Here is a 144,179-nt window from a genome sequence, read left to right as displayed (position 1 = left end):
ATACAAATTCGTCACAAACCCAATTTGCTAAAAAAAATCTAAGCATTCTCGTGATAGTCTCACATCGCTCACGAAAGTGCCCGGAGTCTGAGCTATGGGTGTACGCTCAAGTTGAATCTGAGCTTCCTATTTCTGAGATCAAGCTTAATCCCTTGAGCCAATACCCAGGAAATGAAGAATTACATTCTCCGTCTTCCTTCAGCCTTCCAACACTTCTTAAAAATAAGTCAATGATGCATGAAAGTATAAGAGACCGATCGAACACTAGACCAAACTCTTCGTTTACTACTATATATCTCTGTTTTTAGACAAACACCTAGCAAAATCATTTTTTTGAGGTAGTGTTTTGCCTTCATGGAACGATGTACATCAGTGGATTTGGAATTCAAACATTAATATGGAGAATTAATTCCAATGACGTGCGAGAACATACATATAGGAACATTATCAGGGCCGTGCCTGAGAATTCAAGGGCCAGTGCAAATTTATTTGGGGCCCTGCCCTTTGTGTAATCGAACGTAAAGAGATATTTTAAAGTCAGAATAACATTCAAATTCAAAATAAATTGACGGGAGAAATCCAAAAAATTACTCGAATCCAAGATTGAATGCAAATTTCAACCATTTTCTTAATTTATAAGAAATAATTTTTTTTACTGTAATTTATAAGTAATAATTTAGGAATTTAGGTGAGGACAATTTAGAAACATAATATATAAGCTAAAATAAAATAGTAGGGAAAAAGATAAAAAGAACTAAAAATTTGAGCAGTTACGAGTGAATAAAATCTATATAATAAAACAGAAGGGAAAACGCTGACTGGGACAAACACCCTTTATTAATAAAGGATATTGTTTAGAAGTCCTTCTCAAAATTTAAAATATAGTCCTTCGTAGAGATAAAATTACCTATTTAAAAAATAATAATTGTATCCTTCTTAGAAATAAAAATCTTTTTTTTAATAAAGGATATTGTCTAAACAATAATCATTTCCTTCTTAGAAATAAAAATCCTTTTTTAAGAAGGATATTGTCTAGAAGCCTTTCTCAAAAATTAAAACATAGTCCTTCGTAGAAATAAAGTTACCTATTTAAAAAATAATAATCTTTTCATTCTTCGAAATAAAAATTCTAATTGAAGAAAAGAAAAAACAATATAAATTTCAAGGATTAAAAAAAAATTAAAATATATCTCTCAATAAAATAATAACTAATTTAAGAGAAAAGAGACAAAAAAATAATACAAAAAAATAATAACTAATAGAAATCTCTTTCTCTCTCAATAAAATATAACAATAAATTTTGTAACATTTGATTGATACAAGTGTCCGTGCCTTAAGGCACGGGATATACCCTATTAAAGTTGAGATAGAATTAAGGAATATGATTTTGTGGAAATTGAGAATTTTTAATGTGGGGCCACACGTCACATGCATCAACGATGGGTGAGATGGGTGAGAGGGAAACAAAGAATTTAACGTTGATCCAGTCCACACGTCCACTACTACCTTTCTTTAATTACCATTTGTGGGCCCTCTAGATTGCGGGGCCCGCACTGGGCACCGCACGGCCCTGAACATTATGTAGAGTGATCATCAACTAATAAAGCAGCTACGTACGTTTCTTCAAACATACAAAATTAATTTTTGAGACGTCTTCTTTAGGTTTAAACAAATCAATTTGAGTAATACAATCATGAATTCCATACAAATGTAAAACATTCTATCTTATGTTAGAGTTCTCGTCATTACAACTCAAATTACGTATACTAATATGAAATTTTATTTGCAAGAGATTTAAGAAGTTTATTTATAATGTGATATTCAATGTACATGCTTACTTCAACTCTAGTTTGAGATAGCTAAAGAGATCGACGTTGACAATCTGCAAAAATGGACAAACTCTTTATACCATGGTTGCTTTTCTACTAATGGCCTCCCATACCGAAAACCAATTTGTTTTATCACATTTATATATGGCTGTTTACTTGTTTATGTGGTAGCTTTTCACACACCTATGATACCAATACCTTGTGATCTCATGATGCATCTAAGCCAATACTTCCTTAATGTGTACTTCTAATGAGATAGTATAACAGGGTAAAAATAATCCTCAAATTTAACCACGTTAACTTTTCAAAAATGATGGTATGTCCGGCAAGTATCCAGGCCAAATCCCGGTCAAGGTAATACTTTCTCCCACTAGATTATGCCCGTCCAAGTCGGGCGTACCATCAACCCTGTTAACTTTTTTTTATCTTGTATGACTATCTCCACCTCTCTATAGTTCTCCTTAATTAGCCAAATGATATTCAAAATGGTCTCCCCATTCCAAAATAAAGCAAATTATTCCTTCAAGGGACCCCCATTTATTATTTACCTTAACGGTTCAACGCATAAACCTTTTCTACTTTTAACTCGGAAGAATTAGCATATAGATAGTCGTTAAATCTTTCCTCGTTAAAAACAGAAACAAATTATAATTTTATGTATAAAAATGATAGAAAACATTCAAAAAAACTATTTCAAACTTAAATTATAATCAACCGAGTGAGAAAGTCCATCAAGAATTGACATTTGGATTAATTTGACAAACGGGAGTGCTACATGTACAAAGTCTTTGATAAAATTCTTGACTTAATGACTCATTTTCACTAAAAGACAAAAATTGATCAAAGTTTTTGACAGTTTGACTTTGATCGGGACAGTTCACTTAGCATTTTGTCAAGAATCTTGTCAAAGATTCTTTGTACATTTAGCATTTCCCTTTGTCAAAAGTTAGTAAATAAAGAATAGTTTCATCCTTATTATTATCCTCGTATTTTCCTCATCCCTTGTAACTACCTACAAATTCTATGAAAATCCTGACTAAGAATACAACAAAAATGAGGAATGAGTGAATCAAATGGCATCCAAAATAAATAAATAAATAAATACTAATTTCAGGCGAAATGGATTTGCATATCTCATCTCGTGATAGTGGATTTTGTTCCTTTTCTTCCTCATTGTTGTTGTTTGACAGAATTCTCAAAGCATTGATTGAACAAAACTCCATTGGTTAAGTATAGTATCTTCTTCCATTTCATTTTATCACATAATGCCTCGCATTGAATCAGTCTTTACCTATGTAATTCAAGAGATCAACAATAAGTGAATCAAACAACAAATTATTGATGAAGACCACTGGCTTCTGTGTGTCATCCCCTTACTTTCTTAATATGTCCTTCAATAATAAAACATAGATTGAATGGATTTAAGCAGTCATAAAGTTGATCAAGCCCGATGCCTGAAACTCACATATTTAAATATTTCATATCACATGATTACAGTTTTATGTGGGCAAATACTCACGAGCAGATCTAAAGTAGTTTATAATTTTAACTCAAGTTAACCAAACGTCGTACAGTAAAGGAACTTCACTTTTAGGGATTATAAATCAATTTATCAGGATCCTTACAGTCAAACAATCATCCCAAACTCAATAATATTTTATTCATATACCCATCGTAAAAGTGATCCTAATTAAGTGGAACCCTGAAATCTTCTACTATGGTGGTTTTTTTGTTTTCCTTGTAAATTAATCTGATACTTCAGTTGTTTACCCACTTCAATCACAACATTACAGCTAATGGCATGGTGAAAATGAGATTTAGCGTTTAGTCATTTCTGGGGGCCGGGATGGAAATGGGGAGGCTTGAATAACGTATCCGTATGAAAAATGAATACTATAAAAAGATAAGTAAAAGAAAATAAACATACCTATAATAGTAATGGACTAATGGCAAACCGTTGCTGCTTTCCTGATGTTGTTGAGTAAGAGAAAACTCTCACCATCGTGTATCATAGATGATAGGCTTACATGATTTTACCTATATAAGTACAATAAATAAATAAACCAAACAACCAGAGATACATTTGCAAGGCACAGAAAGAAGATTTATGAAACAAAGAAAGTAGATAGCGCAAGTGCAGGGCCGGCCCAAGCGTATTTGAGGCCTAAAGCCAAAGCAAGAATAGGGGCCCCTTTGTGTACAAGCAAAAAATAAATAATGAAGATAAAATACAAACTATTGCATGAAGGAGGGATCAAAACCTTGACCTTCACCTCATAAACCAGGTCCTATACCACTAAGCTATAACGCCAATCTATCGATGGCTTCACTTTTTATTCATCAATAAAGACTACCCTACATAAAAGAGGCCCTGAAATAGGTGGGGGCCCAAAGCAGCCGCTTTGGCTGCTTTGGGCCTAGGCCGCCCCTGCGCAAGTGGGACAACAAAAATTTGCAGAACCCTGGAGAGAGAAATATGAATGTGTTTAAGACTTAAAAGGAAGGTTTCACTGAGTAAACATATAAATCAGATAGTTGATTACGAAGTAGTATTCCTTTTTAGTATTTCTACGAAATATGCAGACAACAAAATAAGCTAAGTGGAGGAACATATTTGAATAAGAGCAATCTGAAATGTGTTAATTTTTGTCTACATACGAAGCGGTGGAAGTATTTTTCTGCATTATTATTGCAGACCGGAGTTTCGAATTTAACACATGTTTTGATTAAAGTCATATATTGAAAACATATACGATATTCAAGTACAACACTTAGTAAACTAACTGTTGTAAGCTCTCTAGCGTGAATTGGCCTACAAAAACAGGTTGTTAGTGGTACTCCGTACTCGGTTAGTGTAAACTAGTTATTATACCCGAAGAAGATTCAATAAAAAAAAATACTTCAATGTAAATTCTTCATTTCATGATCTTATTAATAATAATGTAATTCCATATAGAACTTACGTGACCAATTGCAAAAACCACATGAACATCTTTAACCGATGCTAACTTTTTCCATGGACGGTCACACCAACGGTAGCATGGGTGTGAGAATTTCTGTTTGAATAAAGTCATAAAAAATGGAACTTCGGGCACAATTGTCGATCCAACCCCTCTTAACCATCCGACAACGACAGGCTCTCCCAATAGAATAGGATCAAGCGTTCGATAAAGTAATTGTCGTAAGCGATAAATTAAAAGAATTACGAATAGTCAATATTAAAAGAAGTTTTAATCCCTCTTGAAACCTTCCTTATATTGACCATTAGAATACTTAATAGAGTTCCAACAACTCCAACTTACCTGAAAGGTTTACATTCTTATTCCATGTTATGAATTGGATTTTCTACTCGTCTACTCTTTCATGCCAGAAGTCATCTTTAACTCTGTGGTATTAATCACAATGAATTAAATCAAAGAAAGAAACTCAAATTAGTTAATCTGATACTATCTTTCGACGGCATGAGCAGGTTGAGGAATTTCCTTAGAGGTTTCTTTCTTGGAACATAACGCTTAATTGAGGCTCCTGAACTAACTAACTAAAAAGCCTAATTGGTGACCGAACATAATCCCAAAGAAAAGAAAAATCCAAACGAGTAAAGAAGAATCTGAAATTGAAAGATCAGCTCACTGGCTCAATATTGTTGAGAAAGTTAAAGCTCAAAGAATTCAACGTATATCTTACTTCAATCGAATGAAAAAGAACTTAAATCAGAGAAGCTAATCCTGAAGCACATAAAAATTTGTTAATATTACTAATTAATGAATATATTTAATCTTCAACGACAGGAAAATTAGGTCTTGCAATTCAAATAGATAAACAAACCCTAAGGACAGTAATTAAGAACAGAAAGAATAGCATAACAAGTACAGACACTCCATAAACATCTTTCTCTCTAAAAGAAATCCAAACTGAAATCTATAGGCAGAAAGTTTTGTATCGGACGAAATTTTTATGACCAAAATGCTTCGGTTACTATGCTGCTAATCCTAATTTGAAACATTTCTACTCTATTAGTAGTAGAAATAAAAAGGTTGTGGCTTTGGGCATAAAGAAAAGTCCTCGGGGCATAAAGATTTAATCTATCAAGATTGAATTATGGAGCATATATATAAAACGCTAAAGTTCTTGCTTCAATAGTTGTACAGCTTGATGTCAAATAACACTTAGCTTGTAATTCTTACGTTCATGGATGTTTCAAATTTGCTTCAAAGAAAACTCACTAACAAATAATGCAGAGGAGAGAGAAGTAACATACTCAAGATGAAGAGGAAATGGGTGTTCCATGCCAAGTCTTGCAGCTACTGGTTCACCTACAAGAAGAGATCCCATATTGACTCCTCTACTAGTGAACGATGTCGACAGACAATTCGAGTCCTTCATACCTTGTGCTTCGTGTTGTTGATCCCTGTTATTTGCCGTGCGAAGAAACAATAGATTTATTTGCATTTGTATTGGGCATGCAGTGCCATTATATATCTTCTCAAAAATATTTCAAATCTGGTTCACAGTCGATTCAGATAGTCAGACCCAATAGAAAAAAAATGCAAAGACAGAGTTCAATATACAAACACCTTGTTTAACTCTCTGTAACACGCAAATCTTCTACGGTCATATTTGTCAAAGGATCTGTTCAAGTACGCCACAAGTTAGGCAATGGGCATCACATAAATCTAATCATGGCCTACAAAGAGAACGATAAATTATGTCGATAGTATATCATGTAAAACGAATAAACAATAGAATTTTATTATTACCTTATAGAGCTTAATTTTGTTTAATTGGTATATCGTCTTTGTTATTAGCTTGGTCCAATAGTTTTATCATTTTAGACTCATTCACTAAATTTTCCATATCATCATGCGAAGCAATATCGAGACATTCCTTGTCCTTTTGCTCAAATGGAAAATCTTTCCACACTTACATATACTTAACAACACTTTGTGAAACAAAATATATGTTTCTCGGATTCAGATGATAGTTTATACGGATTTAAACTGTTTCAATTTGATTGTGCACTACTATTGTTAATACCAACACCCGATAGACTTACCCTAATAGACTTATATAAAGTAATTAGGTTTTCTTCTATAAATCAACATAACATATACTCCCAATAGAGCCGGTACTAATGGTTATTGATCAAGATATTATGTACGGAAAAAAATTCTAGATACATCTTAGTTACCGTTTACTCATCAGTTTCCAAATCTTCAATCATATCATCTTCAGAACTATACATACAATTTCCAACAATTAATCTATGAAGTATTTGAATGAGAAGAAATCGTGAATCAGTTTGATTCCTTCAAATCTCCTCATCCTGAGAAACCGTTATTACATAAGATCAATAAATAACATATAACAGCACGAATGGAATTCAAGTCTAAATAGAGATGAAAACAAAGCAGCATTATCAATTTTTATCTTTAATCATCATCAACACTAATAAGGGGGTTTCAGCAAAATTAAATATTGAAAATAAGAAGGGAATTGGGGAAAGAGATAGAACAATATCGGAAAAAGAACCACATTAGGAAATATGATCCACATACCTAGAAACCTTAAGTTTGTCCACCAAATCTTCCGACAGTTCATCCATGTCTTCTTTTCCGTGATTTCTTTCTCATTTTTTTTCTTTCTTGAATTATAAGTGATTTACCCAGACCTTGATATCATAATTATGAGGAAATATAATTAGTAAAACCCTAATCAGAGTGATTTATCTCAAACTGTCTGTACTAAGAAAAAAATCTGTATTTAATCATGTATTTGTAGACCATTATCAGTAAAGTAGCAAAATGTCTAAGCAAAATGGAATGAAGCGAGAATAAAACTCACATCGGAAAACATCAATGATCAAACATTAGCTTCCAAAGTAAATTGTGCATAAAGCAAAAGGGTGTGTCCACGTTTGATTAAAAAAACTCATGTCAATTCTCTTAAGAGCAATCCTCGTCCATGTTTATACCTAACCCATCTGCAAATATAAAAGAGAACAATAAGATAGTGACATTAACTCCAAATAAGGAAATATAAGAATACCCTGATTAGAGGAAATGAAGAAGATACCTAACGAATCCAATGGTTACTTAAATTTATCAAAGGTGGAGCACATGATGGGACTAGGTCCTTAGGAACATAACCCCCTATAGTTAGGGAAATAAAAAAATTTACAAAGAGAAGAATTTTTTTTTCCCCCAAATAGAAGAAGTTATCTAAGATTATGAAACACAAAGACTTAAAGCAAGAAACAAAAGAAAGAAGCAAACAAATATAAGGATTGGAACCAAGAATATCATGATGCGCGCGAAGTTCGTTTCTTGTAGATTCGTATTAGTTGATAAAATAAGATGGAATTGAACTTTTACCTGCAAAGAGAATGAAGATTAGCTATTTAAAATATGTAATAATGTAAGATGATTAAAATTACATCGAAGAATTTGAGCTGGTGGAAAACCCTAGTAGACATTTGTCTATAAAGGGAACTTCATTGTTTTTTCCAATCTAACATAATCTCGTTGTTCGCATTCTAGTACTTTATATGTAATTTCATAAACCGCTAAGAGAAGCGGTGGGAATCAATACCTATTGTAACAAAATGAACAGTGGCATTACAATTGGGATCCCACCATCAATAACACAAGTACGTTGTGAATAAAAAGAAGAGTTAGAATGAAAGTAACCGCATAAAAGCAATTACAGAGGGCACGAGGTAAACAAAATCAGCTGGTAATAATAATTCATTGTGAAAAAGAAACTTCACTGAAAGTAGTTTGCATGCAGCACAAAGGTAGAATTGAGAGTGAGTAATATAAGGATGGCCACAGATTCAAGGTAATTTGGACACTCTTTCTGCATAACTGAAGGTGTCAACGTAATGAACATACTACGCACTTCAGAAATCTTCATTATGTGATCAAATTTGAATTCTAACTGATAAATTACCGCTGCTTATGTACCGATGGTCATAATTTTTGTTGTGTCCATAACCACGATAGAGGACTCCACATACTAAAACAAAAACAGAAACATGAGGCCGCCCGCTTTTTTTTTCAAGTTTATTATATCCAAACAGTTAGAGTCACTCTGAACTGCATTATAATTCAACCCTTCTTGGGTGCAATTACGATTTGAAATACTTCTTCAAATGGGATGTATTTCTAGGAAAGAGAAACATTGATAATTTATATCCAAGAAAAAAGAAGTTGCGACAACCATTAATGAAGAATAAGAACCAAACTTAGCATCTGTAGTAGTAAGAAACAAACTATCAAAAGCCTTGAACAAACTAAGAATCATCAAAATAAAATTAGTTGAGAAAAGAGATGGATACCATATATTCACAACCCAGACCACGAAAATCTAGAGAGAGATGAATACCATATATATATATATATAAACATGTAAATAGAGATGGATAGAAAGTAAGATTAAAATCGCATTATCATTAATTTTGTTCGTTCGGAGAATATAAATAAGGTTAAGATTACTTAAACTAAAACTATAAATTTTTAACCCAAAATTATGATATTTGAACTCCATACACATTTCAATCAAAAATCAATCAAAACTAACATATTTCAATTTCACGAATTGCTTGATGCAAAGATTTTTTTTCCTTCCTTCGTTTGATAAACTTCTTATAGAAAAAAACAAAAAACAATTACATAAGCAAAAAAAGAAATTAAAAAGGGACCAAAACAATTGATATTTGAAACCTCTATGAAACATTCTCTCAAACAGTTAGTGTCCAGATAAAGTTTTATGGGTCAAACTCTAATTAACCTGCATAAATTTAATACTTTTAGACATGAATTCAAGTTGAAAATATGTTCTTTCCCATGGTAAATGAGAGAAGGAAAAACTTACAACTTTGTTTGCAAAAAATCAAATATTTGACAATCCTTTGATATTTCAAATTCTCAAATATCTTCCCTGTAACCAAATTTTAAAAATCTCCCATAAATCACTGCTATAGACCTATAGTTGATTTGTTCTAAGACTGTAAACAATGAAACCAAATAAACATAAAAACTAAAAAAAAAGAATAGATTCAAATCCAAACATAGTAATAAAAAAACTTGAACTACCAATAGTTTTTATCAGATAAAAATATAAACCAGAGTTGAGGAAGTCCGGGAGTATTTGCCCTAATTGATTGAGCCCTTAAGACAACGATTTCTACTTCAAATGAAATCAACCCATATTGTAGGGACTGTTCGAATTATATGGAAACCCAACCCCATCAAAACTGTAAGGTAACCCACTGAACTCTTCGACATTGAAAAATGATGGCAACAATTTGACATTGAAAAATGATGAGATAAGAGCCAATCTTACCATAAATGTTGGCAAACACATGACAAAGAAGAGAGAGTGACGAACAACTGAAGACGACGAAGCTCTATTATATTGAGTGTGTTGGCGAGAGAAGGAGGACAATGACGTCGTGAGAGGTAAAAGGAAAATGAATGGTTTGGTAGGCAAACGGACATTCATGTATATTAATTTTGTCCTAGTCATATTGATCTGTTTTGTATAATAGATTTAAAGCATAGAAGAATAAGGTAACTAATATATGGATAACTAAATTTTATTATGTGGAGGAAGTTTATGATGTGGAAAAATAATAGTATCCAACTTTTAAGGGGGACAACAAAAACATTTCCAACTCTCTCTCTCCTTCTCTCTCTCTCCTTCTTTCTCACCCATAAATCAAAGTGTAACTCATAAACCTTCCCATTTCCAATTGGATATTCTAACAAAAATTTTAAAGTCTAGTTATCAAGTGTCAAACGACGATTTTCTTTTAATTTCAATATAAATACACTCCAAATTTTTTGGTCTCCAATGGAGATATCTAGAATCTATCTACTTAATACACATATCACTCTTAAGTTGAACAGGGAAAAAATAGTTAAAAAGAAAAAGTTCATATTGGTTTAAATTTTAGAGCATCTCCAATGGGACACTCAATCTCTAACACTTAGAGTGCCACATATGATTCTTTGGAGTTTTTGTTAAAAAACCATCTCCAATGGAACACTTTGTTACACACTCTATTATGAGTTGGACACATTTATTATAGAGTGTCTAGAGAGAGAATCTCTAAAATGAGAGTGTCTACTTGAGACTCTCTAAGTGTTACTTTATTATTTCAACCAATAGAAAACTTTGTTTTTCAACTACTTTTTATCTATTGAATTGAAGAGGGACATGTGTATTAAATAAGAGATTTTAGAGATCTCCATTGGAGATCAAACAAATGTAGAATGTCTCTATATTGACATTAGGAAAGAGAATATTTATTTGACACTTGACAACTAGATTTTTAGAGTGTTTATTAGAGTGTCCCATTGGAGATGCTCTTAGAGTAGCACTTGGAGAGTCTCAAGGAGACACTCTAGTTTTAGAATGTCTCTCTTGAGTGTCTCTACAATAAATGTTCTCATATCATCATGGAGTGTCAAATATATTTTTCCATTGGAGAAGATTTATTAACAAAATCTCTAAAAATCACAAGTGGCACTCTAAGTGTTATAGTTTGAGTGTCTGATTGGAGATGTTCTTACCTCTTATGATGTTCAGTTTTGTTTTCCATTATTTTCTCTCTAAAACGAAGGGATAAGAGATGGTGATGGTGGCCTAATTCGAGAGAGGTTGTTGATTGGTGGTGATATCGAATAAAATCAGGAAATTGGGAGGTTTTCTTCAATTTTAACTATAACTCCAGCAGATGAACCCAAAACTTCATCAAATCATAAATTAGTTAAAAGTACTAAATCACTATGAGAGAGAGAGAGATAAAACTCACGAAGAAGACATAGAGCACGAGAGAGAGAGAGAGAGAGAGCCCGAGCAATAGAGAGGACCGTTTTTCGCAGGGGATTCAAGGATTCCAGCTTCCTTCTCAAGGTAATCAATTTATTCTTAGGGTTTATTCATCTTCCTTTAACTATTGTTATGTTTATGAAATTGTTATGCATTAGGGTTTATGATACTTTAAACAGAAATTCGTATGATTACTTACTGAAACTTTTAAGGGTTTTGATACCTAAATTTTATGATTCCATTTGTTTTATTGTTAGAATATGACTTTTTATGGTTTAATTATGTCATAGTTAGGGTTCCAACCTAAACCCTAGGGTTTAATTTCCTCAATTGTTTTTCATCTTCTCTGTTAAGGTTTAAATTTTTGGGGTTTATTTTAGTCATTTATAGGGTTCAAACTAAACCCTAGAGTTATTCATCTTTATTGTTAGGGTTTCAAAAACAAGTCTGCCTCACATTCATAGAGATGATATATTCAAGTTCATATGTATATTGATATATTCTTGTTTATTGATTCATTCTGAAAATAGAAATGCAATCGGAAAATGAAGAATTAGAACTTTCTGAGTCATTTTCAGAGAATGAGAATGAGAACGAGAACCTAGAAAATAAAAATGTTGACTCACAAGTTAAAGCACCGAGAGTTGGATTAGAATTCAATGATGTTCAAGAATTGTAACGATATTTTCTGGCGTATGCTAAACAAGTTGGATTTCCAGTGAGGAAGAGATCGATAAAAAGAATATACAGACTTTTAAGATATGTTACGATATCATGTGGAAAAAATGGCAAACAAGGAACAGGAGGAAGCAATCCAATGGCACTGTATCCTGTAGTAGAACTGGATGTAAGGCTAAAGTTGGGGTCAGATTACTAGATAATGGGAAGTGGGAAACAAGTAAAGTCAATTTAGAACATAATCATATCTTAAGTTCGGGCCAAATTACTAGATAATGGGAAGTGGGAAAAAGTCGATTACGAGGATAATGCAAGAGATGATATCCGTGATCCAGCGGAATGCAAGTCAAAGGGACGTCCTCGAGAGAAACGATTGAAAAAGAAGATTTACAAGTCGAAGAAAAAGGTATGTTTGTGTTATTTTGTTCATGTATTTGTTTCAATTCACACTAACTGCTAATATTATCTTTTTTGTAGAGTTCCAAATCTGAAATACCAACATCAACATCTGATCCACCAACAAAAGAAAGTACCTTAAGTGATGATGTTGCAGCTAAGGACATGTATTTCACACCAGAAGCACGAGTGGTAAGTTCCTTTCTGTATTTGCTTTAGAAAAGGTGAATTTAAATTCTTAGTATTTAATATTCTTTTTTTTTTTGCAGTCAAACATGGACTTGTTACAAGGAATGTATCATCCTCAACCGTACTTTCCACAGAGAATGTATCATCCTCAGCCGTACTTTTCACAGGGTGCATATAGTGAAAGTTATGGATGTGGCAGTTCGTCAAGTTTTCACTTTCCGATTGAATAGATGGATGTTCGACATCGACTTCGTGATTTGAATAGTTGCTTCGAATGGTTATTTTAGGTGATGTATTTGTTTTCACTTTAGGATGGTATGCTATTTTGAAATTAAACAGGAACCTGAAGATTAATTTCTATTTAGTGAAGTTTTCTGTTTTTAAATTTTCGGCTATCAATTTATAACAGGAACCTGAAGATTAATTTCTATTTAGTAAAGTTTTGTGTTTTTAGGAGGGATCAGCTTATCCATACTGCAGTAGTAGTAATATCGGCTTATAAATGAAATATAACAAGTTAGGAGATGTTAAGGCTCTAACTTTGGAAGATCCAACTAATTGGTTCCTGTTCTCAACGGTAGCAGCGAGTTCTAGATGGCGATGGAAACGTCACTGTTCTCAATGGTAGCAGTGAGTTCTGGACTCATTGCTTCCACCAGTACCTGTGCAATTTAGTCTTTTATCATCCCAACAGACTAAGGTGCTGTTTGTTTTTTTATGTTTTCAGATCTGAAATCTGAATTGGACTTCAATTCAGATTTCAGATGTTTGTTTTCAAATTTAAGAAAATCTGAAAATTGGTCTGAATTTGGCCAAGGTCTGAAATGGCTGAAAAAGAGCCAACATTTTTCAGACTTCAAAACAAGTCTGAAAAATAGGTTCAATTGCTGAAATACGACAAATGACGTTTATGCCCCTTAGTATTTGAGAAATTTACGTCCCAACATTAAACACCACACCACCGGCAACGCCACCGCCGGCAAAATCAACAGCACCACCACTGGCAAAATCAACAGCACCACCACTGGCAAAACCACCATAAACCATACCACGACCACCACACACTGCGGCTACCACCACCACCATCTTCTGAATACCATGGCTCCATACTAATGGAACAACAAACAGAATCCCCTTCATTTCCAATCGAGTCACCACAATCATCTCTTTCAGTTCTCTTCTTTGAACATGATTCTAGATAAGTAGGATTTAATGAAACCCTAGTTCTTGATCAATTTGGTGTTGGGAAATGTAGTATTATCATCTTCATCGAGGGCTCAACATTCAAACCCTAGTCTGAGTAGAAAGAGAGAGAGAGAGAGAGAGAGAGAGTGAGAGAGTGAGTCAGAGAGAGAGAGAAGAAGAAGAATACAATTTTAGGTTACTCCATGGATTCAATTAACTACAAGAAAGGGAGCTTTCCATCGGTAGAGAGAGCATTAACAGCAATATTACTTGTCTCCAAGCTGAAAATGTTAGAAACCCTAAAATAGGATACTCCATGGATTCAATTAACTACAAGAAAGGGAGCTTTCCATCGGTAGCGAAAGCTTTCCAGAGATAGAGCTCCGACGAGATATTTTCGGCGAGTTCCATCGGTAGGGAGAGAGAGGGAGGCTGATGTCTGAACTTTTTGAGAAGAGAAAGAATACAATTTTAGGGTTTCTAACATTTTATTTAGATGGGCTTAGGGTCTGTTTGGTGAACTAAATTAAGGAGGGCTATTATAGTCAAAATAGTAATTCAGATTTCATCATTCAGATTTAAAAAACAAACACCTAATTTTTAAATATATTCAGATTTTTCAGATTCAGCAAATTCAGTTTAGACATTTCAGATTCAGCAAATTCAGATTCAGACTCTTACAGAAAAACAAACACAACCTAACTCTTTAGTCTTTTATCGTCCCAACTCCTAAAAAATGTTGTATGCACTTAAATTATATTCTAGTGGGGAACTTTGACAATGTATTTGCCTTCACTGTACTAAAGATGAAAATTTAGAGTGATTGGTAAATCAGAAAATTACATTCATTTAAGATCAACCAATAAGAACAAATGAAGAATTATTCCTAACTCCTTCAGTAATTGAACAACATCCCAAGCTTTAATTGCATTTAAGATCTAAAGAAGACAAAATTAAGACTGATAGGTAAATCAGAAAATTTCATGCAGTGAGTGGTCTGTGTTCCAAGAATGCCTTCAACCATACGAGCGATCTCTCTGGCTGAGAGTCTGAGACTATGGAACTTCATGGGAAGCTCCTCTTGTCGTTCCAACGAAAGAATATTACCATAAACTTGAGTTCATACACCAACCTGAAAAGGAAAACAAAATTCAAAAGACAAAAAAAGAAAAAAGAATTAAACTGATAAAGCCAAAAGTACCTAGAGAATTGAATCAACCCAAGAAACAGTTGTTTTAAGTGATCTAGCTTCATTCAAGTTACTTGCCTCTTTTCCTTGAAACCAAACTCTATAAGAGCATCTTCAATGCAAGACTCAATCTTAAAGTCTTAAGTGCCACCTAGGATTTTAGAGTTTTTTTTGAGAAAAAACCTCTCCAATGCAAAACTCAATTGAGATCTTAAGTTGATGTGGAAGCATTAAGTTTTAAGATGTCTCAACTAGAAACTCTATTTTTGAGATCTCTTTTGAGAGTCTTAAGTGTCCTAGTCATCAACTTTAATTTTTGAACCAATAGAAAGCTTTTCTTCCTCAACCACTTTTTCCTATTAAATGTATGTAAGACATGTGTATCTACTAGAGTTTTTTAGAGTGTTGCATTGGAGAAGGACTAGAATTAGAGACACTCAAGTTAGCCACATAGGAAAGAGAATCTCAATTGAGACTCAACACATAAGCCAAATAAAGTTTTTTTTAAGTTTTGCATTGGAGATGCTCTAAGGTATTGTTGTATCTAATCTTATCTTTTTGGCGAGATTGTTAACTAGCTTTTGGCTTCCCACTTAACGAGAGAACTTAGATTTGAATTCTGAATACCAAACCCTATAAAAACTGAAATATTGAATTAATAAGCCGTCATAGTTCATCAATGGAATGATGGATTCGAAATTGGAACCTTACCTTTCGTTTTAGTTAGTAATGCAACGTGTTTTTGTCGAGAAACAATAAAATCTGTGACGTTCACAGGTTGTTTTTGAGGCGATTAGTTTTGTCGGACCCCTCTTACAAGGACACATACGTAACTCATCTAGCAAACCCCAAAATCCACACCCTTTATCATGAAATCTCTACCAAAACAAAGAAAATTGACACTAAATCAATGGTAAACAAACAAATGAACAAATATATATTTATGTTCAACAAACATGAAGAAAGCCTTCTCCACAAGCATTGTAAGATAAACACTACCAATTTTTTGAAAATTTCACAAAAATCCCTAAATCACAGGAATCATAAACTACATTAGCATAAACCCTAACAATTTTTTTGAAAATTTCACAAATTCAAGTATCATAAATCATAACAATGTAATAAAAACTTTATAAAAAATGGAATCATAAGCTTCAGGTATCAAAAACCCTAAGAATTTCAGTAAGTAATCATAAATAATTCTGAATTTTTAAAGTATTAGAAACCCTAATTCATAACAATTTCATAAAGTAATGATAAAAATAGATGGAGGAAGATGATAAACCCCAACCTTACCTTTCGTTTTTTATCAGCAATCCTCTCGATTTCGCTGTTGTTGCTCAAGCTTGAGTTCGCGTTCTCTCCCGTGTTCTCTCTCTCTCCTTCTCTATTCTATCTGGAGGAGAAATGAGAAAAGGACTAGACGGAATTAATTGTTAAGGTTAGGGACTAAAGTATAAATCTCATACAACCATCCCATTTTAATACGAGAAGTGCCAGCTTGGTCCGACTTGGCATCCACGTCGGATTTCGGGCCCAGGTCGGATTTCAGTTCATCTTGGGTGATTTTCAAAATCTGAATATAGATTTTAGCTGATTGTGGGTGTGTCATTGTTCCAATTCCCGTAGCTTATTCTCTAAAAAATAATTTAATTTTTTTTGTTAACTTCTATTTAATAGAAAACAATTTACTAATTTTTTTGTCATAGATCTAATTCCAAACAACCATTCTCTTACTTAAATAGTAATTATCAATATTATTTTAAACTTAGCCTATTAATTTTAATTATTGTGATAATATTTTTTTATCCAAACAACCATTTTCTAATTTCAATTTTGGAATGAGATTTTGCTTTAATAGACACTCTTGTTAGGGTCAATCAAAAGAGTCTTTCCTTCTTCAACAAAAAATAGAAAGAAAAGAGTCTTTCCTAAACAGAAACAACTACAGTTACTAATTTAAGTGAGATTCTACTATACTTAGCAGCCTTACTACTCTTTATATTAATATGATCAGAAGAAGCATCTTAACAGTGCAACTTGCTTCTTCCAAACAGAAGGCTCTTCGAACTCTTCTCTATCTAAAGGTCCCTAGCTAGTTTTTGGTTTTGAAGGAATTAAGAGATGGAGAATAATAATCCACAAAATCATGTAATAAGAGTTTACCCACCACCCCAATCTACCCGAGGATGCTCACGATGTCCCGTCCCAGATGGAGGAACAATTATAATTGTCACAGTAATGTTCTTTGTTATCTCAGTCTTCGCCTTGTACTGTCTACTTATTTCCTTGAGTACCCCTCATAGCCTTCCCGCGCTTCGAGTCAACAATGCTTCACTTTCCAACTTCAACGTTTCTTCCATAGAGTTGAGATCAAACTGGGAATTTGATATTCTTGTTCGAAATCCTGACAATATGTTCACATTCTATTATGAACGAATCAGTGGTTCTGTTTTTTACGGAGACAAACTTGTGACTCGTAAATTATTTCCACCATTCCATCAAAAAAAGAAAACCAACAACAATATTACTTTCTCCATCTCCAATGATTCTTCTATATACCTTGATGAAGCAGCATGGAGAGAAATTGTTTGGGATCGTATTAATAATAGTGTGGTGAGTTTCGATCTGAGGATGTCGATTTTGGAAAGATATAACTTTGGGTTTTTTAAGGACAGAAAAGTGGTTAATGTTTTATGTGAGGATATCAAGTTCAAACTTTCGTCAAATAGTACTAGTTCTAATGGAATAATGTTGGGTGGATCGAATGAATGTCAAGTTTCTGAAAGTGAAGAAGCAGCCCATGAAAGGAAACCGTAGTTGCATATTTAGGGTTGTTTTCTTCTTTTTCTTTCCTCTTCTTTATTGCTGTAAGTACTTTTGTTACTCTATTGTTCTAGTAGTAGAGATAATTAACTAGGTTTACATTAATAAAAGGGTGATTGTTTTTTATATATTTATTACTATGTCTTATTCTTGGTTTTGTTATTTTTATTGTGTTAATTAAATATTAAATATGGTGCATATTTCTCATAAACAATTTGAAGTGAGGGCATAGAGAGTTAGAACCCCAAGCACCTTTTGTTTGGTCTGGTTAGAAGAAAGATTCAAAAATATTATTTGTCCCTACAGTTACAAACGTGCAAAATTAGGTTGATTCAAAAATGTTATTCGGATCGAAAATAGAGTTACAAACGTGTAGTAACATGGAATTCGATCTCCTTGTTCAAAACCCTAACAATAAGTTGAAAATCCTCACAGATGAAAGTAATCCAATTGATACAATAATTATAGAATGTTTTAATTTTATCAATTTTGTACCACCCCGCTGGATATTGTGGATGTTTTATGCAGGATTATCAAGTTCAAATTTCATCAATTGCTAGTTGTGACGATTTAATGTACTGGGTGAAAAGAATGAATGCCAAGTTAGAAGTGAGCCTTTTAATATTGTCTTGTCGATGTTTTTTTTAATGATTGCTCTTCTTTTATTTCTTTCTAATTGTTAGTATTTGTAAGTATTTTTATTCCTTGATGAAGCAATGGGAAGAGAAACTGTTTGGGATCGTATTAATAATGCCGTGAGTTTCGATATGAGGGTGTCGAGTTTGGTAAGATGGACAACGGAGGAAAAGGAAGTGGTGAATGTTTTATGTGGGGATATCAAGTTGGAATTTTCATCAAATACTAGTTCTCATGGAATAATGCTGGGTGGAACAAATCAATGTCAAGTTAAAAGTGAATACTTGTTTCACGAGAGATAATTAACCAGGTTTATTGTTAATAAAAAAGTGATTCTTTTCAAATTTATTATGTCTTATTCTAGGTTTTTTTCTCTTATCTTGGCTTGTTAACTATATATCAAATACAGTATCATATTTCTTAGAGAGGATTTGTAGTGAAAGAGAGAAACTTACAAATCTATCAACCTTTTCTTTGGTCTGGTCATCCTAATTTGGTTTTCGATACCACTAGAGTTTGAGCATTGTGGTCGAATCATGAATAATAGTGCTCATTTACTTGCAAAATTTGCTTTATAAATTATGTAACTTGAAGTTGGGTGTATCTGACCATCCCTTCTTGCATTGTAAGTTAATTGGCGACTGATGTAGCCAATTTTTCGTCTTAATAAAATCAGGTCAAGGATTCTTCCCATAAAAAAACGGAATCTTTTGTGTGATTTGTTTGACGACCTCAAACACAACCAATGACTTCTACGCGCTATCTTATAAGTAATCAAGTTAATTTATGAAATACTATGAGTGGACCGGGCTACTAACAGGCTGCCCAAACCTGCAAAATTCTATAGGCGCCTTTTATTCCAAGTACCTAACAGGATCTCTCGGAAAAACGTCTTGTTTCTCCCTTTCAGACAGAAACCTAATTCAGAATTCTGCAACCTTCCGTTGTTCATCTCCCGTACTCTCTTCTCTAGACTGTATTTTCCCACTAAGTGTTTTGGTTGACACTATCTAGACCCTCAAACTGTTTTGGTTGACATTCCCTAACAATTTAGGGTTTTACCTATTTCACTCTAATTGATTTGGTATACTTGAATTGCCGCTAACAAATGTCGATGTCGGTGTCAGATATGATCAGTGGATGCGCACGTTTACCCAGGATTTTGATCAGAGAAGTCGTTGAAAAAAAATTGGGACAAGAAGATAAAAGAGATGATGGAGGTGAACTTGACCTTTAAATACTCAGGTCAGTTGACTGGATGCTTATAGAGGACTTGGGTCAATTTCATTGACCCCAACCAAGTAAAAGTCCGCCCGCTTATAGCATTTCAGCCAGGTGCTTTTAGTAGCTACGTTAAGTTAATTATACTTGGTATATCCAACCAACTGTCTACCACCCTTTGATATAGTGGTAGGATATCTCTCTTAAACCCATGAGGTCTTGGAATCGAGTCTCGGTGAAAGCAGTTCATCACTAAGATTAATTGCATGCAATTTAGCCACTAAATAAAGTAGATACTGTCAGACTTTAGATCTCTTTAATTATTGATCTAACTTAGGCGGTTATCGCGCGTATCACATCTTAATAATTTTTTTCCTCTTTGGATCATAATATAATTAAAACTTCTCGAGTTATCATAATTTGCAGGAAAAATTTCTTGATGTATCAATGTCTTGTAACGAATAACGTAGATCGTAGTCGATTTCTCAAAAAAAAAAATTAACCAACTAATTAATGATTTCTATAGCATGGCTTATTAGTGGATTATTAATACTCAAAAGAACTTAGTTTGCATTTAAGCAGCCTCCTTGGACTGAGTGGTGCAGATAAAGGATCAATCAAAGATTATTCAATATAAATTGATAATCCGTGCAACTTAATTTAATATTATTGTCAATTAAATAATTTTGTAATACTTATAGTTTCACAAAATTAATTCTTTAAATATCAAAAGTGCTTCAAAGGCACTAATTTGTAGTGGCTGCTAAGATCTTTGAATGCCCTTAATTCCAAACTCAAAGAGAATCTTTCACATCTTATGGAGTTCGACGTTCATGACTATAATTAGGAATAAAACATGATTTTCCACTTTATATATAAAATTTAAAGCATAGAAGAATAAATAGATTAGTTATATGAAGAAGAAGGGGCGCACTAATGCATCTATTGTCTCCTACTTAGTTGGTTACTCCTTTACCCTTTAGTTAACTTTGGGTCTGTTTCGATTTTCATGTAATAAGATAAAGAAAAAAATGTTAGGTTAGGCTCAAGATATTACAAATAAATCTATGCATTCAAGGTACAATATTTCTTTCACAAATAATGTGATGGACACGCTGAAATCTGATTAGTCTATACAAAGTTACAAACAGTGCTCGATAATCGAAAAAAATCTCACACGAGTGTGATCATGAAATTCTTGCAAACCAAAATGAACTCACTACTTTGTATCATATGCTTACTTAATTTTGAATCCCGGAATCAAGTTTGCCCGTACTTGGTTTACCACAATTGTTTGTATTTCCTCGCATTGTCAACAATTCAGCTTGTTCGGGTACTACTGTAATACAAACATGGGGATGAATACTACCACCAATACTAGCAGAAACTGGATTAATTGTTCCACGATGAAGTAATTGAGGCTTTTCATGTATAATAATAGGATCCATTCTTTTGAATTTTGCTTGTCCGGCAAGTTCATTTACCGCATTAACAATATTTCCTGTACACCCAACAATTTCAAGTAGTAAGGAAGTGACGGTAGCTGCTGATATCAAATTTAAGAGATCATTGTTCTCCAATAAGGCGGTTTTCAGAATGGTTTTCAGTTCATCTTGGGTGGTTTTCAAAATCTCGATATGGATTTCAGCTGATTTTGGGTGTGCCATTGTTCTAATTCCTGTAGCTAATTCTCTCAAAGCCTTCCCTGATCCATTGCTCATTTTTGTACATGTCTCTTGAATTTTCTTTTTAAACTCTGGTGGTGCCTGTAGTAAAAGAGAAAATCAATTGATTCCATTTAAATACTTAAGTACAAGCTTTTGCTAATCCCCATTAACTACGAGATCTAATCTTGGAATCTTATCACATACTTTTTAGACTAAGGAATAAAAGTGCTAAAGGAAGACCATGAGGTACAATAAGGCATAAGCTAATTAAGTAGCTTATTCTTTTAATCACTTTTTAACTTTTTAGTCAGTGGTTTTGTTTATTAATAGGAAAATATGCAAGTATAATATAGAGAGAAAATGGAAAAAAGAAAAGTTAGTTCATACTTGGGTATCAGAGTAAATACAGCTATTGAGAGCTTCGACTTGGTAAGCACATTGTCTAGTTAAAACTCCGATCTTCAAATATTGTTCCCATGGATGACCAAACCGAAAACTCCCATGAAATGGTTCCCATCTAGCAAAATTAGCCTGCTCATCATTAATCATAACTAATTAGAAAATTACACGACAATGTTTTTCAATGAAAAAGTAGAAGAAGGGGTGTCTATTTGACGAAGAGCGATAGTCTAACCGACCACAATCCCGACTAAATTCTGACTGAAGTACATGTCCGAATTAAATTTAGAAATATAAAGTGCTCTTTAAATTCTGTCATTTCTACATCTCTGGTCAAGATTGAGCTGGAACTGTGACAGGGCAAAGTGTCATCTTCCCCATTTGAATGTGCCTTTTCTCGTGGGTAGCGAGGGAGGACGGGGAAATATTAGGGTAATTTACTATCGCCCTACCTAAGTGTTTATGTCGCCCCTTCAAGACAAATTTAGAGAGGAGTTGTAGGAAAGTGGGCGGGTTTAACAATTTAGGGGTCCGCCACTAGAATTACCCAACAAATTATGGCAAAAGGTGATAGTTTTGGTAGCTACCCTTTTCTGCCTTCACTTGGTGCCGATTATGTTTTCGTTTGGTTAATGAAACCTATGACTCACACTTATAAATTGATTACATCTTTTCTTGCAAGGATTGAAGAATTACCTCTTCGAGCTAATGTTGAGTGATGTCTCTAAAGTGTTGTTCCTCTTTGTAAAGAAAACATGCATATAGGTAATGAGAGACGGGTATAACATTATAATAAGCTAGGCCTCCGTACACAAAGTAATTCCCCTCCACTAAAAACAAGTATAAATTAGTATTACGACCAAGATTTTCGTCTGAAACGGAAATGCCCTCCGTGTCTGTGTCTATATATATCCAACTTTTATAAGAGATCAAATATAAAATTGATGATGAGGAGAGGTTTTGGCCTTTTTCTTACCAATGATTCCTCGGTCGTCTTCGAATTAAGAACATTTTTGTATCCTTGAAGAAAAGATTTATCATTGTCATCTTTGGAACCAATTTTTCCCCCTTCGTGTCCAAAATATTCTCCTCCAAAACCTGCAAAAATAGGTATAAATCTCCTAATCTTAAAAGTGATAAAAATAACAAAACATTTGTAGGTAACCATAGGAAGTTAGTATTAACTACTAAGATTACCTTCTAAGAAATCTGCAAGTTTTTCTAAGTTGCACGAAACAAGCTTATGAAGATCTTCCCCGGCCCAAACAGGACATATAAATATAGAGACGATTACACATGTAAAACCTCCTACAAGGATTGTTGATATCCTTTGTTGAGCTAGCACTAAAATTTTCTCCATTCGGTAACCAGAGACAGATACCAAACTAAACGTCAGTATGAAGATTACTAGCCCATAATCGTATCTCGCTTTTATCCCCGGAAAAAAACGCAAAAATGTCGATATAGTTGCTGCAAAAATGCAAATAAAAATACATTAGTTTTCTAATTAGTAGTAGTTTAGACCTATATCACCCATTTATACCTCTTACATATATGTGTGTGTGTGTCATATAAGTTAGCTTTTAGTACCTAGTATGAAAACAAAGACACCAAGGAGAATGGGTTCTCCTTTCTCTCCAGCCAGATTTGCTAAATGATGAGCTCCAACTCCTAATACACCAGCCAAAATTGTTGCAATTCCTCTATTTATACCTTTACCCAAAGTTGCCCCTGCAATTACACAAATTATAAGGGAGTTAAGTTTAAATTTTTTGTGCCAATGGATGTATCTGTAATATAGTAACTTAGTATATGCCATAATATTCATAAACATATGAAGGTAAATTCATGATAATTAAGTAATTAAGAACTAGGCATGCAACCATACTAATCATCAAAAGGTTGGATTATTGATGTTTTGGTTATAGTTAGCTTACCTACACTAAACTCGAAGACGACGACGACAGTTAAAATAGCCCAAATAGCAGCATCTCCGAAACCATCATAGAGAGGTTTATAATAGTAAAAGAAAGAAACTATAGAGATAGCTAAGCCCACTTTGATTGAATGAATTACTCTTCTTGGATCATCTTTAATTAATTTTTTGGTCTTGTTTACTATACCAATTACTTTGGAAATGGACTTGTTGGGTAAGGCCATGACCCACCACCAGCAATGAAAGATAATAAGCCCGGTCTTCTCATGGCTTGGTGAACCAATGTCCATTTCTTTATGATCAATAAGTAATTACTATAGCTAAACTGCACTCTCTCTCTCTCTCTCAAGAAGACAAATAGGATTCTAGGTACAGAGAGATCAGAGAGAAAGGTAATATACTAATATGGGTACTAGGGAAAGAGAGAGATTGTTGGGGTGAACATGCATTTGAAAGGACTATATATAAGCTTCTTAAATTTATAAGTGGGCAAGGTGGAATTGATATTATAATAGACACATTAATGGTGCTATAATAGGATGCCCAATGAAAGATTTTGCCTTTTGGAGTAACACTATGGTAGCAAATTTAAATATGACTTGGGGAAGGGTCTCTTTCTTTTTGTTGCTATTGGGGAAGGGTCTCTAAAATCTCAACCACAACACTATCTAGTAGTGAGTAGGACCAAATTAAGCTATTCTGCCTTTTTCAAATTAAATTAGAGGATGTGGATTTCAAAGATACAAACTAATTTTTCAACCCTCAATTTTTATTTATGTAAAGTCTCACCCTCAAAAGTACATCTCAGACGAATATGACGATGCTATATAACAGAATAAGATTACGTAATGTGTTGTAACTAGATGTCTTTCATCTTTCCATATTTGGGTATACTATTTGTGGTTGTAAGAATAGAGTTTTGAGTCTTCTTCGCAACTTAGGTTTTATTTATTTGGCTAATTTTTTCATAAATATGCCTAATATACATGAGAATACAGAACCCAAATATTTAATGGATTTTGTGGTGTGGGCTCAAGAGGTTCACATAAAGATAAGAGGTGGTGACACTCTTCCTATGCTAGACTGAGTGAAAATAATCTTATGAATTTTTGTGGGAATGTATATTTTTCTGTCTCAGTGGTATGTAACGTGTCTCTGCATAATTCATGCAAAAGAACAAAGAACGAACTTATATGTTTATCACAAAACTCACATTTTAGGAGAATCCGATGTTTTAAATATTTATTATTTTTTAATCGGTAGGAACGGGCAACTGACTCAGATGTACCAAATTAGCCAGGCATTGTTTGGTCGACTTCAGTAGTTAAGCTAAAAGCAATCAGAAATCAATCGAGACTCACCTACAATAAATATTGAAAAGAAAAACTATGAGCACTATACACAGAGTACTTGCTGTATGTGTCATTTGTCCTTGGCTATGAATTCTAATTCAAAACTCTATGTAGTTTATTCTTTAAGAGAAGGTAAAATAATTTCATTAATCAAGAAAAATAGAAGTTGTAGGTAAGGAAGCTAACCAACTCTCGAAACAACAAAACAAAAGAACATTGCAATTAAGGTGGCTTACATGTTACATCTTGATGACATCTCAATTTCTAACAAATTGGCTAAAATGAGTATTGCTAATCCAATTTGATTATTTGAATTTGAGGCCCAAAAATCTCTACGTAGTTAAACTCAATACATACAATTTTAAAATATATACCAAAATATACTTGAAAAACCTAACTTACCAACTATCAGCTCTGCCAGCTAATTCCCTTAATACCCATGAATTGGCGGAGCATTCTTTTTCTTCCTATTCCTCTTTACATCTGTTCAAAACTCGATTGTCTATTTTATTGTTTCTTATAAAGGCAAAATGTTTGTAGATTCAATTCACTTGTCCTACGTTTTGCGGTTTTCATAGGTCCTCTAACATAACTGATAACCTTAATCGCTTTTACTTAAATTTTAGGTTTAGACTTCCTAACACAAATATATTAGGTCAGTTAGGGTGTCCATTCTATTTTTTTTTGTTTAATCGTACATTTTCAGTCATACGGATACTTTTTCGACTATTTCCGCTAGTTAAGGGTGAAAATTTATCGGGTGTTTTAAAATTGGGTTGGGCCAGATGGGTACGTAGTTGGGCCGGAAGAATTTCTCATTTACATATAGAAATTTAGTTGTATTGAACCGTTCATGTGAGTATGTGACCAATTTATGTCTCTCAAGAGAAATAGGTTGTTGGGTCCTGGCCCATGGGGTCCTCAAAATGCTAAAAATTTTGTTTGTGTGGGGTCTGGATACCCGGATAATCCAGGAAAAGGAATTTGGACTGGACTGGACTGGACAGGTTCATTCAAATTGATTGTTTCCACCTATGAGATCCATTGTTGCTAAACCAGAACTTATCCATGACTGTACAATCCAATAGTACTTTGTTACTTCTCAGTCTTGTCTGGTCAACTTACTCTTTGTTAGTTAGTTTGTTATCCATGACCCAGATTTCTTAATTACTCAATGTTAGTTTGTTATCTACTTAATGTCCCACATTATGATGGCTAGGTAGATCTCTTCCAATCCTAACACTAAAATCAATCTAATACCAGTCTATAGTATTTGATTCTCCTAAACTGAAAACTACTTACTGATTTACAAGTGATACAGCGAAATGTGAGAATGAGAGAGAGAGAGAGAGAACATTTCATATGTCACATAAATTGTTTAAGTGTGAAGTCATCAAATAGTTATTACTCTAGCAAATACTAACCAAATTTTTTGTTTGTGCCATTATTTTATTTGAACTTTTCAAATCATTTTGCCTCCTTTTTAGGTTGAACACTTTGAGAAAACCCAAATTTTAGAAACAATAGACAAACATGGGAATTGAGGTCATCAATCACTAATTATGCAACCAAGAAATGCTTACCAAATTATAGAAACTCCCAATCTTTGAAATAGTTAAATTAATACAAAATGATTCTTTATGTTGAGAAAGTTAGGTATATAGATTCCAAAAAACACAAAGATAAGTCACCAATCCAAGTACAATAGTTTGTACCTTCATTTTTAAATTTAAGTACATGGACACTGTTCAAAATCCACCATCTTAAGCTTTGGGTTTTTTAAGCCACGGGAGTCCTTTATTTTTTTCATTGAAATTGAGAGGCAAAACATTTAAAATGTGTTTTTTTCATCCTAGATTGACTACCAAAATAAATAAAGGTTGGGGTTTGGCGAGGCCATTTTTTTAGCCCAAAAATTAACTTGATCAAATATTATTCCTTAATCTTCATCTGCTCTATCACCTTCACCACCACAACTTCCCGCCACTATTGTCACTTTTTTCTCTTCTCTCTCCTCTCTTACTCATTGTTGCCCTCGCTCTTGGTTCCTCCTCTCTCTTCTCTCTCTTCTCTCTCTCTCTCTTCTCTCTTTCCTCTCTCTCCTTTTTTTTCTACATTTGAAACTGATAGGCAAAACATTAAAAATGTGTTTTTTCATAGAAAAGTGACACCAAAATAAATAAAATAGTTTTTTAGGATTGGTTTCCGATTTTTTTTTGGCAAGGTTTTGAAAGTTGTTCTTTTTCAAAGATCATTGTCTAAACAGATAGTTAGAACTTTCATAAAAAAAAAAAAGCAGATAGTTAGAAATAACCTTCGAAATACGTCACAATAGTACTTTGTTGTATGTTATCTATCTCATATTTTCATTTAGGAAAAGATGAAGAGACATACTTGGAGGTTGAGAACTAGAAAATTTAGATGAATAGACATACTTAGATGTTCCAAAATGAGAACTAGAAAATTTAGAGCCCCCATTTGGGAGGTTCCAAAATGAGATGGGAGCCTCCCATTCGGGGTCCTTGATTAGATTTGGGGCTCTTAACATCTAGAGTGAAGCCCTAAAAAACATCAAACTCTCTAGTTGGATCTACATTTGTGTGCAATGAAACTGAAAGATGAAGAAAACTTTTTGGACAAATGAGGTAAAGCTGTGAAAGGGGAATATTGGCAAGATGATTCAGTACGTACTGTTTATTTCATGAAAAAGACTCATCAATGTGGTCTTATAAAAGAAGTTTCTTTACAAGTATCACTGATCATGATTGAGAACTGGAAATCATTTCATATTGTCATCTTCACCTTTTTCTCCATTTCTTTGGATAAGATTTTGCCCTTGGGTGAATCCTTTAATAAGGAATAAAAAGTTCCGTAACTTTCAATATTAATGATCCATAGTTTCTTGTTATCTGCCATGATTTAGAATCCTAAGTGTTTGAAGTAGATATATTTAAAATATATGTAAAAGGAGATATAATTAATCAGCTTAGACAATTTTCTAACACGATCATAGTTGCTTAATGTGGTGATAGAAGAGATTAGGACAGTTTAATAGAAGAATCACATTTAGCGTAACATAATTTAAGTTTGTATTGAGAGGATGAAAAAATCATCGTCAGACAAAGTTTAAAAAAAAAACTAAATCTCAAATAAATTCAGATAACATGTCCAAAGATGATCTTCATGAATTTACACATCTCATAGAAACCTTCATTCCCTTACTCCCCCATCCTTTTCTACATTTATAAAACACACAATCATATAGGAGTATTTCATTTAGGGTTTAAGACTCTAAATGAAACACAAGATTTTAGTGGCATCAACCCACTCAACCACCACAAAATCAAGTATCTCTTGATTTGGTGGAAAAAAAAACAACCGAAAATATCACAAACTAACATCACTAACAACAACATCTACCAAGTTATTCGGATTTTCTAATAATCAGTTGATCACCGAAGGGCTTCAAGGAGCTTCTGCACTAACTAAAAAAGCTCCCCAAGTCAGTTACAGCTAAGAACACGCTGCGAGAGAGAGAAAGACTGGATTCATGCTAGTCATGGCGGGCAAGTTACATGGCCCACTCGCAGCATGTCCTGAGTAAGGAAAACTAGAAAGAACGTAGCTCACTGGAAGCTATTAGACTGGCCTGCTGTAGGTACGAAAGCTTGATGGGAAGTGTCACGTGCTATGATTTTGCCACCAGAAATGCCCTGAGATGAGACGATACTCCCCTTCATAGCTTGTTCTAATAGATGAACAAGTGATAGAAATATCTCCATCCTTGTTACGTCCCTGTTTGCCTATACACAACACATAGTACGTAACTAGTTAATATGGAATGGAACATGTTGATGTTTAGGTACAAGTCATCATCTTTTTTTCAGGAGGATCAAAGAACAATTGAAAACGAAAAACGTCTGCTTTTAGACCCATTTGGTATTACCTCTACCATGAAGCGCACCCAGACCTTGTCGTTACGAGCTTCCATCACCCCCTTCAAGATGGTCAATCCTAATCCTCTAATTATATCAGCTATCTCTAAAAAGAAACCCCTTTCTTCGCAGAGCATCTACAGAGAGAGAGAGAGAGAGAGAGAGAGAGAGAGACCGTGAATTAGATTTCGTGATGCAATAGGGCAGAATTTGCGGATAACGGGATAGATACACTACCTCCACGAGCATTTGACGAGGTTGATTTAAATCCTCAACAATGATAGGGCATCCCATAGACTGTGAACCTACTTCAAATGCCCATGTTGCACCTCCGTCGAAGTTATCCTTTAGCAAGCTACCCTCCTTACTAATGATCTGTGTGCCGAAAAAGCGATCTCAGATGGTAAATAACCCTTAAACAAAAGAATGCACGAAAGAAGTAGATTATTTTTCGCACACCTTTGACTCTCCAGTTTGTTTTAGCTTGTCTGCATGCTTTGTTACACTTTGCAAGAAAAGCATGTGTTTAATCGTACGTTCTAGAAGAGCATCAATGCTACACTGTTCAACCAAAACCATATACTGATAGAATTAGCTTCTGATAATGATGAGTAGACGGAAAAAGTTTACGTCAATATTCTTAGTAAAAGAAGGTATTACCTTTGCTCCATTAGGCACAATTTCACGCAACTCCTTTACACGGTCTTGGATCATCTGGCGGTCTTTGGGCCTAGGTCTAGGACTTTCTCCAGGTTTGAGCTTTTTGCGATTTGGTTTCCCTGTCTCATGAGGCCTCTTAGAATGTGCAGTTGATACACTAGTGTCACACTTCAAATTTTGAGAATCTTCAAGCGCTAAACTTATTTGAGATCCATACATAGAACTAATCTGAGAAGTTTCTCCACCATTATCACTTATACATCCAGAATTATAAGAACTTGGTCCTGCTGTCTGAGTTCTTAGATGAGACAGAGGAAAACCATAGTTCTTTTGTTGTTTCTGATCCGGCATTCTGACCTGTCCACGTGAGAGAGAAGCAGCAGGAACTGAAGAGCTACTTGCTTTTGTTAACGTCGTCCAGCAAGACATCTCGTCATCTATGACCTGCCTAGAACTCGGGTGAACATTTGAAACCACCGCGTCCAAAAGATGGTCAGATGCAGTCTCAGAGAAAATACCACTTTCCGAAATCCCATCGTTCATTGGATATAAATCAGAACCTGAATCTGTAGTAATGCATTTGGAGACATCGTTTTTCGCAAGTGAACCATTCCAACTACCAGAACGTTTTTCAGTTTTTTGATCTAGCCCCAAGATGCCAAACAAGTCATCTTCCGAAAAGGAATTACACGCTCCAGGAATTTGGTCACCTAAATTGGCTGACAGGATGTTATATGCTTGAAATAAATCATTCTCTACAATTTGTTTCCCTGTCCATTTTCTTTGGATGTGATCATCATTGATGGGCAGACGACTTATAATCGGTGTTCCTGGAAGAACATCACTGCTATTTGACCAATTTTGATTGTCGGCTATTTGAGGCCGGAAACGGGAATTAGTCTCAGCTGATCCAGATGTGTTTGAATGCGAAAGTGGAACTGAAGTACGTTTTCTAAGATCATTTCTATTGGATTTTGGTTGCGATTTACCACTATTCTCTGAAGTAGGTAAGGTGTTACTAATATGTTCATGCAACCTAGTACCGGAGAGGATCTGGTGTCCATTAAATGGAACACCACTACAAGATGAACTTGCTCCTATAAGATGGCTATTTGATCCTATACTTGAATCATTCAGGCGAGTTGGCTTGTTTAACCTCGCATCTGCACTAGAAAGGATTACTTGAGCTCCAATTTCTCTGCTTTCCCCATCTCTTCTATAAGGATAGCTTGGCAGCGAAGTTTCTGTTCGGAAGAAGTCGGTTTGATAGTTGGAAGTAGTTGGGTTCAGGCTACAATTTCGTTGCATTTGTAGATTGCCTTGAATTTGTGCAGCTAAAGAACCAGAAGGGCAAGACTCATACTCTGAAGCCTGAAATGCCGAGTTCTGTTGGTCAAAACCAGCACCCATAAAAGGCGAACAAATTGCTGCTTGAGAAGAAAAATTTCTTGATAGGTCCGCAGATAAAGGTACTCCAAGCGAAACCGATGATCCAATCTCTGGAGCTAGATCTTTTCTAGTGTATGCATCGGAAAGAAGAGAACCAGGAATACTGGCTAATTGTGCAAATAAACCCTTCACATTGCTCACAAATCCTGTATTCTCCACAACCTGAACCAATAGGGTACAAAATTAGCTTATAGCCTTGAAAGAACTGCACCTAATAGGTCTCCTCGTGCTGTGAACCTATAAGTGTGCGTGCGTGACGTTAGTACACTAAGAGCATAAATAGGGTTTGCCCGCCAAAACTTACAGCCAATTTGGAACCAAGTTGAACAACACCATGTGGCAGCACAGGAATCACTGCAATTGTCTGCAAACAGATTCATTTGAGTAATCAAAAACATTCAAATAGAAATTACCAAGTTCAGGGAAAGAAAAACATAAGCTACCCACCTGCATGCCTGCCAAAAATTGGTGTTGCACCTCAGCTAGGACCTAAGGAAAAGGTATAAGTCGCGTGTATTAGTAATTTGTAAGAAGACGCATAAAATCTGTAAACGTCAGTTCGCAGTAATTAACATGAAAATAGTAATACCTAAGGAAAAGGGCCATAGCCTAATGAAATGGAAAATAAGAAAAGTCATAAACATGAATATAGGAGACTATTTTTCAAACGAATGAGTTAGGAGTTATCAAAATGAATAAATAGAGTTCTTCGGTTTAGCAAATTTGCCTTCTAAATCACAGAGTGTTCTTTGCTTTTGTGCAGTTCGCATTATCTTCTAGTGGGTATTTTGGTGTATTTTTCTTCCGTTTTTAAACCCTTGATGCACTATAAAATTTTCTCGACAAACTTTACATCAAGCAAATAGTCCGAGACTCTATTGATATTGTAACAATCACTTTAGAGCATGTCTTTTTCGAACAAATATTTCTAAGAATTTTTTAGCTATACCTCAGATGGATACCCTTCAAGCATGCTATTTTCTTGAAGAATCCATTGATGCATTCCCATGAAAGCAACACGCCCAACAATTCTGAAACACGAAAATGAAGTAAGCCCCGTTTTATTGAATAAAATAGATGATTTCTACGAAAAGAAATGTTTCAAGCCTGCAAAAGTTGGAGACTTTTAGCTCAAGTAGTTGCTCAAAATGGACCCGAAAGATAGACCTAATGAGGTCAGAGATTGAACTGAAACATCGAATAAATATAGTCCACGCTGTTTGGACTTATTGTGCTACCTTTACCTCTAAAAGCTTGAATTTCTATAGTAAGTGATCACTCAACAAAAAATTGGATGGTGGAAAAAATACATACCCTTCTCCTACAACATGGATCTGGTTATTCATCATCATCTTGTTAATAAGCATAAGAACTTTATCCTCGACTTGACACCCAAGCCGAGGAATATGATTTTGATCAGAAGAATTCCATAGCCCTTCCCACTCTTTAAGAAGCAAATCTGTACTCTCAATTCCAGAGATGGCCTGGAGAGTAGAATGTCGGTCCGGCTCATAGTAATGTTCTTCCCAAACCAAAACCCTAGAAATTAAGACAGATTTGTTGAATTTCAAAACAAAGTGAAAATGAAACACAACTCTAGCTAGTAGCATTATTATCATAATTAGAAAAAAAATAAACTAATGGGTCTTAAAATTTCATATTTTGGACTAAAAGAAATTTAACTCCTGGGTTTAGGAGTTGTTCCTAAATCAAATAGGAAAGAATATTCTCATCTTGAATATTCAAAATCAATAGATTTATCTGACATAATATTCAGTTTAAATGAAGTAAGATTTACCAGAATTATCAAAAGATCTACTTTTTTTTTTGGCTTAGATGCAATGACAAAAGACAACAAATACAACATTCCAAAAAAAAAGGTCAAAAGAAAAAAAGAGTAAAGAAGTGATCAGCAAGCAATAAAGTTATTACAAGAAAAGATACAAATTTCAGGAATGAAACAACTAGTCATTTTGAAACCCTAATTAATCAAAACTAGAAACAAAAATCAAATCTTGAAGAAAAAATGTAGTGAACTCACGATGGATTATTGTAACCAATCTTCCAAAAAACTGCATAAGACCATTGATTCTCGCCACAGAGACACTTGAGAGCTTCTTTGAGCAAAAGCCCCATTTTTTGTTTTCTCACAGAAAACAACTGATTTCAACAGAAAAAGAAGAAATAGAAGAAGGGTAAGAAGAAGAAGAGAAAGTGATTTGATGAAGAAAAAGAGATACTGGGTTTTTTTTTTCTCAGTGCCGGATAGGGTTCATTTTCCGGCGAACTTATGAAGTGTCTAACTCCCACGGCACGACCCTCTTCCTGCTTGTTTTGTTCTTAGTCCCCCACTCCTCTTCCTTGCAGGTTCCAGATTTCCAGCAATCATTTTCCGGCAACCCATTTAGAAATTGGACAGATAAGAGAGAGAGAGAGAGAAATAAAAAACTAGAAAACTAGAGAGAGAAAATGAGAGACAAAGAGAAGAGAGAAACCCTAGAAATTGGAAATAGCAGGTTTCCAAAAAACCTACACAATTCCACAATCTCTAATCTCATAAGAATCCATGATTTTACTTCCTTCCATGAAACTCAAATAAGGAAAATTATGAATTTGAAAAGAAAAAAAAACAGAGACAGAAAACCAAAACGAACTAAAGATGAATTTTGTTACTGTTTTTGTTGAATCAGTTTAGGGTTTTCTCTCTCTACTGTTGTATCTCCTCTGGTTATTTTCGATTTCACTTTCTCTATCTAGAAATGGTGTCTGCCTCCGTGGGGGTTGGTGTAGTCGTTCTCTTTCACTACTCTGTTTTTCTCCTTTTGTGATTCGAGATGCAGAAAATCTGCTAAAATACGCCCTCTTTTACTATCGATTCCTATTCACTTGAAATACGACATACTATGTACTTGAAATTACCAATATTGCCACTTATTTTGTCGTCTTCTTGTTCTATATTTGGCCTTTTTTTAAGGGGGTGTTTGTTTTCTGTATGGATCGGTAGATAGATTAAGACCAATATCTCACTAGTGGGAAGTGACTGTCTTGCTGACGTAAATCTTATCTACCCTTTCAATTTCGATTATTTACGTAGTCGACCATTTAGTCCATTATGTGATGGATATTTTAGTAAACCCCCTTAATTTAGAACAAAATTACAAGTTGCTCCTGCGTACTTTCAAAATATGATAATTGGTACCTCTTTCTCATTTGTGGATTTATATATTGTGATTGTAAAACATCACATACTATATTGGTTACAAGAACACTTCTGTGTTGCCTCTGATTTACATTGTGAAGTTTACGTAAACTTACATGAGAGCCCTTGTGCGTGCTTCGTCTGATCACATTGTAGATTTTATGTGAAACCACTTGAGAACCCTTGCACGTGTTTCGTCTTATTACATTGTAGATTTTATGTAAAATCACGTGAGAACGCTACTGCATGTTTCGTCGCAACACATTACAGATTTCACGTAAAATCGCGCTAAATAATATTTGAGATAAATTACATTTTTTTTATGAAATAGATAAATTACATAATAAATGCTTATGTTAAAACATACATTTTAAAAATATCATCTCCAGAAAATATAGAAGATAGAAACCAAGAAGATGAAAAACACAATAAAACTTCTTAATGGTCTAAATAAAATGTAATGAAAAACATTAGACATTTTGTATTCAAGCATCACAACAAATGCACAAACAGTTTCATCAAAAAGACAAATGCACAAATAAAAAATCTTGTCTCTATATATTTATATAATTTTTTCCATAGGTGCATTCATAAACATAATTATTGCAACAAGAAAATTACCATAGGTGCATTCATAAACATAATTCACGAACGCAACTATTCTATTAAGTTTGTCTGCAATTTTCTACTGAGTTTGTCTAATGTTTAATGTATATTTCAGAATGAATAGTGGTTTTTCAAATAGAAGATAGGCAATATAAAATGTAAAACATATCTACGGGACTTCGGATTGGAACAACATGTGGAGCTACTAAAGAGCAAGAAGAAGAATCCTCCGATGAAAGGTTGCATCTAGTTAGTTAGTAAAATATGGTGTATAATTTATTGAAAGTTTAATGTTCTAGATGAACAAAATTAAACAAAAACTTCTAAATACAAATTTACGCTAATGAAAGGAAAAAAAATCAATTTTAAACTCTAATCTAATGTAATTAAGATCAACATAAAAGAAAACAAACAACTAACACCATAGAATATGCCAAATCAGTCTTCAAAGCACTATGTTCTATCTTTTTCACTGCAAATAAAGTAGATCCACTGAAAATGGAGGAATTAACTTATAAGAATGTTTTGTTTTGGGACACTTAAATCGATACAAGTCAATGGTGGTAGGTTTTGATCAAAGGGCTATTCTCAAAATCTTTAGGTATTAAAAGAGTTATTTTAATTACTCATGAATCAGAAGGAGTTTTCAAGAATATTCATAAATAGATCCAAGTCCTGTACTCTTCCCATATTTAATTTGAGGATAATCTAGAAAAAACTGAGTTTCTATTCTTTTCTTGCAGTTCTCTGAGGGACTTGGCCTGACAAATTCAGGTAATGTCCTCAACTTTTGAAAATAAAAATTCTTGGGGTTAATTTAATATTATTTTGGGGGGTTTTTATTCTGATGCTACTTCTGTTCTATACCTTTTAAGTATTTTATATAAAGTTAGGTTGGTCTATTTATATGTAAATGTGTACCTTCTCTTAAATCAATCCTTTTAAGTTTGTGGGGACCAAAAAATCTTGAATTTTGATCCTAAAATCACATTGCTACCAAATTTAATTATAAGTTAAGACACCTAGGTATTGATTACTTTTGATAGTTTAATGGATAATCACATCTTAATTAAACAAAACTACAAAAACCCTTGATTAATCAAAGTAAATATGAATTTGGACACAATAGTTATTATATTAGATCAAATATGAAAAATGCTTATAGGGACCATATTTTTGCAAACCTTAATTGAGTACATGGTGTGCCGATTGATGCGTAATTATTACATTAATTAGTTTAATATAAAGAATATGTAAATACGAATTAACACAATGTCGAAAGTTAAAATCCTATTTGAAGCAGAATAAATAGTTAGAACTTATTTTGTTTTGTAAGAAAGAAAATCCAAAAGCATGATCAAAAGTGGAAACAGTGAATAATTATTAAATGGTGTAGTAAAATTAGTGTTCCAAAATTTCATCATTAAGAAGACCCATGACATCATAATCTTATATCTATAAAGGCAATTCAAACTAGCCAATTTAAACTAACATGAAGGAACAAAGAGTAGTTTTTAGGTTAGGAAATTGAGCAAAGTCTTGGGGTTGCGAGCTAGTACAAAATAAACTAGTTAGGATGGGTCATGAAAAGAAGGAACACTAAGTTTGGGAAACACATGACTTGGTGTTTTATTTCAGAGTTTCATTTGTTGGAAAACGAGCTTAGGTTTTGTTATTGGAATATCACACAAAATAATGTATGATTTCTATGTTAATTGAGGTGCATAGAGCCCCGTATATATGTCTAGGTTAACTCTTGTAGATTCAAATTATTTTCACCATATTATTGTACAATATATTTTGGTATTTACGTAGATGGAGTCATGTGCTAAATTTGTTTGGAGCATTTAAATAAAATTTTGAATTAATCACTAAGATTTAAGTCTATATCACTCCAATAAAGAGACACACTTGTCATCACCCACTTGAAATCGGATGCACGCCCATAGAAACAGTAACCATCAAAATCAAGTGAGTCTACTACAATAAATAGTGTGTTTGTGTATTAGGACCATATAATTATTCTATGTTTATAGCCCTTGCACAAATAAATAAACAAACAAAATTTGGGTCGTTTGAGAGAGTCCACTGCTAGATCACTAATGAAGTATTAGCTCCATGCAATTATATTCCACTAAATGCTATTTCTAGTTTTGTTCACCAAAGAAAAGATAATAATGAGGGTTTTCAAATGAATGCCTATGTACTTAAGTAGCTCTAATTTACCAAACAATGTAGAGATGCTTTACGAGGGAGGTAAATAAATATATTTTAACTTATGGCTGATTACTCTTGGAAAAATAGATAGACGATGCTTGTGTAAATATCTATAGTAAAGTTAATGGTGAAGAATGTCCATTGTCACTTAATTTTGAGTTGGATGTCCACAAACTTAACAGGAAAAATACAAGTGTGCGTGACAAATTATTTCCGAAAGAATTATGGGTTAATTTCGTTTTGACCCTCGATTTGTGACCAACTCACTGTTTTGGCCCCCTATAAATGTCTGACAGTTCGATTTGACTCTAAGAGCCAAAAAAATTTCAGACCACCACGATACAATAAAGTCAGACCACAACTAAAACACTGCAACTACCACCATGACAAGAACATCGTGACTACCACCACAAATCCTCACCGGATCTAGCGAGGGTCATCTTCTTTGAACGCTTGTCAGATCTAGCGAGGGTCATCCACTTACCTTGTTCGAGACCCTGCAGAATCTGGCGAGGGTGTAGCTTTGATGACCTTCAACTATAAAGAGAGACAAAGAGACAAATTTTGTGTCAAAAATAGGGAAGGATTCAACCAATTAAGAGTATAATGGTCAAAATTTGAATTCGGACCTTATAATTCAAATCCTAGAAAACAAACATCTTTGTAAGATAATTGAACCAATTCAGTTAAGCAAATACAAATAAAAAACAAACACAACTTTAGTCAAACGAGATATAATATCTAGATTCTTTCCACTCATTAGGAATTGGTTTTAAGTAGGATGTCCACAAACTTAACATGATATTAGAGCTAGACGTACGCGTGATAGGTTTAAAAGTCGCCGCGTCACCAGAAAAAAAAAAAAACACATATTAGGCTCAACAAACGCCACACGCGGAGGATTGTATGAGATAGCCTCACATTGGAGAAAGACTATCTAACAACCAAGATATAATGTTTATCTCATCTCCGTTCATCGCTAATTAGTATCGAGTTGGATGCCCACGAACTTAACAGAAAAATGCAGATGGAGGTGTGAAATTATCTTCGAAAAATAATTTGTACTCACGCACATTAAAGCCGGATCAATAAAGAGATATAAAACACATGGTACACATGATTAACGAGTCTTATCCAGACATGATTTTGGCCGATATATCCCAAATCATGGTAAGCCACACAATACTTCAATTTAGCCTGTACAATGATGAACAGTATATATAGATAGAGAGAGAGGGAGGTAGAGATGGAAGGCTTTAATATCAGATGGACGGGTTGTGGGTCATATTCCGGCAGCTTTTGTCATGATCGTAGCATCTCATGAAAGCTGAATAGTTTGAGAGATTAAAAAGAGAACATGGCCTGCCTTGTTGGGTTTTGACTTTTCCATTGTTCATCATTTTACTTCTTTTCGATTCCCATTCAATTCTTCTTCCTTTCATCAACTCTCTCTCTATATACTTTCTTGTTTGAAAAGTTACATTAATTAGTAGACAAACCTTTTCTTCTAATTTATACTCAAAATTCATGCAGCTAGATAAGTTTAGAATGAGAGATAGAGCTGGAGAAAAATCTGAAACCGTGACTTGTACCCGAGTTTGTTAGAACTAACGGGTACCGAAATCCGAAGGTGGGTTTAGCCCGACCGACCCATTGAGATAAACGGGTCAGGCTCGGGTTTTGAAGTACTACCCGACTCCAGTCCGAGCCCGTCCGTTAATAGTTACCCGACTAACCCGCTTAATAATGTCATCCATTTATACGAAAACTATGTAGATTGTATGTATGCTTGCTTGTATGTATTTAAGCACCTCACTTAACATATTTGATAGAACTGTCTATGTCCGGCGAGCACGGGTTATAGCCTCGTATATGTATGTAACACATAATTGTACATTACTACATATAAGTATGATGGCGGATCGTAGATGTGATGGTTTTATGGTGGTGGTCACCAAAGTCACAAAATATGGTACTGACCCGGTAAAATGATGTATAAAATAGATAAAATATACTTTAATATTTTTTAAATATTTTAAGTATATTATATATATATATATATATATATATACATATATTGTTGTCTAAGTGCCCTTTGACAAAGAATTGTTAAGCAAAATTTAATTAAATTTTAGTTTCGATGGAAATCTCGGTACCATGACCACCCGATACTCGAGAAACTCGAAAGGTTTGACGGGCTTGGACGAATTTTGGGCACTAGGATCTTTTAAATAACTCGTCCGATTAAATCTGGGAACCCGAATGGACAGAAAGTTTCAAAGGTCAATCGGCCCGACCCGATGAATGACATGAACCCAACCGGCCCGATCCAGACCGGTTCCGAACCCTAAATTGGGAGATATCTTTTTCTTTGGTTATATACTAGCAATTTAATACCAATATTCACATTAATTTGGAAAATTGTGCATATCCAAGTATCCAATTCAAAATTAATATGGCCCCTAGTAGGGATCCTTAACCAAAAAAAAAAAAAGTAGGGATTCTTTTGATAAATATTTTCTTTTAGGCAAGGTATATATTTTTTGTCTATGTAGTTAAATTTGATTAAGAAATTAATTTACTGAGTTGATGATGAGTCTAAAACCCTAAAATTTGAAAGAGGCAAGGTAAAGAAGAGGTCTGTCTCTGTGGGAGGAAAAAACAAGTGGGTAGTCCATCATACTTCATAATGAAATGACGGAAAGCAAAGTTGAGTAGAACTCCACATGTAGGGAAGAGATAATAGATCATAATATTTGCACAAGGGAACAATGTTGTATGACAATCTTGACTTCTCTCTTACTTCTCCATTAAAAAACAAAATCTCACTCTCTCTCTCATTTATCTCCAAGATTAATGTACGATTGCATTTCTCTCTACACCTTTACCTTCACATTTTGTGCTCATATCTTCAATTGATTAGTATACATGCATGATTATATTGTCAGGACCCATTACTCAGGACCCATTACATAGAATTAATGCAGAGGGAGAGAGAGAAAGAGGGTATGTGGTATGAAAGTTCATGGTTCGCGGCGCGTCTGTATGGGCGAAGGCGATAGAGGAATGCATGCAAAATACTGTATCATCATCACTTAATACATATTTAGTCCGAGACTGTTTACTTACATACCCATGTGTGATTTAAACTTTAGTTCCTACTCGACTTAACTATATCATCCATATAAAGTTTGCTACTTTGACCTCGTTTATTAACAGTCGGATTTGAGAAACTATAACTCTAAACTCAAGAGCTTGACGAGATGAACACATTGATTATGTAAAGCTAAGCCATAATATGAGTGGGAGTACACTCAAAACCTTTAAAACATTCCAGCAAAAGAAAATATCGACTCTAGGTTATTATGTAAAACAGAAGGGTTGGGTGTGGTTTTCAGATGACATGGGGTAGTGTGAGCCCACGATCGACCCACCCCCCTACTAGACTACATGTTAGTGAATAACTACAACATATGACAGTTGAGAAACACCAAAATTACATACCATCGGATTTGAGAAAAACACATGTTACCACCCAACTAAAATGGATTCTCAGAATGGGGGAAAAGGAAAGCAAGTTTCTTAGATGAAGATTTTGTTGTCGGATACCAATGGTCATTTGAGAAAGAAATTATATATGTTAATAAGTTTATTAATTCCTCAGATGAATGCTTTCGACCCAGCTTGTTTGCTTTTGGAAATAGGACCAAATTGAACTGAGAAAAGAGAAGAAGAAATCAGAGAGCAGTTGTATGAGAATATTGACTGGAACAATTAACTAATTAACATCTTCTCTTTGGGACTGGTTTTTTTAATCAGAAAAGGTATAAATTTGGTACACCGAAAGTTTGATCCCTCTTGTGGTAGAGGGGGCAAACTTAATGACCCACTAAAATATTGTCTCATCATTCTTACATGTTAATCGGCTTTTTCCCTTTTCTCCTTTTTCATTTTTTTGTTTTCAATTTTTGTTTCTCCGCCTACATGAGGAGAGTTGAAAATTCTTAGAAGTTGCCTCGTCTTATGTCATACCCTTGTAGGGCCGGTCCTAAGATTTCAGATGCACGAATTGGATGGCTTTCCACCAAGAGAAGTTTTAAAAGTGCCCTTCTAAATGTGTTAAAAGCGTCTCTTTTTTTCTTATGCTTCTCCTAAAATTTGTCTCGGGGAGGTGCCTTTGACACTTTCCTTTAGGCAAGTCTATCTTTTTTTTTTTTGAAAGTCGACTACAATTTACGTTAGTCATTACATTTGGTATTGATACATCATAGATGTGATAAGCTCGATAACCACCCACTCAAACTCAAACAAGACCGAGCCTATAGCCCAACTAGACAATGACGAGTCTATCTTAAATTAACGAACAAGTGATCTTTTTGTTGCCAGATCAAAATAATGGAACTACAAAAGTCGTCCCCACAGACAACATTTATGGATATTTGGAATGTACCTATAGCAAAGGGAGGGCCTTTGAACTGATAGTCTAACTCCATCAACAAGTATGAACTATATAGGCACACCAATTTGACTAGACACCTTGAGTGTCTAACACCTTAGCCGAAGTTCAAAAGGCAGCGAGGTTTCTTTCTAACCCGACCCCGGCTAAAGAACACCATAATCAAAATCGAGGTTTAACAATGACAACCCCTATAAAGATGGAATATGAGAAGCAAGAGAGATAAATCTAGGGTTTTAGAGGAGTTTCAATGTCTAGCGCCTCTTTGCTCAGGTCTAAGCTTGGGTTCAATAAACCACGATGCACTTAGAATATCCATTAGGAAATTTAGCCAGCTAGGCCCATGAACTCATCAATCTCATTGTTGGAAATATTAAAGGCGCCGTGGGGACTTGCTATAGTGCCCTCATTCATTCCGTTATGCATCTAAAGAACTAAAATCCTTAACCCTTCATTTTATACTCATCTCATAATCTCTTCATATGTTGTTCAAAAATCAAAACTCTACTTCTTTTGTATTTTAAGTCAAATATGAACACTTTGTTTTGTTTGCTAACTTTATCTTGTACCTCCTTTCAAATTCAAAAGTTGCCAGCACTTAATATGGCTCCACCATGAAGAAATATAGTGCATATAGTGGTGGTTGCAAATTCAAAAGCAAACTCAAATGATCAATTATTTGCCTATATTTTCCATGGAAAATATCTAGGAGTCTAGTGTTTTAGGTTTCTAGCTAGCTAAGCTAAAGTAAATAATTATCAACCATTTAACTCTTGAATATTTTCAAATTCCAAATAACTAACTACCAAGTTATGCTTATCCAAAAAAAGAACAACAAACGTTTGGCCGACGATAGTGAACCCCTCTTATTTTAGAAAATATTTTGTCATTTGATGATAATATTCGATATTTGCACGATGCAAATCTAATCACTTTGACATAATATTCTCTATCATGGTAGGAAATTCTTTATCTCAAAAGATGTTTATAAGTTTCAAATTGGGCTTGACCAACATTGTGAACTTAATTATCACCATCTCAATCAAATTTTATATGATTCTTCTAATTAAGTCCGAATGTATTCCACGTATTACTCTTTAAAATTTATAGTTTATACTGTAAACTATATTTTTCTTGAGAAACCATATAAATTTTGTGTCTGTTTCTGGATTATATTTCAACTTAATTATCATAAACTCTTGGGAAAAAAAAGGTATTTAGCTTTAAGTGACCATTAAATAGATGGAAACCTTAAAACTTTTATTTTATTGCTTATACATCAAGTTGGTAGATGACCCAGTTTATTTACTTAAAAGTAGATGATGAACAGATAGATTTTTATTTTATTTCAAGAAAATGATTTTTTAATCATAATAAATTAATAATAAATTTCAGAAATTGGTGACACCAATTATAGGTATTGTGCATGACACATAAGAAACAACCTTTGAAAGAGAAACCCTAATATGTAATACTAAATTTTGCACAATCTTTATGAAGCTGTCCATACTTTGTTAGGCACTTAGATTCACATTCTCAAACATTAATTATGTTATGAAAGAAGCTACTACTAATCTATAAGCAAACTAAAACTATATAAAATATTATTTTTGAGTTTTCAGGATAAAATTGTATAAAATATATCAAAGAAAAAGAGATTTTGAGAATTTAGAAATAATTAACAATTTGAAAATGTGATGATAGTGGCCTCTTTCTTCTTCTTCTTCTTTCTAGGAGATCCCATTCTTTTCTTTTCTTTTTTAATTACTTTCTTCTCATTAGGTTAGAAACATAACATTGAACACCACTTTTTAATACAAAAGAAAGAGATTCGTAAACGTCACATTCATTTCTTTTATATAACACTAAATCTTATACAAGATTGAAAATGAAATCAACTAATATAGACTACTTTCCCGACTGATTAAACTCTGTTAGTATGATGTATAAACATATTTAATGCAAAATCACACCGATTAGGACCATAGTCAGGGGCGGACCCACGTTGGGGCCTATGGGGACACGTGCCCCCACGACTCCGAGTGGGTTCCGAGTTGAAAATGTATGTGATTCCGAATTTTCCTAAAGTCAGTTCTAAATAAAATCTGAATAGTTGTTAATCTTAACATGAAACCGGAATTGGCTAGATGGCGAGGTAGTAGTTTTCTATTTCAGAGGTCATGGGTTCAAATCCCACTACCATCACCATTTCTTTTGGGTAATTTGTTTTTGTCCCAACTTTCTATTATGTTAGTTTTTGGCACTCCAAATACTCTTTTAACCATCACCTTTTTTTTGGGTAATTTGTTTTTGTCCCAACTTTGTTTGAAGTTAGCTTTTGGCACTTCGAATACTCTTCTTTTCTGATAAGATTTTTTTGTACTTTTGTTCTTTTGCAAATTCGAGAATGACTTTTCCTTTATGTTAAAATTCATCCAATCTCCGGTAGAGTTATTTACGTCTTCATATTACCTTTATACCCTCTTCACCATTCATATTTATGTATATTTTCTAACAATATTATTTTAAATTACTCTCATATGTCTTCTTCCGTTTCCTTATTCTGTACGAAAAATGGATTATGAAGATCTTTTTTCAAGATAAAATGTCTTCTTATTATTTTAACATATAATTTGTACTTATTGGTTTTTGTATAAATTAATTGTGCATACTAATTATTTGTAATTAGATTGTAGTCAAATCAACTCAAGGTTAGTGATAATCTAATTTGATGAGTGTTGCCATCATATATAGAGATCGTTGGTTTGAATGCCCATTATTTATTTATTTTGCAATCCAAATTTATAACTCGTTTTGGTAGAGTTTCGTAATGAAGCTCGACAATTTGTCATTTGGGATGGTATTCGTTTTTTACCATTTAATATAATTAAATGTGCCCTCACAAAAAAGAATTTTTGGGTCCGCCACTGACCATAGTGACTTACATATATAGTTCAATCGATGTAGAATGAGCGAGCTTGTTTAAATGTTCAGTTTTTGCATATATATAGAGTTTTCCTTTACATATAGTTAAAAATATATATGTATTGTTTCTTTCATTGCCTTTAAGGTCATGTCTCAGGAGTTCCTTAACATGTTAGGCTTTGATGACCTTACTTTGTCAAAAGGGTATGTCCTTTTCTTATAACATAAACCCCAACAACGACCATGACGACAATTAACGATGATGACAAGATGATAATGATTATATAATTACTTTCATAAACATACAAAAGTCAAATTTATGTAGGAGCTTCTTGCATTGATATTTGGTTTCAAAATTTGAACTTCTTAAAAAATATCTCACATTGTGTAGTGGAAAAAAAATACTAACATTTTATAGATGTGCAAAGAGTGCCCACACGAGGAACTGAACTTTGAGAAAGAAAAAGGAAGGAGCCGGTGACTTAAGTGATCTTGGTTAAGTTTAAAGGAAAATAAGTGAATCTTGAGGCACGATACAAAGGTCACTCAACCACAAATATTTAAAAGAAAAAAACACAATTCGTTTCCTTTAAGATTTTTTTTATTTGGAAAAGGTTATATTTAATTACTAAACATTGACACAACACGAAGATATAATATGAATTGGATAAGTGCCTTAACTTCATTTAGTGCTTCTAGTTATACCAGAAAATCTTGGAGAGAATCTATTTTCCAACTCAAGACAGTAGAGACTTAAAGAGAAGATGCAAACTTCTCGACTAAATGCCAATTTGCAATTCTTAACATTTTCATTTTTTTTTTGTCTTCTTCCTTCTATTTCTTTGTTGCAAATGGAATGGCCCACACAACCCACTAAAATGTGGATGCATGCACCCGTACAACCATTATGTTTCAATACACAAATAAGTAAAACGATTTGTTCCCAATCTACAAATTCTATTTTGAAACAAAAATCAAAGTATACAAATGGAGTGCCCAATCAATTGGGTGGATATGTATTTGCTAGAAATTCCTACATTTACTTTATTTTTACCTATTACCACAAGATAAAATGGATTCAACATCTGCCGTGACTCAAACTAATGACCTCTAAATTTTCGGAGGAAATGGACAGATTGTTGCCATTTATTTAAGGGTTATTTCTCTAATAGCCCCCAAGGGTTATTTCTCTAATAGCTCCAACTTTGTGACTGATTTCCTGCCTAGCCCCCTACTTTATACAAAATACTCAGATGGTCATCTTTTTCAGATCCCATTATAACACCGTTAACTAGTCATCACCTCTCTCTCATCCAACTCATCACCTCTCTCTCATCCAACTCATCATCTTCACCGGCGAAGGTCGCTGATGAGTTCGTTGGAACTCACTTATTTGTCGTCAACTTTCATTTGTTAGTTGTTACTTTTTGATAAAATTAAGCGAGTAAATGGTTTTTCAGGAATAAACTAAAGAAATGATGAAGTCAATAATTATGAGGAATTGATGTTTGATTTGGCACCTAAAGAGGATAGTCTACTACAACTCAAGTTCGTCAAGGGGTTATTTGCAATAAAGGTATGAGGCAAGGGCCATTATATAGTGTGCTGGAAATTAGGGATTGAAGTGATAATTTAGGTGGTGTATGAAATTTACCAGGAAGAGGCACCACGTGGATGTATGCTGGATGATGTCATGGTGCCCTTTTAATGGGGTAATCTTTTCTTTAATTTAAAAGGTGGAACCCACCATCCGTTTGGCTTTGGTGTAACAATGAGATAACTCCACATCCTAGAAAAAAGGAGGAACAGATTCGGGATTAGCAACCCTAATCTCAGTCTATGTAACCCTATAAAAAGAAAGGTACGAGATAGAGGAAAGGGGAGAAAAAAAAACAGAAAACCATTGCAAACTAGGAACGAAATTGGAGAAGAGTTTTTGATCCATTGGACAGTAGCCGAGTTGGACAGCAACTATAATTTTGAAGGTGTACGAAGATCAACATCGAAGCATCATATGGGTGACATCTTTTTCTTTCTTTTTTATTCAACTACTTTGATTATTGTAATGGACTGCTAGACTCTTCACCTAGAGTGAAAGATGAAACCATGAATACAAAATAAATAATATTTTATTAGAATGATTCTCTTAAGTATGTGCTTTATTGTTTGAAAATATTAAACTCTGTTATTCTTTCACATGATACATTCTTCATTATTTATTCTTCTGGTTTGATTTATCATATTTAGATTTTAATCTTTAATGGTTCATACTTATTGGTTGATAAATAATAGTTGAGTTGTTATTGTTTATTTTTAAATGGGTTTAATTCTTAGGTGACTACATGCTTTAAAGAAAGATATATATTTTCCGATATTTGGATGCAAGAGGTATACCAATTATTGAGTTATAGATAGAGAATCATTCAGGGTTAAATATCTTTTTATGAGTGTTTGTGGTGGATTCTAAACTCTAGGATTTTTCTCACATTAGTCTCTTTCCGATTGAAATATTAGTCTCACTTTATTATTTTATTTTTCATCAAAAAAATGAATCTCAAAGTTTCTTATTCACTAGTTTAGGATTAAAATATAGTTTCAACTTGTCTTCGTGGGATCGACCCGTACTTGCTAGGTCTACACTACATAGACCCGTGCACTTGCGGATTTTATTACAAAATACGGGTTTATTTTAGCCTATTATTTAGGTTAGTATAAATACGCATCAGTCGCCGACCGACCAATTTTCCGATCGGCGACCTTCAAACATTAATATTTTTTTTAACTCTCCTCTCTCTCTAAAAAAAACCTCCTCCCCCCTCTCTCTCTAGATCTGGTGAACCAGAACAGATCTAGAGGGGAGAGTTTTTCTTTAAAAATTTTTTTTTTTTTTTTTGAGAGAGAGGAGAGTTTATATTTTTTCTTTTTTTTTAATGTTTGAAGGTTGCCGACTGAAAAATTGATCGGCCGGTAACCTTCGCGGTGAAGATGATGAGGTGGCAGAGAAAGGCGATGAGTTGGAAGGGAGAGAGGTGATGACTAGTTAACGGTGTTATAACGGAATCTGTAAAAGGGGGGTCATCTGGGTTTTTTGATAAATTAGGGGGCCAGGCGGAAAAATTGGATGCTAGGGAGGTCGATCCCGTGACCTTTCATTCCCGGGATAAGTATCCCACCATTGAGCCAATTGTTGCTTGGGTTTAATTCTATCGTTTCGTTATTCGCATAATAAGCACGGAGTACTTCCATCGAAGTGAGCCCTTTTTGTGGTGGGGGCCATGGCGAATGCCCTGCCCGCCCCCCTCAAACACAACCCTGCTTATTATGTTAAATATAATTAATAAAGAAAAACAATGTTCCTGCTATTATATCGAAATAATATGTTTTTTGGAAGTCCTCAATCGTGAAATAGAAATAGATTCCATATAGTCCACGAAAGAGAAAGACCAGTTACGATGTCCAACCTATAATATATATATATATATATATATATATATATATATATATATATATATATATATATATATATATATATGTATGTATATCATAGCCGTTACGTTTTGTACAAATTTTCTAAATCAGTTTTAATCCCTAAAACATTGTCAATTACAAATTAATTATTGATTTTGTTGGTGATATTTTTAGACTTTGAGTTTTAGGGTTTACGATATCAAAATCAAACAGTCTATATCTAAAAAAAGTTATATATAAGTTTACAGAAATGGGTCTGTTGTGGTGGAGGGCCCAATGTAGACACCCAATTCGCATCCCATCCACGACCCTGAAGTATTTATAATTATATACATATATTCTAAAGATTTTTTTTTTTTTTTTGTTGAAAGCTATAAATGCTGGAGGCTTGGTATTTTACCCATAAACATGTGGTATATATATATTGAAGACTTCCATTATGCTTGTTGACGTTGAGGTTATACATCTCCACATTGAGATGGTAGTTTCGCTTGGTGTGATATTATAGAAAAAACAAACTCAATCTGACTTTAATAACTTATAGTTTATAAATTACAACTTTTTCTAGGGTACTTGCCACCACAAAACTCATGATATGCAAGACAAGTAAAATATTAAGTCCCCAATCGAAGTAATTTGTAATTGGGTTAATAACTAGAAAGGTCAAAATAATATTGAAAATGAGTAGAAAAACACAAAACATTTGAAAATTATTATTCAGGTCAAAAAGTATAAAAAGACTAAATTGGCCTTTTTGTCTTTTTGTGTAACTAAATCCTTTTATGTTTCTTTAAACTTCAAATTGATATAACTTTTGTTTGAGATGTCGGATTTCAATAAAATTTATATATTTAGAAATGATTTTTCACTAGCTTTCTAACAAGATCCACTTTCAATATTTTTTTTCAAAAAAAAAACCAGAAAAAAACGGTGTTTTTTCGCTTACGTTTTTCTGCAAACACGTGTTTGCACAATCTGCACTGCAAACAACTGTTTGCAGCAATCTGTTATGCAAACAAGCGTTTGCAAACAAATTCTGCAAACATGTGTTTGTATTAGTTGTTTGCAGCAATCTGTTATGCAAACAAGCGTTTGCAAACAAGTTCTGCAAACATGTGTTTGCATTTGCAATATTGCAAACATGTGTTTGCTTTTGCCATTTTGCAGACTGCGTTTGATGTGCGACAATGCAAACTGAGTTTGCATTTGCAATATTACAAACTCAGTTTGCACACGTTTACATCTTCACAAAATTTTCATTGTATTTATTAAATAAATAGTTTATATTTACAATAAATAGATACTCAAGAATTGATCATATATGAAATATAAAAAGCTTTAAAAATTACAAACAACCTCACATAGTGAAAGCAAAAGGAGAAAAGGATGATAGCAACTGAATCCAGGAAGAACTTCAATGCACATAGAGTAAGGTTGTACTAGTTGTTGGGATAGCTAATAAATTCAAACAAACCAACTAAAGAACATACCAACAAGAGCATAGCTAATAAATCCAACTCGAATCCTTTCTTAATCAAATCCTTGGATTTCTTTTCCTCTTTCCAAATTCGAAAGTGTGGGACATGTAGAGAAAACAGTGGTAAAACGTTACTGAATCAGGCTCGAACCCACCTTCATCTCGTCAAACAATTCCATACTTTCTGAGACTTCCCACTCTGATGATAACAAGATATAACATTGTTCCAAGAAGCTACATCTCTTTCGGTCATCTCTTTCTTAGACTCTAACCTGTGCTAGTATTATTGGACCTCCTTGATTTTCAAACAGTTTTTCTGCCTTCATCATGTTCACAATCTTTTCAGTAAACCCTTTCATGGCAACCTATCAACATAAATTTTCGGTAGTAAAGTTAAATCGCAAATAAAGTAAACCTTAAAAACAATATAAACAAGTGGTTTTAGGCAATGGGTATGTAAACATTTAACTTGAAAGGTTCATTATCTGTTCTGAAACTGATCCCAGGTACATATTTTAACCAAACAGGAAACCCCCTATCATCAAACAACAAAATAGTAATCAAAGTTCTTGAAGTTTTATAAAATCAGCCAGGTATATTCGATTTTCGATTACCCGAAGTTCCATTCCGCACAAACATAAGGACCAATTCTGATATGAACATAAAGACCAGCTTCTTTCACCAGCTTGATAAAATGAACTAGGTCATATCTATCCTTGAAATAGTACTACAAAAGCAAAACAAAAAATTCATTATATTCTTATACCAAAACCCTAAAAAAAAATAAGTAATGTGAAGTAGTAGTAGTAGTTCCTTACTTCTCCTGGAGCAGGTTCATGGCCATTCCAGAAAACATAAGTTTGAATCACATCTAAACCTCCATCTTTTGCTTTTTGAATAAGATCTGGCCACATCTTCAATCATCACAAGAAGAACAGATAATCAATTTCTGGAAAACTTGAAGAAATCTTAACCACAACAATAGAACAATTCATATCCTATTTGAATTATTCTACCATGAATTTGTAAACCCAAACACAAATCCAACGGTTTCGAACATGTAATTAGAACAGTATAGATATTCTCTTAATACTTTGTTAATCGATGAAGAAGAAGATAATCACTGATGTTAATCGATGAAGAAGAAGAACCGAGATGAAGAAGATTCGTGAAGCAAGAACAAAAAAACCCTAAACATATACAGTATCTGGTTTTTAAGAGAGATAAAGAGTGTGACTTAAATAGGAAAGGGTATTTAGGGAAAGAAAAAAAAAATAAAAAATGACCTGATTGATAATTAATCATATTATTTTGAACTCTATGTCTCATTCCTTATAATATTTTAGCACATTTTGATTAATAGGAAAAGATCTAGGTTTTTTTGGTTATTATGATATTATTTTGAACCTAAACAACCATTTTTCCTTTGTAATTTACAATGTTTTAGGGACTAAAATTGATTTAAAAAATTTGTACACCACGTAACTGCCTTAGTAATCTCACCTCTTAATGATTACATACTTTGACGATTATGCCATTACTGTTAAGAGATATACATAAGACCAAGTCATATGGAAGTTCAAAATTCAAATATGAATACCCGGATGATTTGGAAGTTTGAATAAATTCAAACTTCAACTGAATATCTTCTGTTGTTATCTAATCTTGTAAAATCTGGATACTATAAATATCCCTTGTACCATGAGTTTTGAAATCAAGGAAAATAATTCTTCACATGGTATCAGAGCTTTAGGTTCAACAATTTAGTTTTCTCATGGCTTTCAACCCACCTCCCACCTCTGCTACATCCAACTCTTCCCACCCTCCCAATTTAAACTTTCTCATTCAGTTCATCTCAGTCAAACTCGAAACAGAAAATTATTTAGTATGGAAGAAACAGATGCTGCCACTTCTCCGTTCCCAAGACCTCTTTAAGTATGTCGACTCCAACTTTCCTCCTCCTCCTTCTCATATAATTCAAGATGATACCAATGAACAAATTCCAAATCCAGATTTTCAACTATGGGATCGATTTGATCAAACTTTATTAACTTTCCTTCAAGCAACACTTTCAGCTTCTATCTTATCCCAAATCCCAATTTTCACCACTTCTCGTGATCTCTACAACTACCTCGAATCATCCTTTACTGCCCAAATCACTGCTCGGACTCACCAACTCACCTATCAACTTCAAACCATTCAAAAAGAAAACCTATCTATTACTGACTATTTGGCAAAACTGAAATCAATTTCTGATTCCTTAGCAAATTCAGCAACTCCCGTCTCCGATGCTGTGCTTGTACAAAACACACTTCGTGGTTTAGGTCCGAGCTACAACCAATTTGTTACAAATATTGACTCCAACAATTCTTTGTGTCCATCATAACCTAAGTTGTGATCACATAAAAAAAGATAATCATAAGCAACAATCAAAGTATAAATTGACAAAAGAAAAGAAAAATTTATTAAGCAAAAAATTAAGAGAGCATGAAAAGTTAGGAACATTTTAAAGAAGTAAAACTAACATAATTAGTGAAGTGAATAGAACCTGTTGATCAACTATCTCTTGGAACCAGCTGCAAATTCAAACGAAGAAAAATGTGTTAAAATAAATTAGAGAGAAGAAGGGAGATGAAAAACCTTTAAAACCATGGATGTTCAATTGTTGGGTGTTTCCAATCAAGAGGATCTTCCGTTAGCATCAATGACCATTAAAATGGAGGAAAGACGGAAGATACTATTTGTGGAGTTAATTCCAATTGAAACGGTGGAGAAAATCGTGGGTGGGTTGGTTACAATTGATTTTAATGTGGATGGTTGTTTTGACCGAAAGAGTAGTATAAGGCAGATAGGTTTGGTAGTTTTGACCTCGGATATGTTATAGGCGTGGGAGAGAAGAGATTTGGGTTGGTTTTATTTTGGTAGTGTTTGATGAAGTTAAACCGTATTAGTAGTGGGAGGAAAGAGATTAGTGGGAGTAGAGAGAGAAATCCGTGGGATAGGGGAGTTTTGAGGGAGAGAATAAAGGGGGAAGTTAAGATGCAGTTTGTGACTTCTTATCTAATTTGGCGACACATGGAGGGGAGGTTAAATAACTTGATTTTCAATGAACTTCAACCATTAGATTAAAGATCTACACATGATAATCAGACAGACGTGAATATCCCATAGATAAATCAACGGCTCACCTCAAAAAACACCATTGTGTTTTGTCAACTTTAAATGACAAATCCCAAGTATATCAATGTTTTGTCAACTTTAAATCACTTGTTGAAACTCGATTTCAAACTAAAATTCGAACCTTTCAAAGTGATGGAGGTGGCGAATATTCTTCAAATGTTTTTCGAGATTTTCTTGTGACAAATGGAATTTTTCATCAAAAATCATGTCCACACACACCCCAACAAAATGGAGTGGCTGAACGAAAGATACGACATCTTGTCGAAACTGGTCTAACTCTTTTAAACCAAAGTAACTTACCAAAACCATTTTGGCCTGAAGCTTTTGGTACAGCCACGTATTTAATCAATCGCTTACCCTCATCAGTTTTAAATGGTCTTTCTCCTTATGAAATATTGCACAAACGCTCACCGGATTATAATTTCTTAAAGGCTTTTGGTTGTAGTTGTTATCCATTTTTGGCACCATATCGATCAAACAAATTTGAACCAAAATCAAAAGTCTGCATTTTTATCGGGTACAGCGATATTCATAAAGGATACAAATGTTTTGATCCAATTACAAAACGGGTATATATTTCAAGAGATGTGATCTTTGATGAACACAAATTTCCCTTCATATCCAAGTCAGGTGTTGATTCACCTAAAGATGATTTAAAGTGGGTTTTTCTATCTTCACCTCAACCCATCAATTCTATTGTTTCTCAATCACAAACCCTTTCTTCAAATCACACCAACCCTACTCCACCCCCCATTTCCCAATCTCCCCAAGTAATGGTGCCTACTCAATCACTTACTAATGAAATTACTCACATTAATTCTCCTCGTATTGATGAAACAGGTACATCCCAAAATCAAAGTGGTCAGGTGGATTCCCTTGAAAATGATACAGTGCCTTCTTCAACTTCGCCTACAGTAAACGTATCTTCTTCGGCACCGCAACAGCATCCAATGGTAACTCGTTCTCGGTCAGGTATACAAAAACCAAATCATCGTTTAAATCTATGTGTATCGACTAAACATCCAATTCCAGCTGCCTTTATGTCAACTTTATCTGAAATTCCAACTGAACCTACATGTTATACTGTTGCTTCCAAAAATCCTAAATGGTGTTCAGCCATGATGGACGAATTCAATGCTCTATTAGATAATCGAACATGGTCTCTGGTTCCACGCAGTCCTAATATGAATTTAGTTGGGTGTAAATGGGTGTACCGTATCAAACGAAAATCAGATGGATCTATTGATCGGTACAAAGCCCGTCTTGTCGCTAAAGGTTATTCTCAGAAGTATGGTTTAGATTATGAGGAGACATTTTCTCCTGTTATAAAACCAGTTACCATTCGACTTGTCCTTAGCATTGCTATAAGTCTAAATTGGCCAATGCGCCAATTAGATGTCAAAAATGCCTTCTTGCACGGTTATCTTGATAAAGAAGTTTACATGGCCCAACCACCTGGATTTCAGGATAAATCTTACCCCAATCATGTCTGCAAATTACATAAAGCACTTTATGGTCTAAAACAAGCCCCTCGTGCTTGGTTCCACCGCTTCACTTCCCATCTTTGTGAACTTGGTTTTGTAGGTTCGAAGTCTGATTCTTCCTTATTTATCCGCTACTCAAAATCTGGCATTATCATATTGTTATTATATGTAGACGATATAATATTAACAGGTTCGGATCCAAATCTAACTCAGTTAATTCAATCTCTAAAATCCAAGTTTGCAATGACTGATTTAGGAGACCTCCATTTTTTTCTTGGTATGGAAGTTAAGAGAAATTCTTCGGGTATACATTTAACTCAAGATCGATATACATTAGATATCCTTAATCGAGTTGATCTTCTAAATTCAAAACCAGTTTCTACTCCATGTGCTTCTGGGAGAAAACTTAGTGCTTATGAAGGGGTTTTATTTAAAGATGTTACTTTATATCGGAGTTTGGTAGGAAGTTTACAGTACTTGTCAATGACAAGACCTGACATTACTTATTCTGTTAACCAGGTTAGCCAATTCATGCACCAGCCCACTGACGTTCACTTTCTTGCAGTTAAAAGGATATTGCGTTACTTGAAAGGAACTCTTGGCCGAGGTCTATTTTTTTCATCTAACAATGATCTACAGGTTAAATCATTCGAAGTTCGTGGTTTTAGTGATGCCGATTGGGCTGGAAATCCTGATAATCGATGCTCTACAACGGGAAATTGTGTTTTTCTTGGAAAACACTTGATTAGTTGGCTCTCTAAAAAGCAAGCTTCAGTATCAAAATCAAGCACCGAAGCTGAGTATCGCTCACTTGCTACTGCCGCTGCAGAAATTACTTGGATTCAATATCTCCTAAAAGACTTAAGTCTACATTTGAAGGTTCCACCAGTAATTTATTGTGACAACATTAGTGCTACCTATATGGCTGTAAATCCTATTTTCCATGCACGAACAAAACATGTGGAAATAGATTATCATTTTGTTCGTGAGCGTGTGGCAAACGGATCTCTTCTTGTTCGGTTTGTTCCTACTCAACATCAAATTGCAGATATTTTCACGAAAGGGTTAACTAAAGCTAAACACAAAGAGCTATGCTTCAAGCTTTCATTGGTGGATAACCCAGTTCAGCTTGAGGGGGGGTGTTAAGAGATATACATAAGACCAAGTCATATGGAAGTTCAAAATTCAAATATGAATACCCGGATGATTTGGAAGTTTGAATAAATTCAAACTTCAACTGAATATCTTCTGTTGTTATCTAATCTTGTAAAATCTGGATACTATAAATATCCCTTGTACCATGAGTTTTGAAATCAAGGAAAATAATTCTTCACAATTACACTCCTCAAGCTTTGCTCCATATAGAATCTGACGGTACGAGACGCCCGATGCTGCTTCAATGACGTAAATGCCCTATTTGGACTCTGGAGGTTGACACGTGTCATGCTCTTTGTCTGAGAGTGACGGGCTCAAAGAATGAACTCTCTCCTCTGATTGGTTGATGTCTTGACCTCCCAGTTTTGGTGGGACCAATCAATTCGTACATTCCGAAAGTGAAACCACGGCTTCTGATTGGTTAGTTTTGATAAGGTGGGACCCATGTAGCAGTAAAAGGGAGACCGAATCTTCGACCGCAGTTGTGACCGAATAGCCCACTATTTGACACGTGCGAAGAGTGATGCCGACGGAACTAAACGATTTACGTTTTAAAATGGTACGTGCTAAGGTATTGGTGGGGCCATCCATAATATTTGCCTAACAATGGGTGGACATATTACAAAGATACATAATGACATGTCCTATACTCCCAAGTCCTATCCCATTAATTCTCAAAATCCGAGAGTTGCGTGTTCAACAAAAAAAAAAAAACTTCGACAGAATTTAAAATCCATAATTTGCTAAAGCTATGTTAGTAATGAGATAAGTAATATTCGGTAGGGTTCCTTTAATAGTGAGTATTATAAGAACAATTCATGTCAATGATTGTGTAGTGTATTCATTTATGAAAAAAAAATTGACACAAGGACATATGTTTATTGGAGACTTTCAACCTTTTTTTTTTTTTGTGGAAATGTTGTGAGCTACAATACGATGTATTCAATTATTCAACATCTAATACCTCTAGTGACAAAAACAATGTTGAATATCAATGGGAAGATTGAAATCAAATTTCACTTTACAAATAAATAGAGTAGCACATACAAAAGACTACAGTAAACAAACTTACTCCAATAAAGGTTTAGCTCTCACACATGTTTATAAGAAAAGGATTTTTCGCATGATGTGGGATATAATGGTGACTATGTAGCTCGAATGGGAGAATATGGCACTTCACCATTTCATGGTTAACCCTTCATATTGTGTTCAGCAACACGAAAACAACATAGAAAACTCTACGAAAATAAAGATGGAAAAGTGCTTGAAAATAGATAGTATAAGAATGGTTGAGTGGAAAAATGTTTTTTCTTTTTTTGTTGCATGAGTGGAAAAATGTTAGCCTAGTACTTACGATTTAAATTTGTGGTCTTTAGAAGGATATAAAGAAGACAAAAATCAAAAGAAGGTTGCGTCTGTCTAAGGGCTTCAAGAATCGAAATGAGTACAGAAAAAGAAGAAACTAATAAATGTATTCACCCACATTTGCTCGCTAATAAAGATAGGGGGTCCCTCTCGAGCACCTTAATTTGCTTCTCATTTTCTCCTTTGCCTCGTCCAATAACCGTAAGGTTCATCTTCGACTTTAATATCATAATTTGAATTGCCAGAATTTCACTATTGATCTAGTGTGCCATTAAATGAACTCAATTCCAATCAACTTAGTTTTTTAAAGAAGTAAAAGGTTTAATTTAAATTTTATTTTGACACTAAAAGGAGGAATACTTTTTACAAGAACAATATTGGTAGAATGAGAATGATTTTTCCACTGTACATTTGTTTGACATGTCACTTATCAACTTTTAAGTTTTGATGGACGTTCGAAAAAGAGCATCTCGTATGATTATAAGGCCAATTAACATCCATCACTTATCCATTTCATAGAATGTGGACCATTTTATCTTATAATAATTGTGTTGACCACTTAATTATATTTTCCTAAAGGAAGAAGGTGGGGAGTTGATTTGATGATGGTTGGGACCTTAATCTCTCTCCCTTAAAGCTCACAGCATACTTACGATTTTCTTTTTGCCAAGTTTCAATTTTTCTTTAACAAAAAAATTACGATTACAACTTAATTGCAACAAATATATAACAAGATTTTTTTTCGGTAAAACATGGTCTGTCCACTTCATTTTATTTTATTATTTTTGTAATTTCAAAGTTTGTTAAAGAAAGTATTAATCACAGAGATATAATCGGTTTTATAATTATTATATAATAATATTTATATATTTGATGTATTATTGGAATAACTCCTTTTGGAATATTTTGAACTTCTTATGGAATAGTATCGGAAAAACAAACTACACATTTAAGTTATTGTAATTCTTTTTGTCCATATAATTTTTGTAGTTAAGTTATTGTAATTCTTTTTGCCCATATAACTTTTGTTTATTTCACTAGTGGGTGTTAGAATTAATTTACTGTTCTTTTTCTTTTTGAGGAAGCCTTATAAATAAAAATTAAATAGTCTACAAACAAAGCGTCAAAACAGAAAAGGTCATGTTAGAGTTTGAGTGGGCGGGTAGCAAGATTATCACATCTTTGATGTATTCAATGCCAATTGTTCGACAATGTAATCGGTTTCAAAAAAAAAAAAAAAAAAGCAGAAAAGGTCTCCAAAGTAAAGATTTTATTTCTAAAGACTAAAGTGTAAGTAAGTTATGATAAAGGACTTATACGACTTGAATTAATTTACTATTCATATTGGACTTTATTAGTCATTTTTTTAAGACCAATATTAATATGCCAATTTTTTCTGTTAAGAATATTAATATGCTTATTGATATAAAATGAGTCATCTAAAAGATGTTTAATAGATGTTATTGCTTCTTCAAGCAAGTCATGTACTCTCTTTAATGAACTTTTTCCAACATGAAATATCTACAAGCAACTATTATACTGTTATTTTCTTAAGTTTTTCTTCACACTTTTGATAATGAGTTTCAAAGTACACAGAACATAACACCCACTCTCTAACTAATTATGTAGTTTCTTCTCTCTCTCTCTCTATGTATAATCATTATCATCACTTATTTGATCAATATAATAACATTATGGTAATCTCACATCTCATATGAAACCGTACAGAGTACGGACTATAGGGGTGTGCTCCAGCTTAATAAGTGTCGATACTTCTAGGTAGATCAGTGAAGTCTTTGTTAAGAATAAAACTCGATCCAAACTGACTAGCTCAAAGGAGAGGCAATATTAATAACTACTAAGAAGTTCAACGTTACACTGTTAAGTTCTAACTCCAACCCAATTGACAACGAGTGGAGAGAACCTTAAACAATATATGCTTGGTTGCTAGACCTGCTTTCTCCCATGTGAGACTATTCTCACATACATCAATATTAATTAGTCATATATAAAGAGACTAATATGAAAACTGAAGTGAGTAAATTTTTGAGTGGTTTCTAGTTTTGGTTGGTCTTCTCCAAAGAAAGAAAGTGAAATGATGCAAGTTGTAGTGGAGATCAAAAGAAAGCAACAAGAGTAAGAGTAGATATAATGAAGATAGAGATAGCTACCGAAAAAGAAGTAAAAGTCAGGAAAAGAGACTACTACTACTTTATGTCTGATGGATGCTAACTCTTTCAGTTCATATATACACACCTTTGTGGGCTCTAACCTATTACAAGATGTGTTTTGAGTTTTGACTATGAGCATTATTTGCTATTTGGTCCTACTTCAATCGTTTCCTTCACGATGCACTAAATCTCGATCCTGCTTTTAAACCGTGCAGCGCTTTAGTCATGCAACACCTTAGTCCTGCAAGAATATATTTTTCTTTGTTGCCTAGTTCAATCTAAATAGAAGTAATTGCAATGAAATATATACTTGTGGCAAAATCTCTATGTAGTGGTTGGACTAAGTTGTGAACTTTATCTCTACTAAATATGGTAAGAATTGTAATTACTAATCAAAAAAGTGAATTTAATTGGTCAAAAGTAAACTAATTAATTTCTTCCTGTCAAAATAGGTAGATCAGTTTCAATTTGTCTTAGAAACCTAGTTTTTGTCATCTGTGAATCTGAGTTTATAATAACCTAAACAGTAAGTCTACATGACCCGCCTCTTTGGACTACCACTTGAACCGCCTGTGACAGAAACAAAGATTTCTCTCTCCGTCTGTGGGAGTCTTGGGAGGCGGGTTGAGTATATTTTTTGTAACCCATATACTTCACTAAACAACCGCAATGTGGGATTCAATGTGCAACACCTTTTAAGAAAAAATAATTAGACATAAAACTACTTATACTTGTTAAATTTATCTCGTCGTTGATTATCTTTTTACTAAGAAACATTTCCTTTTGTTCTTCTTCATTAAACTAGCAAAAATTAAAAGTAAACATTAGTGGTGGGTTGTTCTCAGGATGTTAAATAAATAGCTTCACTTTTCACCATTATGCATCCACTCACTAAAAAAACAACGAAATTGAGATAAGTTATTGGTGAAAAGAAAGACTGTTGGGCTTTGTGTGTATCTAATACATCTATCTAATGTTCTAAGCGGAATCTCAAACATCATATGTTGAACACTAGATTACCATGATCGATATACACGAACTAATCAATGAACTAGAATGGAAAGATGATTACCTTTAATCGCTTTCCCACGAACTAAATCCCGACCAGTATTCGGAAGATAAGAACTCCAATTGTAGCTCCTCTACTTGAGACACCGAGTGTAGTGTATGACTTGGACTCCCTCCTTCGAGTCAGCTAGGACCTTCTTGTAGGTTGAGACGAAGAACTCCTTATTCTTGACTAGATAATTGAGAGAAACTCCTTTTCTCTCTCTCAAACAGCTCTCTCTCTCTTTCTCTGAGAAAAACACACTGAACTGCTTTTCAGTTGGCTAGGTTTTCGATTCTCTTTGATCCCTCCTCTTTTAGGTTGTCTAATTTGGTCCTTGTATAGAAATCCCTAGAATAGGTGTTTGACCTAAACTAGGATTCATAAAGACCTAACTATAAGGTATTTTTCCAAAATACCCTTTAGGGTTCCTTCAGTGTGGCCGGCCAACATAGCCCCTTTATGGGCTTCCTTGCTCGGGCCACTCGGGACCTAACCGGTCATAAGATGGCTGGCCCCTTGCTTAGGTCGGCCATCACATGGCCGGGCCACCTTTAGCCTTCCCAGGCCTCCCTTCCGGCTCGGATGTGTGTGTATGTGTTTGGACTCCTCCGAACTTATCTGGCCTTACCAATAATGGATCCAATCCACTTATTTTCCAATCTCTCACTAGTCAATTCTCTCTGTTCGAACCATAGCTCTTATGTGTAACCCTTGTAGGATCCGATCTATGTTAGCCGCGGACTACCTAAGTTATCCGACGATCGTAAGCGGCTTCTAGCTAAGTATTACGACCCCTAATTCGACCGTACTAATGATCTTCCGACTAAGGTCATCATGATCCTATTCGCCAAATCGTACGCATTGACATCTTGGTCGAAGGACATTCTTTCGGAAGGATACCATTCCTTCAGACCGAGGAATATATCCTTCAAAGATTACATACATAAATATTAAAATTTGGTGGATGGTCTGGGGCACTCAGTTTTGGTTCGAGACACAACACTTTGGGGCTTTGGGCCAATCTACTTTGTCCTAGTTTAATTAGGAAGCAACTTAATTTTAAGTCTTCAACATGATTTTTTCACTCCTAAATTACATCCGACCACCACCACTTTCGACTACAACTATCATCTTCGTATCTCTCTAGAATTTCAATGGGGCTTCGGTTATTGAGAAAAGCATTATAGGAAGAAACCCAACCTAGGTGATGAAGTTGGTATTACCGGAGGTGATGGTGACCCAATCTATGTGATGAAGGTGCCTTGGGTGATGCTTATGAAGATGAAGACGAGGGGGTTGAAAGCGAACATATTGGTCTTTTGGACTTACAATTAAAATTGAAGTCTCCATGGGCCCAACCAAAACTTGAGTACCCCAAAAGCACCCCTAAAAATGTTCTAACTTCTCGGCAACACTCCTTTATATGATTCAAATTTAGTAGAAGTAGACATTTCCTCGTTTTTCAGCTGTTTGTTTTCTTATGACCCCACTTTCATAGAAAAAAAGGTGGTTCATCTCTTTCTTCTCTCTATCTATCTCAGAGGTTCTTCTTGCATCAAATGATTTGAAAAGGAGAGTCAAATCAGTGAAGTTGATCCTGTTTTGATCTATTCGCAGGTACCTCCACACAAACATATCCAAATTTAAGAGAGAAAAAGAGAGTAGTGATATATATTGGTTAACCCCCGCACATACCAACAAACAAGATAAGATAATCAAGATTAAATGCTGTGTTTTCAAATTTTGTAAAAGAGAGAAAATATAGATAATAGTACAAATGAAGAGATAAAAAAATAAAGTAGAGAGAGAGAGAGAGAGTAAAGATGGGTATCTTTTTATAAGGCTTTTTAACCTCTTAAATCCCCATCTACTTTCTCTTTGTTTTCTTTTTCTATTTCAATAAGAAAGGTTTCAGAAATTTTGTATCTGACAATTTAAAGAGCTCATACTCTCTTACCTATCACTCAAACACAGTCAAACTATTAACATTTTAGAGAGAGAAAAAGAAAGAGAATACTGACATAGATAATAGATTGATCATCTAAATTCCAATTGAGATCAGATATTCACTCTGTTTCTTATTGTATTTTAGCTATAATTATAAGGTTCTCCTCATCTCTGATACAAAGATCTTTCATGGGTTTTCTGCAACTGTAAGTAAGAAAAATATTTCCTTTTTGGTTGATCATTCACGTGTACTTAGATTTCCCATCACATACCCTAGCTTTGATTATTTATTTCTCTTTTTATCTGTAATATTTTAATCAAACCCACTTTCTCTCTCTATCTCTGTTTTTTTTCTCTCTCTATATATAAGGCTTTAAAACATTTGCATCACCATCATCATCATCTTTTTCTTAAGGTTAATGATCATAAGAATTATGGGTACAAATTAGAAATTCAAAATTTCTTCTCTTTTTGATTTCTTTCAGGAATTTTTAGTATCAAGATATATACCCATATTGGTTTATGAATTTTGGTGGATATCAACTAGAATTCAAGCAACAAATGGGCTGAATTAACATTACAATTGGGTAATTTCATCAAAGACCTGTTTTCTTAGAGAGATAGAAAGAAGAGATTATATATTGGAATTGATTTTGACTGTGAAAATCGATGGCTACTTACTTCCATGGAAACTCTGAAATTCAAGCTGACGGATTACAAACACTTTATCTGATGAACCCTAGTTACGTTGGATACTCTGATACACCTCAGTCACCGACACAAGTGAACATGGGTTTCTTGAATTCAACCGGAAACCCATTAAATCCGGCGAATTTATCTCAATCCGGCCACTCTCAGAACGAACACTACGTCGGTATTCCACTTCAACAAGATCCTAGTCGTCCATCATCAACCCATCAAGAAATCTCAGCCTTAAATGGGTTTATTCCTCGTCTTCACTATAATTTATGGCCGTCAATGAATCAACAACAGATGACTTCACCTTCGGCAGCAGCAAATAATTCCATCGTCGGTGTCACTGACTACGCGTCTCAATTGGGTCTCCGGCAAGGTTTGTCCTTAAGCCTTTCACACCAGCAACCAGCTTATGGGACTTACCCGACGGAATCTGACGTCCAAACACCGACTAGCGCACCCGTTATATCTCAGGGAAGGGGAAAAGAGTTGAGGGTATCGGGTGGTTCATCTTCATCGGCTTCAGGGATTTCTAATGGAACTTCAAATATACAGAGTGCTCTGTTAGGTTCAAAGTATTTGAAAGTAGCACAACAACTTCTTGATGAAGTTATTAATGTTGGTAATGGAGTTGAGAGTGAATTCTCAAAGGGAAATAATAAAGATCAGATGAAAATGAAGAGAGATCAATCAACATCGTTAACCGGTGAAGGCTCTTCCGTTGGTGGTGGTGGTGGTGGTGGTGGGGATTCTACTGTGAGAAGAGGAACAGAGCTTTCAACTGTTGAAAGACAAGAGCTTCAGATGAAGAAGGCTAAACTTGTTACCATGCTTGATGAGGTATAAATATTGTTGGTTTTTAGGTTTTCTACCCAGAGTGAGAGAGGGAGCTAGGAAGCAAAATGTGTTGTTTTAAGAAGAAAAAAAAAAACAGTTTTTAAGCAGACTTTTGGGTGAGAATTAAGAATTTTGAATTGGGTTTCTATCAATTTTGAGTTAGGTAAGATCATTAAAAAGAAACTCTTCTATCAAGAGATTTGGGTAGATTTCGATTTTTGGATGAGTTAAGTATTTGAGTCAAGTCTTTTTCTTCATCTATGTTTTGTCATAAAAGTTCAACATTATTTGATAAACAAAAAAAATCCCATTATTTTAAGGGAAAAAATGTTTACTTCAACAAAGTTCAAAAGATCTTAATTTTGTTGTTGTGAAATTCTTTAAGGTCGAACAAAGATATAGGCAATACCACCATCAGATGCAGATAGTAGTCACTTCATTTGAACAAGCAGCTGGATTTGGCTCAGCAAGTACATATACATCTCTTGCTTTACAGACAATCTCGAAGCAATTCCGATGTTTAAAAGACGCCATTTCAACACAAATTCGAGCTACGAAGAAGAGCTTAGGTGAAGAAGATTCTTTTAATGGAGGAAAAGTTGAAGGTTCAAAGCTTAGATTCATCGATCATCAACTTCGACAACAACGAGCACTTCAACAACTCGGAATGATTCAAAACAATGCTTGGAGACCACAAAGAGGATTACCAGAGAGATCTGTTTCTATTCTTCGTGCTTGGCTCTTCGAACACTTCTTACACCCGTAAGTAGTCTTAAAACCCTAGCTTCAATCAAAATTCCTATGATTTTTCTCTTGTTTTGCTTACAAATTGGACACTTTGATCACTGAATTTCCAATTGAGTTGCAGATATCCAAAGGATTCAGATAAACTCATGCTTGCCAAACAAACAGGCCTTACTAGGAGCCAGGTAATGAAGAAACTTTAGCACATCTTTTATGTAACTTATCGAACTTTTTTTTTTCTCGGTTGTGGAAAAGGGATGCGAGTAAGCTCAAATGTCTAATTATGCAGGTATCTAACTGGTTCATTAATGCTCGGGTTCGTCTATGGAAGCCAATGGTTGAAGAAATGTATTTGGAAGAAATCAAGGATCAAGAACAGAATGGGGTAGAGGACAAGTCAGGAAAGACCAAACTCAATGAAGAATCAGGTTCAAAGTCGATCGAAAATAGTCCCAATCTAGCAGAGCAAACTAAGAATCTTAATTTCAAACAAGATAAACCCATAGACCCTAATGTTCCAACATCTTTGGTTTCAACATCCACCATTGAAGAAAATGTTAGAACTCAAGCTGGTTTCTTCTTTGTTGGTTCATCAGATGGCGAAGGGATTCTTCAAGGAAATACCAAGAAACAACGAGACACCGAGTTGCAGAATTCTCAAAGTAGTATACAATCAATGGATATGGATATGAAACCTAGCCAAATGAATAGAGAACTTTGGATGAATTTTGGGAATGAAAGGCAGAATAGAGATGGTTACTCACTTATAACAGATGGATCAAATCAAAGTGGAGGGTTTGGTGGTTATCATCAAATGGGAGAAGAAACAGGGAGGTTTGATCCAGAGCAATTCGCTCCGAGGTTCTCCAATGGAGTTTCTCTCACATTAGGCCTTCCCCATTGTGAAAACCTCTCAAACCAAACTTACATCTCAAACCAGAACATTCAATTAGGAAGGAGTCTTGAAATGTCAGGCGATGGTAACGAATCGAATGAATTCTATGGAAATAACAATCCACAACTTTCTCACTCTACACCAACAACTTATGAGAATTTAAACATGCAGAATAGAAAGAGTTTTGCTGCTCAACTTCTACCAGATTTTGTGGCTTGATGATCAACCCAATTTCATAATTTGGTTTCAGGTAAGTATACAGGGTTAAATGATTCAATCCATCGAACAAGAGAAATCAAGAAAAAAGTAAAAAAAAAAAAAAAAAAAATCAAGCTAGTTAACTAGTCTTTCTCTTTATAATTATTCTCCATGTACTTGTTCACTTCTTTAGTTGGGAAGATGGAAGTTTATAGGTTTGAAGATTTAGTGTATAAAAAAACAAGAAAAGTGTGCTTGGTATACAGGTTTATGGTACTTAATTATGATTAGGAGTGGATCATGAGATCATAACTTCATTTGGTGAAGATTGTATATTATTTTGATAGCCCCCCTATCTTGGGATATATTATAGTTTAGATATAGAATAGATACATATGGTGGATTTGTAAGTTTGGTATACAAATATATGATTTATAATTGTAGTTATTTTTGTAATTGTGTTGTGTTTGATTTTGTACTCCTATATTAACACCCTTACACCCATTACCCTTCGTGGGGATGAGAGGGAGATATAGCAATATTACATGTTAAATGAAGATCCACCTTAAGACGGGGAATAGGAAATACCCTGCCTACATGCAGGTTGGGCATGGTTAGAGGCTTGAAGGACCGCCATACTAGGCCCATGCTATATTTTGTTGTTGTATGTATGAATAGTTCCGTTAGGTCTATGGGCTCGCGGGCTGGCGTGATCCATTCTGATCCAACTATTTAGGCTGACAGTCTAGTCTGATATGGCCAAATGGACATCACTAGTTTGGACTAACTTACTTGATGTATAGTCTTGCCTTCTTATTCTATTGTTAAGAGAATGGCAAAAAAATATTGGAAATTCTAAAGAGAAAGAATTGTCCTGAAAATAGTCGAAGAAAGGACCATCATATACAATAAATGGGGAAGGGGTGGAGGGGTAAATGGCTATTGAAGATATGGTTGAATTTTGTCCAACTCACCCGGAAAAAGTGAAAATCTAGGAAAGAAAATAATGGAGGAGAAGAGAGATTGATGGAGAGAGTATCGATGATGAAGATTTTTAGCTTGTATTGGGCTATGTGATTTACAAAACAAAAAATTGGAGGAGAAAAGAGATAGATGGGAAAGAGTGGTACAAAGATGAAGATTGAGGAACATGTTAGGGAAAAAAGAAGAGAGAAAAACAAAGAAGACGAGGGAAATAAAAAAGGGTAAAATTGGAAATAAAGAAAATATCTTTAGAAGGGGATTAACTTAGGAAAGCTGGACAATATGGGGGTCTAAACGCGTGAAATGGTCATATTCTGGAGCTAAATGGGATATACACCTCCTAAGAAGACTAGCTGAAAATTTACCATGGTAATTACATAGTTAACTACAGTAATTAGGAAAGAAAAATCACTTTCTAAGGGTGAATAGAAAATTCATTAGTTGGATTTCTTTCTTTTTTCCAAGATCAAAGAACATTGAGTTGGTTTCTTTCTTTCTCACTCTAAAACAAACACAGAGAGGGATGGATCAAGAAGATAGTTGGAGTGTAGCTGTTGAAGATCTACTTGACAAGGGTGATTCTGATGGAGCTATTTCTCTTCTGGAATCTCTCATTACCAAACTCCAAACCCTAAATTCTTCATCTTCCGATCTTCAATTAGCCACTGCTCTCTCCGACCTAGCCAATCTTTACTCTTCTAAAGGTTTCTCACTCAAAGCTGATCAACTTCAAACTCGTTCTTTTCTCATCAAACAAAGATCTTTGAGTGCAATTCATTCTTCTCCTCGGTTAGGGTTTCTTCAATTTCTTGTTTTACTTTTCAGTTCAATTTGTTTACTTGTTTGATATTGTTTAATTGGTATTTCTTTTAGGGTTTCTGAAAGTGCAGAGGAGAATGATTTGGAAGGAAGTAAGGTTTTAGGGGGGAATGATGCTTCAGCTTCTAATGGTCCACCCTCAGATGATGGTGATTTCTTATTTTACTTCTTCTTCTATAGTTATTCTTGATAAATTTCGTTCTTTTTCTATGCTCTTGGTTCCTAAAAATAAAATCTTGATTTCAAATTTTCAATGGGTAATTGCTCTTCAAACATGAGTATTGATCATTTGATACTCGTTGTGATCAGAACTCTGGGAGTTGGAGTAACTCTGCCATATTTTAGATATATTGTACTGGTTCTTATGTTTTAATGTCTTGATTAAGAAGTCAATTTACTTTGTTTTAGTGTTAGATAGCCTTACTAGATTAAAAGCTGATGATTTTGATACTTTAATCTTGTTAAAACGTAATGTTGATTGGGAAGCAATTGCTCATCATAATAGTGCAGATTGGGAAGCAATTGCTGATCGTGCACCAGATGAAATATTATCTCCACAGCATGCTCCTAGTATATCAGAACTTTCACTGAAAGAAACTGATACGGAAACCCCTAAAAGACGAGGAAGGGGGTCATTTCTATATAAAAAGAATAGCTTGTATAGTGATCAACAATCTAATGTTGCAAGCAGGGACTATGATGATGATGAAGATGATTACCGTAACTCAGAAGGGAGTTCAAAAGTAGGCAATTGTAAGTGACCAATTTCTTCTTTGAAGGAGCAACGCATTTCTCCTTTTCTTGAATCCCTCTAATTTCTACTTGTAGCTTTTCGCTTGACTTAGTTAAAATAGGCTGCTGTTTATATGTAAATGTGTTGCATAGAACATGGGAATATTTTTTTGGGAGTTTAGACTCATCAATATTCAGATCTTTTATCATTATGTACTGTTATATTTCAATCAAATGTTGTTCTAAATGAGTCGTGAATTTGATAACTTAGTTATCTAGCATGCTAGTACGTAGATTCTGTGATGAAACTGATCAGGGTAGTTTCTCTTGGTTAAATAATACCTGATCTAAGGTCTATTTTTGTTATGATCTCAGCAACATATGGTACCAATCATGTTCTTGTTCTATCCGATTTTCCTCCAAGCACTAGAACTACAGAGTTGGAGAAACTTTATGAGAACTTCCGAGATCGTGGAGTTGTCATTCGCTGGGTGAATGATACTGTTGCACTTGCAGTGTTCAAAACACCTTCCCTTGGTTAGTTCTCATTACACTTTTGAACTTGATGCATATTTATGTGATTGGTACGGGATTCCTTTTCTTTACCACTTCTCAGTTCAATGAAGTTAGAGCATGTCCAACCTCAGCCGGGAGGTCCAATAATGGCCGGCTGAACGCCCCAACAGACCGTTGGGGATGTCCCCAACAGACCGTTGGGGATGTCCACAACAGACCGTTGGGGATGTCCACAACAGACCGTTGGGGATGTCCACAACAGACCGTTGGGGATGTCCACAACGGTCATGTTGGGGCTTTCCCTAGCCGTTAGATAAAATCCAACGGCTAGGATCTTCTCCAAATCTTTTTTAAAGAAATTAATTTTATTCTTTTTATTTTAAAACTTCGATTAGTTTTATTTTTGTGTAAAATCTAACAAAAACTCACACATTAATAATTATAATACATCCCACCAACGTGTCGGTCCCCGAATAATTTTCCAACCTTAGAAATTTTTTTATTTATTTCGAAAATAGTTCAAACAAGTGTTTCATACATACACAAAATCACACACGTTTTTTCACACACCCACACACGCGTTTCCCACATGTACATATTTTTGGCCTCAAGAGAAGCTGACGTTGGAGCTGAATTTTTGGGGTTGAGCTGAGGCTGAAAATTTTGGGTGAAAAAGTGGTTTTTAGGGCCTAAGACAGGCTGAGGTTGGACTTGCTCTTATAGTCTAGTCTCAGAGTGCAATCTTATGAACAACTTCTTAGGTTTAAGTACTCTATTGAATTTACAATATCTAATTTCTCAATGCAGCCCTTGAAGCCCGTAACGACGTCAAGTGCTCATTCACTGTACGCTTGCTCGATGAGAATGATAGCTTTTTGAGTTCAATTTCTAGAGGAGGTATATGTTTACTTCCTCTCTTGTTTTTAGTCTCTCTCTCTCTATAGTAAATGGTCCAAAGTGCAAACCATTCAAGTTGCAAATGGAAACCCGAGAAGTTAAAAGAAACCCTGTGTTGATTTTGGCCAGTCATGTGTTTTTATTGACAAACTCAGTCATTCCCAACCCAAGTTTCTTCCCTTGATATGAAGTCTAAAGCAAGTAGATGGAGATAGATAGAACAAAAGTCTAGTCTTTATGTTACTTATTCATCCGGTTGGTGTTTGAATTTTCTTTACAGATCTGGAACCTCCTTACCCAAGACCAAAGACATCTGTGAGGACTGCTCAGAGATTGATTGCCCACGGAATGGGACGAAAGCTGTCAAAGGAAAAGTTCGGTTCTGGTGAACTTAGGAAACAGGAGGAAGCCCGAAAGACCCGTATAGTTACAAGGCAAATAAAGAAAGATGAGGCTTGGGGTGATGATTGAACTTATAAGATCATTCGGTTTCTTATTGATCCCGAAGTAAAAAGGAAATTGATTTCTTCATAATTATTCTCTGATTACATTTTTCTTCTTTTCGATTTCTTCTGTTTAACTCACTTCATTATCTTCTATGTTCTTGAAATGATGCGAGTGTTTACATGAATTTCATCATGGAATCCCGTTTTTTATACTGTTTTCTTTCCTGTTCTTCGAAATTGTTCTATGTGCATTATCTGTTTGGGGGTATGTTACACTATAAGGAATTATATTTTGATTTTCTGCATTTGTTGTTTTCCAGTTCCAAGTTTCAAAATTTTGTTCAACAAAAAATAAAGTTTCAAAATTTTGTTGCTTATTCTTTTTCTTTTACTACAGTAATATTTATGAAAACAACAATGATAGGGAACTACAATGGATTTCAAATTGGAACCTCGTGTGGCGAAGCCACGTCGGCCCAACTATCGATGTACTTATAACTCCCGAAATTCGGGTGAGGGTAGTATTTTACGCCAAATTATAGAAGACTGACAAATATTAGGTAAATTTTGTGAAAGGTGGGGATTATCATTTTCATTAGGAAAAAATTGTGAGTAAGAGTATCATTTATGGAAAGTGGATTTCATGGTTGCTTCTCTTAGGATATTTATTTGGCATTAAACTATTTTTATCTCTTTGAAAATATCTTTGTTAGTTAGGTCTGTATAGAGATATTTTTAGCAAAAGAGAGATTTGTTGTTTGCACCTCCTTTCGTAATTGATTTGCTGTTTAGATTTCCATTTTTCGGTGCTCCACTTCGGACTCACTTCTATAAAACTTGTGGAAAGTTCTTGATATCAGACAAAAACTTAACCATTTTTCAATCATAATACTCTTCTCATACAAATCTTTTGGTAACAAAAAATGTTAATTGTTTAAAAAATTAATTGATGAAGAAATTCAACATTATTTTTGTTTTGACTTGTAGCTGTTAATGAACAAGAATGGGATATCCTCACTATATACAGTTGTTTGACCGCCGAAAATGACTTTGAATTTTTGACTTACTAGAAAGATCAAGACTCATAGACCAACCCAACTCCTTCCCCCTTCAACATTTTAAATACATGGAATTTTGTTTTTCTTGTCCTCTTGGGTTTTCTTCTATTCAAACTCTCATGACCTTTAGCCGTTTTTGCTTACCATTCCAATCCCCTACCTACTACTTATACCCTCTCATCCTTCTCCTCTCTCACAACTTACAACGTACAACAATCTCTCTTTCTCTCTCTCTCAAGATCTCAAGCTGATTTTCATGGAAGAAGTTAAAGGTGAAGTTGAAGTTCCTAAATTCTTCATATGTCCAATATCTCTAGAAATCATGAAAGACCCGGTAACCGTCATTACCGGAATCACATACGATCGAGAGAGCATCGAACAATGGTTATCATCTTCCACAGATGGTACCAATAGTTACTGTCCTATAACAAAATTACCCTTACAAAAACATACTGATTTAACACCCAATCATACACTTCGTCGATTAATTCAAGCTTGGTGTACGATAAACGCTTCGAACGGTATTGATCGAATTCCTACACCCAAATCACCTCTCAACAAGATTCATGTCCTTAAACTCATTAAAGACCTCTCTATTCCTGAATTACAATTGAAGTCTTTGAAGAAACTTGAAAGTCTTGCTAAAGAGAATGAAAGGAATAGAAAGTGCATGATTGAAGCAGGTATAAGCAAAGCTATGGTTTCATTCATTAGAAAATTAGGTTTCAAAAATAGTACTACTAGTGGTCTTGAAGAAGCTTTGAGTGTCCTTCATTTGATGGTAACTAGTAGGGTAATCTCTATGGATGAATTAAGGGTTTTTGTTAAAGAAGATCAAGATCTTGTGGATCTATTAACATGGGTTTTACGTCTCGAAGACAATCATATCGAAAATTATGAAATAGTTAAAACCCATGCTATTTCAGTCTTAAAATCCACCATTGAAGTATCAAATGTGAGTGTTCTTCAAAGACTAAAGCCTGAATTCTTTGAAACTGTGGTTCAAATATTAAGAGAGAAAATCTCTTATCAAGCTACTAAATCTGCACTTCAAATCCTCTTAGAATCATCTCCATGGAGTAGAAATAGGGTAAAGATTACTGAAGCAGGGGCAGTTTGGGAACTTATTGAACTCGAACTCGATTCACCCGAAAAAAGGATTACAGAATTGATCTTAGGTGTGTTAGATAGTTTATGTTGTTGTGCTGATGGAAGAGCTAAGTTTCTTGATCATGCTGGTGGAATAGCAATGGTATCAAAAAGGATATTTAGGGTTTCTCAAATAGCAGATGATTTTGCTATTAGAATTATTGCATCAATTTGTAGGTTTTCAGCAACAAATGAGGTTCTTCAAGAAATGTTAAATGTTGGAGCTGTTTCAAAAATTTGCATGGTTCTTCAAGCAGAAAATGAAACTCATGTTAAAGATAAGGCAAGATTAGTTCTTAGGTTACATTCTAACTTTTGGAATAACTCTCCTTGTATTCAAGTTTATTTACTAACAAGGCAAGTAGATAAGTAATTAACCCTAGATCATCATGAAGATTACTCAATTTTGATATTTTTTTTAGTTGAAAATTTTGATATTTTGTTGATATTTTTTTTGTTTATAATTGTATTCTTTGAGATTATACAAATTTGTAATTATTCTTAATCAAAATATTATGATTTATTTATATCGATATTAGAACCACACTCAGTTTTTTAAAACTTTTGATTTATACCCCCACGTGGACAGAAAACAATAGTTTCTAGTTTAATTTCAGTTGTGTGAATCATATATGTGAATCGGGACAAAAATACCCTTATTTACATTTTAATTTCCTTCTCAATACCTTTTTCTTCTTTATTCTATTAATCAACTTCATCAAGCAGGAACAACCATTCCCTTTCATCGTCTCCCACCACCCCTACACAGCCACCAACATAATATTTATCTTCACAAACCACCATCACAACCATCATTAACCTTAGGAGTTTTAGTCAGTGATCAAAGTTGTACTCCTTCTTTGGTTGATTAGAGCTAATTGAGTTAGAGGTCAGCTCATAAAAGAAATCAAATTTGACAGTTGATTTAGAAGAAGATGGTGGTATTGGTGTTGGTGGTCCATGTTTTTGAAAACAGATGACTCCATTTTTGGATGTATAAGTTGTTGATACCTCGGTTCGTGTTTTTGAAATGAGATGACTCCATTTTAAGATGTATAAGTTGCTCGTACCTCTTTTAAGAAAACTTCGCAAAACCATTGTCTAGGTAGTGCTGATAATAATGGACTTGGAGATGATAAAGATTATAAGATTCATTATCAAGAAAATAGTTCAAGCAGTTTGTGAATATTACGATTGTGGCGATGGTTGCGTAGGTCGGAGAAGATGAAAACGATGACGGTGATGGGATTCGATGAAAGGGAATGGTTGCCTGTGGTTGATGAAATTCATTAATAGAATAAAGAAGAAATAAATATTGAGAAGAAAATTAAAATGTAAATAAAGGTATTTTTGTCCTGATTCACATGTATGATTCAGACAATTGAAATTAAACTAGAAACTAATGTCAGGTGGAGGTATAAATGAAAAGCTTAAAAAAACGGTGGTGTGGTCATAATATCGATATAAAAGTGGGGGTGAATGTCAAAATCATACATAAGGACCTTTTTGTCCTGATTCACATGTGTGATTCACACAACTGACATTTAACTAGAAGTTAACATTTTTCGTCCACGTAGGAGTGTAAATCAAAAGTTTTAAAAGAACGAGGGTGTAGTCCTAATATCTATATAAAAGTGGGATCAATGTCAAAATCTCCCTAAATTATAATATTCTTGGTAACTATTGTTTAAACATCTAGAGTAACAAATGAGAGTTCTTAAATTTGTGTCCCGTAACAACTCACAAGTTTACGATGGTCAATGGTTATTTATACATACCTATTATCATAATCAATATATTTTTGATGATATAATTCATAATTACAGTTTGCTAATAGTTTGAATAACAGACTGTATTAGTATGTCTTTGAGTCGGTATAGTGATTTTAGAAAGAAAAAAATTTTGCGGTTTATATTCTAATGTGATAGCCAAAAAGATACGATACTAGTATTTGGAAGTTGATTATAATTTCATCACATGATTTCAGATTCAACGAAAATGTGTATATGTTACCTTTAAAGTTCTCAAAATCTAAGTGAAATATAAGATAACTATATTATTAGTTAATAATCCTATAATGGATCAATATTGCATACATCAAATATAATTGTAAACAAGACTGGTGAGATTTTTTTGTGGATTTTATGGTATTAATTTCATATATACTGGTATAAATGTATATATATACAAAAAATAATAAATGTAAGTGTTGAAATGTTGTTAGGGGTTTGACATTTTGACTTTGACAGTTTGACTTGTATAACGTGGCTTGTACTGGCAGGTGAACCACATTCTTGACTAAACTTGTGGTCCTTCTCTAGAATATCCAAAATTATTAGTATTAATTACCATTGTCGACCTCTAAATTTCATCAAAAAAAAAAAATTGTCCACCTCTAAAATTAATATATCCATTTTACACTGTTTTATTTGTCTTTTGTTAATCTCAAATTCACATTTGACTAGATTCTATGTAATTTAAATGTTTTAAATGAGTTTTTTTTTGGTTCGTGGGTATATAGCCCAAAATAATGTTCAAAAAGGGTTTAGGGTCCAATCTTCCCAAAACATGGATTTTTAGTCCTTTTACTCTTTGGTCAAAAAACCCTTACCATCTCTATTTTATTTCCAGTTATGTCCCAACTCTATTTACACGGGATTTCTAAATGTGGGGCCGAGCGAATCTTGGTAACGGTTAAATGAAGCGTGATTTTTGGATTATTTCCGTTTACAACAAAATCTCTTAATCGACTTTCTCTCTCATCAGTTATACTGTTTAGGCAAAAATCACAACTTTCCCAAATTGAAACGCTCCAAAATCCTAACGAGAAAATTGAATCGCCATCTTCCAGAAGGTAAGAAACCGGCTTTATTCTTCAACTTTCTTAATCTTTCAAGATTCCGATTCATTTGAAGAGGTATCATCGCCATTAAAACGAAAAGGTTTCTCGATTCGTTTGGGTTTCGAACCATCATCACTTTCAGGTGAAAATCCATATAAAACCGAGTTTGCATGGTTATTTTTCATCATAAAGCAGTTTGTTTCAACGTTATGGTGAGATTTTGGGTTGATTTTTATGATTTTTTCTGTTGTGACATAGCTTCTGATGTTCAAAGCTTCGTCATAAATCAATTTTTAGAGATCTGTTTGATAAATTATGTTAATTTCTGTCTGGTATAACTTAAACTACTGTAAAGTATGTATAATTTATTCACAAGTATCCGTGATTTACACAGGATTCGGTAATTTTTAATAAATAACCAATGATAACAGCAAAAATTTAAAAGTTTTTAATTGATCAAACTTTGTAATTTCTTATAGTGGTCATTTATATGAAGGAACTTATATTGTATACTGATATACAATAAGTATGTTTTACAATGGGATTTAATGATGTACAACAAATTATGATATACTAATGATAAAGTATAATTTTAAACGTTATATACCTAGACTGTAAATATGGTATTATGTATAATTTACAATAAATTATGCGAACTTTGTGAAAAATAATGAGACATTTATCACAAATAATGAAATCATGTTTCATTTCCATGTCTTTCAATATGAACATAGAATCGCATTTCAATGGTGCCCATCCATGCACTATCCATTTGCAATCTTCAACAAGACACACAGCAGTAACACGCTTAGAGTCATTCTTTATGAATTTGAAATCATGACCGGTGTTGATGCTATATTGCCTAGGAGCATATCGAAGCTTTTGCACTCCCAGGAAATAACTGTCCTGGTTCTGTAAATATCTTATCCCAACCATCTGATTTCAGTTTGATTTCCTTATTTTGATTTGATGATTCTGCCTGGAACTCCATCTGTGATAACAAAGTGAGATAGATTAATTCAAATAAATTATATATACAAGTATATTATTTGCAGTAAATCATATGAACATTTGAATAAATTACATGTACTTTACAGAAAAGTACACAGGATTTACATATGTAAATCAAAGATGTTCTAATAATAAACAAGAACTGTTTTGATATTAAATCATACATAATGTTCCATAAATTACGTATGATTTACACAAAATAATATAATGTTAATGTTATTCGTGAAAAATTTGTAGAACCAGAACATATATCATGTTCTCAATTTGATAAACATCGTAGGGAAAAGTTTATATAATTTACGTTTCATTATGGTAATTTATTCTAAAGTATATATAATGTTAATTCTGTTATGAGTAACCGTGCGAAAGAATCACGTTTCATCAATCTGTACGAAAAAAAAATCAGATCTGAAGAAATTTGAATATCATACTTTGCATAAACTCCAAATCTATTGATAACTGATATGACGATTGATTTCAAACAATAAGTAAACTCGATTTGTAAGATTTAGAAATGAAGTATTAATCTCATCAAGATCGTGATCATTAATACAAACTTTAGAGAGAGAAAGACAATAATAACTTTCTTGATCCGAAACAGAATCATCAAATAAGAAAATTGTTTACCTGATTAACAATTAAGATGATGATTTTGAATAGCTCTAATGAAAATGAAAAAGTTAATGGAAGATTTTCAATCGAAACATAATCAGAAAACATAAAAATTTGATTTGAGTTTTACCTGAACTTAGAAACTCAGTCTTCTGTTTTAATGGAGGATAGTTTCAGAAGATGAAGATGTAGAGAGAGAGAAAGATAGGACGAGAAGGTTTCGGTTACAAAGTTTTCTGTTTTAATGGAGGATAGTTTCAGAAGATGAAGATGTAGAGAGAGAGAAAGATAGGACGAGAAGGTTTCGGTTACAAATTTAAGGAAGATAACGATTTCTTTCTTCCTTTAGAGCCGGTAATTGGAGAGAGAAACAAGGAGATAAAAAAGGTAAACGAATATTGGTTGTTTTGAGCTTAAATTAGATCTTATATATATAGAAGGTTAGTTTAGGTATTATAAATTATTTGGTATTCTAGGGATTTGTGTTTTCTCTCTAGATGACACCAAATGGACTAGATATCCATTTGTATTACTTTTTTGGTTTTGAAACCCTTTATAGGATTAGAGAGGACTAAATGTCTTATTAGGGTCCGTTTTTTGGGCTATAAACCCAAAAATTCTTTTTTTGTTTCTTTTTTTTACTTTATTTTCTTTAATTGACATAAGATTTTATGTAATTATAATTTCTAAAATTATATTTCACATAAGATTTTCTTTCATACATTCAACCAAAAAGTATATCTAGATCTGTGAATTCATTTATGTTTTATTAGAAAAATAATGGGTTAGTGGCATCCATTATAGATTGATGGAGAAATACCACACGACTTCTCTTGATCAATATTTAAATGTGACAATCCAGGAGGACCCGTCACTATAAGGATGTAGTCCTCTTCTCTAGTTTTTTTTTTTTTAGTTGAAAGCTCTTCTCTTGTTAATTAAAATACAAATTTGATGCCCTTTCAAAAATAAATTAAAAAGGTTGAGAACTTTTTGTTACTAAAAGAATTATGGCTAATAACAATAATATGATACTAATATACTATCAAATCAATGAAGGATGTAAGGAACTATCTATGTCAGAATTAGTCCATTTGATGTCTACAGACAACATGCCCGAAAATGGGAGCGATCCAAGGTAGAAACACTGATATAGTCAGCTGCCATTGGACAAACCATGTCTCTCTCAACAGGGTCGACCCTCGAATGGAGTCGGCCACGTCAGCGTCCGACCTATAGTCCTTCCCAGATTTTGGGTTATTTAGCATTTCTCTTTGAGTGCAAGTGCTTTAAAGCAATAAGATGCTCAAATGGGAAAGGTTCTCGAGGTCCAGGCCCATATATATTGAGCCCAATGTTCATACGCCTAATTGGGTATGAACCCTTAAGTTTCAGGATAATTTCTAAAGGCATCTACTTTCCACATGAACTCATGTCTTTCACCTATTATGAACCTTATGTTCATTTTTATTCATAATTCATAAATATAGATCAGGAAATTTAATGCGGCGGCTGAAATTAGTCCACATTGTGCTAAAACCTGGCAAACAGATTGAGATGTGTCATACGGGCCTCTTTTTTTGTTTTACTCCCGGCAAACGAGAGGAGTCACCAAAATATATCTTAATATCTGTAAAAGAAAATTTGGATGAAAGCGGGAAACTATATTAAAAGTTCAATTAGACGAGACAAAGTAATGCCACATTGAAACTTGCATCAAAAAGAAGATTGGATAGTTAGTAGATAGAGTAAATTTGCAGTTTTTGAGTTTTTCCTAGGTTTTCATGGTTTCAACTACACATAACACTCTTCAAAAAAAAGAAAACTACACATAACACTGGAAATTCTCATTTTCTCTTTGTATCTCTCTCAGTTGCATTCAAGAGCGAACTCATTAGAAGCTCCCATCTCATTTTTCGGAGCGTCTCTTGTGAGCCCAAATTTACTCTATCTACTCACGCGACTAGGGAGTTCCTCTCTTTAATTTCTAGAAGAGTGTGATTGTTATTAAAAAAAAATGTCAGATCAAATTTATTTCGATACGTTATCCTAGACATGCCACATTAAGACTTAGCAGATAGGTAGTTATTGCTATTATATAATTTCTCTATTTTCTTGTCAAGAAACATTTTAAGATTGATATTCCACTAGAACTTATAATTAGCTGGAAATTCTATCAGATCATTTCATCATGACAGGGTTGCTTCCAATTACAAAAAAAACTTGTGATTACTCGATCTCCTGATCATAGAAAAACCCAAATCAGGAAATTTGAATACGGATACGATCATACGAAGACATTATGTCATATTACTCTTTTTTTTGTTGAAGTACGTATTACTCATATTGATCGACTATAGTATATATGAACAAATTTTCCAATATAACAACCATATTACATGTTAATAAATGTTCATCAAATTAGAACAACTAGTATTGAATTCCAAATTACATAAAGATGGAAAATCTAAAATTATGTTTGTTTTGTTAAGTGAAACAATTTCTTTGTCGACATGATTTCATGCCCATGATACATCTAATACTGTTCATCGAATCAATTACATAAAATAATAAAAATGAATTGTATAGTTTTTGTAGCTCATATCAACTAACATGAGGGATATGAATAAAGCAAATTAACAGGAATACAATTGGAGCTTTTCCAAACCCTAGAATGCAACCTAAGGATCTCTTTAGCCTTCTCAATGGTTTTTGTTGTTGAATTCACTTGAAGAACCAAACACAATTTTGACACCACCCCAAGTTGCAACATTTCTTGAAGAACACTTGAAGTTGCAGAAAACTTGGCAATTGATGATAAAATTTTCACTGCCTTCTCACTTGCTACATGTGAAACCCTAAGAATTTTCTTTGAAACCACCGCTAGCCCGGCACAGTGTTTAATCAACTCCGCCCGTCCATCCGCACACCCACATAATTGATCTAAGACGGTTAAAATCATCTCACAAACTCTTTTATCCGACGTCTCGAGAAGAAACTCAATCAAAATAGTTACAGCACCAGCTTCTACTGCTTTAATCCTATTCCTTCCCCATCTACATGTTTCTATTAAGATTTGTAGTCCAGCTTTTGAAGCTTGGTTCGAGACATTATCGCGTAAAACATGAACAACTTCGATGAATAACTCGGATTTTAAACCTATCAAATGAATCGGATCCGCTATTTCTAACATGGGTTTTAATAATAATGTAGCATAAGCTCTACTTTGATAATTTCCACAACTCAAAACTTGAAGCAAAACCTCAAGAAACTCACAGTTTTTCCCAAGAAGATTCTTAAGACTTGTATGTGAAAGTTGAAGATAATAAAGAATACTTAAAGCTTCATCACCAACCCTAGTTTCAATATTGTTTCTCACTAATGTAGCCAAGAAATCAACAGCACCAGAAGACTCCATGCATCTTCGGTTTCGATCACTCTCAGAAGCAATAGATTTTAGGGTTTGAAGAGATTTTAGTTGTGAGTTTGAGATCTTAGTACTACTACTATTGAGAAGCCTCAATATTTGAGCTTTATCGACGGGTGGTTTCGGTGTGGGTATTCGTTCGATAGCATTGAGAGTGCACCAAGCTTGAATCAATCGTCGAAGCGTATGATTTGGAGTTAGATCTTGTTCTAACAAGACTTGTTTTGTGACTGGACATGAATTGTTTTTGAGACCAAATAACCATTTTTCGATGTTTTCGCGATCATAGGTTATTCCTGTTGAAACTGTAACTGGGTCTTTCATGATCTCAAGAGAAATAGGGCAAAGAAAGTAAGGAGGGATATCAATCTGATCATATGCCATTTTGATGGTTAAGGACTGGGAAATGAAACTTGGGTATATATAAAATTAGGGTTATTAGGTACACAATTGAAGAGAGTAATATGAGTAGTATTTGATAGGGGAATGGAGAAAGAGGTGATGGTTGATGGAAGTTGTGGGAAGAGGCTCTCACTTTTATATGAAATTGAAGTTGGAGAGAGAAAAAGTCAATACACGGAATTTCTAGATAGATAGGCCTTGAAGAGAGAGAAAGAAATGGTACGACTTCTATTTTATTTTATTTTTTTGTTGAAGAAATGGTATGACTTTCTTAAAAATTTGAATAATTTTCATCTCTTTTTATTATTTTTGAGAGAAATAATCAAATGTGATGAACTTACAACTTTACTTAACACTTCAATTGCTTTGGGTTGTTTAATCCAGCCTGCTTTTATCAACCCATTCTCTCCTTTGACTTTCTCTCTCTCTCTCTCTCTCTTTCTAAACTCCTCTCTCTCTTTCTAAGAAGATCATCTTCATGCATTTCTATGTCATCCACTTGCTTCTCTATACTATTAATTATTTTGAATTTGTACTTAAACTCAGTCTTTGATGATTTGGTTTGGCTGGTTCTTAATCTCAAATTATGAACCATTGACCGTAATTTATAACATTTATTTTATGTAATTTGTGCACTGTCGCACTGAATCCCTAGATAATACTCCTATATGTATATGAGCATAGAAAGAAGATGAAAGATGAGTCTCTGCTGGATCAATATATATTCTGGAAGGTGGATGAATCCGAGGCACATATAATGGTTGGAAGAGTATTACGGTTGAAATAAAAATAGAGTTAATTCCTATATGGCCCCCTACTTTGTGACCAGCTTCCTTTATGGCCCCCTTTTTTTCGTAAATTCAAATATGGCCCCCTATTTTCATAGAAATGTCCTAACTACCCTTCGTTTAAATTTTTTTTCAAAATAAAATAAAAAAAAACAAACATAATTCCACCTCACTTCCCTCTCCACCACTTATCTCTCTCCACCTCACCTCTTTTTCCAAATCATCTTTCTCTCTCTCCAACTCACCTTTTTCTCTCTCCACCTCACCTCTCTCTCTCTCCACCTCACTCTATCTTCTCCGATGAAGGTCACCGGCCGGAAAATTTTCCGGCCGGCGACCTTCAACCTAAAAAAAAAAAAAAAAATTTTTTTTTTTTGAAATCTCATCTCTCTCTCTCTCTCTCTAAAAACTCCGGCGAAGGGGGTTCGATGAGATTTCAAAAAAAAAATTTTTTTTTTTTTTTTTGTAGGTTGAAGGTCGCCGGCCGGAAAATTTTCCGGCCGGCGACCTTCATCGGAGAAGATAGAGTGAGGTGGAGAGAGAGAGAGGTGAGGTGGAGAGAGAAAAAGGTGAGTTGGAGAGAGAGAAAGATGATTTGGGAAGAGAGGTGAGGTGGAGAGAGATAAGTGGTGGAGAGGGAAGTGAGGTGGAATTATGTTTGTTTTTTTTATTTTATTTTGAAAAAAGATTTAAACAAAGGGTAGTTAGGACATTTCCATGAAAATAGGGGGCTATATTTGAATTTACGAAAAAAAAAGGGGGCCATAAAGGAAGCTGGTCACAAAGTAGGGGGCCATATAGGAATTAACTCATAAAAATAACAATTGATTTTTTAGGAATTATCTTCCATGTCACTAATTTGTCATTATTTCTTTCGTACTATTCAGCCGTTTGGATTACTTTACAAATCTTCGTCGACATTTGTGATTGACTAATAGATAGTTAGACCAGGATATATACAAGGTACTACTTTTTTGTGTGATATATACTTTGTCGGCTAAGGAACGAAATTCAACCAAATTAACGTGCTATCCACTAAGTGAGGAAAGCTTAAGTCAATATTAGGATTTCTAATCTTTATTTATATCTAAATTGAAATGCATGAGTTTCAGAGTTATTTTTTAGAACTAGGGGAGTTCTCATAACTAACTTATTATTGAGTGTTCTCCTATTAGATGAAATGATAGCATAAAAAAAATTTATACAAGAAATTACATTGACAACTGATCCGAGAATTTTATATTTGCGCACCTATACACAAGTTAGGAGGAGCTAAAATTTATACATACTCTCAACCTTCTTTTTCTGCAACATATAGACCGTAACTTCTACATTAAACAATTATAACCATCATGTATTTCTAACTCTTTCTTCATAGTCGTTGCATCTTATTGTTTTCAATATTTTCTCAACGGTGACACATTACATTAACCGTTTTTTATTACAAATGCGTGGCTTCGGAGATCTGTTTTAAAAAATGTATGTTTGTTTGTCATCTACTATCCAGGCCGGATTCTGACTAGAGTATGTGACTCGTCAGGACTAGAGAAAGAAAATAAAACACTTTCTCTATTTAAATTCATTCTAGACACATAATTTGATCAAAATGTGAGCGAAATAGTGGCTTCACACATGTTTGTGGTTATAATATGTTTTTACTTTTTTCCAATAATATTACTTGGCTATTATGTATCTTTAGAAAATATTGAAACATTTTTTTTTGAGAATTCGACAACGGTCTACGTTCGTCGTTACAAGGCATTAATGCATCATAGAGATGTAATAAGTACGATAACCGTCTAATTTAAATCGAGAATGAAAGAGGCCTAAAGTCCGACAACGAAGAGGCCTAAAGCCCAACAAATTATTACATTACTTATAGCCTAAATTACATAAGATAAATCTTAATGGCAATTGCTTCCACCGAGACTCGATCTCACGACCTCATGACTTAAAAGGGGTGTCCAACCGTTACACCAAAGGAGGTTGGACTAAAATATTGAAACTTAGACTAAAATATTAATTTAAAATGAGAAGATGTCTGAAGAAGACGTGTAGGGCTCCTAATTGTGTGGAAGGAGTGTGAAACACCGATGAAGAAGAAAGATTAGGGATGAAGAAGAAAGATTAGGGATCTAGATAACCAAGCATTTGGATCACGTGCATAAATTTAAAACCCTGGGACCCACTAACCTTCTCAAACTTCTGATCTATTAAAAGTAAAAAGGACCACCGGAGCTCCACAATTCGTTCCTATTGAACCAAAAAAATCTCAAGTAAATCTAGAGATGAATCAGACTGTCGTGGTAAAAGAAAAATATAATAAGTATATGTAGATCGGGTGAGTTTCTAAAGGGGTGATCCATATCTTTCCTCAATTCCTCTTAGTCCATTTTCTCGTGGCACTCTACGTAGGTGTTAGATTGAACAATCTTAAGTTTGTGGATCTTGGGGCATTCTAAGTCTCAAAATTATCGGAGAATGTGTTGTTCAAATCTAACATGGATTAGGTCTAGTCAATTACTCTTGAACTGTCCCAAAAGAAATGAGTCAAGAGTATCTTTGGGATCGCTTACAGATGCTCCTCTCCCTAAAAGACACTTTATTTGAGATGTATACAAAACTATTTTGTAATTACACAACCATATATGGAGTGCTATATGGCACGAGTCCATTTATGATGATGATGATACTGATCTTATCTTCCAATCATTTTGTAGTTGAACTTGTTTTGTGGAATTTGTATTTTAGCGAATTTATCTTATTGTATTATACTTTGAAATAAAATACTATATACTAGTTGAAATTCTAGCAAAAAGTGAATAAAAGAGTTTAGTGACTTACTCTTATTGACATTTTTGTGGAATCTACTTTTATTAATAATTGATACCAAATGATAATTAATACGAGTAATAATAATTATTATAGTATTATTATCACTTGAAAGGAAAATTTTTTTTTTCAGATATTTCAAAAGTATCTTGATATTTTAAAGATACATAATGTGCGGGCTATTAGTGTGACGTCCCGTGTCCCAAAATAGACACGACCACGCCCCGGCAACTCACAGACGAGACAAAAATCCGACAGAATCTTCTCTGTAAATCGAACCGGTCGCACCTGTAAACCTGTCATGCAAACCATACATTCGCATACACAAAGACATAAACTATTGAGCGGAAGCTAAACAAACTCAACTCAATATACTATACGCTCCCACTAAGGGACTCCGCAATCATTGAAGAGTTTACCTCATGATACATATATACCTTAAGTATCTAAATAAGTTTTTGATCACCGAGTTCGAATAAGAGAGCCGTCCCCCAATACCCATGGAAGGACCTGAACCTCATTCTCTTCGGTACCCTGTCATGCATCTAATGCGATCTTTCAAAATCAGTTTCATTCATTTATCAAAATCAATATTGATATTCAATTCATTATCTTGTCAAACACGGAAGTGGAACAACCAAGAGTCATATCGCCACAAAGCAGAGGGATTCCCAATCAATGTCACCTCCCAGACGAGCGGTCAGGAGTACGCCCCTGAGCCTCGAACTGGAGGCACGAGCACCAATGGCCAGCAAGTGAAGCACTCTACTCCCACAGGTCTCATGACTAGTGTCGCCCACCTCACCGGTCTCACACGGGTCACAACCGTGTCCACATGTCATCCTACCCTCAATGGCTACGTGTCCGTAGGTTGACATAATCCGCAGTCGGGTACATACAAGAAAATCCCCAGTAGTTCACAATCATCGTAAAATCAGTTCGAAAACATTTCTCATATCGCATCAAAACATTTCAAGCATATTTCAGTTCATCACATAAATCGAGTTTCATGCTACCTGAACTCTAGTTATAATGACGCATATATAACTATAGAATCTAGCATATTCATTATCTATAAAACCATGCTGGATAAAGGATTCAGAACCCCTACCTCAGTCCTTGCATCACCAAAGACTCCCGCCTACCAGACGACCTAATTCCTCCTCATTCGCATACTCTGAGACAAGGAAGAATGACCAAAAATCGAATAGAAACATTAGGTTCTTATATTAAATACCTTCGTAAATAAAAAGAATCATTAAAACAAAACCACGAAAACTTAAAAGCAAATTCGCTAAATTCGGAAGACTTCAAGTATCTGTCGAATCGATCTCTAACTTTCATAACCAAGTCCATTGAATACTTGAAATGCATAAAAACCAACTAACCAATCTCCCAAAAACTCTATTTTTCATTTTAGAGTCTTCATAAGCTGACAAATCATATAATGAACTTTATAATATAAATCTATAACCGAAATTGTCCATTTATATGAAATATGACAAAATTTGGGTAACAATCTCTATTCCAATTCATTTCCAAACTATTCCAAATATGAAATTCGAGCCGTAAAATAATTCGGCAGCACCCCGTCTATATATGGTCACCCCAAAATAGTCCATAACATTCTAAACATGATCCTGAACATAAACTATTAGAAGAAATCGAATAATAATCGTCTAAATAGCTCCAAATTTCGATCCTAAATGAAATTAGTACAACTATACAGTTACCGAAATAATCATCATAAATCCACCAAATACGGACATTGAAAATTCTAAACAGATAGATATGTAGAACAAGTCGAATGGGACTACTTGGAAGAAGTTTCATGAAATTCCGACAATCGAGCGCGAAGTAATTGACGATGGAACGTTCGGAACCCTAAACGGCCAATATTCTATTTGGTTTTCTAACGTTCTGTTGTTCATGGAATTAATTAAGAAAAGTGAAAAAAATGAGATTAAATGGTGGCCATTTAAAGGGCACGTGTAGCAGGGAGGGGGATTTGGTTGTTTGTAAAAGAAAGGGTTAAGGTGCCAAATGTCATCTTACAAAGGGCCATGTATAATAATTAAATTTCAGCCCCTGACTTGTATATAGATCATGAGAAAGTCCCCCATAACTATACCTTAATAATTCAACCTTCATCAATTACCATTTAACTTCCAATTTGACCTTTTCTAAATGCTAAATAGCCCCTCTTCTAACCGTTACCTTTTATTTGTTTAACCGAAAACATGGGATGTCACAATTAGGGTATAAATAATGTAGTTGGACTTTAGGCCATTGTCTAGTTGGGCTATAGGCCCTGTTTTGTTCGAGTTTGAGTAGGCGGTTGTCGAGCTTATCACATCTTTGATGTATCAATGCCAAATGTAACGACTAACGTAGATCGTAGTCGACTTCCAAAAAAATAAATAATATATTTGTTGATATTATAGTAAAATGATAACAACTGTTTGGCTAGTTGGTCGCTTATCTACTCCGAAGAATTGGAGGTCACTGATTTAATTCGGAATGAAACATTTATTGACTTGTGTTAAGGATATAAACAAATAAAAGTATAAATGGGGTTTTATGCCCCTGAGATTGTCTCAATTAAGGATCTTTATACCGACCTTGGAGTCCATGTCAAAAAAATAAAAAATATTACGATTTTGGAGTCCATGTTAAAAAATAAAAAATATATCACAATAATATATTTTTGTTATATAATCATAGTGGTTATTAATCTATAATTTTTGGGTTCCTAGTCCAAAAATCTACACCTAAATACACATTTAGTCCACCCTAATATTAATATAGGATTTTAATCCAAAATAATAACTACTATAATGGATATTTAGTCCAAATTGACCCATCTCTATAGAAAAAACATATCTTTATCGTTTCTATTTAATCATAATACCTATTATAACCTTTTATATAAGAAAAAAAGATCACTTTTGAAAACCAATCCCCAAAATTCTTCTTCTTTTTTTTCTTAGATTTTCTCGATTGATTTTAAACTTACTATCTGTTTCGTAATATACACATTATTTAGTATCAATTACGTATATTTCTACAACAAAACACATTTCGTATAGTTAAAGTATGTCTAGATGTCAAAGTTATAGTGTTTTTCTGTTTATTGATTCTTGTTTTGTTTCATAAATAACGTGTTTTTTATTGTTAAAGTTTCATACTTTATTTAATTTTTTTTATATGTGTCATACATAACACATTATTTACCAACAATGTTTCTTCCAAAAGGAAAAAGGATTAATATCTTATTTTCTGGGAAGAATGGACTTTAATCCCTTTTTGAATTTTATATTGAGCCTAAACCCCGTGAAAATATATTACGGTGACATGCAATTAATGAAAGTCAATGCTAATGAAAATACATGAAAGATTATACAGTGTCGACAAAAATACTACTGAAATAATAATGAAAACTTATGAAAGTCTACGGATTCTCTATTATCAATGGAAATGTACACCAAAATGAAAAGTCTATAAATGACGACCAAATCCTTCACTGTCTACCACCTCTTTAGGTTTTATCGTAGGGTCAACGAAATTTTCATGGTCAAATGAATTACACTTCTGCTAATAATAGTTCTTATAATAATAAAATATAAAAGTATTACTAAAAAATAATTCAGATTCTTTATTGAGAATAATTATAATTATTTATTCTGATATTTATGTATAATTAACGGTCGGTGGTGAGATTCTCTTCTTTTCGTTTTACACTTATTATTCAATGATGTGATTAATCTATTACTTACTTTTCGAAATTTTCTTTTCTTCAGTATTAGTTAATCAAAAATTCGGATTCCTAATTTGTGTCAAGAACTTAATGACCATGAAAATCTAACATGGTTTGTATACTAACTAATAAGCATCAAGGGGACTTTATATCTTTTAGTGGTCAAATAGACTTTACCGTGTCATATCGGAAAGAGAATTGGTCAGCTAATATGCACGATTTATAAATACTATATTAAGCGCCTCAATTAACACATTTATTAGATGTTCTCAGTAGACTGGGTTTTGATTAGTTCAAGTGCCAACTACTGGACCAACTTTTCCCAACTATCAAATAAATGTTAAAAAAACGGCAGTAATGTCATTTGGCCCGAAAATATGGGTCAACTACATGCCCAAAGTAGATGGGATCGGCTCCCATTGATCCACGCATGTGGAGAGAAAAATGTAAGGTCTATTAGGAGTCGGCCACATCAACATTTAGCCACTGGTCGACCCTTGTTTTCGGAGCAAATAAGGTTTGAACTATGATCTCGTTCAGAGATACACATGTTACCACACAATTAAATGGACGTCATAATTTAAGAGGATATTAAGTAAATATGTGAACGAACCAAACTTCCAGACTCGTCACATTGGTTAGTGGCGGTAAGAATCCAAACCTATGTCTCTTATTAGATTAAACACTCGGGAAATAATATCAAGAGGTGCGAACTTGCACGTTTCGAATCTTCTCTTCTTTTGTTTTCAATCATCTCTCATAAAACTTGTGATGTTCCTTACCCTAAATTTTTGTGTCTGCAATTTCTCTTTAATGTAAGGCCCCAAAAACGTTAAAGGCGCTCCCTCAAGGAAAATTTAAGGAGGGTGTGAGGAAAATGGGAGCAGCTTTAACGCTCCCCATGAACACAATGGAAAGAAGTGCTGAAGCCCAAATGCCTAATATTCAGTTAAACGAGAAACCCACCCAGAAAGATATATAGACGACCTAAATCTGTTAAAAGCGCCCTGTTTCGTCGAGACACACTTCTCTCAGACTCTTGCACATATTTTTTCATCAAAATCCTTTGCCCAAGGAGGCTAGTTTTTTTTTTTTTTTTGGATTGTCCAGCGTGCCTCGAACCAAGGAGGCTAGTTTTTTTTTTTTTTTGGATTGTCCAGCGTGCCTCGAACCAAGGAGGCTAGTTTTGGTGTTGTGATAGTCCTACATCACTCGTGCGAATGTCTGGAGTTTGGACTACAGGTGAATGTTCAAGCTTACTAAGTGGCGAGGCCTCTTAGATTGGTTTGTGGCACCCTCGGCAAGAACAAAACCCCATACTTGTAGACTTGGGCATGGGGTGTCAAAAGTGGAGAAAATATCGTCAACTGTTAACGCTTGGGGCGTCACTCCGCCGATGGTGGGGATTGCGATAGTCTCACATCTTTCTCGAGAGTCTCCAAAGCCTGAGCTATAGATAAACGGTCAAGCTGAGTAAGTGTCCAGGCCTTTCGAATAGGCTCGTGGAGCCTTCTTCAAGAACTAAAATCCCGTACATTTGAGTTTGGGCTCGGGGTGCTAAAGACGGAAACAATATCGTTAACTGCTAAAGTTTGGAGCGTCACAAGTGCGGCCCCCAAAAAGTTATTGGTGCTCATTTTCTTCGTACTCCCCCTAAGAGGTTGACCGGGTTTATTTAACTTTATCATGAAAATGCATGATACACACTACAATATATATCCATGAGAAAACAAAAGAAGAACAAGAAGAAGAGTACAAAGATGATATCTATGGAATCACGCAATGTGAAAAACAAATAGGCATTGATGGACATGGAAGGCAATGTATGGCTAACGCATTGAAATAATGGGGTGTGGACAAAGTAGCTACCCTTGCACTACTTGAAATTGGACCACACCATGAAACAAATATTGAATAGTGACGTTTTCCTATCTCAACTATTGGATCTGACTTGACGTAATTAATACTTTTGGACATGTATGATGCTCCTAGTAAGGTCGAAAAAGGACAACATCACTGCCGGAGCTACGTAGGACCGCCACTTCCTCCACGGGAGATGCTAGAGTGCCCAAATTTTTGGACATTTTAATGCCCAGCTGATGTGGAATCACTAAAAGACAAGGGTTTTTCAAAGTTTGACTATGGTGGAGACCGCTTTTGTTTCTAAATGAGGAAATATGTCACCCTCTAAGTACCAATTTCTAAGTCACTCTATCATTTCCCCTTCCTCCACCACCACCCTACCTACTTCTACTACTCAAATAATGTACTAACATTAATGGCTCTTTTGATAGGAAAACCCACTCTCATTAGTTGGTAACCTCCAACATGTGACCTCAATACTGGAGAGATTAGAGTTCAAATTTTATTATTAAACAAAAAACGACTTCAAATTTTGTTTCCTACCACAAGAAATAACTAATGGAAAGTTGAAACTGTATCGATCATTCATAAATAAAGTCGTACAAGTAGTGTTAGATGTAGATAGAAGAAAGCGAAAGACTACGTTAACCGTCACTTTCTCAATAGCAAGTGATGTCACTCTAGATGTGTAAATGTCACAATTTCGTAGAACGATTAGAGCTTATATATTTTACATAAGATAAAAATAGTGGGTAAATCCAAAAAGAAATCCACCAAAGAGAGAGCGAAAGAGACATATCAATAGAGAATGTCATGTCTGTGTAACTGTGTATGATCCAATGAACCCATGGACCACCAAAAAATAATGATAAAACAAAAAAAACAAGTACACCAATGTGGCTCCCCTATTAACATTCCATAACCTCTTGGACCACCCAAATTGACATAACTAAGCTACTTAAACAAGCCACAAACAACATAGTCTTTTTTTTTTATATCCATTCCCAGCTGCTTATTCCTATTATTCATAAAATTATACTGTATAATTTTTTTCGGATATGGATTCCGGGAATCATTACATTCAATATGACATGAATACACTGTGAACAAATACATGAACTGGACGCGTACTATAACTACCTTCATCATAGACATCTTGGGCCCAAACCATATAAAAACCCTTATGGCTATTGTAGGGCCACGAAAGTTCGTTCCTACTTTTACTTCATTCCAGCCCTTAACCAAATCAATGGAGATGGACTCCACCTCTATAAATTTGTAACTTTAGAATTTTCAGAGTACATGTATAGCCAACTAGTCCACCCTCGTTGGCAATATAGATATTTTTATTAACAACTAGTGAAACCTAAGTTTTTATTGTTGTTGAGAATCTAGATTTTAGGTGGGAGAGACATATATGCTACATTGGTAATTCTATGTCCGGCCAATATTCCGGCCGACTTCCTGCAGGGTTCTGGCCGGGCATAGCATCATTTTTGTGTATGCTATCACACGTCCAAAAGGTACTTCATGAAAATTCAAAATTCCAAAAACTATCTCCAACTACCCAATAGTTGGAACCGGTTCCAGCTTCAGATCAAAACTAGAATCAATTTAAGCCTGAATTTATCTCTATCTATTTACTTCCTTTAGACGGCCATTTTTGTACTACACCAAAATTCATATCAAAGTATATCGGTAGAGCTATACAATAGATTAATTATCGCATATTTCAAAAACTATTGGTTATAGATTCTATTCTAGTTATTTTTTTTACAGCATTTAGATTCAACTTCTGATCTAGATATACATGTGACTACTCAACCAAAGTAAGTTTCACGAAATTTTGGTTTTAGATATATAGGAAGAGACCCCATTTTAGGTACCATATCGATTGAATTTCTAGCATACAATAGTAAATACCAATTACCCAAGCAATTGAATTTTATCTAAGAGATGAATATTAATGGGTTTTGACTAGATTGTATTTTCTTTTCGAGAAGGAAAAATGTTATTAAAAAATCAGATGACAAAGAATAACAAATGAAGATTAAACTGCGAGCACAATCGCTCGTAAGACAAGTGTAGATTTTGTGCTAGTTCTTGTTTTCATACACCAAACTAAGCAGTGAGAAATAAGAAACTAATTAAGATCGAATATGGTGTAGGATCGAAAAATTTTATATTATTTTATGAATTAAGGATATATTATAGCAACATATATAAGCTCCTTTATACATCATTATATATTTAATTATAAGTGTGAAAATTATATTAATAGTACACATGATACACAATTCAAGAAAAAGAAGGAGAAGAAGAAAGAAATCAAACCTGTAAATTGAACTTTTCGTATTATTGTCTAGGAAAAGCTTCATAATTTGGAAGATCGAACGATGAAGCCCAATTGTTATCTAATGAATTTGATTGATCCTCGACAATGGGTTCATATCCTTGAAATTGTGTGGAATTTTGCCACGGAAAATTCGACCCAGATGGTGAATTTAACCATAAATTATCATGAAGAACAACTTCTTCAGATGGTGGCAACATATAACTACTTGTTTCCATATCTGTAAATTGTGGAATTCTCTCTTCAACTACTAATCTTTGCTTATAATTCAAATCAAGTTGATTATGATTACCTAAAAACACTTGCCTATTTCCTTCACTCAATTGAGGTTCTTGAGACGACGATCCGATTGCCATACATTGTTCTTGTGGTAGCTGAAAATTATTTGGGTACTCCGAAATAATACTTGAAAACTCGAAAGATGAATTGAATTGATCTCTAGGTAATTCTGTAGGTATATTGCTTGAAACCCTAGAATTGGAATCTGGTTGGTTGTTTAAAAACTTAGCATAAACAAGTGCAAGATCAATATTACTAGAAGAATCATGAGAATGATTAGTACTTGATAAAGATGAAACCGTACCATTATTATTATTATTATTTCCCATTGGAAGACCTAAATGAGAAAGTGAACAACCACCACCCACACCACCCCCACCACCACTAGAAGTTGAAGTAGTCCCGGGAGAGGATGTACGATTACTCGATGATATACGTACGGATTTCCCACGACGGTTTTTTCGACAACCACCACCGACGGGAACGTTTCGAAGAGACCCACCTTTAGTCCAATACCTTCTACAACCTTTACAAAAGTAACGAGGTTGTGTTAAGCTATAATTGTTGTAGTAACAAAATTTCGTGTTGGAAGAATCACAACGAGGACAATTCGGAGCAATTTCAACACTAGGTTTCCATATTCTATCCATCAAATTTTGTCTTGGTGGACATGAAATGAAATCTTGGTATTGATCACCTTGTTGTGAGAACATCTCTCTCTCCCTCTCTCTTCACTTCTACTAACTACTATTACTACCACCACAACCCTTCTCTCTCTTCTTCCTCTCTCTCTAATGAAGTGAATAGCATTAGTAAAATTTAGAGAGAGAGAGAGTTTAAGAGAGAGAGAGAGAGGGGAAAAGAAATAATGGCTTATAAATGCAGAAACGTGAGGGTACGTAAAAATTGAGAATTTTGGGTTGGTTAACGTGAGAGAAGAAGATATTAGGGTAAGTGGGTTTTGGGCGGTTCCGGGACCGTTAAGGACGATGTTGACGTGGCAAGATTAATAAAACGGAGTAATTTAATTAACTACAGATCCGACGGCGGATATTAAGTGTCTGAGTTAATGACACATATCACGAGGATGGGAGTGAAATTATTGGGGGAGGCAAAACCTCGATAGTTGCAATCGAGTTTCCTTTAAGGGGCAGACAAGTGTGTAAAGATTGTATTGGGATTGGTTTTTTAGCACGAACTAAATTTAGGACCATATCTCGCTATCCTTGAGGTGTCAACTGGAACCAGATTATCCGGGACCACTTGAACTAGGACCGTTACCGGTACGGACACGATTTGGATACGGGTTTGACACTCTGATATACTATGTCTTTAATTATTTTGAAGTAGTAATAAGGAGTAATTAAAATTTAAAAGTTTAAAACTTTTATTTAAGAAAATAGAAATGAAGTTATGGAAGAGAATTTGATTCCAAACTCATTAGATTAATCTCAATAAATATGACAAATGCTAAACGAAGCTGAATAATTGCTTCATAAAGCTATTTGCTAGACACAACCATTTATTTTTTATTAAATTGCTAAACAACACCAAAGATCGATTTATTAGTTTTATCTAGCAAATACTTTTTTGAATCTTAGATTGCTAAATACAACTATGTTTTAACTTCCCCAAATTATTTACTAGACACAATTTTTTCTTTTATTAACTTATTAAATAAAAATAAAATTGGTTGTATTAGTGTTATCTAGTATTTAAAAAAAAATATTTAAACGTGTTATAGGTTTTAAAAAAAAATATACATTATTTTTATGTAGTATGATTTTATGTAATATGATTTTATGAAATATACATTATTAAGGTTTAAACTAAGCTTAAAAATATACATAGTGATTTTATGTAGTATGATTTTTACAGCATGGAATGCTCTGATTGAAATATAATATTTTTTAGTTATTTGTTTATATTTGGTCAACTTTTTAGTTTAATGTTCGAATAAATTTTATTATGAATAATTAATTATGGTAATAGAAATTTGAACCCAAGATTTTTTGAGAAAAAATTCGGTTATATTTGATTTTTTTTTTCTTTGGATTTTACCTCAAATTACAACATGGAATGCTCTGATTGAAATCTAATTTTTTTTATTAGTTAATATTTGGTTAACTTTTTAGTTTAATATTCGAATAAATTTTATTTGTGAATAATTAATTATGGTAATAGAAATTTGAATTTTGGGAAAAAATTCGTTTATATTTGATTTTTTTTTCTTTTAGTGTTGGATTTAGCAATTTAAGATAAAATTTAATTAATTTTATTTAGTTATTTTGTGTAATAATTTTTTTAGAGTTGTGTATAGAAAGGAAGAGAGATTCGGTTATACTTTTGGTGTTGGTTAGCAATTTAGGACACAATTTTAGTTAGTTTTATTTAGTTATTTTTGTATAGTTGTGCTTAGCAAAATTGAAGTTGCATATAGTAGCATCCATAAATATTGACACAGTTGTTTCAAACTGAACCAGATTATAAACTCAGAAAGAAGAAAGTTGACATTCATTTATGACAATCTATATTTTCTTGTTCGTCACTATTACAACAGAGGAAAACACTATACGAACAAATAGTGGTAGTCTCTTGTGCTTCTGACATGAAATTTAATTGATATTTTCACTTTAATATAAACGTGTGAAGTAATTCCTGCCACGAAAACAAGATTCCTTGTGAAACTTCAAAATAAATAGACGAAAGCTATAAGTAGGACTAAGGAATTTTAATGTTGTAGAAAAAGTACCATTCAATATGTTGTTATGTTGAGCTCAATTTAAAGTAACCTTTTGAATTAATCATCCAAGGTAAGTATCGGTGTTTACAGGAAATGATAAAATTTGAACTCTGTTCTTTCTAACAAAAGAAAGACATGTATTTGAAACAAGAAATTCAAATTACAAAAACATACTTTATCTTCCTAAATCTCCTACCTACTTCGTTCCGCTAAGATGAAAGGTAGTTTTGGGGCATATGAATTTTTAAAATTTTGGATTTACCATGCGGATGACATATTTGTGAAACGTAGATAAATTCTTCTCAATACGCGTTTGGTTGTTAACCTAACTACATTTCTCTAAATATTTATGATTCAAAAATCTATTGCACTTCCCCATATTAGATTTAGATGATAACTTATCCAATTTGATAAGTATCCATTTGCACTGATATTTGGAGTTGACTTAACAAAATATTTATAATGTATTCTTCACCGTCTAAGTCTGTACATATTGAAATTTTAAACTACGTGAAGGAGATCAAACCTGAACCGCAAAAGTATAATATAAAATACGTTAGATGTACCATTTTAACTTAATGGTGATTTATTCAGGAAAGTTCACAAATGTAAGACAATCTCACTCTACTTAGTACTAGTAATACTTAATCCGTTTGACCTAGTTGTATTACTTATTAATAAAATTATGTACTTCCACTTTTACAATTTAATCTATTTTCTTTGTTTTTAGTATTAGATTTGGTTTAGCAAGAGGAGTCATATTCCCCACTCTTATGACTGCACAATTTTCTAAAACACTCAAATTACTCTTAACCTGGCAATAGAAATTAATTAGATAATTAGTTTATTTTAATATATTTGGCGTTGATTAAGAGGAGGATGGGTTTCTCGGATCATGGGTCAGCTTCTTGGATCACGCAGAGAGTTCAATCTCCAAGGTTGAGCCTCCGCGAATGTTAGTCGTGAAGCTACGTGCGCATGACCTAATTTTGTGTGAGAATGTGTAAAATTCACACTTGGTGCATAACTAACAAACCATCCTTGGCGGGGAGTAATTTTCGATTCCCAATATAGTTTTTTAAATGGAAGTCTAGCTATGATGAAATGCTCGTGTATGCACACAAATTTTCAACCTTATGTTATGTAATTGCACAATTTTTCCAGCATAGGGCAATGAAAATGGTAAATTACCTGAATGTTGACAAGTATTAAATTGAATTAGTTGTAATTGTATTGAGTTGTTACCAGAAGATCAATCACAATTTTTTTTTGTACAAAACCAACTATAGAACATTAAACAAGTTATAAATGGACCATGGTCATTTATCACCATGTTAAACAAAATTTTTTTCGCATAAGAAGGAGTTCAATATAGCCAGGGAAACGATAAGAACTAATGTTGTAAGTTGTAACAATAGTTTTAATAATGGGAATTTAAGGATCTAAAATGAGGCAGAAGAAAAAAAACACACTAGTTATAAATGTGCATAGATAAAAAGTGAGAATTTTGTACAATACAATAAGAAGATGTGGTCACTAATAAAAAAAATTGTACAAGTATTATATCGTCGCAAATTGTTTTGAAACACTGTTGACTAATTATATTTGATAAAATGTCAAACGGACACTTAAAGAATCATAGGACGATAAGTTATCTGTAATGACTTTAAAATGGATGAGAACTAAGTAACTAACACAAAAAGAAATGTAGTCTATGAGATAAGAACATCTTGTTACAACTCTCTTTTTCTCATTTAGGTCATATAGATACATACCAAATGTAATCTTTACTCCGGTTTTCTTTTACAAAATCTAGATCCGAACGCAAAAATTCTTCGACTCCCTACATACGTTTACAAACGTAGATGTCCAAACCTTCCAAACAACAATTTTATGACCCGAAGTAAAAGTTATTGTAAAATTGGTACCTTTGGTGTGGCAGTCTATTCTAGGGCATATATGAACGAGGTTATAATCCGTGCCCGCCGGACACAGAAAGTTCTATCAAATGTGTCACATGAGGTGATCTATACGCGCCCCTCATTGCAACCATAGACATCCCTCAAAGGCTAAAGTTTTAAGGGATCCATAATGGGGAGCCTACAATAATCATAGTGGTGCCTTTAAGTCTTCTCAAAGAAAAACGGGATCTTTGAGAAGATGCTCTTTCTTTTAATCTCAACCCTTTGTTGATTTTTAATCAAATCTGAACCCTCAAACTTTAGTAGATTAAATCATAACCATTAGAGACAGACATGAGAGAACAAATTTTCGCCATTGGGAGGAGGGGGAAAGATACCCTCCTCCCTTATAATATAGATTATGGGAGCAATTACACGGGTGCTTTTAGTAACTAAGATGGTTGCTTTAGCACGGTGGGAATTCTTTACCGACTCTTGTTTCGGCCATAGGGGTTAAGTTTTCAATTATTTAAGCACTACTTCTCTTAATCTATTTTTCTAAATATGGATTAGGATCACATGACATTGATACATCATCAAGATGTGATAATCACGATAACCACCTAAGTTAAACTACTAGTAAAAGGAGCCTAAAGTCCAACAACATACTAAAGAGCTTAGAGTCCAACAAACTTATTTATTTAATTTCTTAATAACTTAAATTCAATAATGAATTCTACCTACACTGAGAATCGAATTTGAGACTTTCAGAATTTTAGATTTTATGTCAACACTACTAACCACTTAGACAACTAAATATGACTTCATCTATTTTTTCATAACCTATAATTTTGGAAGTGGAAGACATAAAAAACAATGAATGAATAGTAATACATATAATTATGGAAGTTTACAAAATGCAGAGAATGTTTAAACATACATATAACATCCACCAACATTCGACTTACTGGTTGGACATTTATTGCGTGTACCGAAAATTCTAAGGTGGTACTCGAAACGACCAAGCTAGTCAAGAGTTGGGGGGATTTAGCATACTAATCAATTTGAAAGGGTATAATTTGAAATTTGATTTTATAAACCTGCGGAGAAGAACTTTTAGCATATTAATCAATTTCACCGATTGATCTCGAATTTCGGATCCGGGAATGAAAGATAAATGATAGATAAAGAATGGCTAGTTAGGTATTTTTCTTGCCTTTTCTTGTTGAACGTAGTTGCGGTTTCAAAAAAAAAAAAAAATGCTCTATTGAATTTCATCCATCTTTAATCTTTAGGGTTTTTAAGGGGTTTTGGTCTGCTTCCTCTGGTCTGGACTCTGGAGGGATTCTATGTCTGCCTCTAGATATAAAAAACTTGGTACAAGATGTCATTTTTTTTTTTCTATTTTTGTTGTTTAGGTTTAGATGTGTAATCTTGCTTTGTGGAATTGATCTTATAATCAACTAACATCAAAACCTCATCATGAAATTCCGAATTGGCAATCTGAGATCGGAGGGAGATAAAGTTGGCTATATTTGGGTGATTAAGAAACACATCCCGTCGATATTTGTCGTAAGAGAAAGAGAGCAATGTTTTAAAATACGCTTTTACGCCTCAATGGGGTTTGCTCTCACAAGTAGAAGGGTCTCCTCAAGGCATATGCTTCAATGCGTCCAAGGCCTAAACTATTTCTTTTGTAAGGAAAATTATATCAAATATGTAGAAACATAACCTAGTTTCTTCTAATTTACTACTATAATATAAAGTCCTAAGGGTTTAATAAACAAAAATACCGATGTTTATATGTTGCAGACCAACTCAAAAATAACAGTGGACTTCAGATGCATACGTTTTACATTCTCGAATTCAAATACGTACATCTCGAGACATCAGGTCCGCCTTACCTTGAGGCGCCTCAAAGCGTACGCCTTGGTAGTTTCTTATTACATTGAAAGAGAGAAATAACGAATGCGCTATAATCAAATTGAGATAAAGAAGAAAAGCCAACGTCCGATTGGATCTTGCAGTTCCGTTTGGCACTTTACCACTTCGTACGTCCCAAGAGTATTGGGAGAGATCAAGAATTCTCACTGTTTCGTAGATTCGTGGACCACATTTGATCTAGTGATACCTTTGAATCACATTGTTTTTCCACGAATAGAATCCTTTGACCCTGAATTCGTAATAAATGATGTTTTGGATGTTCTTTCTCTTCGCATGCAGGAATGTCCTGAAGCAGGTACCGGTACTCGTGCAAGCTTCCAAGGATATCACTAACCAATAACAATGTGAGGAAGAGTGACGCACTGATGCACCTGTAGCCGTGTTCGTGAAGGTACATTAAGTGATTGTTCTGAATAAAATAATCTTTAAATTATAATCTATTTTTTGAACAAAGCTCTTAGCGAAAGAGATAATTAATCCATGGCTCCACCAAGGGCGAGGTCGTTGCTGTAAATGGATTAAAACTCTATCGACTTTTAGCTGTTACTTAGACAAGCATAGTTGAAACATTCAATTAACCACATTTTCTCCAGAGAATAGCACTCTTAAACACTGTTATTAAGATTGTAAAACTGTGATATTCTCAATTTGAGCGTACTACATAACAGAACTTAACTCTAAAATATAATCCTTAGTTTCTTCTGAATCTTTGTATCTCACCCACTTTTTCAAAAATATAATCTTCAGATTATTTGTACCATGACCTAAACAGTGGTCTCGTGGGTACGCCTACTTGCTTAGCGCCTTTAACATTACCAATCGAAAGCTTGCAAAAAACCTAAAAGGTACTCCATTTATTTTTTTGCTTTTTCGCAGTGGATTCTGATCAGTTTCTGTTTTATATGTCTCATAATTAACTTCTCTTTATCAAACAAGCTTCAGTGGAGTTCTCAATAACATCGACTATGATTGATTTTAATAGAAAATTCAAAAACTCTATCAAAATTACAAGTTCATAAATTTCGCGAGTAACATCTGACGGGGGGAAGTATTCAGATATCAATTGTTGATGACTAGTCACCTGTTATATAAGAGTGCTAATCCTTGTTTGGCTTTCGTATAAAAAGCCAAAGAAAATTTACTTCTTTTGTCAAAAAAGATTTCCTTTTCCTACTTCCTCACTAGAAACGTACTTTATGATTTTTGAGTTATTTTGTTGTTTGAGTAGACTTGCTTTTTTAAAATAGTATGGTTCAATAATCCGGGACACTCAGATTTCAGTGCTTCTAGTTGTGTATTTTTTTTTTAATTAAACATGTGTTGTGTAGTGAATGAGAGATCTTAATATCAGGTCTCATTCGTCTGAAATTAACAAATCAATCTCTCTGGAACGATCATATTAATAGCCAGTAATTTTGTGAGGATAGATGTTTTGTCCGACCCCGAAATTAACTACTGTTGTTTGTGTGATTCTTATATATTAATTCATAAGTACCTCACAATTGTTGATTGACCTCAATTACCAGCACAGGGAAAAAGAATTAAGTCATTCATTAAGGCACAGTTTTAAGTTTAAAAAACTGCGGTCAAATTTTTCTTTTACTCATTCTTGTATACATGATTCGTTATAATAGATTAAAGACCCAGAACTCTTCTATGATGTTAGTAGTCGAGCGATTATAGTACAGTAGAACAACATATTACTTTACTAGGAAAATAGCTTGAAATGGTATAACGTGTATTATATCCATGGTCACGATAGGCTTACAACTTTAAAAATATGGATATTGGCATAACAATTAATGATGTAAAACGGTAGCAACAGAGATAGAGAAACAATTGAACCCATCTCTTGCAGGTAAGTCACTTAGAGATATAGTTTTTGTGGGTTGAAATTGTTTCCTCTTTCTTTGTCTTCTTGTATGATCCATAAAAGTAAGAGGTGAAGCCCCAAAGTCCAAGAGCCAAGGCCATGCCTTTTTCTCCAGTGAACTTCTCATGGAGCGCTATCACTGCGGCAATCTGGGTGATTGGAAGAAACGCCGTGCTGATAATTCCTGCAAACAGAGACGAGGTACAGTAGATAATACCCAATCTTCCAAAAAACATTAGCTGCCAAACTACCACACTCGAACCTAACATCAAGTAATACTTCTTCTCTCCTAACCTGAACTCACTTGCTTCTCTTTTCATTGCCTGCATAGTTAAATTGCAGAGCAAGACATGATCTAGTTAATTAGACAAAATGAAGTAAATTAAAGGGATAACAAATTTCAATATATTAGTCTAAAAGTGTTTGTACCGAGAAATCGTTGTTTATGAGCATCCCAATAGTGCAGAATAGAGTAGCAAATAAAGCCATACAAAACTGAAACTGCAAAACTAGAGAAAGATTCATGGCCTGATCACTACTACCCTTGGCATAGGCAACTTGTGTCCCAACTAAAATAAATCCTAGCAATGCAGCAGCACCAATAGTTATAAAGAAGCCCAAAAAATACTGAGAATCGGTGACACCAGGTGGACGATCGCCGCTCTTTCTTATACCAAGAAGGATTGAACCCATAATCATTAGAATAATAGCATTGATTGAATAAGGAGTAAACTTCTGTTTAACTACAATAGAAGCAATCAATGAAGTAAAAATAAGTTGAGTTGATACTAGGAGTAAAGATGTTGACACAGGAAGAAATGACAAACCATAACAATACATGAAGTTGTCTAATCCTTGAAACAAGCCTATAATGGCAGCGAAGTAAAAGAGTTTTGGAGGTGAAAAGAATTTAAGATTAGTAGACGTTCGATCATTTTGAATATAGAGTATGGCAAGAGGGATAAGTAGTACTGGGAATCCAACTGTTTGTAACCAGCTCGATAACCACTTTTTATTACCACCATGCAGGAAATAGAGCCGAAGTAGTAAAGGTCCGGCGATTACGCCAGTAGCATAACATGTGCAGCTTACGAAGAAAAGTCCCCATTTCTTCACCAAAGGCTTCTTTCCTGATTCATCCTTCTCCTGGTCATGCTGGTTTTCTAATGTTAGTACTCCTTCCTCAGCTCTCTCAGTGTTCATGGCTATGTTTTCTTTCTAAATAACTTTGAAATAACTACGATCACACTAGGTCTCAAGTCTGTCTTATAGTGTCTGATGCCGACTGCAAAGTAGTCTAAGTTATATATGGGGAGACAGTAATTCAGTCTTTTAAAGTTTAAGTTAAACTAATGACTGATACCTTACTCATAGTTTAGTGTACTATGACAAGGATTAGGCAAATCAATACACAAGTAGATAAAATGAAAAATTTTAAGTACTTGTTTCAGGAATGATTTAAAATCAAGTAAATGGCTTCTATATTTTGGTCGTCTTATTGTTTTTAATATACATTTTTTAAAATTATTATTATGGTAGATGAATATTAATATAATAAGAGATTCGAAATCAAAGCTGTTACCAAGTACCATTCAAAATTCAAAATGAATAATTATTATTTAGTTCTGCTTGTCTAACTGAGTTCTGCTTAATCTAGCTAAAAAACAAAAACTTCTAGCATAATTAAGAAAATCGGAGTTATCCTGGTGATCGAGATTAGGTAGTCGTTAGTATTATTGTATTTACAGATCTCTGACTACTTAGTGAAGAGTTTCAATGTTTAATTCCCCAATTTGGATGAGAGTGAATTGGTTAGATTTGGACCAGCAAGATAACAGTATGAGAACAAGATGCACCAAACAAAACCAGCAGAGGATCAATAGAAAAATGAAAATCAGGGAAGATAATAAGGATATGCGCCCTCAAATTTTGGTACTTGTAGTGGGCTCTTGGTGTTTAGTTTTCTCTTGGGTTGGGGTTTTGACCTTGTGTACCATTTAAGAAAAGAGAACACCAGACTAAGTTGAGAAATTTTATTTACACTTATGGTTTTTACCACATTCACTAGTGGTTATTTTCACTTATCAGTCACACGGTCACACCCGATTGTAGTACCACTACCGTTAGAATCTGTGGAGCCTCTATCTGTCTCAACACCCATTTGACACCATTGGGAAAGCGTCTTTCCAAACAAGTCTTGAGGGATTTTTAATCGGTAAAGTTTTGCGGATGACATAGAAATGGGGCTAGAGAGATATTGACGGATAAAATAAAGAGATCCAAAGGGAAAGAGAGAGAGAGATAGAGAGATGGTTGGTGATTATTTGATGGCGGAACGGGGAACAAGTTGTTCGAATAGCACCTCCAATGCAAGACTCAATTTGAAAAACTTTAAGTGCTACGTAGGATTTATTGAGTCTTTAGAAAAGAAAATTCTCGCCATTGCAGCACTCAATTTGGATCTCAAAATGATGTGACATTATTTAATGTTGAGATTTTGAGTATCTCAATTTTCTTAGTCAACTCACTTTATATTTTAAATCCTTAAGAAGTTTCTCTTCATATACAATTTATTTTTATTGAATCTTTGAATGACATGTGTATCAAGTAGAGTTCTTTTTGAGATTTCCATATACAAAGTTTAAAGAAACACTATTGGAGGTGTTCTAAAGTTTTTTGATCGACTACGATCTACATTAGTTGTTACAAGGCATTGATACATCATTAAGATGTGATAAGCACGATAACCGCCTAAGTTCAACCATCAACGAAAGAGGCTTAAAGTCCAACAACATGAAAGAGGCCTAAAGTTCGACAAATTTATTACATTATTTATACTTTTAATAACCCAAGTTCAATAAACAATGGATTCCACCTCTTCTGGAAATCGAACCTGGGACCTCCAAGGTAATGGAGTCTATGTCAACACTTTGAACCACTTGGGCTAGTAAGTGTTGACGGAGATGTTCTAAAGTAGAGGCTTGGGAGTTGGAGGAAAAACTGGTTACCCAGTGAGTGAGTTTTGTTGGGTACTAGACATAGCCCGTGCTGGAGGCACGGTGAAATTCCATTTTCAAATTTATAGTGTGATTATCATACTTTTGTTAAAAATCATAATCTTGATGTATCTTAGAAGCTCGGTGCTGCCACTCTTAAGTCATTCTCACATTATTGGAATCACACAAGGCAAGCTAGAAAAACGAAAGGTTTACTTGTAAATGAAGCTCAAGAGTCTTTAGCTGCAAAATGGATCAAGCATTGAATCTTTGTATACCTAATAACAACACAAATATCAAGTTAGCATCAAAAGATAAACTCTACAAGTCTTGAGGGGATTCGATAGTTGCTTTAGTTCATCAAGTTTGATCAATAAAGTTTAGTATTTTAGTTAATTCTTCTTAGTTTCAGCCTTTTAGGTTCTACAAGTCTTAAGACGAAGATCTAAAGGTTTTTTCTAGTTTTAAAAGTTTTAGACGAAGATCTAAGGCTTTTCAAAAAATTTCGCTGCGTCACTAATAACATAATAAGTCCACTATTGCATTATACAAAACGTAGATGCCCTTTTACATTTTACTGTTGGACTCCACGCAATTTGGTTTGTGTTGCGTATAAAACAAACCTATTCTTACATGTATCTACACATTCACTAAATAATCAACACATTAGTGATATATTTGTGTATTTGTAAGAGGCAAAACAAATATTAATTTTTTTTTTTTTTTTTTTTTACTTTTTACCTATTTTATATAAAATTTGGACTTTAAACCCAATCAAAATCTATTAGAACACGTTTAAGAATGGAGACTATCTGAAATCTAATGGACATGTTGTAAGTATCTTGAATATGAGTCAATACTTAATCCGGGTTGCGACCAGAAACCACTTTTAGAAAAAAAAATTATGTTTGCCCAAGTCTTAGTAGGGCGGTTATGAATATAAGGAGCATCCATGTACTTTCGAAGTTAGAAAGAGAAGTTGTGAGATAGTAAGCTATGTAAACTGAAATCTTAGAGATAACTTCGTAACTTGTTTCTCATTCATGTGGAAATTATCGCGTCATTATTCACCGGGGAGTAGGTTTCATCAACCGTGGTTGTGCACATAATATTTTATTCTCTTGAGTGTGTATGGATTACGATTTTGAATTTGGAAGCCATTAGTTGTGGGCTTGTGGTGGTTTAGAGTACAGTTATTTATATTTCTAAAAATAATAGCAAATAGGTATTCTTCGATTAAAGAAGTTGATTGATAAAATTTTATGTAGTCAACATAACACTACAAGCGAACTGAAATACACGAAAAAGAACTCGTAATGGCTAGGGAACTTAACTTCTCTTATGCAGTTGATGGGCAATCGTGACATAATTTGGTTTAGTTGCAATCATTCAAAAGTAAGTTCCATTAACAAATACTTGTATTGTTAAATAGGGGAGTTGAATAAAATAAAAAAGGAGCAACACATTTTGTTTTAAAGTAGGTAGCTGCCAGAAATAAGAAACTAATATGTGATAAACTCACTCTTCATTCTTTTCCATTTAGTAATTTGTTGGTGATGAAGGAGAAGAAGAAGCTACCATGAACATCCATATATTTTTTCTAAGCTACTATTAATAATATCAAGTCAAAGTAAGACTACTGGAGTACTCATTTTCTTCTATTCCATGCTTTTCTCATTTATTGTTCACTTGAGTTTCCTACTTAATAATACCTTTTCTCTTCTATCTCTTATCCTTATAAATATACCAGACTACCATCCCCACTACTAAATCTCATCTCTCAATTCTCCATACTACCTGCAGCTACCCTCTTCATCTCAAATTAAACACAAGCTAAGAGGAAATATAGAGATCAATTAGTTGCCTTCTTACTATTGTCATATAAACCCAATTGTACGTATTCGATAGATACATCAAGACATGGCTATGAGCATTGAGATGATGGAGGAAGGAGTAGTACTTGGTCAAGAAAATAACACCAACAACAAGCTCTCCCTCTCATCTGATGAAAACAAGGACTACTCCAACAAGCTTAAGTCTATCATGGCCAAATGGGGTCTTCTCTTGCTTTACTGCACTTGCAGTGCTGTAGGCACCATTGGAGGACCTCTACTACTTAGACTCTACTTCTTACATGGCGGTAGCCGAAAATGGCTATCAAGTGGGCTGCAAACTGCTGGATTTCCTATACTACTCCTACCCCTTTCAATCCTTTACCACCGACGTGATCAAACACCCGGTTCTATCAAGTTTTTCGCCTCCCCAAAGCTATTACTCTCGAGCATTATAATTGGGTTATTACTAGGAGTTAACAATTTCATGTACTCGTACGGCTTATCGTTCCTTCCTGTATCAACTTCTTCTATTCTTATCTCCACCCAACTCATTTTCACTGCCTTATTTGCATTCATAATGGTCAGACAAAAATTCAGTGCTTTCTCTATCAATGCCATTGTAGTAATGACTTTGGGTTCAGTCCTACTAGGTATTGGAAAGAGCGGTGACCGTCCTGAGGGTGTCTCAAGCTCACAGTACTTGTTAGGGTTCATTCTAAGCATCGGTGCGGCTGCATTAGGAGGATTTGTGTTACCTTGCACTGAAGTAGCTTATGCTAAAGCAAGCAAATTCATAACTTATCCTATAGTTTTGCAGTTTCAGTTCTGTATGGCCTTATCTGCCACAGTTTTCTGCACAATAGGGATGCTTGTGAACAAGGATTTCTCAGCAATGCAGAGAGAAGCAAATGAATTCGGGTTAGGTGCGGAAAAGTACTATTTAGTGTTGGTTGCTAGTTTGGTAGTGTGGCAGGTGATGTATATTGGGACTTTGGGGATCATATTTTGTACCACATCTCTCTTTGCTGGAGTGATTAGTGCAGTTTTGCTCCCTCTAACCGAGATAGCCGCCGTGATAGTGTTCCATGAGCAGTTCACAGGAGAGAAGGGAATGGCCTTGGCTCTCGGACTTTGGGGATTCACTTCTTACTTCTATGGATCTTATAGGGAGTCTAAGAAGCAAAACGGAAACTCTGAAACTAAGACATCTCAAGAATCTTCATAATACTACAATGAATAATGTAAAAAGGATTCCCTTCAAACAGAGTTTGCTTTCATAGTTTACCAACAGTTTTTTTTTCCCTTTTTCTTTTGAGTTAATTAATCATGTATAATCATCAATAGTGTTTGTTATGTTATACGAATCCAATTATGTTTTTAAAGAGCTCGGATATATAACGTTCTTTCTTAGACATGTTGTACTATGCTTTGAGACAGATAGCCTACTAAAAAAGTTTCTACTTCGACATGTGGATTATCTTCTTAGATACTAGGTTGCTTCTAAAATGATTGAACAGAATCAACAGAATATAAGGAAACTGAGAGGAATAGAAATTCGGCTCCTTCATATAAGGATTTGATACTATATACCTCGTTCTTATCATGTGATTCTTAACTGAAGAGCATTTTAACCGTTTTACGTAGAGTTTGATTCCGAATTGTTCGCAACTTTTCCTAATACTTTTATCAACAGTTTAGTAAAACTTGACATTCCTCTTGGAAAAATTTAGATGTGTAATTCTTACATGAACAGGGCAGTCTGATTTTATAGATGGGCGAGTGAGGGAAATTGGGTTGATACTAGGAGTAAACTTCTGTTTAACTACAATAGAAGCAATCAATGAAGTAAAAATAAGTTGAGTTGATACTAGGAGTAAAGATGTTGACACAGGAAGAAATGACAAACCATAACAATACATGAAGTTGTCTAATCCTTGAAACAAGCCTATAATGGCAGCGAAGTAGAAGAGTTTTGGAGGTGAAAAGAATTTCAGATTAGTAGAGGTTCGATCATTTTGAATATAGAGTATGGCAAGAGGGATAAGTAGTACCGGGAATCCAACTGTTTGTAACCAGCTTGATAACCACTTTTTATTACCACCATGCAGGAAATAGAGCCGAAGTAGTAAAGGCCCGGCGATTACGCCAGTAGCATAACATGTGCAGCTTACGAAGAAAAGTAGTAAAGGTCCGGCGATTACGCCAGTAGCATACCATTCAAAATGAATTAATTATTATTTAGTTCTGCTTGTCTAACTGAGTTATACTAATAAAACCATCAGAAAGGGTCAATAGAAAAATGAAAACCGAAGAAGACAATAAGGGAATCTGGGATGTGCGCCCTCAAATGTTGGTATTTGTAATGTGCTCTTTGTGTTAAGGTTTCAATTCGGTGCCGGTTTTGGCCCTTAAGGAAAGGAACACCAGAGGAACTCCGAGAAATTTTATTTACACTTACGGTTTTTTCCACATCCACCCGCGTTTATTTTCACTTACCACTTACATCCATTTTTACGGCATGCATTCACTAGGTTATTCATATAAATATTTGACTTCTCGGAAATATGGTAGTGAAAAATCAAGTCTCGCCGGAATATTAACTTTTCTTTCTCAGTTGTGCCACTCTATCTAACAATTTATCCCCTCTGTCGCAAATGTTCATGCCTTTGTTAAAGAGAAATGGTGGAGGGGAAGGTTTTTTCTTGGTAAGAAATGGTAGGGGTCGGCCCAAGGATGGTGGTGGTAAGAATCTCTCTCTGGTACATCTAGTAGGTGTACACCACCAGCTATAAGAAGCCACCAACTCTCCCTCCGTAGCTTCTTTCCGAAGGCATAACCAGGATCTAGTAGGTGTGCACCTCAGTTACGCCATTTGAAAAGTGTATTTGTTACTGGTGTCAGGCTTTGAGTGACTTCAAGTTGTCAAGTTTTCGCCACGGATAGGGAAAGAGGGATAGAGAGATATTGACCAATGACGATGTCAGTGTATGGATTTGGTAAAACATTTAAGGCAATTCAAATAGACAATCCATTGGATGGGCGGGCGTGTGTGGTACGCCTGGTAGGCCTTCCTACATGCGTCTGTTCGCCTAATCTATCTGTGCGGTCGGACAGGTTCTGCCCGCCCCAGTCGACAAATGCCCCAAACCTTTGTACATGTCCGATTTGCGAGGCCAAAATCCCAGCTCTAGTCTGTTGGCCTCTGAGTAGTATATTATTTCTTAGTCGATAAAAACTCAAGTGAGGCTGTTATTTCAGTCAAACCATAACAGTTGCCAACTTAGATAGGGATTGTTCTCCTTCCCAGGAAGCTATCAAATTCATCTTTGTCTTCTAGAAGTCTTTACTAGGGTTCCAATTATTCTCAAGAGTGGAGCCAGGGGCTCACCCACTCCTGAATTTTATTCCACCCACGAGTTTCTTGCTTACACAAGTAACATTTTTTTAAGCTTTAGCTCAAATTTTAGCTAACCTGTGCAAATGTTTCTATTGGTAGTTTTAGCATAAATTCTTTATTTTATTGAAAAAATTTGATGTTTCGGACAACATAATTTTATTTTTTAATGCTTTAAATTATTTCTCATTTCATTTGCTTTCACATTGTCGTGTGAACGATCACAATTAGCGTTTCATAACTATCTCAAATTCCCACCCTCATCACTAAATTATTATCGAGTGGTGGTTGTGAACATGTACGTGTTAGAAGATGTGTCTTATTTATTCATGTTTCACGTTACAGCGTGATTTAAATTTTATAAATTTGTACAAAACTAAATAAAAAAAAATAGACCTAAATATAAAACTACGTACACCAAAAAGCAAATAGCTCTAAATGTTTTAAACAAGGCCGTAAATACTTGAAAGGATACCCTATATTACGGACATGGATTCAACTTTTTTGCCAAATTCGTTGTTTTTCCCGGACCTAAAACAACAATATCGGTTTCATTCAACATGCGGCTGCAGAAAATAAAATCCCTTTTCACCTCTTTTGAATTTGAAGTGGTGAAGTCTGTTTGGAAAGGTACACCACATACTTGACTCTAACAAAAAGATAGGTTGTATATTCAACTACGTTAGCAAAGAAAGAAAATTTAAAATATAAATATAATATAGAAATCGACACACCTGGACTTTTGCTGGTGGAAGTATTAGTATATAAATTGTTTTTCTTCTCGTTTTCCAATTTTTTAGTATTTTATTCGACATTGAAAGCAACCCGCACTCACAACATTTTTCTCTTGTGATGTCTTCTTCCAAGATTAGGTCATTCTCTTGACTCGCATGTACATATTCATAATTAATAATACAATATATATATTTACTAATTAATATTGTGTTAGATGATCACAAACTTATACAACATATATCTAGTCTAAATGTGTAGCTCTGTACGTTTAGGGTTACAATTTAAAGAGGAAGCCATAGGTAAAGTAAAAAGTTGCACAATCTGATGGTCAAAAGAAAATCTTGTGATAGGGACATGTTACTTACGGTCTTTCTACTATCTTCGGCATCAACAACCATTAGAAAGGAAAATGATAGTATGTCTAAGCAAGAATTAGAAAGAGAAATAAATGTGACTTCTCTTGGGAAATCCTGATTGTCCACCTGAGCCGGTCGGCTGCCTAAGTGTGGGGCATACTATGGTATATTGGTGTGCTAGAAAACAATGACCATTGATCCCTCGTAACACCTTTCTTTTACTCATGAATATTATAATATGACAAAAGAAATAACCTATAAAAACACCACCAACAGTCACCAAATATCTCATCTCATTCTCACTTCATCTCCCAAATATCCTCAGAGAGTGAGATCGACAGAACTAACTAGCACTGACCTTCTCCTCCTTCCTCCAGAGAAACTCTATCTCTCTTAAGGTATATATGGCTCAGCTTAACATTGAAATGATGGAGGAAGGAGTTGTTCCTCAAGATGAGAATAACAACAAGAAACTCTCTGATGAAGTTCATGAAGTGGAGGACATAAAGAAGTCTCTCTTTGCCAAATGGGGACTCCTCTTGCTCTGCTGCATTTGTGGTGCTGTAGGCACCATCAGTGGACCTTTACTACTTAGGCTCTACTTCTTACACGGTGGTAGCCGAAAATGGTTATCAAGTAGCTTACAAACTGCTGGATTCCCTATACTATTTCTACCCCTCTCAATCCTTTACTATCGACGTGACAAAACACCCGGTTCTATCAACTTCTTTGCTTCCCCAAAGCTTGTACTCTCAAGCATCGTTGTTGGCCTAATACTTGGAGTAAGCAACTTCATGTACTCGTATGGGTTGTCGTTCCTTCCCGTGTCTACCTCGTCTATCCTCCTATCTACCCAACTCATTTTCACTGCCTTATTTGCATTTATAATGGTCAGACAAAAATTCAGTGCTTTCTCCATCAATGCAATTGTAGTGATGACTTTGGGTTCAGTCCTACTAGGTATTGGTAAAAGCGGCGACCGTCCTAAGGGTGTTTCTAGCTCACAGTACTTGTTAGGGTTCATTCTATGCATCGCTGCAGCTGCATTAACAGGATTTATTTTGCCTTGCGCAGAAGTAGCTTATGCTAAGGCAAGCAAAGTCATAACATATTCTATAGTTCTGCAGTTTCAATTCTGGATGGCTTTATCTGCCACAGTTTTCTGCACAATAGGAATGCTTGTAAACAAGGACTTCTCAGCAATGCAAAGAGAAGCAAATGAATATGGATTGGGTGCCACAAAGTACTATGTGGTTTTGGTTACTAGCGCCGTGCTTTGGCAGGTGAGTTTTGTTGGGTCTTTGGGGATCATATTTTGTACCACATCTCTCTTTGCTGGAGTGCTTAGTGCAATTTGGCTCCCTCTAACCGAGATAGCGGCCGTGATAGTTTTTCATGAGCAGTTCACAGGAGAGAAAGGAATGGCTTTGGCTCTTGGACTTTGGGGATTTACTTCTTATTTCTATGGATCTTATAGGGAGTCTAAGAAGCAAACGAAAAACTCTGAAGCTAAGACCTCTAAATGATCTACAGAATAGTATAATGAATAATGTAAAAGGGACACACTGTTTGTTTCCCTTCAAACTGATTTTGCTTTCCTTGTTTACGAATAGATTTTCTTTTTTCGTGTGAGTCAATTAACAATATATAATCATGCATCAATGGTATTTCTTATGTTATATAAATCCAATATTGTTTTTAAAGAGTGGGGAAATTATATATGATATTCTTTCTTAGACATGTTGTATTATTAGAGACTAGGTTGCCCCTAAAATGATTGAACTAAGGTGGTAAGGTAAGAGAATCAAGAGAAGAAGGAAACCCAGGGGGAGAGGAATCCGCTCCAAAGAGGAAACCAATATTAACATAATTTGTTTCTTATTATAAGGATTTGAGAACTACCTAGTTGTTATCATGTGATTCTGAACTATAGAACTTTCAACCATTTAAATAAGGGCATACATGTCAATGGACTAATATACTTGAAAGATGATGTATTTTTTAAAAGTTGGTAGTTTAACTACTAAATTGATCCGAAGCGTATGCTAACACCAACATATGTATCTGTCAAACCAATGTCTTTTAGCTTAGATGATTTATTCAACTAATTAATTAGTCCTGTTGAAAGTTTCTTGAATACGGATTGATATCTCACTCGGGTTGCGACCCGCCGACCCGTTTACAAGGCAATGGTAATTGTTTGCCGAGGCCGCATGCTCGACATAGAATTTTGGACCCGTTAACAAGAATGATCTCAGAGACAGAGCTGGTATGCGAGGCAAGACTCTAAGACAGAGCTGGTAAGCGAAGCAGGCTTATGTTATGTCGATTATTAGTATCCATGTGTATTTCGGAAATTAGAAAGGGAGAGTCGGTGGGGCAGTGTGTCAGTGGAATTAGGGTTTTAGTAGCTATATAAACTAAAACCCAGGGATACCTGATGGGATAATTCTCACAAATACCTTGCGTAACTTTTTTGCTTATTATAATGGAAATCACCGTGTCGTGGAGTAGGTCTCACCAACCGAACCATGTAAATCTCTTGTGTTCTGTGTGATTGTTTATTTCCTATTGTTTTTCTTGGTTTACTTGATTTCGTCGCATTAAGTCCAAACTCATTCTGATGATTCTTTGAGTGGGGAATTCAATAAGGTCAACTATCTCCCAAGATGTAACGCTAGCTAGATGTCTCAGGTCCACAGAAGCTCACAAAGAACGTTCACCAAACAAAATCATTGTGGATACTGGCCTACTGGGTGCCTGCTTTTCTACATTATACGGCCTCATAAACAGTCCAACAATATGAGCTGATTATCTGATATTAGCTACAATTGGGATTCTATCATTTGTATGTAGTTAAATGATTAAGTAGGAGGATATTTGAGAATAAAGACTATCTGAAATCCAGTGGGCAATATTTTAAAAATCAACTATTGAAACCTATTGAGACTGTGAACCCCTCCTTGAGCTGCTTTTAATTTTCGTGCTTCTTAAGTATTGATATAATCCTCCCATTAGTAACAAGTAAATCTTGCACGGATGCGCATTTACTATGGTCAAACACTTCCTTAATTGTGCCTATAATTTTCTTTTCTCGGAGTCCGATTGTGAATGTGATGCAGGGACACCCGGCATGGAGACTAATTCCATGACCGGACCCGGTCATGGTCCAATTGGCCAAAGAGAGAAGACTTAGAAAGTTCTTATTTTAGTATATTTATTAATTAATTTGGTTTAGGAATTATGCTATTTTAATATTTCCAATAATTGGAAAGGTCCAGAGTTAGTCCTGTTATTTAGGTAAGTTGCAGTATTTAATTATTTAGGAATTCTTATTCAAGTCTATCTAGGAAAGTCCAAACCCTATAAGAGGGATAACTAGTTTGTCTATTATCTCCAGATTTGAGAGAAAAACCCCATTGAAGTTTTAATAAAGTTTATTATTTAGAGTTATTTGATCTTTAATTTTATCGTTCTTAGTTAGTTATTTTATATCTTTAATTCCGCTGCGTTTCTACATCAAGTGGTATCTAGAGCCATATTTTTTTTAATCAATCTTCTCATCATGGTTAATACTACTATCTCTACTACACCAACTAAGGAGAAATCACCAACTTTCTCTTCTGAATGGGACAACATCAAAGAAGGGTTATCTGCAGGAAGAAAATTGGAAGAAGGGTTCAATGAGTATAAGAAGGAAACAACAGAAAAATTCAACAACATCGATAAAAGATTCGATCAACTCAATGAATCAATCACCATCATCTCCAAGCAACTTGAAGGTATGTGTAAAAACCAATCTCCACCTCCCACCACTATCACACATCACACTCCCACACATCTATCGGGCACCACCACCACCACCACACGTGTTCCCTCTCTAGGTTTCCCACCCGAGCCAACAACACCACTATTCGGCCACACCATTAGCCACCCTCCACCAATTATCACACCACCGTTCATCAACCCCTATTCCCCACACTCGACTTTTCCAACAACCCCATACCACCATTACACACACACGTCAACCCCACCATCATTCTCTTTCACCGAACCAACAACGACTCAAAACCGACCACCACCCGAGAGCCTCTACTCGGCCGAACACCACCTCCAACCCAACCATCAAACCAGCAACCGAAACATACCCGGACCAACCCAACCGGTTACACCTCTCGGCAAAATCACAACTTATCAAGAAACAAGTAACCCATACCCATATACCCGATTCCCTCCTTCCACTACTAACCAAACCGAACACCCAATTTACCAACAACATCACAACCACTCAAATCCCCATTCCGAGATACGAACAACCACATCAGTTATGGACCCGGTTCTACAACCTTCACTTCACCGCCGCCCACTAGAAACCGAGTTTCCCATCCACCATGACCAACCCGACAACACTACACACCTTCGTAACCGAGACCAATCCCTTTCCCTCAACCGAAACCGAGAACATAACCTAACCCATTCCCAGTCCCAAACCCGCGACTCTACTCCTCCTTCAAACCGTCCTACAAACACACCTCAACGACATCCTTTGGTAGGCCATTACACTCAAACCGATCGTGAGAATTACACTCCTCTTTCCGACACCGAACGTTCAAACACTAATTCTTCATACCGTATTCGAATGGAAGTGCCTTCGTATGATGGTTCGATTAATATTGAAGACTTCTTGGATTATGTGTCTAGACTTGAGATTTTTTTTGACGTTATGCAAGTTGAAGGCCCTGAACAGGTACGTTGTGTAACTGGTTATTTATCTAAAACTGCTCTTACTTGGTGGAAACAGGAATCTGAGAATCGACGTTTATTACACCTCCCTCCTATTTCTTCATGGTTAGAATTGAAACCATTAATGTTCTCCCGTTTCCTCCCTCCGGATTATGAGAACCAACTTTGTGTTGATTATTTACGTTGTCGCCAAGGAAGACGTTCCGTTGAGGAATATGCTTCGGAATTCCAACGACTTATTACTAGACTCAATCTCCCAGATTCTGAGTCAATGAAAGTAGAAAAATTCAAGGATGGACTTCGTAATGATATTAAAGATTTGGTTAATTTGAGAGCTTTTAATTCGGTTTCTGAATGTATTAGTGTAGCTCGGTCTTTTGAATCTGATTCCCGTTCAATTTTCCGAGGGCATAGTACAAGAAATCAAACTGTCAGAACTCTACCAGATGACTTAGATCAATCAAAGCAGGCGGAAGACGGTACTAAATCACTACCAGAAAATCCATATAAAAAGCCTCCACCAGTTAAGTGTTATCGTTGTTTTGAAACAGGCCACTATTCTAATGCTTGCCCCTCTCGCGGTAAGGCTACTTTGGTAGAAAAGAAAGCTGATTCGGATACAGATGAGGATCAATTTGAACGAGTTGACACTAGTCCCGACAATGGTGATAGGGTTATGTTATTAACTCGACGAGTTCTTTTCACACCTTTCAAGAGGAATTTATCTCAACGAAAGAATTTGTTCGTTACACGGGGAACAGTACTGAATAAAGTTTGTACTATTGTGATTGACAATGGTTGTGTAGAGAATTTAATTTCTACTAAACTAGTCAATTTCTTGGGTATTCCTACAGTGATTAAATCTTCACCATACAAAACTGCTTGGATTCAGTCCGGTACTACTACAAAAGTTGATCATATGTGTACCATTAACCTTTCTATTGGTTCTTCTTATGTGTCTGCAGTTAATTGTGATGTTACAGATATGGATTTATGCCACATCATCTTAGGACGTCCATGGCAATCTGATGTTGATGCCACTTACCGTGGTCGTTTGAATGTTTATGAATTTCCTTGGAAGAAGAAAATTGTGACATTGTTACCAATTGAAGATGGATCGGAGGAACTACATGCTCTTCACAAACGGTTCGGGACGAACCTCTTGGGGGAAGAGGATGCTGATGCAGGGACACCCGGCATGGAGACTAATTCCATGACCGGACCCGGTCATGGTCCAATTGGCCAAAGAGAGAAGACTTAGAAAGTTCTTATTTTAGTATATTTATTAATTAATTTGGTTTAGGAATTATGCTATTTTAATATTTCCAATAATTGGAAAGGTCCAGAGTTAGTCCTGTTATTTAGGTAAGTTGCAGTATTTAATTATTTAGGAATTCTTATTCAAGTCTATCTAGGAAAGTCCAAACCCTATAAGAGGGATAACTAGTTTGTCTATTATCTCCAGATTTGAGAGAAAAACCCCATTGAAGTTTTAATAAAGTTTATTATTTAGAGTTATTTGATCTTTAATTTTATCGTTCTTAGTTAGTTATTTTATATCTTTAATTCCGCTGCGTTTCTACATCAGAATGGACTATGTTTTTGCATTTCTAGGACATTAGTTGTGGCTGGATTAGACATAGTTATCTACTTGTACCCTAAACCCATCCTCACCTTTTTTTACTATGGACTACGTTTTCTATTTTGGACCCTAAACCCATCCTCTGTTATTTTTTCAAAGGCTGCGATGGAGTTGGTGGCCTTTCATGCCCAATTAATTTCCTCTACCGACATGATGTATATCCGATGGCCATTCTTTGGTCTTGTTACAATCATTCGAAAAGTAAGTTTTATATTAAATAGGTGAGTTGCATAAAAACAAAGAAGAGAAAAAAAAAATGTAAAAGTAGCTAGTGGCCAGAAATAAGAAAGTAATATGTTACTATAAAATAAGAGAAGAAAGTAGTATTTGTTGGTGATGATGAAGGAGAAGAAGAAGCTACCATGAACATCCATATGTGTCTTCTAAGCTATTAATACTATCAAGTCAAAGTAAGACTAGGTATACTCATTTTGTTTTTAGCTGTCTCCTCATTCTCCTTTTCTTCTATTTCATGTTTTTCTCATTTAATTTGGAGGGATTAAATTATTGTTCACTAACCCACCAAAAGAAGTTCACTTGAAATTCCTTCTTAATTATTATCTTTCTTCATTTATTCTTCTTATAAATGCACAAACTACCATCCTCATTACTATATCTCACATCTCAATTCTCTGCATACTACCTTTCATTTCAAAGCACCAAAGTGAATTAGTTAAATACTACTCCATAACCCGAATTGTATTCGATAGATATATAACGAAAGACATGGCAATGAGCATTGAGATGATGGAGGAAGGGGTAGTACTTGGTCAAGAAAACAACACCAACAACAAGCTCTCCCTCTCATCTGATGATGAAAACAAGGACAAGTCTGTCATGGCCAAATGGGGGCTTCTATTGCTCTACTGCATTTGTAGTGCTGTAGGAACCATTGGAGGACCTTTGCTACTTAGACTCTACTTCTTACACGGCGGCAGCCGAAAATGGCTATCAAGTGGGCTACAAACTGCTGGATTTCCTATACTACTCCTACCCCTTTCAATCCTTTACTACCGACGTGATCAAACACCCGGTTCTATCAACTTTTTCGCCTCCCCGAAGCTCTTACTCTCAAGCATTATAATTGGATTATTACTAGGGGTTAACAATTTCATGTACTCGTACGGCTTATCATTCCTTCCTGTTTCAACTTCTTCCATTCTTATCTCCACCCAACTCATTTTCACTGCCTTATTTGCATTCATAATGGTCAGACAAAAATTCAGTGCTTTCTCTATCAATGCCATTGTAGTAATGACTTTGGGTTCAGTCCTACTAGGTATTGGAAAGAGCGGCGACCGTCCCGAGGGTGTCACGAGCTCGCAGTACTTGTTAGGGTTCATTCTAAGCATCGGTGCAGCTGCATTAGGAGGATTTGTGTTACCTTGCACTGAAGTAGCTTATGCTAAGGCAAGCAAATTCATAACCTATCCTATAGTTTTGCAGTTTCAATTTTGTATGGCTCTCTCTGCCACAGTTTTCTGCACAATAGGGATGCTTGTAAACAAGGATTTTTCAGCAATGCAGAGAGAAGCAAACGAATTCGGGTTAGGTGCCGGAAAGTACTACTTAGTGTTGGTTGCTAGTTTGGTAGTGTGGCAGGTGATGTACATAGGGACTTTGGGCATCATATTTTGTACCACATCTCTCTTTGCTGGAGTGATTAGTGCAGTTTTGCTCCCTCTAACCGAGATAGCCGCCGTAATAGTGTTTCATGAGCAATTCACGGGAGAGAAAGGGATGGCTTTGGCTCTTGGACTTTGGGGATTCACTTCTTACTTCTATGGATCTTATAGGGAGTCCAAAAAGCAAATCGAAAACTCTGAAACTAAGACGTCTAAATGATCTTCATAATACTACAATGAACAATGTTAAGGGATTCCTTTTTAAACAGATTTTGCTTTCATTGTTTAGTAGTATTTTCTTTTTTCCTTTTTTCGTGTGAGTTAATTAACCATATATGATCATCAATTAATAGTATCTCCTATGTTATAAGAATCTAATTTTGTTTTTGTTAAGTTTGTGGTCATTAAACTCAAAATTAATTGGCAATGAGTTGAGAAGACCTAAACATTATATTCTTGGTTGCGAGGTGCTGTCTCTTCATGTGAACAAAGCATGTTAACTCAGTTTGTCATGCCAAGAGAAAATCATCTCTATAACATGGGTACTCTTTCGTAGTTGTTTGTCTAAGATATTTGAATTATCATTGCTGCAATACTACGTTTTAGGTTTTATGAAGATTTCTAGAGACTGATGCTCGTCTCCTGCTAAACTTTCTCTTTAGCCACCATTCATTGATGTAGACAGTCGTATACTCTGTCTCTGTGTATATACATATGAAGTGTGGGGTGATGATTGATTAAATGCAGGCACTGGGTTTGATTCGAGTAATGGAGTAACAGATCTCACTGGTACTCACAAGAGGCAACGCTCGCCTGATCTTAGAGATACTAGTTCTCTCTAAATAACTACTAATTTTGTAATAGTTTGAAGCATATAACTATTAGTAGTGATTTAGGGTCTCTGTTTATAGCATCCTATCAGACATGATAATGGATGTGCAATTGATGAACCAATGAAAACTAATGTGTACTTCCAGTAGTGACTATCCTTCCAATATCTTAGTATAACTCACTTCCAGAGCATTGTGATCTAAATTCTAGAATATGAATTAAAGATGGGAAATGCTAGAATCACAAAGGATTTTGACAAAAGAAGTTGCCCAGCTGATGTGGCGGTTGTGATTTGAAAGTTTGACTAGATCTGGGCCGTTAAGATCATAACACAACCGCCCGAGCAGCTGGGCAACTTCTTTTGTCAAAATCTTTTGTGATTCCAGCATTTCCAATTAAAGATTATGAAATATGAATTGGTTTGCACTTATGAATTGATATATATAGTATGATACAAAATAAATAGGTATTGCCTTTCTGTGGAGTGATTAGGCGAGGCAAGAATCTTGCTGCCTCATGCCTAATACAACATATGTTATTTCTTTTAAACCTAAGAAGGCTGACATAGGTCCCCTAATCTTGGACAGAGTGTTGTTTACCTTCTAAAGGTAGGAAAACAAGACAGATTAATGGTGTGTTTGGTTGCAGGATTCCTAAGTAGGATTCCTATTAAAAGTGGAATTTGGTAGGAATCATGAATCCTTGGTCTGTTTGGCTACCAAGAATCCTAGGACTCTTGAATCCTAAGGATTCCTAATTCCAAAATTTGTATTGGACCAAAATTCCACCCTACCCCCTAGGATTTGCTAGGATTTTGGATTAATAAACCTAAATTTCAAACTTAACATCAACAAAAAAGTATTTCCTTCTACAAAATCATTATTTTTTTTCAAAATCATTATTTTTTTTCAAAAATCATATTTTTTCTAAAGACGTTTAAAAATACTCAAATAATAATAAACCATAGGATTCTTAGTTGCCAAACAAGCCAAAAAATATTACTAGGATTCATGAATCCGTGGAATCATGAATCCCAAGGACTCATGAATCCGCGGATTCATGATTCCGTCATCCAAACACACCATAATTTTATTGAATCGCATTTCTTTCCTTTTTTTTGTTTTCAGGAGTGAATAACTTCTCTCTTTACTCTCACTTCACTTTTCCACTTTGAGCAGGATTCTTCAATTACCGTTGCTTTTGATGACATCCGGGTTTGAACACTCCTCTTCGTCTAGAAAAAGTTGTAAATGAGGTGCAATCATTTTTTGATGTTTACAAGTTCCTTGTTATTCTGCCTTTTTGATCCCATAAATGTACCTTAGATTTTAGAGTAGATTGCCTTCTTAAATCATTTCAATGGGATCACAAATTTGTATAATTTGATTTCTGTTTTGTTTATTTTGGTTCTCACACGTGAATAAACTGTGTTCTGCAGGATATACTTGGAGTTTTAAGAGGACAACGAATATTCTGGGTGAAGATTTAGGACCATAAGTAGTAGAACACTAAAGTATACATTTTTAAACATTTGACATCTTTGAACACAATTCCAAATGTCTTTTTTTTCAGGTTTGACATTTTGAGATATGTTTGTTTTAAACTAGTTGCTAATATTTGTTTGGTCGAATGGATGTGAATTTTTAATGCCTTTTGTTGTTTCAATTGATAACCTAAAAAGGTTAGGCATCCAGCGTTATCGTTGGTAATGTGGTATTAGTGACAGGTTCTAACTGTTGGAAATAAGCAGTACAACTGTAAATAAAGGGTAGGGAGATTTTGACATACACCCCCAGTATTATATGAATATTAGGACTCCACCCCTACTTTTTGAAAACTTTTGATATACACCCCCACATGGACGGCTCAACTCAAAGTTAAGTTAGGCGTGTGCAACGCACACGCGCCAACCATGACGATTTTACCCTTTTGTAGTTGTTGAAATATTTTGAGAGATTTTGACATACACCCCCACTATTATATAAGTTTTTGGACTATACCCCCATTTTTTGAAAAAGGGTTAATTTGACATTGACCCCCAATTATTTAGTGATATTAGGGCTTCACCCCCAAAATGAAAACTGTTCTGGCGTTAACCCCCAATTGGCATTTTTCTGTTTTTTTCTCGTTAAATGGTGGGCGTGCGAAACACACGCGTGGAATGTGGCAAAAGTACCCCTCATAAAAAATGAAAATTGTTCTTTCACCCTCTTAAATATCCTCTCTTTCTCTCTTTAGATGTTTCAACTTCTAACCTGTTCTTCCTTACTCTATAATTGATGCCTCGAATCGATTTCCCTCAATTCTACTGATCTCTTCTAATCTAACAGACCAAAACTTTTAGAAAACCTAATTTTCTTTCTCTACAACCCTCTTTTGTTCCTTATCCTACACCTCTTCAACTTTTTCTTCATCATCTCCATCTCCATTCACCGTACTACTTGTTCTCTTCCAGTTGATCCAACTTCCATTAAAATACTGATATAGCTCTACAACTACCTGAATTGAAGAAATTGCTTCAGGTTTTGAGAGAAAAGAGGGAAACTGAAGATGGGTATTCTAATGGAGGAAGTAATAGAGGATCGGGTAATGCTTTCTTAGTTGGAACTGATCGGATCTTGATCTCTTGACATTGAAAACTTGAGACCTTTTGGGAGTGTTGATCTTCTTTTATATGATAGATTGGTTTCTAATGATGTTTTGAATTTAGTTAGAGATGATGCTAGGCTTCTTTATGATGGAAAAATTGTTGGCTACCATAGTCCAACTCAGGTGAAATTCATATCCTCAAGCTACCAAATTTTGTTAAGTTTACATGGATTCTTGATTGTTTCTTAATATTAGTCATCTCTTTGGGTATCTGCTATTGGGTTGTATGTGATTGAGAAATTTATGTCATTTCTAATTTCAGAATTGAGAATTTTCAGATTTTAAGAGTATCTATTTCATCAATTTGGGTTTTTGAACTATTTCATTATCTTCAATTAAGAAATCAAGGAAGTCTTCGACAATGAAATTATCATCAGGTTTAATTGAATCGTGGTTTCGGATATTTGGTTGGTTTACCTTGCGGTAGTAACCACCATGGAATTGATAGAAGAGGAAATGGTGCTTCCATTTGATTTTCTCTCTCTTTGGGGTAGAATTGATAGAAGAAGGCAGGAGATAGGAGATAGTTTAGAGAGAGAGATAAGGGTTAATGTGTACTTGAAGATGATATGTGAGGTGTGAAAATGGATGTTATTCTTAAATATGAAAATAATAAAAGATGAAGGAATGAGGCATCTGTTACCGTTGATGACGAGAATGAGTGCTAACCGTAGGATTAGATGGGGGTAATTTCGTCAAGAATCACGCTTGTGAAACACATGCCAGCCATTTAACGTGAAAATAACGGAAAAAGACCAAGTGGGGGTTAACGCCAGAACACTTTTGATTTTGGGGGTGAAGTCCTAATATCACTAAATAAATGGGGGTCCATGTCAAATTAACCCAAAAACAAAATTCCACCTAATTTAGTCTTTAAGCCAACCAAGTACAAGCCAAGGAAACTGAGTACCAAATAAAAGAAACATAACTCTTTTGCTGAGACTATTATGAAGTAGAAATATTTTTGTTTAGTTAGTTTATTCGGCTTCTTTTTGTTATGGATTGGGAATGGAAATATCTATTTGTTCTTCGTTTGAATATTAAAATCTCATGCTCTTTTGTGGATAATAGACATATGGTACTGTAGTTTGATAGTATGAAACTTGAATTGTTATTCATCATTACTTTTTGAATGTATATAAAAGGACATTTGAAGACCAAATGTGTCTCTGATTCGCAAATTTGACAACACATTTCCTGCATTTTTTTATATTTTAGAGTAGAAGTAAAAGATGTGCTTAATAATACAAATTAGTAACTTAACCCCTGGCTTGTACTTGGTTGGCTTATACTTAGTTGGCCTAAAGACTAAATTAGGTGGAATTTTGTTCTTTTAAAAAAATGATGGTGTAGTCCAAAAATTTATATAATAGTGGGGGTATATGTCAAAAAATCTCAAAATATTTCAACAACTACAAAAGGGTAAAATTGTCATGGTTGCCGCGTGTGTGTCGCACACGCCTAACTTAACTCTGGGTTGACGGTTTCCGTCCAAGTGGGGGTGTATATCAAAAGTTTTCAAAAAGTGGGGGTGAAGTCCTAATATTCATATAATAGTGGGGGTGTATGTCAAAATCTCCCTAAAGGGTATTCCATTGAGAATGTAAAAAATATTAACCATGGTTTTTATTTACAAAAACGTCGCTAATTTCCAATACATCCACGATGGTTTTCAATCAACCGTCGCAATTTCGTCGCTTAAAGTAATCTATGCCACTTCTAGCAACGGTACTACAGTTGGAAAATACTATACCGACGGTTGGTTATTAGTTACGGGTAGAACGTCGCTAATGGTCAATATATCCACGATGGATATCAATCAACCGTCGCAATTCCGTCGCTAAAATTAACTATGACACTTGTAGCGACGGTTCTTGGAATACTATACCGACGGTTTGTCTTTTAGTTACGGTATAAACCGTAGCTAATTACCTATTAGTGGCTACAAGCAGACTGGAATAGACGGGAAAAACACCCAGTGCACAAGTGGCCTTAACTTTTCTTGGAGTTGGTGGCCAATCGTGTCTAATTTCCTGTATAGAACATAATGTATATTCCATTGCCATTATTTGGCCGTGTTGCAATAATTCAAAAGTAAGTAATATTAACAACTACTTAGATTATTAAATATAGGTGAGTTGAATAAAAACAAAAAGGGGGAAGAAGAAAACATGAAAAAGTAGCTAGTTGATAGAAATAAGAAAGTAATATGTTAAGTGATAAACCCACTGTTCATCCTTTTCCATTTAAGTATTTGGCCACGTTTGTGTATATGTTGGAGATGATGAAGGAGAAGAAGCTACTAGGAACATCCATATATGTCTTCCAAACAACTACCATCAAGTCAAAGTAAGACTACTACTACTCATTTTGTTTGTGTTTCTCATTTATTTTGGAAGGATTATTGCTCACTTGAAATTCCTTCTTCATTATTATATTTCTTCATTTATTCTTCTTATAAATACACAAACTACCATCCCCACTACTATATCTCAATTCTCTGCATATATACTACCTGCAGCTACCTCTTCATCTCCAAGCACCAAAGTGAATTAGTAGTTGAACACTATTCTATAACCCGAATTGTATTCGATAGATACATCAAGACATGGCAATGAGCATTGAGATGATGGAGGAAGGAGTAGTACTTGGTCAAGAAAATAACACCAACCACAACCTCTCCCTCTCCCTCTCCCTCTCATCTGATGATGAAAACAAGGACTACTCCAACAAGCTTAAGTCTATCATGGCCAAATGGGGTCTTCTCTTGCTTTACTGCACTTGCAGTGCTGTAGGCACCATTGGAGGACCTTTACTACTTAGACTCTACTTCTTACATGGCGGTAGCCGAAAATGGCTATCAAGTGGGCTGCAAACTGCTGGATTCCCTATACTACTCCTACCCCTTTCAATCCTTTACTACCGACGTGATCAAACTCCTGGTTCTATCAAGTTTTTTGCCTCTCCAAAGCTCTTACTCTCAAGCATTATAATTGGCTTATTACTCGGAGTAAACAATTTCATGTACTCGTACGGCTTATCGTTCCTTCCTGTCTCAACTTCTTCCATTCTTATCTCTACCCAACTCATTTTCACTGCCTTATTTGCATTCATAATGGTCAGACAAAAATTCAGTGCTTTCTCTGTCAATGCCATTGTAGTAATGACTTTGGGTTCAGTCCTACTAGGTATTGGAAAGAGCGGCGACCGCCCCGAGGGTGTCACGAGCTCGCAGTACTTGTTAGGGTTCATTCTAAGCATCGGTGCAGCTGCATTAGGAGGATTTGTGTTACCTTGTACTGAAGTAGCCTATGCTAAGGCAAGCAAATTCATAACTTATCCTATAGTTTTGCAGTTTCAATTCTGCATGGCCTTAGCTGCCACAGTTTTCTGCACAATAGGGATGCTTGTGAACAAGGATTTCTCAGCAATGCAGAGAGAAGCAAATGAATTCGGGTTAGGTGCGGGAAAGTACTATTTAGTGTTGGTTGCTAGTTTGGTAGTGTGGCAGGTGATGTATATTGGGACTTTGGGGATCATATTTTGTACCACATCTCTCTTTGCTGGAGTGATTAGTGCAGTTTTGCTCCCTCTAACCGAGATAGCCGCCGTAATAGTGTTTCATGAGCAATTCACAGGAGAGAAAGGGATGGCTTTGGCTCTTGGACTTTGGGGATTCACTTCTTACTTCTATGGATCTTATAGGGAGTCCAAAAAGCAAATCGAAAACTCTGAAACTAAGACGTCTAAATGATCTTCATGATACTACAATGAACAATGTTAAGGGATTCCTTTTTAAACAGATTTTGCTTTCACTGTTTAGTAGTATTTTCTTTTTTCTTTTTTTTCGTGTGAGTTAATTAACCACATATGATTATCAATTAATAGTATTTCTTATGTTATAAAATCTAATTTTGAGTTATTAAGTTTGTAGTCAAACTAATTGGCAATGAGTGGAGAAGACCTACAGATTATATTTTTGAGTGCTAGATACCCTTTCTTTGATGGAGGACTATTCTCACACGCCCCCTCACGTGTGGGGTTCTTTGCGTGAGGGCCTAGCTCTGATACCATGTTAAGTTTGTGGTTATATATCTAACTCAAAATCAATTGACAATGAGGTAAGAGGACCTGAGCATAATATTCTTGCTTGCTAAATACCCTTTCTCTCATGAGGGACTATTTTCAAAGTTTTACAGAGCTAGGAAATTATAAATATATATATATATATACATATATATATATATGTTCTTTCCTAGACATGTTGTACTAAGTACCGCGACAGTTAGACCATTAAAAACTTCTTTATTTCAACATGTGATTATCTTCTTAGTGACTAAGTTGCCCCTAAAATGATTGAACTAAGGTGGTAAGGTACTAAGGTCAGAGAGTCAAGAGAACTACCTCATTCTTATCATGTGACTCTGAGTTGAAGAGCGTTAGACCATTTTGACATGAGCTAGGGATTCTCCTCTCCCTTGGACGATGTTAAACAGATCATCTGATGTATTTTACACCGTGTAGCTTCCCTGGAAAGCAGGGCAGAAAGCGGTTGCTAACTTGTCAAATGAGCGTATGGATCCCACTTCGAGGGCTTGATACCAGGCATGTGCAGGTCCTTTTAGGACTGTAGCAAAGACTAGGCACCATACGGATTGGTCCGTCGTGCTCAGACTCATTTCGGAACACATAGTTTGTTAGAAATATGTTGGGGTCCCCAGTTCCATCGTAGTTGTCAAGGTTGGGGCACTTGAAGTTCTTTGGCCTCTGGGCCTCAAACATCTCGACACTCAGGGTGGCAAACCTATCTTAGCCCTGGTTGGGGCATTCTTTTCCTCGACAAGCCTAGTCAGCTATACCACATGATGTATGAGTACGTCGCCCATCGTCGGGTTACGAACATCTTCGAATTCATCTCCTACGAATCCGGGGATGTATGGTCGATGAGGGTCAAGCTCTCCTGCCTGATCTTGTTCCCTCTCCTTGTACAATTGTTTAAAGGCTTCAAATCCTTTGCAGATTTTCCCCCCTCAGGAACAGACGAACAGGAGCAAGAGCAAGGAGCGGGAGCGATGAGCTGGAATAAAGAGAAGAAGAACAGGAAGCAGAGCTGGAAGCAGGAACGCTAGGCTGAATAACACCCAACATAACGGAAGAATCATGCATAACGGAGGATGTCATGCATCAACTCCCTTTTTCATGTTGATCTAACGGAAGGCCAATTTTTGACATCGGCAAGCTATACCACATGATGTATGAGTACGTCGCCCATCGTCGGGTTACGAATATCTTCAAATTGATCTCCTACGAATCCGGGGATGTATGGTCGATGAGGGTCAAGCTCTCCTGCCTGATCTTGTTCCCTCTCCCATTACAACTGTTTAAAAGCTTTCGTTCTGTCCACGTTGTGGGGTGTTGCGAAAGCATTAGACGGTGTAAAAAAGAGCTTTCGGGATAGGCTTTTTACTTTCTCCATCTTTCCACCGACCGCATGCTCTCTCAAGACCGAATTGGTATCCTCTTTGGCTTTGTGGAGGTCTTCGCGAAGGCTACGTACATTTTCATCACTGCGAAGTTTTTCTGCCTTGAGGCGCTCGGCCATCAATTCCTCCATTTGAGAACAACCAGTTTCGTTGTGGATATCCTCTTGTGAAGACATCTCTGAAGCAAAGTTCGAACAAAGTAATAAAAGTAATTCTGTAAAGAATCGAGTAGGAATCCGGGTTACCGAATTGATGATACTGTTCGAGTCAGCCCTCCTTCTAGCGCCAATTGTTGATGTAAAAAAATGGCAATCTGGTTATCAGTCTGAAAATAGAAACTCTATGTTGAATCGCGTCTGAGAGATCGATATTGTTCCTCTAATTCCCGTTCATGCTTCTGAAAACCTGGGGGAAAACCTTAAAGAGTTCAGAAATCTCTCCGACGCTTAAGATAGTCAGATTGTCCTTTGCAGTTTAAGTATTGAGTATTGATTGATCTTTGGTGGTGGGATGCCCTTTTATAGGTTGCCTTAGACTGAATGTGAAGATGGTGAGATTGAGGCAGTTGAGATCCACTGTGTTGTTAGAACTACTATTTCGTAGTTAGGGTTTCCTTTTGAGTTTATCTCGTATCTTAGATATTTAGAAGTTCCTTTGTTCAAGGATCCTTCGTAATTATCCTGCCGAGTTGATAGATATTCTAGGAGATGTTTCCTCCTTTGAGACTCTCGAAGCCTGAGTTAATCAAACACTTAAGGTCATAGCCGACTGAGATTTTTAGAAAGATTCGGGATTAAGTCGATAAGCGTGTGGAGCGCTTCTGCCTTCCCATGTTTAGGGTGTAAGGTATTGACCTAGCTTACCTGGAACCCCCTATACTCCTTCTGAATCACAAGGCAGACCTAGTTGTGTTTGAGGCAGGACAGGGCTGGAGCTCCTTAGATGATCTTGCTGACCTCCCGGTTTTGGACTTAGCTGGCAGACCTCTTACGGCTCAGTTGTCATGTTGTCTCAAGACAAGTTGACCGTTAGGCTTCTGGTTTTTTCTTGACTTCTTGACGTTAGTCAACGAGTGATCATTTTATGTATCATCAGTAAACACTCAATTAATGTATTACCCCTCAATTCAAAAAAAGTACTATATAACATAACCAGTAAAACTTGTCCCAACGGTACATGTGCACTGATGCTACATAACATTTTCTTCTATTGAGTGTGTTTGATTACGTGGATTACGTTTGCATTTGGAGGTCATTAGATGTGACTGGTTTAGGACATAGTTATTTATTTTCTAAAGTAGTAAATAGGTATCTTTAATGGGTTTCTTTGACCTTACCCCCTCACTGCAAATTAGCAATTGAGTTTACCTCCTCAATAATTGGTTGAGAAACTTACCCTCTTAGATTTACTATTTTTGACAAAAACCTATCGATCGTGTTTGGTGTGCACGAAATAAATGTGAGTACCAAGAACAATTATCCTTCAATGTGACTCCTAAAAGTTATTACACCTTCCTTTATTGTTAATTTGGTCAGAAATTCGGAACTATGATTAGTAAAGTCTGTATGTTATTTAATCTATAGTTTTGTTATCACATGTCAAACATGTCTTTAGCAATTTTAGACAGAAACTTTAAATTCAAGGAGGTAATTTCAGTTACCAATTACTGAATGAGATAAAATCAATCACTAATTAGTGTTGAGGGGGTAAGGTAAAAAAAAACCTATAATTAAAGAAATTGATTTCAATTTTTTTTGTGTGTGTAATCAATGGAACGCTACAAGCAGATTGGAATAGACTAAAAACACCTAGTGGCCAGTGCCCTTTACTTCTTTTGGAGTTGGGTGGTGGTGTTGCAATCATTCAAAAGTAAGTTCTATTAACAACTACTTTTATTTTTAAATAGCTAGGTGACTTGATTAAAAACAAAAACGAAAAAAAAAAAACAAGAAAACATTAGTAGAGGGCAGAAATAAGAAAGGAACATGTGATAAACCCACTGTTCATTATTTTGTAATAATTAAGTAATTGGTCACGTACCTTTATAGATAAAAGAACAAAGAATTTGTTGGTTGTGATGGAGGGGAAGAAGCTGCCATGAACATCCATATATGTCTTCTAACCTATTATTACTATCAAGTCAAAGTAAGACTACTAATCAGTTTTGTTTTTAGCTGTCTATTAATTTCATGCTTTTCTCATTTATTTTGGAAGGAATTCTTTTCACTTGACTTTCCTCATTTATTCTTCTTATAAATAAACAGACTACTATCTCCACTTAATCTCACATCTCAATTGTTCAACTTACTTCTCTCAAAACACCAAAGAGATCAAAGAGAGATATAGAGAATTAATTAGTTGCCTTCTTACTATTATTGTCATTTAGACCAAATTGTATTCCATAGGTAAAGAAAGACATGGCAATGAGCATTGAGATGATGGAGGAAGGGGTAGTACTTGGTCAAGAAAACAACACCAACGACAACAACAAGCTCTCCCTCTCCCTCTCATCTGATGATGAAAACAAGGACTACTCCAACAAGCTTAAGTCTATCATGGCCAAATGGGGCCTTCTCTTGCTTTACTGCACTTGCAGTGCTGTAGGCACCATTGGAGGACCTTTACTACTTAGACTCTACTTCTTACATGGCGGTAGCCGAAAATGGCTATCAAGTGGGCTGCAAACTGCTGGATTCCCTATACTACTCCTACCCCTTTCAATCCTTTACTTCCGACGTGATCAAACACCCGGTTCTATCAAGTTTTTCGCCTCCCCAAAGCTCTTACTCTCAAGCATTTTAATTGGCTTATTACTCGGAGTAAACAATTTCATGTACTCATACGGCTTATCATTCCTTCCTGTCTCAACTTCTTCCATTCTTATCTCCACCCAACTCATTTTCACTGCCTTATTTGCATTCATAATGGTCAGACAAAAATTCAGTGCTTTCTCTGTCAATGCCATTGTAGTAATGACTTTGGGTTCAGTCCTACTAGGTATTGGAAAGAGCGGCGATCGTCCCGAGGGTGTCTCAAGCTCACAGTACTTGTTAGGGTTCATTCTAAGTATCGGTGCAGCTGCATTAGGAGGATTTGTGTTACCTTGTACTGAAGTAGCTTATGCTAAGGCAAGCAAATTCATAACTTATCCTATAGTTTTGCAGTTTCAATTCTGCATGGCCTTATCTGCCACAGTTTTCTGCACAATAGGGATGCTTGTAAACAAGGATTTCTCAGCAATGCAGAGAGAAGCAAACGAATTCGGGTTAGGTGCGGGAAAGTACTACTTAGTGTTGGTTGCTAGTTTGGTAGTGTGGCAGGTGATGTACATTGGGACTTTGGGGATCATATTTTGTACCACATCTCTCTTTGCTGGAGTGATTAGTGCAGTTTTGCTCCCTCTAACCGAGATAGCCGCCGTAATAGTGTTTCATGAACAATTCACTGGAGAGAAAGGAATGGCTTTGGCTCTTGGACTTTGGGGATTCACTTCTTACTTCTATGGATCTTATAGGGAGTCTAAGAAGCAAATCGAAAACTCTGAAACTAAGACGTCTAAATGATCTTCATAATACTATAATGTACAAGGGATTCCCTTTAAACAGATTCTCCTTTGTTGTTTACTAATAGTTTCTTTTTCTTTTTCCATGTTATTAAGCATATATTTTCACTAATTAATGTTAGTATTTCTTATGTTATACAAATCCAATTTTGTTTTTAAAGAGCTACGAAGTTATATATTGTTAGAGATATAAATGGAGTTTGAGTTAGAGAGAAGAGAGGTTAGTGTAATGAGAGTGTAAGAATAAGTCGACCAGGGTTATAATGGTTTTTTCCTCTTTTTCATTTTCTGTTATAATGAGTGATAGATAAAACTTCTCTCCTATATGAGTGATAGAATATTTAGTACCACATTGCCCAATAGATAAAACTTCTCTCCTAAGGAACTCCTTATAAAGACTTATGTAATAGCTTAGGAAATCAATACAAATCAATACATTTCTCTATTTCTCACATGGTATCAGAGCGTCTAGGTTTTCAATTTGCTTCCGCATCTACAATCTAGAGAGAGAAACAATCGAAATTCATGGCGTCGTCTTCATCATCTTCACAACCTTTAACATTCAATATTACAAATTTCATCTCGATTAAACTCGATGAAAACAATTTTCTGGTTTGGCGTGATCAATTTGAATCTATTTTGATCAGTAATGATCTGATAGGATATGTTGATGGATCGATTTCGCAACCTGATACTTCTATTATCGATTCAGAAGGAAGAGAGGTTATTAATCCAGCCTTTCAAACTTGGAGAAAATATGATCATTATGTAAAATCGTGTTTGAAAGCTACTTTCTCGGATTCAATTTCAGCTGATGTTCTAGGGCTTCCTACTTCACACAAGATCTGGAGCTATCTAAATGAGGTTTATGCTGAGGAATTTGAAGCAAAACAGGACTTTCTTCGAAGGCAAATTCAGAATATTCAGAGAGGTAATGCTTCTATCAATGATTATCTTCGAAGAATAAAATCATTAGCTGATTCTTTAGCTTCGGTTAATGATAAAGTTTCTGAGAAAGAGATGATTCGTATTATTTTAGCTGGATTAGGCAAAAAGTTCAGTCAATTTGTTATAGCTATTGATAATAGAACAGATAGAATTCATCTTCCTGAGTTAAGATCAAAGCTGCTTCATCATGAACAATGGTTTCTTTCTCAAGAAACTGTTGAACAAACAGCTTATTATGTTAATCAAAGTACCACACGAAATCAAAAACCTTTTAGACAAGGTTCATATCAATCCAAATTAAATCAGAAACACAAATCTGATTCTGTGCAGACGAAAAGTCTTAAAAATCAGAATGAGATTCAACAATCTACATCAAATTCACAACAACAACAGACTAGACATCCACTTATGAATAAGAAGGCAGTAAATTTTGATTTCACTTCCATTCCTTGTGGTATTTGTCATAAATGGGGTCACTTAGCAAGTAAGTGCAGATTCAGATATACACCATCAACACCTCTGAATTCTCCAAACTTTGCTGGTCTTCATATTGAAGATAATACCAATTCTTCCTTACCAAGTATGGAAGATAATACAGAATCATCTCAAGAGGAGTGTAATGTTGCTATTGAAGAGTGTCATATGGCTGCTACTACTGTTCCTTCTTCCAAAATTTGGCTTGCTGATTCAGGAGCCTCAAGCCATATGACAAATGATTCTAAGGTACTGGCTCAAATTTCTCCTTATCTTGGTCATGAGTCAGTTATGGTAGGAAGTGGCTCTTCAATTCCTATAGTGTGTACTGGTAATGCAACATTGAATACTTCAGATCATGCTTTTGATTTACAAAATATACTAGTGGTTCCTCATTTAAAGAAAAATTTACTCTCTATTGCAAAATTCACTAAGGATAATGATTGTTCTGTTGAGTTTTTCCCTTGGGGATATAGCATCAAGGACCTCTTATCTAGGGATATTCTTACAGAGGGTCCAATGATCAATAATCTTTATCCTATTGAATGTCAATCTGAAGATGTCCCATTGGGACTTACTGCTGTCTTATCAGCTTCTCCCTCCTTATGGCATAGGAGACTTGGTCACACTGCTAGAGGTGTCTTGGAAAACCTAAATTCAAAAGGGCTTATTCAATTGGACTCCACAGACTTTGTGAAAGTCTGTCACTCTTGTCAACTAGGCAAGAGCAAGTGTCAGCCCTTCTCTCTATCCACTAGTAGTTCTTCTTTTCCACTTGAGATGATCCACTGTGATGTCTGGGGTCCAGCACCAGTGGAGACAGTGAATGGAACAAGATATTATATACTATTTGTTGATGATTTTAGCAAGTATTTTTGGATATATCCTATGAGGCAAAGATCAGAGAGTGTGGATTGCTTTAAGCAATTCAAAATTACATATGAGAAACTCTTATCTACTTCCATTAAGATGTTTCAAAGTGATGGGGCACCTGAACTCTCTAAAGGAGAATTCAAGAAGTATTTGGATGAGAATGGGATTTTGTTAAGGTGTTCTTGTCCTTATACCCCTTAGCAAAATGGTACTGCTGAGAGGAAGAACAGACAGATTACTGAAGTTGGTAATACCTTTTCATTTCAAGCTTCTCTTCCAAAATCATATTGGTTTGATGCTTTTGAGGCTGCTGCTTATGTGATCAATAGGCTACCTTCCAAGGTTCTTGATCAAAAGTCTCCTTATGAGGTACTTTTCTCTACTCATCCTGATTACTCATTTCTAAAAGTATTTGGTTGCACCTGCTATCCTCATTTAGCATCAACCAGACAAGATAAACTATCTCCCAAATCTGTGAAGTGTGTATTTTTGGGTTATAGCTTGATTCACAAAGGGTATAAGTGTCTTGATCCTTCTACTTCTAGAATTTATATCTCAAGACATGTGACATTTGATGAGGAATCATTTCCTTTTGTTGAGCAACTTGTTTCAACTCATTCTCAACAACCATCTCTTAAGTCAGCACAGGTTGTTCTACCCTTTGTTACTACTGAGTTCCCTATCTCCTCTTCACAAATTCCTCAAAATCAGCCTCAGGGACATTCTCCTTCACCTTTTTCAAATTCACAACATCATATAGGTGAGAGTAGCATCACTAATCCTTCTGCTATTGCTAACCCTGCTCCTCTACATCCTATGACAACCAGATCAAGGACTGGTGCTCTAAGGCCTAGACACTTAGAAGATTTTGTCACCTATCATTCTTTGTGTCATCCTTTGCCTCAATGCTTTCTAGCTTTACTTGAAATACCCACAGACCCTACTTGCTTTACTCAAGCTTCAAAATCTCCTGAGTGGATGCAAGCAATGAAAGATGAAATTGAAGCTTTACATCATAACAACACTTGGTCTTTAGTTCCTAAGCAAGATTCTATGAATATCTTGGGTTGTAAGTGGGTTTTTAAGACAAAACTCAAGTCAGATGGTAGTATAGAAAGGTACAAGGCTCGACTTGTAGCCAAAGGGTTTCATCAACTAGATGGTCTTGACTATTCTGAAACCTTTAGCCCAGTTGTGAAATTTTCCACCATTAGAGCTGTTCTCACCATTGCTGTCACAAATCAATGGTCTATAAAACAGCTAGATGTATCAAATGCATTTTTGCATGGTGTATTAGATGAGGATGTCTTTATGGTACAACCTCCTGGGTTTGCAGAAGCATCTAAGAAGGATTGGGTATGTCATCTTCACAAGTCCTTATATGGCCTAAAGCAGGCTCCAAGAGCCTGGTACACAAGATTTGCTACTTTCTTGCTTGATTATGGCTTTCAAAAGAGTGCCACAGACCACTCAATGTTTGTGTTTCAGGCCACAGGTGTAACTTTGGTCTTACTTCTCTATGTAGATGATATAATCCTAACTGGATCATCTACTGATTTGATTAATTCTTTAATAATGTCTCTACATAGTGAGTTTGCCATGAAAGATTTGGGAACACTTCATTACTTTCTCGGAATTGAGGTTACAGGCAGTTCCTCTTCTGAGTTGTTACTTACTCAAAATAAGTATACTTTAGAGCTTCTACAGAAAGCAGAGCTTCTACAGAAAGCAGAGCTTCTTGAGTCTAAACCAATAGCTACCCCAATTCCATTTGGAAAGAGACTCTCTCAGGCTGATGGTGTTCTCTTAGATGATCCTACTCATTATAGGAGTCTTGTGGGTGGTCTTCAGTACCTCACAATGACTAGACCTGATATAGCTTTTGGAGTGAACTATGTAGCACAATTTTTGAAGGAACCAAGAGATGTTCATCTCCAAATGGTTAAGAGGATTTTCAGATACATAAAAGGGACTCTTGGTTCTGGTATTTCAATCAAGTCAGGGGATATTACTTCTCTCACTGCTTATAGTGATTCAGATTGGGCAGGTTGCCCTGATTCCAGGAGATCTACTTGTGGCTACTGTGTTTTTCTTGGTAATACATTGGTGGCCTGGTGTTCTAAGAAACAGCCTACTGTAGCTCGTTCAAGTACAGAGGCTGAATACAAGGCTCTAGCTGTGGCTACATCTGAGTTATTGTGGTTATCATATGTTTTGGCTGAATTGGGTATTTCTGTTTCCAAACCATTTGTGCTGAAATGTGATAACTTAGGGGCTCGACACTTGGCTACAAACCCAGTCTTTCATGCTCGCACGAAGCATGTGGAGATAGATTACCACTTTGTTAGAGATTTAGTTTCTTCTGGTGCTCTTCGACTTGATTTTGTTTCATCTCATCATCAACTTGCAGATGTGTTTACTGAAGGATTGTCTAACCCTCTGTTCCTCTCCCTCATTAACAACCTGATGAAGATCACTCCTTCTTCAGCTTGAGGGGGAGTGTTAGAGATATAAATGGAGTTTGAGTTAGAGAGAAGAGAGGTTAGTGTAATGAGAGTGTAAGAATAAGTCGACCAGGGTTATAATGGTCTTTTCCTCTTTTTCATTTTCTGTTATAATGAGTGAGAAAGGTTGTTACTTGGACAACAAACTTTCTCTCTCTATAACAAACTTCGTCTACTTCCATTCTACTTGTATATAAGGAGAATCTCTCTCTTTGATCAATAATAAGAAACTACAACTTCTCTCTCTACCAATCTTTCACTTCTCACATATATAATGTTCTTTCTTAGACATGTTGTACTACCTAGGGCTCGGACAAATAGCGTAAAATTATCTTCTTAGAGACTAGATTGCGCCTAAATTGATTGAACTAAAGTGGTAAGGTAATAAAGTAAGAGAATCCAGAGCGTTCAGCCATTTTGACCTCAGACTACTAGTACCATAATGGACTACTAAATTGATGCAAAACGTATACTAATACTGAGAGCATCTCCAATGCAAAACTCAATCTTAGAAACTCGGAGTGATTTTCTAAGTTTTTCTTAAAAAATCATCTCCAATGCAAAACTCAACTAAGATCTCAAAGATGATGTGTCGAGAGTGGAATAGAGATATCTCAAGAGGACACTCTATTTTCAGAGTGTCCTCTTAAGATATCTCTAATTGTCCAACTCATCAATATTTAAATTTCAACCAATAGAAATCAAGTCTTCGTATATTTCCAAAATAACTAATTATTCTTTTTACAAAAATAACCATGACACGTAAGTAAAATAAAAGAGTTTAGAGTGTTGCATTGGAGACATACAAGAATTGAGAATCTCTATTTTCGACACCTAGGAGTGAGAATCTCAATTGGAACTTGACAAATAGGACGAATAGAGATATTTTTGAGTTTTGCATTGGAGATGCTCTGATACATGTATTTGTCAAACCAACGTCTTTTAGCTTAGATGATTTCTTCAACTAATTAATCAGTCCTTCGAATGAGGGTCCTTGATGTCAGGAATTTAAGCACCACTATCCCCTCCCAAGACGTAACACTAGCTAGATGTCTCAGGTCCGCGGAAGCCCACAAAGAATGTTCATCAAACCAAATCATTGTCAATACTAGGTACCTGCAATTGGGATGCCATCATTTGTAAGTAGTTTAGTGATCAAGTAGTCTATAGACAATCTGTGTTTTTTCTTCGATTTTTGTTTCTTTGTAACCTTTTTATGTATATAACCTCTATTTGATCTGCCACAAGTAGTTCGGCCTTTAGGTCAATATGGTGCTCAAAGAAGATGTTTAAGAATGGAGACTATCTGAAATCCATTGGTCAATATCTTAAGATTCAACAATTGAAACCGATTGAGATTGTGAAACTCTCCTTGTACTACTATTTTCGTGTTTCCTTAGCCCTCCGTTAATATATTATCTTTCTATATGTATATATATATATATATATATTCAAAAACAAATATATAACATAACAAGTCAAATTACTTGTTCCAATGGTACATCTTGCACTGATGAGCAAAAACTGTGGTCAACTAGTCACGACTTTCGTTATTGTGCATACATTACTTTCTTCTCTTTCAATGTGTATGGATTACGTTTTTGCATTTTGAGGCCATCAGTTATGGCCGGTTTAGACAAAGTTATTTATTTTTCTAAGGCTACATTAGACGAAAAAACTCCACAATGCTAGTGTACTTAACTACTCTCATGGAGTTGGTGGGAGTCAGTCGTGCCTAATTTCCTCTATAGACATAATGTGTACTTAACTACTCTCATGGAGTCAGTCGTGCCTAATTTCCTCTATAGACAAAAAAAGTAAGTTCTATTAATATATACAATATACTTACATTTTTTTTAATAGGTTAGTTGAATAAAAACAAAAAGGGGAAAAAAAAGTGGCCAGAAATAATAAAAAAAAATTAGTAAGTGATAAACCCATGATTCATTTATTCTATTAAGTAATTAGCCATGTTTATAAAATAGAATGAAAAAGTATTTGTTGGTGAAGGAGAAGAAAAAGAAGAAGAAGCTACCGTGAACATCCATGTATGACTTCTAAGCTATTAATACTATCAAGTCAAAGTAAGACTAGGTATACTCATTTTGTTTGTTTTTAGGTGTCTCATCACTCTCCTTTTCTTCTGTTTCATGTTTTTCTCATTTATTTTGGAGGTACTAAATTATTGTTCACTAACCCACCAAACGAAGTCCACTTGAAATTCCTTCTTAATTATCATCTTTCTTCATTTATTCTTCTTATAAATACACAAACTACCATCCCCATTACTATATCTCACATCTCAATTCTCTGCATATATACTATCTGCAGCTACCTCTTCATCTCTAACCACCAAAGAGAATTAGTTGAACACTATTCTATAACCCGAATTGTATTCGATAGATACATCAAGACATGGCAATGAGCATTGAGATGATGGAGGAAGGAGTAGTACTTGGTCAAGAAAACAACACCAAGCTCTCCTCATCTGATGAAAACAAGGACAAGTCTATCATGGCCAAATGGGGGCTTCTATTGCTCTACTGCATCTGTAGTGCAGTAGGAACCATTGGAGGACCTTTGCTACTTAGACTCTACTTCTTACACGGCGGCAGCCGAAAATGGCTATCAAGTGGGCTACAAACTGCTGGATTTCCTATACTACTCCTACCCCTTTCAATCCTTTACTACCGACGTGATCAAACACCCGGTTCTATCAAATTTTTTGCCTCCCCGAAGCTCTTACTCTCAAGCATTATAATTGGCTTATTACTCGGAGTTAACAATTTCATGTACTCGTACGGCTTATCGTTCCTTCCTGTCTCAACTTCTTCCATCCTTATCTCCACCCAACTCATTTTCACTGCCTTATTTGCATTCATAATGGTCAGACAAAAATTCAGTGCTTTCTCTGTCAATGCCATTGTAGTAATGACTTTGGGTTCAGCCCTACTAGGTATTGGAAAGAGCGGCGACCGTCCCGAGGGTGTCTCAAGCTCACAGTACTTGTTAGGGTTCATTCTAAGTATCGGTGCAGCTGCATTAGGAGGATTTGTGTTACCTTGCACTGAAGTAGCTTATGCTAAAGCAAGCAAATTCATAACTTATCCTATAGTTTTACAGTTTCAATTTTGTATGGCTCTATCTGCCACAGTTTTCTGCACCATAGGAATGCTTGTAAACAAGGATTTCTCAGCAATGCAGAGAGAAGCAAACGAATTCGGATTAGGTGCCGAAAAGTACTACTTAGTGTTGATTGCTAGTTTGGTAGTGTGGCAGGTGATGTACATCGGGACATTGGGGATCATATTTTGTACCACATCTCTCTTTGCTGGAGTGATTAGTGCAGTTTTGCTTCCTCTAACCGAGATAGCGGCCGTAATAGTGTTTCATGAGCAGTTCACAGGAGAGAAAGGGATGGCTTTGGCTCTTGGACTTTGGGGATTCACTTCTTACTTCTATGGATCTTATAAGGAGTCGCAGAAGCAAATTCATGAACCCAATCAGACACATCACAAGACTAATAATACATCGAAATAAAATCGATTTATGATCTCTTTGAATCTTAGATGATAAATTTATAAACTTGTACTCCTTATAATTTAAAGCGACATTGATGTTTGATTAATTGACTTCCAATATGTTGTACTAATTTTTGTTTGATAAAACATTAACGGAAATTTAATATGCACTCACCAATTAGCTAAGCATTTACTGTTGGAGAAATTTTTAGGGAGAGGAGAGAGCGAAAAGTGAGAGAGACTAAAGCATCTCTGATGGTACACTCTAACAAAAACTCTAAAGTCTAGTTGTCAAGTGTCAAATAAAGATTCTCTTTCCTTAGAGCATCTCCAATGCAACACTCAATCTTAGAAACTCCGAGTGCCACTTAGGATTTTTAGAGTTTTTTCTTAAAAACCATCTCCAATGCAACACTCTATTTGGACCTCTAAGATGACGTGTCGAGGGTGGAATAGAGATATCTCAAGAGGACACTCTATTTCTAGAGTGAGATATCTCTAATTGTCCACCTCATCAATATTTGATTTTCAACCAATAGAAATCGAGTCTTCTATATTTTCCAAAATAACTAATTATTTATTTACAAAAATAACTATGACACATACGTAAATAAGATAAGTTTCGAGTTTTGCATTGGAGACACAAAAAATTTGAGGATCTCTATTGACGCCACCTAGGAGTGAGAATCTCACTTGAAACTTGACACATAGGATGAATAGAGATTTTTTTGAGTTTTGCATTGGAGATGCTCTTAGTGTCAATATAGAGACTCTAAATTTTTTTTTGGTCTCCAATGGAGAGCTCTAAAATCTCTCTACTTAATACACATGATGCTCTCATCATAGAGTGTCAAATAGAGTGTTCCATTGGAGAAGGTTGTAATAATTTTTGTTTGATAAAAATCTTAAGTGGCACTCTAAGTGTTAAAGTGTTAGAGCATCTCCAATGGGACACTCAATCTCTGACACTTAGAGTGTCACATAGACTTTTTGGAGTTTTTGTTAAAAAATCATCTCCAATGGAACACTTTATTAGACACTCTAATATGAGGTGGACACATTTATTATAGAGTGTCTAGAGAGAGAAACTCTAAAATGAGAGTGTCTACTTGAGACTCTCTAAGTGTTACTTTTAAATTTCAACCAATAGAATATCTTGCTTTCAACTACTTTTTATCTATTGAATTGAAGAATAACATGTGTATTAAGTACATACACTTTAGAGACCTCCATTGGAGACCAACAAAAATTAGAGTATCTCTGCATTGACATTTACTTAACACTAGGAAAGAGAATCTCTTACTTAATACACATGTCTCTATATTAACACTAGGAAAGAGAATCTCTATTGACCCTTGACAACTAAGACTCTTAGAGTGTTTGTTAGAGTGTCCCATTGGAGATGCTCTTAGTGTCCCATTGGAGATGCTCTAAGAGGCGATCAAATTTGAAATTGGTCAAGCCCTTTCACCAAAATGTACGTGCATACGAGAAGTGAGTGTGTGAGGGTAGAAATGGGCCCGAGTTGTAAGTCTAAATAAGAGAAAGTTTAAATGCACTCACCAAGTGTATATAACATATTCCAAACTGGACTGGGAAATTTATCTCTTTAGTAATCACTTGGATTTGGGCACTCCATAAGTTGTAAAGGCATCACCTAGGTAAAATAGTGGCCCATAAAATTCTTATTAGAAAAGAATTATCATAAGGAAAACTATACATGCACTCAAGGTGAGGTGGGCACCCCTACATCAACATTGGTCCAAAAGTGATACCCTGGACATATCTAAATGTTGCATAATTTGCAACATTCCCATTTGTATAGGCGGGGTAATCGGTATGTACATACTATGTATAACATGAGAGAGTTGTTGGCAAGTTATGTTTGGGTCCAACCCAACGTCTCACATGAGAAGGTTGTGGGCACGTTTTGTTGGTGTCCAACTTTTCAGATACCGCAATACAATTACAACCCGTCTTTCTGGTACAAAACACTTTGTAGGCAACTTTCCCACGTGAGAAAGATTTTTGTTTCCGGAAACATAAAAAACTCAAAAACATAATTAATAAGGTAAGGGTCTATTTAATAAAGAAAAGAATAATAGAGGATCAAACATGTTATCCATTTTGTTAGTATAAAGAAGGGGATGAAGTGATATATGATTTGAAGGAAATGCAAGAGAAAGGGGGATGTGGGTGATCCCACCAATAATTATGATGCTTGTTTTTGTCATCAACTCCTTCTACTAGCAGTAGCTAGTGATTTCAGAAATTCATGGGCTCCATCAGAAGATCTTCTCTCTGATTTTTTTTCTCATCTCTCATCAATCTTTTTCACTTATTCTCATCTTGTTTAAAATCATTGTAATAATTGAATGAATAATTTTACATCATCAACCTAGCTATGTGTTTCTCAAATGTGCATACTAGGATTTAAATCTTATTGCATTAGGTGCTAAATGGCCCGATTAAAGTGGGTCGGCCACAGACTCAAGATGATGTATGGCCGACCTCATTGGTGGCTCTATTTAGAGAGAAAGATTGAATGACCTGACTAACGGGAGCTGACCACATCAGCTCTATTTTTCAAAACTAGATAGTATATTCAAGAGAAAGAAGACATAATTCTTACATGATCAATAAAAAAGAACATGAATGCTGATTCCTCTCACTAGTAACATTATTTTGAGGATGAAATGTAAATGGGTTTTCAAATGTATTGTCACAAATATAATGTTGTCTTTAGTTTTCGTAGAAGTAAGATTTGCACCATGTGTCTCTGCCTCGGAGAGAAACACATGGTACCGTTGTCGTACTTCAACCTTTGGTATAAAGGCGGATCTTGGTATGTAAATTGTGCCACCAACTTTTTCCGAATGGTCATTACATTATGTTTCCATGACATGTATATAGTCACAGTATATCAAATGGCATAGATATATCAAGAAAATGAGAACAAACTTATAAACTTTCATCAAAATTAACTAAAATTACAAAAGATCAAAAGACCAAGAAAGTAAAATCTGAAAACCATAACCAGCAACCCTAGAGACTAACATCAGGAACCACCTTAAGTTACTATAATAACATACATCTATAACGTCTTGGGTAAACTACGGAGTATGATTTTAGATACCCGAACCCAGGGCCTCTCAATCCTAGAGAACAAGAAAAACTAGACAGATTCTTGACAGATATCTTATGTAGTTTGTTGTGTTCATTATTTAGTAAATAATGTTATCAAAAATACAAATCTACGTGGAATTTCTGCCTAGGTCAGTCTGCCGATTTTTCTTGTTCGTAGTATGTTACCGTATTATAATGCCTTAAGTTATCGGATTATTGTTGGAAGAACCTAGGGAAATATATTGAAAAATATAATGGAAGAAAAAGAGAATCAATTAACTTGGCAGGATAGACTAATTTATGTAATATGTCCCGACAATTCTAATGATTCCAGCAACCAAGAACCTAACAACAATTTACATGCAAGTTGCATGGTTCCATTTCCAAACCAATGCATTTTTGACACATGTCTCAAAAGAATCTCCACTATCCGACGGTCAAGATCTATCCACATCTACTCCTACTTTTTCATTTCCAGATGCCCACTTTTTTCTTTTCTTTTATATGGGAAACCCTCATGTCTTCTAAATTTAGATATTTCTTCTACTTACCACTAAAATGTTTTCTTTCTTACAATTCTTTGTATTGATCCACCATTACACCATTAAATTATAGTATAAGGATGGATAAAATAAATAAGCAATTATTGTAACAATAACACGTAACCCTAATAATGGTCTTAAATACTAAGAAATTTCCATCACTGAGAGTACACCACATTTTATTGATAGTTAGAGAGGTACCACATTTTATTGATGGTTAGAGAGGTACTCAAACCAACAATCATAGTCAATAGAACCCACAATTTCGATTTGCACTATCACCAAAATTAGTCTCCACGTTTTAGCCAGTAACGTTTACACTGATATTTTTTTTAAGAAAACAAAACCCATAACTATTAGACTTTGGCTCTGTATATAAAGGCGTCACACATTTGTGTTCAATAACATAAAATTATCCAAAAATCAACTTTCCAATGCACAATGGTATATTTCATGCATGGATACGTAGTTTTTCATGTGCATGGATACTTGAATCATACGTTTAATTATTCTATATATTTGAATATTCTTATAAATATATAATTGGCTATGGGTTGTTCTCCAACATGAGTGATTCGACCTATCTAGTCTAATATTAACGATTGATTGATGCTCTCACAATCGTTAAATTGGAGTCCGAAAACGTGGTTCACACCAATATCTGCCACATGTCACAAAAGTATTCGTTCATTTTTTTATATGGTAGGAAAAGGATCCTCATCTTGTCCATTATATTATAGCATTTCCTTTTTTTGGGTGCATGATGAAATGATCTTCTTCTTCTTCACTTCTAAGAATACTAAAGTGTTTCTAACACCTATTAAAAAGAGAGTGTGGAAGAGAATATCTTTCGTTCTCTTTCTTTCCTTGCCTTTCTCAGTGTTCCTTTCTTTGATTTTCAGTAAAGAAATCTTAAAAAATTCAAAGGAGAGGCCGTCTTTTAATCTAAAAGTTGAGGAGAATATAGAATTACTAAACAAATTCGGTTTATTTAGCCAATGCTTTATATCAACACTTTTTACCTTTTTCATTGTTCCGTTTTCTTTAGTTGTTACTATTTTTTACATAGATTAATTTTAAGAGTCGTTAAAATTCAATATGATGTTAATACATTATAAAAATATATACATGAACATAATAAGCCCTATTACTATTATAATCGGGCATTTTGAAGCTACGTGAGCTTTTAACAAAAAACCATTGAAGCTACGTGAGCTTTTAACAAAAAAAAATGAAGCTACATGAGGGACATGAGAGCTTGTTCTTACTATACTCATTTTTATAACTTGTAATATATTTATGCATGAGAATTGAGAATTCACCCCAACATTTTATTTTTGATTGATCTTAAAAAACAATTCATCATGTTAGCTCAACATGAAAAATGAAAAATGAATTTGATAGCAGAAAGATAAATAGGAATCCAATTAATAAAGAATGTAAAATAATATTTATCAAGGAAACGGGATGCATCTTCTCAATTTGTTTCTTTCCACTTGTTTGACAAAATTTCAAATAGAAAAAACATTTTCATTTAAGTGACATTGTTAATGTCACCGGAGAGGGTTCAGGGGAAGCTGCCACTAAACTGCCTGACAAAAAAACTTGTAACATGTCTATGTTAATAAAAAAGAGTAAATGGGTGAAACAAAAAAAGTTC

At 34.9% G+C, this 144,179-nt stretch overlaps 9 protein-coding genes, 1 long non-coding RNA gene and 7 pseudogenes across 18 annotated transcripts; 10 read left to right on the top strand and 7 right to left on the bottom strand.

The window, feature by feature from the left end:
- The first annotated feature begins 12,448 nt into the window (after positions 1 to 12,448).
- Positions 12,449 to 13,280, top strand: LOC147546027 (uncharacterized). The gene is made up of 4 exons (XM_086635885.1): positions 12,449 to 12,488; positions 12,614 to 12,747; positions 12,819 to 12,929; positions 13,007 to 13,280. The coding sequence occupies exons 1-4, from the start codon at positions 12,449 to 12,451 to the stop codon at positions 13,154 to 13,156; spliced, it is 435 nt and encodes a 144-aa protein (XP_086492011.1). The 3' UTR covers positions 13,157 to 13,280.
- A 1,654-nt stretch (positions 13,281 to 14,934) lies between these two features.
- Positions 14,935 to 16,709, bottom strand: LOC147546026 (uncharacterized). Of its 2 annotated transcripts, none has more exons than XR_015223291.1 (5): positions 16,597 to 16,709; positions 16,012 to 16,178; positions 15,827 to 15,942; positions 15,313 to 15,400; positions 14,935 to 15,243 (listed from the first exon to the last, which is right to left on the bottom strand). It is a non-coding gene; the product is annotated as an uncharacterized LOC147546026 (long non-coding RNA). The 2 variants fall into 2 exon arrangements; XR_015223292.1 differs by having other exon boundaries at positions 15,827 to 15,933.
- Positions 16,710 to 21,000: 4,291 nt separating this feature from the next.
- Positions 21,001 to 24,414, bottom strand: LOC147546025 (aluminum-activated malate transporter 2-like). Its single transcript, XM_086634841.1, has 6 exons — positions 23,987 to 24,414; positions 23,640 to 23,780; positions 23,247 to 23,519; positions 23,026 to 23,147; positions 22,038 to 22,181; positions 21,001 to 21,749 (listed from the first exon to the last, which is right to left on the bottom strand). Exons 1-6 carry the CDS (start codon positions 24,273 to 24,275, stop codon positions 21,225 to 21,227), a joined length of 1,494 nt encoding a protein of 497 aa, XP_086490967.1. The 5' UTR covers positions 24,276 to 24,414; the 3' UTR covers positions 21,001 to 21,224.
- Positions 24,415 to 28,465: 4,051 nt separating this feature from the next.
- Positions 28,466 to 34,383, bottom strand: LHW (transcription factor-like protein). Its single transcript, XM_086633918.1, has 10 exons — positions 33,423 to 34,383; positions 32,696 to 32,920; positions 32,331 to 32,412; positions 31,829 to 31,870; positions 31,686 to 31,745; positions 29,933 to 31,543; positions 29,732 to 29,833; positions 29,510 to 29,647; positions 29,284 to 29,409; positions 28,466 to 29,140 (listed from the first exon to the last, which is right to left on the bottom strand). Exons 1-10 carry the CDS (start codon positions 33,515 to 33,517, stop codon positions 28,964 to 28,966), a joined length of 2,658 nt encoding a protein of 885 aa, XP_086490044.1. The 5' UTR covers positions 33,518 to 34,383; the 3' UTR covers positions 28,466 to 28,963.
- Positions 34,384 to 49,590: 15,207 nt separating this feature from the next.
- On the bottom strand, positions 49,591 to 50,643 carry LOC147546023 (beta-galactosidase 12-like). Its single transcript, XM_086635884.1, has 5 exons — positions 50,548 to 50,643; positions 50,344 to 50,456; positions 50,192 to 50,264; positions 50,002 to 50,094; positions 49,591 to 49,707 (listed from the first exon to the last, which is right to left on the bottom strand). Exons 1-5 carry the CDS (start codon positions 50,641 to 50,643, stop codon positions 49,591 to 49,593), a joined length of 492 nt encoding a protein of 163 aa, XP_086492010.1.
- Positions 50,644 to 61,701: 11,058 nt separating this feature from the next.
- On the top strand, positions 61,702 to 65,908 carry LOC147546022 (BEL1-like homeodomain protein 1). Of its 2 annotated transcripts, none has more exons than XM_086632719.1 (5): positions 61,702 to 62,288; positions 62,568 to 63,618; positions 64,001 to 64,377; positions 64,484 to 64,544; positions 64,649 to 65,908. In XM_086632719.1, exons 2-5 carry the CDS (start codon positions 62,752 to 62,754, stop codon positions 65,471 to 65,473), a joined length of 2,130 nt encoding a protein of 709 aa, XP_086488845.1. In that variant the 5' UTR covers positions 61,702 to 62,288; positions 62,568 to 62,751; the 3' UTR covers positions 65,474 to 65,908. The 2 variants fall into 2 exon arrangements, with proteins under 2 accessions (XP_086488845.1, XP_086488846.1); XM_086632720.1 differs by having other exon boundaries at positions 61,771 to 62,292.
- Positions 65,909 to 66,799: 891 nt separating this feature from the next.
- LOC147546021 (coiled-coil protein) lies at positions 66,800 to 70,151 on the top strand. The gene is made up of 6 exons (XM_086635982.1): positions 66,800 to 67,225; positions 67,310 to 67,404; positions 67,766 to 68,008; positions 68,363 to 68,524; positions 69,311 to 69,400; positions 69,681 to 70,151. Exons 1-6 carry the CDS (start codon positions 66,960 to 66,962, stop codon positions 69,869 to 69,871), a joined length of 1,047 nt encoding a protein of 348 aa, XP_086492108.1. The 5' UTR covers positions 66,800 to 66,959; the 3' UTR covers positions 69,872 to 70,151.
- Positions 70,152 to 71,041: 890 nt separating this feature from the next.
- Positions 71,042 to 72,580, top strand: LOC147546020 (E3 ubiquitin-protein ligase PUB23 pseudogene; annotated as a pseudogene). Its single transcript, XR_015223584.1, has one exon. The product of XR_015223584.1 is annotated as an E3 ubiquitin-protein ligase PUB23 pseudogene (transcript).
- A 6,324-nt stretch (positions 72,581 to 78,904) lies between these two features.
- On the bottom strand, positions 78,905 to 80,447 carry LOC147546019 (E3 ubiquitin-protein ligase PUB23-like). Its single transcript, XM_086636070.1, has one exon. It carries the CDS (start codon positions 80,327 to 80,329, stop codon positions 79,127 to 79,129), a length of 1,203 nt encoding a protein of 400 aa, XP_086492196.1. The 5' UTR covers positions 80,330 to 80,447; the 3' UTR covers positions 78,905 to 79,126.
- An 11,307-nt stretch (positions 80,448 to 91,754) lies between these two features.
- On the bottom strand, positions 91,755 to 93,112 carry LOC147546018 (uncharacterized). The gene has a single exon (XM_086633917.1). The coding sequence runs from the start codon at positions 92,930 to 92,932 to the stop codon at positions 91,943 to 91,945; it is 990 nt and encodes a 329-aa protein (XP_086490043.1). The 5' UTR covers positions 92,933 to 93,112; the 3' UTR covers positions 91,755 to 91,942.
- Positions 93,113 to 100,484: 7,372 nt separating this feature from the next.
- Positions 100,485 to 101,953, bottom strand: LOC147546017 (purine permease 3-like). The gene is made up of 2 exons (XM_086633916.1): positions 101,110 to 101,953; positions 100,485 to 101,003 (listed from the first exon to the last, which is right to left on the bottom strand). Exons 1-2 carry the CDS (start codon positions 101,881 to 101,883, stop codon positions 100,671 to 100,673), a joined length of 1,107 nt encoding a protein of 368 aa, XP_086490042.1. The 5' UTR covers positions 101,884 to 101,953; the 3' UTR covers positions 100,485 to 100,670.
- On the top strand, positions 101,710 to 106,893 carry LOC147546016 (purine permease 1 pseudogene; annotated as a pseudogene). Its single transcript, XR_015223290.1, has 2 exons — positions 101,710 to 101,848; positions 105,480 to 106,893. The product of XR_015223290.1 is annotated as a purine permease 1 pseudogene (transcript).
- Positions 106,894 to 110,300: 3,407 nt separating this feature from the next.
- On the top strand, positions 110,301 to 111,699 carry LOC147546015 (purine permease 3 pseudogene; annotated as a pseudogene). Its single transcript, XR_015223620.1, has one exon. The product of XR_015223620.1 is annotated as a purine permease 3 pseudogene (transcript).
- A 5,283-nt stretch (positions 111,700 to 116,982) lies between these two features.
- Positions 116,983 to 118,396, top strand: LOC147546014 (purine permease 1 pseudogene; annotated as a pseudogene). The gene has a single exon (XR_015223289.1). The product of XR_015223289.1 is annotated as a purine permease 1 pseudogene (transcript).
- Positions 118,397 to 123,951: 5,555 nt separating this feature from the next.
- On the top strand, positions 123,952 to 125,269 carry LOC147546013 (purine permease 1 pseudogene; annotated as a pseudogene).
- Positions 125,270 to 129,256: 3,987 nt separating this feature from the next.
- LOC147546012 (purine permease 1 pseudogene) lies at positions 129,257 to 130,691 on the top strand (annotated as a pseudogene). The gene has a single exon (XR_015223482.1). The product of XR_015223482.1 is annotated as a purine permease 1 pseudogene (transcript).
- A 6,614-nt stretch (positions 130,692 to 137,305) lies between these two features.
- Positions 137,306 to 139,025, top strand: LOC147546011 (purine permease 1 pseudogene; annotated as a pseudogene). Its single transcript, XR_015224350.1, has one exon. The product of XR_015224350.1 is annotated as a purine permease 1 pseudogene (transcript).
- The last annotated feature ends 5,154 nt before the right edge of the window (positions 139,026 to 144,179 follow it).

This window comes from Eschscholzia californica, unplaced genomic scaffold, assembly GCF_041429995.1.
Source record: "Eschscholzia californica isolate CP2 unplaced genomic scaffold, dmEscCali1.0.p SCAF_4, whole genome shotgun sequence".
NCBI classification, from domain to species: Eukaryota; Viridiplantae; Streptophyta; class Magnoliopsida; order Ranunculales; family Papaveraceae; genus Eschscholzia; species Eschscholzia californica.
This window is presented reverse-complemented; position numbering and strand designations above follow the sequence as displayed.

What these genes read in the sequence shown, in the direction of transcription:
- LOC147546027 (XM_086635885.1), top strand. Translation starts at nt 12,449, where the DNA reads ATGGCAAACAAGGAACAGGAGGAAGCAATCCAATGGCACT. An exon ending in TTTACAAGTCGAAGAAAAAG is followed by an intron (nt 12,748 to 12,818) that starts GTATGTTTGTGT and finishes TCTTTTTTGTAG; the next exon opens with AGTTCCAAATCTGAAATACC. An exon ending in TCACACCAGAAGCACGAGTG is followed by an intron (nt 12,930 to 13,006) that starts GTAAGTTCCTTT and finishes TTTTTTTTGCAG; the next exon opens with TCAAACATGGACTTGTTACA.
- LOC147546025 (XM_086634841.1), bottom strand. Translation starts at nt 24,275, where the DNA reads ATGGACATTGGTTCACCAAGCCATGAGAAGACCGGGCTTATTATCTTT. An exon ending in TGTCTTTGTTTTCATACTAG is followed by an intron (nt 23,520 to 23,639) that starts GTACTAAAAGCT and finishes GCATTTTTGCAG; the next exon opens with CAACTATATCGACATTTTTG. An exon ending in ACTTGCAGATTTCTTAGAAG is followed by an intron (nt 23,148 to 23,246) that starts GTAATCTTAGTA and finishes CTATTTTTGCAG; the next exon opens with GTTTTGGAGGAGAATATTTT.
- LHW (XM_086633918.1), bottom strand. Translation starts at nt 33,517, where the DNA reads ATGGGGCTTTTGCTCAAAGAAGCTCTCAAGTGTCTCTGTGGCGAGAAT. An exon ending in AATTTTTGGCAGGCATGCAG is followed by an intron (nt 31,746 to 31,828) that starts GTGGGTAGCTTA and finishes ATCTGTTTGCAG; the next exon opens with ACAATTGCAGTGATTCCTGT. An exon ending in CTCGTCAAATGCTCGTGGAG is followed by an intron (nt 29,410 to 29,509) that starts GTAGTGTATCTA and finishes CTCTCTCTGTAG; the next exon opens with ATGCTCTGCGAAGAAAGGGG.
- LOC147546023 (XM_086635884.1), bottom strand. Translation starts at nt 50,643, where the DNA reads ATGTGGCCAGATCTTATTCAAAAAGCAAAAGATGGAGGTTTAGATGTG. An exon ending in ATGAACCTTTCAAGTTAAAT is followed by an intron (nt 50,095 to 50,191) that starts GTTTACATACCC and finishes TTATGTTGATAG; the next exon opens with GTTGCCATGAAAGGGTTTAC. An exon ending in GTCCAATAATACTAGCACAG is followed by an intron (nt 49,708 to 50,001) that starts GTTAGAGTCTAA and finishes TGAATTTATTAG; the next exon opens with CTATCCCAACAACTAGTACA.
- LOC147546022 (XM_086632719.1), top strand. Translation starts at nt 62,752, where the DNA reads ATGGCTACTTACTTCCATGGAAACTCTGAAATTCAAGCTGACGGATTA. An exon ending in TTGTTACCATGCTTGATGAG is followed by an intron (nt 63,619 to 64,000) that starts GTATAAATATTG and finishes AAATTCTTTAAG; the next exon opens with GTCGAACAAAGATATAGGCA. An exon ending in TTCGAACACTTCTTACACCC is followed by an intron (nt 64,378 to 64,483) that starts GTAAGTAGTCTT and finishes ATTGAGTTGCAG; the next exon opens with ATATCCAAAGGATTCAGATA.
- LOC147546021 (XM_086635982.1), top strand. Translation starts at nt 66,960, where the DNA reads ATGGATCAAGAAGATAGTTGGAGTGTAGCTGTTGAAGATCTACTTGAC. An exon ending in GCAATTCATTCTTCTCCTCG is followed by an intron (nt 67,226 to 67,309) that starts GTTAGGGTTTCT and finishes TATTTCTTTTAG; the next exon opens with GGTTTCTGAAAGTGCAGAGG. An exon ending in GTTCAAAACACCTTCCCTTG is followed by an intron (nt 68,525 to 69,310) that starts GTTAGTTCTCAT and finishes TTCTCAATGCAG; the next exon opens with CCCTTGAAGCCCGTAACGAC.
- LOC147546019 (XM_086636070.1), bottom strand. Translation starts at nt 80,329, where the DNA reads ATGGCATATGATCAGATTGATATCCCTCCTTACTTTCTTTGCCCTATT.
- LOC147546018 (XM_086633917.1), bottom strand. Translation starts at nt 92,932, where the DNA reads ATGTTCTCACAACAAGGTGATCAATACCAAGATTTCATTTCATGTCCA.
- LOC147546017 (XM_086633916.1), bottom strand. Translation starts at nt 101,883, where the DNA reads ATGAACACTGAGAGAGCTGAGGAAGGAGTACTAACATTAGAAAACCAG. An exon ending in TCATAAACAACGATTTCTCG is followed by an intron (nt 101,004 to 101,109) that starts GTACAAACACTT and finishes TTAACTATGCAG; the next exon opens with GCAATGAAAAGAGAAGCAAG.